Source organism: Patagioenas fasciata, chromosome 1, assembly GCF_037038585.1.
Source record: "Patagioenas fasciata isolate bPatFas1 chromosome 1, bPatFas1.hap1, whole genome shotgun sequence".
Taxonomy (NCBI): Eukaryota; Metazoa; Chordata; class Aves; order Columbiformes; family Columbidae; genus Patagioenas; species Patagioenas fasciata.
This window is the reverse complement of record NC_092520.1, coordinates 5,009,189-5,132,752: the sequence shown is the minus strand read 5'-3', so window position 1 is coordinate 5,132,752 and position 123,564 is coordinate 5,009,189. Positions and strand designations below refer to the sequence as shown.

The window sequence follows — 123,564 nt, the reverse complement described above, 5'->3', positions numbered from 1 at the left end:
ATTGGAAACAAGTGGTTTATTTGAGACTCAAACCGAGGGTTTCCAGCATCCTTCTTCCCTTCCAAATTATCACAATATAGCAAAACGTCATTTGCATAGTGCTTACTGCTCTGAACCCCAAAACGGCTGCAGTATAAACATTATATATACATTAAGAAAGGTAGCAGCCTTAATTCTGATGAACCCTGTGTGCAACGTGAAGTGGGTGCAGGACAGCCCTGGAAAAATTATTTTCCAAGTAGATGAAAGAGATGGAAAAATAGTAATCAAATAGCATTGCGCTGGTAATATTGCAGTCACAGTTCTCACTGTATAATGCTGCACCTGCAGTATCTAAAAATACATATTTATGTCACGTGGCACCTGCCGGGTTTCAGTCTGGTCCACGGTTGGGGCTTTTACATGTTGCCATCATGCAAACATCGTCACCACAAGGTCCTTACTTTGGGGTGTTTGTTGCATGCGCCGAGACATCCCTTGCACATCGAGATTGTTTTGGTATCTCCTGCGTCTGCTTGTTTGGGCAGGTGTTAACTGTGTGTTTTCTAGTTTGCATTTCTCAGTAGGGTCTTGAGTTGGTAAGTCTGGTTCCACAAAACGGTTCAAGCACCTGCCTTCCCTTTGAAACCATCAGAAGTTCCTATAATACATCAGACACCTAAGTATCTTCCTACGTTTGGACCAGCTCCTTTTAATTCATTTTAAACGTTGTTGCTGGCCTTTATGTTTTGGAATTCAGCAGGAAGATGCGGAAAGAATGCAGCTGCCAAACATCCCCATCCATCCCATGTTCTGAAATAACTTGCGATGAGCGAGTGTCCTTGTTGAGATCCTTTGTCCCTGGTTCTGTCACACTTGCTGTAAATGACAGTGCTTGAGCTGGGAAGCCCATCTGCTGAAAACAGAGTGGCTGGATGGCAAAACCAGCTCCCGGCCACGCTGCTCTGGTCCCCGCGGCAGCTCTGGGCTGGTTGTGTTGGTTTTGGCATCAACAGGAGGTTGTTGAGATGCTAGATCTGATGGGCAGGGTGTGGGGCTTAGCAGTGACAGGTGACAAACAAGGTGTAGAGAAGAAGACAATGTAAGGTGCCAAGAAGTCATAGGATGATGTGGCATGAGTCACAAGTCACAGGGAAGGACAGCAGGACTGTTTCAAACAAGTTGTCAGGGCCTCACAGGAGGCGACAACTTGCAAGAACCAAGGACTGGTGTGATCCACCCTTCATGCTTTGCGTTGGCAAGAGGTTGTTGCAGAACAGAAGGAAAAGGTTGACCCTCTGATTTCTCAATAGGTAGGTATATCATAGAATCATAAAATGTCCTGAGTTGGAAGGGACCCACAAGGATCATGGAGTCCAACTCCTGTCCCTGCACAGGACAACCCCACAGTTCACGCCGTGTGTCTGAGGACGTTGTCCAGTCTCTTCTTGAACACTGTCAGGCTTGGGGCCGTGACACCTCCCTGGGGAGCCTGTTCCAGTGTCCAGCACCCTCTGAGTGAAGAACCTTTTCCTCATGTCCAACCTGAACCTCCCCTGGCACATCTTCCTGCCATTCCCTCAGGTTCTGTTGTTCACCACAGACGGTATATGAAGGTATATGGTAAGAAAGATGTAGCAAGGATGCACTGTGAGTGGTTCTTCATGCATTTTCAACTAAGTGTCCAAGAGAAGCGATCTCCTCAGTCTTCTACATGTATTTCTATTTAATTCAAAGGTACTGGGTGTGTTGGAGATCCCATGGGCAGGGTTGAGCTAAGGAGGCATTGCCCTTGGGTCTGAAAGCTCATCCAAAAAACTACCCCTGATAATCTGGCAGAAGAAGCAGGAGGAGAGCAGGGTTGTTCCCAACAGAACTGAGCAGACTCAGGAGAAGAAAGGGTTGTCCAGCCTTTGAAACAACCTTCACAGTGTGTTGTTTTTCATAGGATAGTTTGGGTTGGAAGGGACCTTCAAAGCTCATCCAGTCCAACCCCTGCCGTGAGCAGGGACATCTTCACCCAGATAAGGTTTCCTAGCGGTGGGAGAGAGGAGAAGGCAGGGGCTGGGCCCCATGTGCGTGGCGATACTGCTTAGGGTTAATACCGAGATTAGCTTTCTTGTGAGAAGCTTGATTTATGGGTACCCAGCGAGGGTGGGAGCCGCTCTTTCCCTCCAGGCTGGCATTGTTCACCTCCTGAGATGTGTATGTAACGTCGGCTGGTATTGCCAAGGAATGCGACGTGTTTTCCCTGGGATTTCCATGTGGAATGTCATGTATTTCCTTCAAATCTCCTCTCCCAAAACAAAAGGGAAGTTAATCTGGAGGACAGGGGAGGTCGTTCCTCTTGGACAGGCAGGGAAACGCAATGAGGTTTTCTTAGTTTTAAGCCGCTTTCCTTGCTACATCTTTGCTTCGAGCCTGCGCTCTGGCTGTGGCCAAAGCCAGATAAACCCTCTGGCACTTCTTCAAATAAACACTGTTATTTTTTGCACGCAGGAATCATCTCTTAGCCCAAGCACACAGTGCAGTAGCTCCCTTGGGGGTGTTTTCAGTGCAATAAGCCATCGGTTCTCCAGCCCAGGTGACCGGCACGGTCTCGGCCAGCATCCTTTCGGTGAGTTATTTCTTCACGTTTCAGTTCTTCAGCGGCCAGCACTGCCCTGTTTCAGGTTTGTCCTCACTTTGAGCTTCAGGTGAAAGAATCGGTGTCATCGATTACCGCGTCTGTGTCTTTGCAACATTAGGACGGAGCGATGGAAGGGCAGCACTGCTAGGAATAAAAGAGCAATGCTGTAAACTTTGCATAACCAAATGCCAGCCTCTCTGAAGAGTGTTTAGCGGAAAACCTTTGTTTTCACCTCAAGAATATCAGATAATCCCTATGCTTAAGACCTTTATGTGCAGGATCAAAGTATCCCAAAGTACTCTATTTTTAATTAAAAAAAATAATACCCTCAAAACTAACACCATGTGTCAGTCTTTTCGATGTTAAATCCCCGGGAGAGCAAATTCATGCTCTGAATCTAGTAGAGATTGCCCTTCTCCCCTTTATGATTTATGTTTTGATACCGTGGTAGTGTCCGGATCTCAAACTGTTTAACCAGCTTCTGTACAAGCGTAGATGAAAAGATACATTGCTGGGCCAAATGTTTAAAAGTCAGCAGGCCAGCGCAGGGGTTTTTGTAGCTGAATTACCTGAATTCAGGCCCCCAGACCTGAGGGAAAAGCAGCAAGGTGCCCAGCTCAGCACTCTTCCCTCCGGTTTATTTGGTAGTAGCTGCAATTTATTAAACATCACTTGTTTGAGGGAATGCCAAGACTTTGATGGGAAATGTAACGTACAGTTTTGCTTGCGGGGCTAATATTGATTGTTTTGGAAATAGCTTATAGATGTGTTTTTCTTGGTTGGGGAGAAGGGGACTAATTTGCCAAGGAACACTTTGGTCATTGTTTCCATTAAATGTGTGTATAGAGATAAATGTGGCTGCTGAAACCAATAACAGCCATTTTTACTGTTGTTTTAGCCTCTGCCTTACGCTTCAGGAGAATTGGGAGATGGGCCCAAAGGAGAAATAAGAGAGACGTTGTATAGAGATTGTCAAAGTCCTGATTTCCTCAGGTCTAACCAAAGCTGCCAAAGCCACAAAAATGGTGGTCTCAGAGGTGAATTTATTGTTTTGTCTTCATTGCTCGTTGCAGAGCCGTGACCTTCGGAAGGATTGTAAAGTTTTATTTTATGATCCTGCTGGTAAAGAGACATATGTAATTTACTATACGAGTTCTTACAGACTTGGCTAACAACAAGTTTGACCCCAGAGTTCAAAGAAATTATGGCTCCCGTTGTTTTATTGCTGCTGTGAAATGTATTATTATGTGTCCTACAGCTGTGTCTCAGTGTCTGCTGCACAAGTTGTTCAGGGAAGATGCTGTAAAGGAAGAGCTTTCACGTAAAGGGCAAGGCTGTCTGACCATTTAAATACATATACTGGCTCCATCAGAAATTGTAAGCACGGTTATGGGTGAAATGTGGATGAAATGACTTCAGAATCCGTGTTGCTCTTATTGCTGACACTCTCGCTGCAGGAAGTTGAGGGACGGAGTAATTGAGCTGCTCACCCAAGGTTGTGGAAGGTGTGGGGCAGAACCATGGAACTCAAATAAACCCAAAGAAACCAAATCTTTGCTCGGTGCCTTCCCTCCGCCTTTGGGAGCACTGCCACACCAGAAGCGGGGCAGGATGTTTGCAACCGATCCAGTTTCAAAAGCATTTTTGGCATTTCTAAGATCCTAGGCTCTGCTTCAGTGATTTTTATCTTACCCCTGTATGTCCCGAGGCCTTTCAGAGACAGCAATCCCGCTGTTCATTTTCATTACTCTTACAATTGATTTCTTTTTCTGAATAATGTCAGGCAGCCAGCAGAGTACATTTTTAATTTTCTTTGCAGAGCTTGATCTTGCTTTTTGTACTTCACCAATAGCTGGATGTCCCACTGTCTTCAGCAGATTAATGCACCGATACTTGTATGTGCTGTAAAAATCGAGGTCTATATTTACAGAAGTCACTGATCATATGGGTTGCTGGCAAAAAAATATGCAAATTGCTCTTAAACAAAATCTTTGTGTGGTCTGGAAGACGGCCTTGATGAATCATGTAAGCACTCAAATTTCTATATTAGACTATTCTGTACTATTGTAGAATCACAGAATAGTTCGGGTTGGAAGGGACCTTCAAAGCTCATGCAGTGCCACCCCTGCCATGAGCAGGGACATCTTCACCAGCTCAGGTTGCTCAGAGCCCCGTCCAGCCTGGCCTGGGATGTCTCCAGGGATGGTTCATCCACCACCTCTCTGGCCAACCTGGGCCAGGCTCTCACCACCCTCAGTGTAAAAAATTTCTTCCTCATGTCTGGCCTATCTGCTATGACTTCTAGGATGTGCTAGATGTCCAGCCACTGGGCACAAGGGTTATATATCATGGGCAAAGTGGCTTTGCAATGATACTTCTCTGGTGTCCTTGTTGCCAAGTGATTTTTGAGCATTAATTTGGTACTATTTTCCCCACCCTTTGAAGATCCTGGGCTCTAAGTGCTCGATACTATGAATAAGCTGTGTGAAGGAGGCAATGATCCATATTCTTCTGAGACACGGGCCTCCTGTTTTGTGTTTGTCCCTCAGATCTGCTGCTGCCCCGTTGATGACTGCGTGGCCATGGGCTGCCTGTCCAAGCAGGAGACAGCTGGGGATCTTATTTATACTTATAAATATCTCCAGGGTGGGTGTCAAGAGGATGGACCAGACTCTGTTCAGTGGTGCCCAATGACAGGATGAGGGGCAATGGGCACAGACTGAAACACAGGAGGTTCCATCTGAATATGAGGAGAAACTTCTTTACTGTGAGGTACCAGTGCCCTGGGCCAGGCTGCCCAGAGAGGTTGTGAAGTCTCCTTGTCTGGAGACATTCAAGCCCACCTGGACACCTTCCTGTGTGATCTGCTCTGGTGACCCTGCATTAGCAGGTGGGTTGGACTGGATGATCTCCAGGGGTCCCTTCCAACCCTAACCAGTCTGGGATTCTGTGTGACACCCACCCAAAACAACTTCCAGGCCTACTGACCACCCTGTGTGGGTGCTGCCAGGTCTGTTCACACAGCTGCAATGCTCCAGGTGGGTGCAGAAAAATCAGGGACAGATGAAAGTGCTAACCATAGGCTACAAAGGAAAGCAAAGCCAGAGTTAGGCTCAGAGTTAGATTTCCAGGCTCTCCTCCCTGACCTGAGAACAGATTTCTCTCATTTCGGCACAAAGTTATGGAAAAAGTTTATCCCCCTACAGTTGTCACTGGTGAGGACGCACCTCGAATCCTGGGATCACGCCAAGAAAGGCCTTGAGGTGCTGGAGCGAGTTGAGAGAAAGGAAGGGAGCTGGGGAAGGGGCTGGAGCACAAGTGTGATGGGAGCGGCTGAGGGACCTGGGGGGTTCAGCTGGAGAACAGGAGCTGAGGGGAGACCTTCTGATCTCTGAACTGCCTGAAAGGAGCTTGGAGCCAGGGGGGGTCGGGCTCTGCTCCCAAGGAACAAGCAACAGAACAAGAGGAAACGGCCTCGAGTTGCACCAGGGGAGGTTGAGGTTGGATCTTGGGAACAATTTCTTCCCCAAAGGGCTGTCAGGTATTGGAACAGGCTGCCCAGGGCAGTGGTGGAGTCACCATCCCTGGAGGGGTTGAACAGACGGAGATGACGTTCTCAGGGACATATGGTAGTGACAGTGTTGGGTCAGTGGTTGGACTCAGTGATCTTGAGGGTCTTTTCCAACCAAAACGATTCTATGATTCTGTAAAAACTGGTGCTCATCCAGTAGCCATTCTGCAGCTCCAGGAGATCTATTACACGAGAACTTACCTCCCACAGAGGTTCTGGCATCGCTGTAACCAACGAGGCCTCGTTCTGACCATTCGGAGTCACTCAGTGGCATCTCCGTGGAGCACTTGGAATGACCTCTGCCGTTGTTTAGTATAAATACATCACGGTGTGCGTCCAGGCTTGCCCAGCAGCGTGTACATGCCATCTGAGCCATGAGAAGGAGCTCTGCAGGCAGCTCCAGTGCTGGTGTCTGTAAACACGCATGGGTGGTGCTCTCCCTATCGCCCTGGACGTCCCAGCGTCGCCACCCGCAAAACCCGAATAACCACGCAAATCAAATCCGAGGGCCTCGTTTATCCAGTGGCTTCAAACACTCTTTCATATTCCATTATTATTAATAGCGTTAATAAATGATTAGCATTTATGGTGATTTAGGAAGCACGGGGTTCAACTATTTAATGAATTCCGTGAGCCTATTTGTTAAAAGAACTTGATGGATGACTTGCCACGTAGGATTACATTAGTGTCTCCTTGGAGTAAGTGCCAAAAACATGATGTTTTTAGCACCAAATTACTCCAGTCCCTGCCTGAGACCTGATACCATCTGTAACAGTGTTGGTTTAGGAAAAAAAGGAAGAAAGCTTGTGCTAAACCCTCTGAGATAGAACATTATGAAGTGTTTATTTCCCAGATCGTTAGGAACTCACAATAGCCATCTGGCCAAAACCAGAGATGCGTATTCCTGCTGGGAGAGCATCCTTTGCTGCTGATCTTAGGGTGGTCTCTTCGCACTTTGGTCTTTTAACGGTTGATCTACAACTCAAAATGGAGCTGAATTTTAGCAGGTGTCTGTCTAAACTGAAGCCAATGTTTCAGCCAGGAATATAATACACTTCCTATGCTTGCAAATGGCCTGAAATGCTTTGAAAGCATAGGAGTGTATCACCTCCACATGTTGCTCCAGTAATTCTTTTCAGTGTTAAAGAAGTGTTGTATTTCAGTCTCTCTTTGCTTGGCCTCAGCCTCTGTCAGGAGGATCTTGGTGTGTCTTAACTCTGAGCATTTTGGGGTCGTTAGAAGAGACCACAGGGTCTTGAATCTTCAAAATTTGACCCGAAGTATGATGGTAACAAGGTTTCACGTAACTGCTTCATTGACAATGCTGGTAGGAGCTGGGTATGTGCTGAAAATAAGATCTTCACACTGCTGACTTTGTTACGTTTACCAGGTGCCGCTCTCTCACCTATAGATTACCTGTAGTAGAGCTATGTCTGCTGTAAACACAGCATTTCTTGTATTCCTGGTGATGTACAGCAGAAAATGAGACCTGAGGAGCCTCATCAGCCATTCACTCCTGCTCGTGGCCTCGGCTTCCCTACTTGTACAGTGAGGATAATAAGATATAGATGTCTCGAAACTCATGTGCATCATAGGTCTGTCCTCCAGTAGCTTCAGCTCTAAGCTGTGCATGGTCTAGGCTTGTAAACAAATGTAGAGATACATACTATAAATAATTTACGCTTTCTAGGAGAGACCTGACAGCAACGACTTCCTTCTTCTAATAGAATTTTTAGTTCGTTATGTTGACCGTGCAGCCCAGGCTCATATCCTGGAGGGGTGTTGTTGGAAGGAGGAGCAGGGGGAAAGCATCTGTTTTCATTCTGGCTTCTGTTTTGACCAGCAAACATAATGGCACATGACCGCTGATCCGACAGTAATCCAGTTATAAAAGTCTTCAGAGTTACTGCACCAACCGAATTAAACTCGATTACATCCAATTATGCTGAAAAGCCAGACAACAGCTCTTAGCTTGGGGTGAAGTAACTTCTTGCGATCACATGCGGGGAGGCCTCGCGGGGTGTCAGGAGGATAATTGCTCGTTTGCTCTACCACAGAGCACCATCTGCTCTTCAAGTAATGCCTGAGGATGTGAGAGTACACCAGGGTCGGGTGAGCCCAGCAAAGACTTCTCCCTGCTTGTTTTATTACCATTTGTTTCACAGTTGCTTGCGCTGGTGGGTCCAGCTGCGGTCAAAGCCCTATTGTGCCAAATGGTGTCCGTAGAGGGAGTCCTATCCATGCAGAGCTTCTGGTCTCATCAGGAGAACAAGAAAAAAGCTAAACATAGCTGCTAAAAATGTATCTGGACCCAGGCAGGAGGGTGTGCATGGGGAACTCATCCATCCTAGAAGGAAGGACCAGGTATGGAGAAGCTCTGTCTGAGCAGGAAACATATATTTCAGTAGCGTTCTGTCCCAGCTCAGCACCAGATGAAATTATTCATGACTGTCCAGTTTACTGAGGGAAGCAGGACTGATCTGCAGCTCAGAATAGGAAAACCCATTTAATTATCTTTGAGTGTGAGGACTGGCTCTGTCCTCTGGCTGCATCCACAGACACCGTCCCGCTCAGCACCAGCCCCCTCCCCATGCTGCCCAGTCATCTGCATCTGTTCTGGATGGGATCTGCTGACTTTTGCCAGGATTTCCAGTGGAGAAGGAACAAAGCGGGTTTAACCCGTTGTTTTCCCATCACCACTACCAGCGACTGGACCATCAGGTCATAGAATCATAGAATAGTTTGGGTTGGAAGGGACCTTCAAAGCTCATCCAGTGCCACCCCTGCCATGAGCAGGGACATCTTCACCAGCTCAGGTTGCTCAGAGCCCCGTCCAGCCTGGCCTGGGATGTCTCCAGGGATGGTTCATCCACCACCTCTCTGGACAACCTGGGACAGGCTCTCACCACCCTCAGTGTAAAAAATTTCTTCTCACATCTGGTCTGGATCTCCCAAGGTCCAAGGGATCGTGTGCACCCCGAACACTGCAGACCTGCGAGTCATCCCTTCCCTTCTCTCTTTATTCAGTCTCTATTATGGCATCAGCTCTGATGCCCCCGTCTTTGATGGAACATGGTTGTGAAGATGCTTCAAACTGTCTCATTATCTGATCAAAGCATCCTGTGCTACTATTCCCCCCGTGAGTGGAAAGCAGCCAGTGCTGCCGGAGCTGCTGTCTTATCATGTGAAGGAAAGGACCATCTTGTGGTTTGGCTTCGATTGCGGTTGTTCTGGGCTTGCTGGGCTCCTTTAGGGGGGGTGCAAAGCATGAAAAGACTTGAGTTCTTGAAAGATATTATTAATTTTCTTTTTAACCTTGAAAAGTCTTCATGTAATAGGAAAAAAAAAAAAAACAAGCTGCTTCCATCTAGCTCTGCGGCAGGAACTGTTTTGTGAAGATAAAGTCAGGTCGTATTGTTGTGGAGCTGGATCTCAGGAGATGGAGCGTTCGCTCTGAATTGAAAAGCAGGCGTGTAGCGCCGAGCAGCACAGCGGATTTTTAAAGCCTCCCCTCCCAGCCCCCGGCATAAATCAGTTTATATTAACCTCAGCATAGGGCATTTCCAAGGGGTTAGTGCCTGGCTGGGGTGAGTAGCCCAGAGCATTTCAGCCAGCTGGTCCCTAATCCCTGGGAAATGCCCTGTGACTCCATCCATCCATCCATCCATCCATCCATCCATCCATCCATCCATCCATCCATCCATCATCCACCCATCCCGCTGCTCACACCAGCGACCTGCTCTGCCTGCAGCTTTCCCAGCTGCCAGTAGATGGCACAGCTCATTTAAATACATTTGGAGCAGGCAGGAGGAGCGGTGGGCATTGTGGTTTCTTTCTTGGAAGTTGAGATTTTTCACAGGTTTCAGTTTCAGCCAAGAGCAGGGAAGCACGCTGAAGGTTACCATTCAAAACCCCAGAGGTTTCTATAGGAGCAAGTGTCACTTTTTCGTGCACCCTGGCGCATTAAACACGCAGCACAAGGCCTTTTTCTTAGGAAAGAAAAGGTTTATCTTTCTGCCCTATGATTTCTTACACGGCATCTCTTTATTTCTCCCTTGCTATGCCTGCTAATTCTGCTGTTCCTCCTGCAATAGCTCTGGCTGGCAGAGACACATTCTCGATGGTTTCATTTAACTCCCTCGCCGCGTTTTTCCAACGCGGAGATGTGGTTTTTCACAGTTTTCCACCGAGGCTGCTGCCTGTTCGCTCCGACTCCGGAGACGTTCACACTCAGCTGGGGCCAACCCAAGTTCAGGCTCCGCCGCCGCTTGGAGGAACAGCTTGAAGACGGTAAAACTGTTACGAACGTGCAAGCGCTGCCAAATCAGAGCCGCCTTCATGACATACGTCGTCTTTAACTTTAACGTTTGGGGGTAATATTTGTATTCTTGGCCAAATGTTTTAAGTGGGGCCAGCATTATAAGGCATCCTAACGTCGTTACATGCGTTGGATCGTATGTAATCTGGCAGCCCGGTGCCAGAATGAACTCGCTGTTCCCACCCTGCATACAGCCACAGTGGAATTAGGGAGGCACGTTCACGTGGAGCATCTTTGTTTCGAGCATTTCTCTGCACAGAGCTTGTATTTCGCGTTTCACGAGCATATTTAAGTGTACAGAAAACGCAAGCCGTTTCCCATCCAAAAATCCCATCAATCTGGGGTGCTTGTATCAGGCATCACCAAAAGCACGAAAGAAAGAATTCATGGGGTACTTCATGTTTTGGACACCATTCAGATATATCTGGTGATATACCCAAGTCAGCAAATGTGATGCAGAATAGGGGATGAGCGGAGAGAGAGGATAGTACAGCAAGGGAGCAGGGTAATGAAACAAAGGCTGTCATGGAATATGTAGAATAATTCATCCCAGTTCACACGATGGTAATTATGGAGCATTTCTTTAAACATCCGTCGCCCAAATGAAGTGTTTCAACTCCACCTGGTGAAAGCTGTTAACATAAAAATGCGGACAGGGTTCTCTGTAACTGGTCTTCAAACTGATACCACTTTGCATCGGTGTCAGAATGAGCAAATTCCTAACCTGTGAATCATTAACGTGCCCCGTGGAACAGCTCTGCGTGATACCTGCGTATTAATCATGATCCTCGGCTCTCCATTAGGTCTTTATAAATCCCCAGCAGGTCACCAGCCTCCCTGAAATTGCTCTGGGTTTTGGGAAGATCTCCCAAGCGTGGGTCACCAGGACGTGGTTTTCCCTGTGAATGCTCCAGGTGCCTCTAACCCAGGAGAGTTTTTGGGTGAGACTCTCGCTCTCATACAGTGTAAATGGATAAGGCAGCGCTGGCCGTTCTCCCGTGCGCTCAGCTCCATCGCACACACCGCATCGGGCAAGCTGATCTGTGCAGAGATCACCCAGCGCTTCAATACAATCAGCCCCTGCCTTTGGGCAGTGGAAAGGTAGAAATATCCTTTTTAGCCTTTGCGTTTCACTGGCAGAAAAAGAAAAACAAAGCCGTTGGGAGAAAAAAAAGCAACAAACCACGCCATTCCTAACAAATAACATGCGTGTGGTTTAAGGGGTTATTCCCCTCTTGTATGTATTCAGAAAGATGATAAACAACATATGGCTTAAGTGTGCTGTCCCCATCTTGAAAAGAGGTGTCGTGCCTCCCTCCCAGAGGCGAGCGGGTTGTAATTACGGCTCCAAAGTGACGCAAGATCCCCGGGCAAGCGGCGTTATATAAAGATTGTTGTTGTTTGACATAGAGCAGAGCATCCAGCCAGTGCAGAGCTGTTATTGCACCAGCCACGGCACAAACCACGTCAGGAGGGACCGTCCCTGCCCACGGAGGTTGGACAGGCAGGGAAATCGAGGCAGGGATGATTGAATGTGCCCAAGCAGGTTTGGGGCAGAGCCGCCGTATAGAGACAGGTCTTGGAAATCCATCCCCGAGTTGTATTTTCCTAATTAGTGGGCGGCCTGAGAGTGTCTTGGGCTGGGAGGACTCGGCTTTTCTGGCTGCCCTGCCCAGGTTTTTGCTTTTAAGGATGCAGCAGAAGGAGGGTGAGAGCGTAATCCTGCTCGCAGGGAACTTTTAGTGCTGCCTGAACCGGGGAGAGGATCAGACTTTTAAATGTACGGTGTTTCTAGATCTGGAAGGTGATAGTTAATCTCAGCCAGGGTATAAAACGCTGTAATACGAAACCCGGCTTGTCTGTGTGAGACTCCAGTGGCAGTCAAATCCCCTTTCAGTGGGCACAGCTCCATTATTTAAAAATCAATAATAAAATATGAAGCTTTTATCGATTCCCCTCTCTTTTTTTAAATCCAGGAGATTTTTGCTGTCTTTTGACGTTTGCCTGTTTCTTGCCCAACCTCTTTGTTTTCTTTCCTATGGCATTTTCATCTCCCACACAAGCCCCCCAGCGCAGAGGGGCGACCCCCAGCCTCTCCTTTCTGGGGTGAGAAGAACCTGGAAGGGTCCTGGGGAGATGAAACCTTAGAGGGGTTGCGGCGGGGGGGTGCGACTTTTGGGTGGAGATGCCGTGCCGTGCTATGGATAAAGTTACTCTGTGGGCAGCGTGTGAGTGCGGGGGGTGGACGGGAATGAGAAGCAGCCCCTCCCGGGTGGGAGGGAGCCCTCGAGGGGGCCGGGCAGCCCCTGTTCCCCGCGGGGTTTGTGTCTTTAACGCGGCGGGAGGCGTGGTGAGCCGGGGAAGGAGCCGGTTTCCTGCTTCCCCGCTCGCAGCTCGGCTGTGGCGGCGGCGGGGGGAGGCGCTCGTCGTCCCCCCCTCCATCCATCCATCCATCCATCTATACATCCACCCACCCACCCACCCACCCACTCATCCATCCCTTCATCCACCCGCCCACCGCCCTCCATGGGCCGGCGCTGCCGGCGCTGAGCGCCCGGGGAGGCAGCGCCCGGTTGCGGCCGCGATGAGCGGCGGGGAGGTGGTGTGTTCGGGCTGGCTCCGAAAGTCACCGCCGGAGAAGAAGTTACGGAGATACGTAAGTCTCAGCCTACCCCTGTCTCATCGCTACCCCTGTCTCATCGCTACCCCGGCTCCGGGAAGGGATTCCCCCCCGTTCTAATCTCCCTTCCACCCCCGACAGCCGCCGCCCGCCCCGCTGCACCTGCCGCAGGGCGGGGGTGCCCCTTGCCCGAGCTGGGAGGGTCGGTGGTGGTTGATCGTAGCTCCTGCTGCTCCGGGAATTTGGGTGGGAGCATCTCGGAGCCCCCCTGGCGCGTCCCATGCTTGGCAGCGGGGTGATGGGCACGGTCGGAGCGGTACCCCCCTCCCCTCCCCGGGTTTGGGGCAGTTTTGCTGCGCCCCGCGGTGACCGGGACCTGCGACGGTCACACCCCCTCCTTTGAAGCGGTGCGTTTTGGGAGAGGTTGGGAATACCTTTGTCCCAAAGACTAAAGGTAATACATCTCGGATCCCACCCCCCCCACCATCATCCCCATAACGGTCGCTCTCCCCCTCCCCGCGCACGGTTCCTATTAATCATTGAGCGTTCCGAGCCTTTGAAGATATCACCGGTAGCGCTTCGATAGCCTTTTGTGTCGCGGGCGGCTGACATCAAACACTTCAAAGAAGTTGTAAAAAGAGGGTCCGAGTGCAAGCCCCATCGCGTTCCCCGCTCCCCGAAAGAAATAACTGTTCTCTGCGCCCTCCGCCCGAGCGTCTCGCCCGGCGTTAGAGCTCAGAGACGCGGCCACGTCCAGCTGCCGTCCTATGACTCGGCACGTCGCTCCCCGGGGTGATGCCGGGGTCCCACTCCCTGGCTCCGGTGACCATCCTCTACCAGGGACGCAACCTCTGGGAGGGAGCTGGATGCTTCCCCTTGCTGGGGAGGGGACACCAGCTGTATTGTCCTTTGGTCCTGTGGCTTTTGGCTGCGTGGATTTTGGGCACGGCGGGCGGAACAAGTGCAGCTGGTGTCTCCCCAGCGCCTGTTTATCGGTTGATGGCAGCGTGAGAGGGAGGTGGGTGTCTGTAGTCCTGTGTCACAGGCTAGGGCAGGGCTGGAGGAGTATCTGATGTGTGATCCAGAGTTTTTAGTCTGATCTGGAGTGAGTGCAGCCCCATAGGCTGCATCTCCTTGCATTAGGCTGCGTGTCTGGTTGCTCTCAGCAATCCTTGTTTGCCTGATCCCATTCTGCGGGATGTAGCTGTGAGGGAATCTGGTTCTTCTCCCTCCCTGTCACCCAAAATGTACCGAGGCAAAGGTAAAACGGGGTGTTTACGTGGGAAATATCAAACTTCCAATGTATGGAGCTTTGTGGGAGATGGGCAGAACGACTTTGCGCACGCTGAACTGTGGAGGATGCTTTTAGCTTAATGGAGCAAAGCACCTTCCTCCCACAGAAATCAACTAATTGCTGATCCTGAGTCACCGGTGGCCTTAACTCATCAGACATCATTAGCTCCCTGGCATCTGCCCCGTGAAAGGGCGCTCACATCGCCTTCTGAATATCCAGCTTGTGCTCTGGCATTCCAACGAGAGCCAAATAAAATCTGCCAAGCGCTCTACACGAGGCTGCAACACAGCAGCGGTCAGCGCTGATTTCCGACGTGCATAAGAGCGCTTTTCATCCAGACACATCCCAAAGCGCTTCGCAAGCCACCTATGTCCTCAAAAAACATCCCTGTCCCCCCCAGGAGGAAGCGCGGCCGTGCCGATGTCCCCGGCCGTCCCACACGGGCTCGGCGGGGCAGGAAGCGCCGCCGGGCAGATGTCACTCGAGGGGATCGCCGTGTTGGAGCCGTCCCGGCGCTGTGGTCAGTGGGACTTCCCTTCCAGGCACGCCGGCTGTGCCGGCTTCCTGCATCGGGGGCTGGATTTGAAAGCGTTGGGCTTAACTCGGGCTGCGTCTCGCTCGGCGATGCACCATCCCCTAGCTTTTTAATGCATTATTCTTCATATCGTAATATTTATATAGCTGCGGCGTGCTTTCAGGGTGTTGGTCACGTTCTCTTTGGTGGTGGTTCAGAGCAGCTCAATGTGGTAGAGCCCAAGGCTGTTGGCTTTGCTCCCCCAAAACCTGCCTTCATCTACAACAAACCCACATGGTTGATCTTTGATTTTTGTGCAGAAAAAGCGAGTTTTCAGCCACCGCGGTGCTACGCCGGCCTTTGTACGGACTCAAAGGCAAGGCGCTGCATCGCTGGCTTTGCCACTTTCCTTGTGCCTTCGGTTTATGTTCTGCTTGGAGACCTCAAAGGAGAAATCTCAGGCTGCAGGATGCTGCTAATCGGGTTTGAAGTTCCTGCTCTGGCTGTATTGACACAGGGTAGATGATAGATTTATTTTTTTCTTTGACAAATGCATTTCAAATGTACGTGTCTGCACATGGGTGTGTTGCTGACTCTGGCCTTGAAGTGCTGTGCTTTTATAAGCCTGGCTTTGTTTTGGTTTTACTTTTCAAGGAGATCCTTGGCAAGAGGGGAAGGTGCTAAATTTTCTTTGTAACTTCCATCCAGAGTGGTTGGGGAGGGAACTTTGCTTTGCACCTGATCCGCGCAACATTAATCTACATTTATGGCACTACCTGCTTGGTTTGACCTCAGAGGATTGCATTTAGGTGAGATTGTTGGATATTTTATGTCGGGCCTCTCTGTACAATGCTCTGGGAAATACCAGGGTCCCGAGTTTCTCGTGTTGGGTGGCATTCATCTGATCAAACGATGACTGCTCCGAGGGTGAGATGGATTTTACCTCTTTTCTGCCTCATAAATGGGGACAGGGGCTCATGTAGACCCTGGGCAGTTCGGCCATGATCATGGACAAGCCCTTCAGGTGCTTGAAAATAAAAGGTAACCAAACAACTGAAGGTCAAAAGTAATGATAATACCAAAACACCACCTTCCACCTCCATTCTACTTGGGGTGCCAAGATCTATCAGCTGCTTGATCCAAAAGGGTGCTTCTTATAACCACCCTTTTCATATCATAGAATCATAGATTCACAGAATAGTTTGGGTTGGAAGGGACCTTCCAAGCTCATCCAGTGCCACCCCTGCCATGAGCAGGGACATCTTCACCAGCTCAGGTTGCTCAGAGCCCCGTCCAGCCTGGCCTGGGGGGATGGTTCATCCATCACCTCTCTGGACAACCGGAAACAGGTTCTCACCACCCTCAGGGGCAACATTTTCTTCCTCCTGTCTGGTCTGAATCTCCCTCTTTTAGTTTAAAACCATTTCCCCTTGTCCTATCACAACAGGCCCTGCTAAAAAATCTGTCCCCACCTTCTCCCCTTCTGCCTTTCATGCATGGAAGGATCTCCTTGAACACAGCCACAAAGCACAGAGCTGCCCTTCAATTCTCCTCCTGGCTCCTCCTTTAAACACCCATGCAAAAATATAATAATAATGAAAAAAAAAAACCAAAACAACACAATCCCTAAACAAAACCCTTGGCTGTAGCTGTGTGACCGATGAGCCGAGACCAGCGCATGTTGTGCCGGTCTGTTCTGACTCACCGTCTGCTGGTGCTCCCTCGCTGGACGTGCCTGTCTGTTGTCTCCCGAGTTAGACGTGGCTTTAGAGCAGTGGTTTGTGTCTCTCCACTGCCCGACACGATGAGGTTCATGGCGGGGGGGGCTCTCTGGCTGAACAGCAACGTAAAAAATAACTGCTGGCGTTGTAGAGCAGCTCTTAGCTGCCTCTCATTAAATCAGTGCGCTTTGCCTCATTTATGTACTGTGAAGTCAGAACGTTTTCTGTCTGGCTGAGACGTGTGTCTACAATTCTGACTAAAACAAAAGTCTTGCACTGGTTTTGTGATCTTTTAGTGCTTCCCTCCCCACACTGGTTTAACTGGGGGGGGGAGTTTGGCTTTGTGCATCAGTGGTCATTCTTACATCAAGCAGAAACAGTTTAATCAAGGTCATGACAAGACCTTACTCCTCTCCTATGGGGTGTACAGAAGAGGTTAAGGGGGACATAACACGCTAATTTACTGATTGCAGCCCTATTCCCAGGGGTAACTCCCTGATGAAGGACTTAGAATCATCAAATCATAGAACAGTTTGTGTTGGAAGGGACCTTCAAAGCTCAGCCAGTGCCACCCCTGCCATGAGCAGGGACATCTTCACCAGATCAGGTTGCTGAGTCCTCTTTTGGCCCCCAAAGTAGATCCTTCATATCCCACTTGAGGATGCATAGCGAGGATGTCCTCCTGAAATGAGGACATAAAGATGTGGACTGAAGTAGCACCACTGGAGTAAAGAAGTCTTTGGCTGCTCAGATGGTGGAGGTATCTGGTGGAGTTTGGCACGACGCTAATTGGGATGAAATTTTGGAGCAGGGGAGAAGAAAGGAAATCCCTTTAATTCTGCATCAAAATACCAAAAAAAATTGTATTAAGCGAAGTGGGTTTTTCGGTTGGTTGGTTGGTTGGTTGGTTGGTTTCTTTTCTCTTTTCTCTAATGGGTAGGTGTCATGATCAGCTGTGCCATGTCTCATTCAGGATGCTCCCTTCTACCGAAAACAGTAAACAGTTGCAGAAACTCAGGAGAAAAGCACCAAAAAATGGGCAGAAATGTAGAAAAGACTGAAGGAAATGAGGTTGTTTAGTCTAGGGATGAGAGGACTGAGAGGAGAAATAACAGCGCTCAAGGATGTCAAATCTAGCTGTGATGGGGAGTCATCGAATCATAGAACAGTTTGGGTTGGAAGGGACCTCCAAAACTCATCCAGTGCCACCCCTACCATGAGCAGGGACATCTTCACCAGCTCAGGTTGCTCAGAGCCCCATCCAGCTTGGGGAGGGAGCGAACTGTTCTCCTTGGCCAGTAGTGGGAAGCCAAGTAGTGCTGAGCTCAAACTGTGGCAAAGGAAACAAGAGTTAGGGAAAATATTCCTCAGCACTGATTGCCAGAGGAGCAGAGCAGTGGAACAGATGGTTTGGGATGGGCTCGGAGTCTCCGTTGGTGGAAGTTTCGATGGGCAGATTGGCCAGAGAGCAAAGTGCTTCAGGAGAACTGATCCTGTTTTGAAGCAGTGGAATAAAATCGACAAATTCTCCAAAATTCCCTTCCAGTGCTGGTTTAGGTGAACTTATGGATTTTGAGCATCAGAGAGAGAGAGCAAAGAAGCTTTTGGGCACAAATCTGCTCGTGGCACTCTGGAAAGTCTTTTTAGCCAGTGCAGACAAGTTTTGACAGTCTTGACAGCACTGAACTCCTTGGCTTTGCGTCTTATTCCAGCTGTCAAGCTGCACCCTGCTCCTCCCATGTCATCTCCAGGCTTGATTCAAAAGAGACCATCAGACGTTTTAGCTGTTGTCATCTGCCCCATGATTCAGAGGAGAGACCAACACTTGCTCCACCAGAGAAGGTTTTGCAGGAAGGTTTTGCATTTTGTGTGCAAGGGCAGTGCCCGCCAGTGCTCCCCAGCACCACCTCTCTTGTGCAACACCACACAAAGGTCACGCTTCAGAACTTGTTTCTCTGCTGCATCATTGCTGATGAGTCAAAATAGGCAACTTCTTCCCCGCAACCTTCTCTCAGGCTCATTTTGTTTGGGTGTGGGAGTGGGTTCCTTTGCCCAATGTAATATTTTCTGGGTGCAATGAGACAGTGGTGTGTTGCCATCGTGATGCTCTCGATCTAATAACTCGCAGCTACGTGAAGGGTGGTTATGGAAATGGTGGAGTCAAACTCTTCCCAGCTGTGGCAGGTGACAAAAGAAGAGGCAACAACCACAACCCAGCTTTGCAGATTCAGGTTGTGTGTTGGGAAAAGCTCTCCACTGGGAAGGCTGTGGTGTAGAGGAGCAGGTTCCTGCAGAGGCTGCAGGGTCCATCTTCACAGAATCACACAGAATCCCAGAATGTCAGGGGTTGAAGGGACCTGGAAAGCTCATCCAGTGCAATCCCCCCATGGAGCAGGAACACCCAGCTGAGGTTCCACAGGAAGGTGTCCAGGCGGGTTTGAATGTCTGCAGAGAAGGAGACTTCACAACCTCCCTGGGCAGCCTGGGCCAGGCTCTGCCACCCTCACCAGGAACAAGTTTCTTCTCAAATTTAAGTGGAACCTCTTCTTTTCCACTTTGAACCCATCACCCCTTGTCCTATCATTGATTGTCACCGAGAAGAGCCTGGCTCCATCCTCATGACACTCACTCTTTATATATTTATAACCATTAATGAGGTCACCCCTCAGTCTCCTCTTCTCCAGCTCCAGAGCCCCAGCTCCCTCAGCCTTTCCTCACACGGGAGATGCTCCACTCCCTTCAGCATCTTTGTTGCCCTGCGCTGGACTCTCTCCAGCAGTTCCCTGTCCTTCTGGAACTGAGGGGCCACAACTGGACACAATATTCCAGGTGTGGTCTCCCCAGGGCAGAGCAGAGGGGCAGGAGAACCTCTCTGACCTACTGACCACCCCCTTCAAACCCACCCCAGGTACCATTGGCCTTCCTGGGCACAAGGGCCCAGTGCTGGCTCATGCTCACCCTGCTGTCCCCAGGACCCCCAGGTCCCTTTCCCCTACACTGCTCTGTAATGGGTCATTCCCCAGCTTATCTTTGGAGGTGTTGAAGACTTGTCCAGGAGAAATCCCATCTAACCTAATCTAGTCCCACCTCAAATGCGAGGCTGGACTAGAGACCTCCCAAGGTGCCTCCAACCCAACATTTCTGATACCTCTGCACAATTTGGAGGCACCAAACTAGCAAGCAAAGTAGCTGCTTTAGTGCAGCTCCCTGAGCAGGTGGGTGGTCCTTGTTTGGTTTTCTACCAACATGAGCAACGTGGTGGAAGTGCTGTGCTGGGACCACTCTTCAGTTGCTGCAACTCGAACTGGTTTGGTCAGGGTTAACCCAAACATCTTCCCAAGGCATTGCATTGGCCAAGGTGGATGTGCCCGTAGAGGTCGGGAGTCCACGTGTTGTGTGGGGAGCGAAACCGGTGGATTTTCCTGGTGCTTTGGCTATGCTAAGGCAGCTTGAGCGAATCTTCAGCTGTCTGTCATGACTTCAGAGCTGGCCCATGGCCCTGGCGAAGTCCCTGGTGGATGTAAAAGATCGATGGTGGCAAAGCACAGGTTGAACTTAAGAAAGACAAACAACACTTGAGGAAAGTGTAAGAGGAAGCTGGCTTCATTTCTCTTTGGAAAACAGCAGAAGTGATACTGAAACCCTTCTTTTTTTTTCTTTTTTTCCTATTTTTTTCTTTTAACGATTGTCAAATGCGAGAGATGATGTAACAGTGTTTACCAGACTGAAGCACATAATTTATAGTAGTGACTCAAAGGCAGAGCAAGTATTATTTATTTGGATTACACTAATATCTGAGGCAACCGGGCTCAGTGCACTGGGTGTTTTGTGAGACCGTATCTGCCCTGAGGGACCTGGCGAGATGGGGAAACTGAGGCACGGAGCAAGTTGGTGGTTTGGCTTCACTTGTGTTCAGTGTCATTCCCACAGCTGGGAACTCAGTTTGGCTTTACCTCCTCTACCTGAGCCAGGGGTTTCCGAGCTGCTCGTAGGCTGGTGGTTTAATGTATGATGCTATGGAAAGGGCTTGCAGCCGGGCCTGCTTACTGCAGGAATTTAGATGGCGAGGGTGCCAAGGTCATCTGGGGGCTCTCTGAGATTAATACATCCAAAAAATATGGAAATTACTGCTTTTAGTATAAACTGCCCTTCCTTCCAATACTCCATGCACGTCTTTGCAGTCTCACTTCCCTATCGTAATGCTTAGGTGGGTCTTACACTTTGTCATCACTATTAAGTGCTGTATTTATTTTATTGCGGGAGGTGGGAAAAATGAGGAGGAGAGAGTTTGACTTCATGGTGAGTGGAGAGCAGCAATAGAGCTGACAGGTTTTTGAATTGCTGTCATTCTGTGCGGCCTCTCCTTCACTTTTCAGCCCTTCTCTTTGGGATAGTCCCATCCTGACAAGGATTTGGGTCAAAAAAAAACCCACTAAGCCCAGAATCAACAGTATGCAAATGCTTATTATCCCACACCGTCCTTTGGCTGGGTGATTCTATGATGTTTTAATTGCGGCACACCTAGGTATATGGTTTGGCCGAGAGGCGTCGTGTAAATACAGGCTGCTGTGGTTTCCTCACCCGGAGCTGTGAGCGGAACACCTGGCCCTGTCACCACAGCTGGTGAGAGCCTGGCCCATGCCACCACCTGGGACACCTTGCTCTGGAGAGGTCCCCAAAGCTGCTGAGCATCCCCAAAGTCTCCTGGAGCATCCTGGAGCTCTGCTATGGGCACCCAGAGTCGCGCTCCTCATGTGGGTGAATCAGCCACGAGCAGACCTACCCTCCAAAGTTCCATTTGTTGTCTGCCCTGTTTAACAATGGTTCGTGTAATTCCACTTTAAATGGTAGAAATAGCTTGAGAAAGAAAAACCCCTACTCTTGTTTGCACATCAGATGATCTCTGAGCCTGTTCTCTGGTCCTTCCCAGCACGCAGTCGAAAGGAACCGGGCGACTAAAAGCTGAGTTGGGGTTTTATTTGCCTTTTCCAGTCTTTCATCCCATCCGAGAAGTCATTGTTGTTAGAAATGACCAGTTTACACACTTGCACACCACAATATAAATACCCCATCGTGGCTGGATGCTTTTAGGCAAAAGCTTTTGGAGTTGCTGGTGCAAAGCGATTCAGGTCCCTCTCTCTCACATAGGGACGGGTGGGTTTGCTGCTTCTTCAACTTTTTCAGCCTAAATCTGGGGAAACTGGATCAGCACCTGCTACCAAGTGAAACCAGTTTAGTGGTTATCAAGGATGAAACCAGCAGTGAATTGGCAGTGAACACAAGAGGCTGTACAGATGCAGTCAGTGCAGAGCATCCCTTTTCTTTCTCATTCACCTTTAGCAACAGAAAAGGCAAATATTCAGCATTGCAGAGAACAGACCTGAGGCTTCAAGAAGCCATCCAGAACATGTATGTGCCTCCAAGCAAACATGCTTACACCTCAGATATGCCTGCAAGGACCTGGTTTTAAAATGTACAAAGAATTCCTCAAGGTCAGCACACAGACCCGTGCAGTGCAATTGTTCCTGTGTCATCCATCATATCTAACCACACAGCAACTTAAATATGTGTGGAGTTTGTATTATTATTAATAATAATAATAATAATAATAATAATAATCAGCCTCGGTCCAAATAAAGCTCATAGTCATCTTCATCCTGCAATCTGTGCCTTTAAAGGACGGGAGGAAAATATGAGTGCTGGAAGCATATGTTTCTTGCTGTGTGAGATAGCCAACGGTGCCTGTTTTTCCAATGAATCTGGAATAATTTGATGCCAGCAACCCGGGGGGGGATTTCGTCTCTGGATTTATCTTTTCATATTCAATTCTTTTTTTTTCTGAGCTCTTGCGCAGTTTTCCTGGAGAAGGTCACGATCTGGGAAGCCTTGCGTCAGGCTGGTTGCCTGCATTACACTAATGCCTAGAAATGAACTTCTCTGTCCAAAATGTGAGTATTCTCACCCCAAAATGATGCCTGCTCAGGATGGGAGGTTCACTTTTTGGGCCAGAAATGGGACATTTATATTTATAGTTGAAATCTGGCTTGGAGGTGGGATCGGTTGAGGACAACTCTTAGACATTTCTGTATTAAGTGTTCAGATTGCTTCGTCCTTTCCATTGCTTGGAAAGCTTTTCCATCTCTGCCTGCTCTGGGCTCTTCTTCACATGGCCTCTGAATTTTTCAGTCCTGTATGTTCAGTCTCTCTTTTTCCTATAATCTATTGACAGAAATACCTTGTGTTCATTTGTTGTATTATTTCTTTTGCTCCCCAATGCCTTTTGGACACGTCCGAAATATTTCCATCGTGTCTCCTGGATCTAAGATGCTGTCCTAATAGCATCTCAGTACTTGTGATGCATCTTATTCCATTTAAACCTGGTATTTTCCAAAGGCGTTTGCTTTGGAAGGCATTTAGACATCTCTTTGGTGGAGTTCCAGCTCCTGCATCCATATGGTAAAATGGGAATAACATTTTGAGTCAAAGATTTGTGGTCTTTTCAATTTTGTAGGTTTTTGGTGATTAAGTTTTGCTGATGATCGCAGCTGCAGCTTTTCCCATTCAGGTTCCTCACTGACCTGAACATCCCTGTGGACTTTTGTGCGACTGCCAAATGATGAAAGTTGGCTTGCTAAACAAACTCATTGACCACTTAATGCAATACCCGAATGGGGACTACATCTCATTTCCAGAACTGATTAGTAAACCTTCCTTTCCCTCCTCTTTTCTGGTGACACTGAGTGCCTTTGAAATTCTCAGCTTTAGAGAGCTGTGTCGCCTGTACTTTGTAGGTCTGGCGCTGCTGTTGAACGGGGCGATATTTGTATTTGTCTGCATTTCTTTATCTCATAGTAATCATAGAATCATAGAATAGTTTGGGTTGGAAGGGACCTTCCAAGCTCATCCAGTGCCACCCCTGCCATGAGCAGGGACATCTTCACCAGCTCAGGTTGCTCAGAGCCCCGTCCAGCCTGGCCTGGGATGTCTCCAACATCCATGTCGGTAACCATGTTAAATGGGGGTTACCAGTCATTGCTACCACTCTGTTCTGCAGATCTTCATCCACATATTTAAGCATCTTTTGGGGTTTTTCTGTGGTTTATTTGTAGGGGGGGCATGTGGTATTTGACAAGCTCTTGGCTTGAAACAGTGCCCCATGGAAAAGGGGGGATGTGAGGGGTGACAGAGAGTGTGTTGGGTCCTCCTGGGTGTGCCAAGGGGAAGGAGATGCTGAGAAATGATTCAGCCTCATCCCTGGGGGAACCTAGACATTGGGGATGGAGGTTTCAACGTAGCCCTGTCCGTATGGATCCCTCTCTGAGCGTTCTGTGCGTGTGGAGTGAGGCAGGACGGGGAGTGGGGAGGTTTCCTGCTGGCGATCAGGACTTTATCCTGCAGCAATGCGTGTGTGGGTGGACCTCTGACACCAGAGCCTTTGGAGAAGGGTGACGAGAGTGATGAGGAGCCTGGGAAAGCTTTACGTGACAGGCCTCCAAAACATCGAGGGACGGGCACCTTCCAAAGCAAGTGAATGAGAAAGTGCTCTGGTAAAAGCCCCCAGGGCTGCTGTCCATACAGAGGGGCCCCAGCATTTTAGCTTGGCCTGTGGGACCTCTTTTGGGAGCACTCCAAGGTCTTTCTCCCAGGAGGTGGCCCAAAGTGTTTGGCAAATCACCAAAGAGAGGGATGTCCCACCCCAAAACCTCAACCCATTCATGGAGAGGTGGGGTTTGCACTCAGGAGAGGTGATCAGATGTTTATGATCCCTCCACGTCAAACCTAGAAGGGGAGCCGGTCACAGATGTTCATGCTTGCAAGGTCTTTTTGTCTCCCTCAGCAAGTCCTGCTTCTGCTATAGATGTGTGATGGGAGAGAAACGTACCTCCTCCTACCAACTCTGAATTTGCACTTTTTAAAGGAGACAAGATGAGTAATGCAAATATTCGCAGTGGTAGAAGCGATACCATGAAGAAAACATGGGAAATGAAAAAATAAAATCCATGCTTTGAGGTTGAAACCACTCAACCAGTTGAGGACAGGTCTTTCCTAGTGATGGGGCTCTCTCCACCTGCCTTTTCAGGGAGATCCCACCTGCAATGGGGTGTGCTTTGGTCTGAGACTAGCTAGACCCAGCACCATACCCATGGTGTTGCTCCCAGAGCCACCTTTTGAGCTCTGGCCTTGCATTCCTTTCAAAATCAATCCGAGGGAGGGCCTGAGAGGATCAAGCTGTTGTCTCAAACACTTGCAAAACACGTTGGCTGAGGCTTCGGCTGGGAGTCAATCAATACGCTCTTTTTAGCATCAAATCAGTACAGCCAGCTGGCGTGCAGACGGGCTGATGTATCATGTGCTGTCACAGGGAGGTGTGCTGGGGAGCGAGGTTTTAAGATGGGGCTACGTGTAGAGAAGAAGTTTATCTAGAGGGTTTTTTTCATACAGAAGTTGCTTCATTTGTAGCAGAAGGCAGAGTGTCTTGCAAGTTGGTGTCGTGGGTGGTGCTCCACAAAATACTCTATGTTCAGTGGTGTGTGTTAGATGTTCAAGGTAGAGCTAAAAATTAGTATTTGTTTGAGGCAGATAGAAACTGGACCTCACAGAATGATAGAATAGTTTGGGTTGAAGGGACCTTCAAAGTTCATCCAGTCCAATGAGCAGGGACATCTTCACCAGCTCAGGTTGCTCAGAGCCCCATCCAGCCTGACCTGGGATGTCTGCAGGGATGGTTCATCCACCACCTCTCTGGCCAACCTGGGCCAGGCTCTCACCACATTCAGTGTAAAAATTTTCTTCTTCATATCTGGTCTGAATCTCCCCTCCTTTAGTTTAAAACCATCAACCCTTGTCCTATCACAACAGGCCATGCTCAAAAGTCTGTCCCTATCTTTCTTATTGGCCCCTTTTAAGTCCAGAAAGGCCACACTAAGGTCTCCCTGGAGCTTCTCTTCTCCAGCTGAACACCCCAGCTCTCTCAGCCTGTCCTCCCACCAGAGCTGTTCCAGCCTCGCATCATTCCTGGGGCTCCTCTGGCCCCTCTCCAGCAGCTCCATGTGTGTCCTGTGCTGAGGACCCAGAGCTGGACCAGCACTGCAGGGGGGTCTCACCAGAGCGGAGCAGAGGGCAGAATCCCCTCCCTCCACCTGCTGCTCACAGTCCTTTTAATGCAGCTCAAGATGTGATTTGCCTTCTGGGCCGCGTTGGTCTGAGTTGAAACTGAAAAACAGACTTAAACAAATTGTCCTGTGACACATGTAGGATGTTTATGAGGCTTTTTGTACGAGTTTTTAGTTAACCAGGGTGTTTGATTAAAATATGCTGTTGGTGATGTGTGTCTGTCCATCCTGTTTCTTGGACGAGTCTGCCGTGACCCACTCAGTGCTGTTAAATGTTGTCATTAAGCTGGGTGGGGTGAAGCACGGACCTGCCTCTCTGCTGTGCTCATAATTTCAGATAGGATCGAGTTGTTGAGTACCACTTGGGGATGAGAAGCTTCAGGATTTGCATTTGTAATTAAGAAGAAAAGCTTTTAAAGACTATTCTTTGCATTTCTTTGTACCCGAAGCCTCCCACTAACCAACCATAGCTCTGTTTGTGGAGGAAGGTGAGAAGCCAGAACAACGTGTTTGGGGTTTATATGCTCCCCTCTGCTGCGTGCGTTACTGCTGAACCAGCTGTGACTTAGGCAAGGTCTAACCTTTTTTTAGTGTGGAAGGGCCTAGCCAAAACCGAGGATTTTTTCCTTCAAAGCATGGGAAAGTTTTGATTAATTAGATACTTAAAAAAAATTAAATCAGTTTGCTAGAAAACCAGACACCAAGACATGATCAGAAACGCAGCTGCAGCACTCCCCAAGTTGTATCTCAGATATCCATTCCTAGTCTGCGTATATTTTGTATTCCTCAGTATTACAATATCTGCTTTTCCCATTTTCACAGAATCACAGAATTCCCACCTTTATCCTTTTGTACCTAAAGCCCAGTGGTGTGGGCTGGGTTTGGGTTCTTCTTCTTTCTCCCAGACTTTGGTCCTTGCACTTGCAACTCTCTTATGAGTATTCATCCACCTACCCTGAATATTACAGGCTCTTGGCATCATAGCACAGAGGTGGGTTGCAAACACAAATTATTTTAGCCTTGCATATCCCAACAGAGAATAGAGTTGGTGCAAGGGGTTGGACACCCCATGGGTTTCCAAAGAAAAATCACCTTTGTACTGCCAGGTTGAGTGCTGGGGCCTTTGCTGTCGCTGCTTTATAAGTAGGAAATTAAAGTGTATATGGATTAAGTGAATCTTCTGGAGTCTGCAACAAGTCCATAGAGTCATAGAATAGTTTGGGTTGGGAGGGACCTCCCAAGCTCATCCAGTGCCACCCCTGCCATGAGCAGGGACATCTTCACCAGCTCAGGTTGCTCAGAGCCCCGTCCAGCCTGGCCTGGAATGTCTCCAGGGATGGTTCATCCACCACCTCTCTGGCCAACCTGGGACAGGCTCTCACCACCCTCAGTTTAAAAAAGTTCCATCACAGAACTGGGAACTGGACACCAACATCATTGGGTCCCATCTTCATCTCACCCATTTTGAGCGGCATCCTGACGCGCTTTGTCCCTACCATCTCATGTTGAGAAAGCCCAGGTTTCCTAAGCCTAGTTCACCTTATATGTGCCTTGCCTTGAAGTCCGTCGGATGAGGTTAGGAGTTAATTCAGCCTGTTTAAAAACTCAGTTCGGCTGCCAGACGGGAAAATCTGATGAGCGGAAAGTGGATCAGATGTGTGAAAGGAGGAGGAAAAGGCGAGCGGTCGTTGCCGGCGCTCAGTTCGTTGTGGGCTTGGCAGTGGGTTTTTGCCAATGGCCAAAACCAGCGGATTTACGCTGTTTCGGGCATAAACACGTGGCAGTGCACATATGTGTGCTGGTAGGTGGACTCGGTTGGATAACAAGCAAATATTACTCTGCTTTTGAGAGGCCAAGTCTAAAACATGGTGTAAGAACGATGCGTATAATTTTGTACGGTGAGACAGTAATTTACTTTGCTGTTTTGCCCATCAGTGCAACAGCTAGAGACTGTTAAGATAATTTAGTGGTGGTTTGTGGTTATAAATACATTTCTATTGTGACTAAGGATTCTAATAGATATTAAATTCAGCCAAGGGGGTTTTAGTATTTTTATTATTTTTTTATTGCGTACTCCCCAGTGTTTCTCTTTTGACTTATTAATCTTAAGGAATAAGACAAGGGATGGCTGTTAAATGGTTTTTTTAATGTATAAAATAGGAGATGTAAAAGAAAAACAAACACAAAACCCACAAAACCAAACAGACACTGGATGATGTAATTAATGTAGTGTAATCCCATTGTCCAACAGTGGGGCTCTGGGGTGTCCTGCTCTTGGCTGGTGATACTGCAGGTATGTTGGGTGTTGTGCAAAGCTATTGTAGTGCAATTCTTTGTCATAACCGTGTTTTCTGCTTGGAATATTTTGGGCAAAAGGAAAAATAGTCTTCTCTATCCATCTTGACCTCATGCAAGATAAGTTGTGCAAAATTAAGAACTGACTTTTGAAATTTAAACCCGACTGTATCCAAATGTCAAGGTGCCCACATAGCAAATCTGGACCTCAAGAACCCCCAGCCATGGGTTTCCTGCCATGTCCTGCATCCATTTGAAGATCTCCCTTCCACCACTGAGAAGCAGGCGATGTGAGAAGCGATGTGATCTGCTGTGGGAATGCCTCGTCTCTTCTACTCTGATGTCTTAATCTGAGTAATAACAACAAGAAGTTTGAAGGCTTAGCATGGAATTGGATAGCTCTCCAAAAATAGGCTCTCCCTGGAGATATCTCCTGCTTCCTGCTGGGCTGGAAAAGCTGTGCTGACAGCCTTCGCGCTTGGATATTGAGGCATCTCCTGGAACCTAGAGCATAGAGGAATGCAAAATAATAGAGGAAATCAGTCAAACTTCTTAAATTTCAGAAGAGCATTTGGACTGAGCTTCAGAAAGTGTTCCCCACCGCCCAACTCCTCCTGCGTAGAAAGGCACCTGAGCCAAACCCCAATGTTTACAAATATTTTTGAGATTTTCCAGGTCTTGGATCTCAAAAGATTTTGAGATCTTCCAGACTAGACCCTCTTTCTCTAAATAACATGTCTTGGCTGCAGTGACTCTATGGCCCTGGAAAGTGTGGACCCCAAACAGGGCTCCTTGCACCCACAGCTGGGTTGGCTCCGGCTCTGTCTTCATGTGCTCAAAAGTGGGCGAAGGCGTTGCATTAAAAAAAATACATAAATAAAGCAACAAACTTCTGTTATTTTGTCATGTTGGAATGTCTCTGTCAGTCTCAAGGAATAGCTGATACCATCTGGTGTATCTTAGGAGTTTGTCATCTCCAGTCACCCTTGGGCTGAGCCTGGAGGCGACAGGCTTGGGGGTTTCCTCTCCCGAGCTCTTTGCGAGCTGCATGTTTTGCTTCCCTCATCTTTCCATTTTACTTTATTCTTCCTCTCTCCTTTTCATCTAATTCCTAACATTTACTTGCTGAGTAGAGCCACCTCTGCAAGTTATGAGGAAGAAAATTTTGACACTGAAGGTGGTGAGAGCCTGTCCCAGGTTGGCCAGAGAGGTGGTGGATGAACCATCCCTGGAGACATCCCAGGCCAGGCTGGACGGGGCTCTGAGCAACCTGAGCTGGTGAAGATGTCCCTGCTCATGGCAGGGGTGGCACTGGGGGAGCTTCAAAGGTCCCTTCCAACCCAAACTATTCTATCATTCTGTGAAGTCCATCTTAAGATGAGTTGGAATGAGGACAGATGGACTGACATGACCATCCCCGTGCTTCAGAGCATCCCAGAATACCACCCCGGAGCTCCACATCGACACAGCCATGCACAAGGAGCAAACCCCCATTCCAAGCACAATTCCAAAAAACCAAGGCCAAAACATAAAAAAAACCCTGATATTATTAACCTGAGCCGACACGTGGCTAGCCTGCGTTTGGGAAGCTGGAAAAATCTACATTTCCAAAGTGGTTGGATTAGAGATTTTAGTGTGAAACACTTCCCTTCATCCTCTGACTTTAAGGTTTCCACAGGGATTACTGGGCTGACGCGGGCAGCTGGTGTTTCACCCCACTGTCTCCCCAAACACCAGCACCAGCTCTAACACCCGTGTTGGGAACAGCAGTTCAGAAACTCAGTCTCAACCTTTCCCGGTTTGTTTTTCCCATCTGTTTTTAACAGTGTGTTCTTGCCACTTGGACCTTTCTGGACGCGATCTTGTGATCCCTGATGTAGTATGACATTTCCAGTTTATTAGGAATGCTTTTGTTTATTTGCTGGATGGTTTTTTTTTTCTTTCTTTTCCTTTTTTTTCCCTTTTCCCTAGGTTGTGTGGAGGCTTTCTGCCTCGGCTGCCAATACAAACGTCCTCTCTGTGCCGGGAGGTGCCACCCACACCCGTCCTCTCTGAAATCAGGACAGTTATCTCAGCAGTTGCAAGTCCTTTGAGTGGTCGGGGAGCTCCTTTTAAGCAAAAAGCGAAGCTGATTATTTTTTTTCCTGTCTTTTTCTATCATTTTGCTCTAGACAGCTGAAGCAAGCGAGCTTTTAAAAATCTGTTGTCTTTGTTTTTTAGCTCGCTTGAGGAAAACCAGCAAGAAGGGACTCAGGGCTTGAGTTTGCTGGTGGCATTTTCCATTTACCCAGCTGGTCTCTACTTTTCTTAGCAGATTGAGTGCATTGCCTGTTGCATGCAAGTGTGAGTTTGCGTCTAAACCAAAGGTAGCTGGACCAGCCTTCACGTTGCTCTGTCTTTCCATTTCATGTAGGAATCACTGCGCTTCTCTCCAGTGGTGGATAAATATCATCAATAGAGGAGTATCAGTACCAGAGCACTGATTGTGGTAGTAGTGTCCTGCTCTCCATAACCTACGTGTTCTCCTTGAAATAAATCATACAAATATAGAATCATAGAATACTAGGGATTGGAAAGGACCTGGAAAGCTCATCCAGTGCAGTCCCCCCATGGAGCAGGAACACCCAGCTGAGGTTCCACAGGAAGGTGTCCAGGCGGGTTTGAATGTCTGCAGAGAAGGAGACTCCACAACCCCCCTGGGCAGCCTGGGCCAGGGCTCTGTTACCCTCACTGAGAAGAAGTTTCTTCTCAAGTTTAAGTGGAACCTCTTATGTTCCAGCTTAAACCCATTACCCCTTGTCCTATTATTGTTTGTCACCAAGAAGAGCCTGGCTCCATCCTCCTGACACTCACCCTTTCTATATCTGTAAACATTAATAAGGTCACTCCTCAGTCTCCTCGCCCCAGCTCCCTCAGCCTTTCCTCACACGGGAGATGCTCCACTCCCTTCAGCATCTTTGTTGCCCTGCGCTGGACTCTCTCCAGCAGTTCCCTGTCCTTCTGGAACTGAGGGGCCACAACTGGACACAATATTCCAGGTGTGGTCTCACCAGGGCAGAGTAGAGGGGCAGGAGAACCTCTCTCAACCTACTGACCACCACCAATCAAGCAATACCTTTCAGAGACCTGGATTCAGTTCCTGACTGATACAAATCCCACTGTAAGACTTCAAAGATGCTTATTTGCCTTTTTAAAATGCTTTCAACTGTACTGTGCCAGCCCATGGTGGTGTGAGAAACTGCAATCGGAGTCCACAGCGCTGGTGTTTCCTGGGGGTTTGCATCAAGAAAGCAGTTTTTAAATGGGAGGGAGACTCCTGGGATGATCTGGATGCAGGAATGGGGCTCATGATGGTGTGGATTCCCATGCACCTTGCTGGGTTCACCAGAAGGAGCAGGAGCTCCAAGTTATCTTCCTGGCCCATGGGTGAGGAAGAAATGGGGGACAGATTGAGCATCTCCGTCAGGCTTGCATTCATTAAACTGAACCAAATCTCAGTTACATTCCTAAGCCAGGAGGGTAAATCTAACAAGGCCCACGTGGCTGCGACAAGCCAGGAACAGAGATGAAGCTGATTTATTTTGGGTTGGCTCAGCTTGCTCTTCAGTAAAGCTTCAGAACCAAACCTTTGGTTGCTGTGACCTGTGAAGGATCCTTTGGTCAAGTGAGGGTGCTGCTGAACCCCTTTCCTGCACCTGTGATCCTGTACAAACACAACCCACAATCACAGTCAGTTGGCCAATGTGTGGGAAATCTTTGTTCTTTGCCTTCAGGAGCAGAATTTGGGTCTGTAATCATAAGGGTTTGCAAACAGAAATCATTCCATAGCCAAAACTGCCCCCAAAAAGCTCTGAAAGTCCCAGAGAGTTCAGAACTGCTGTGTCTGCGTTTTGATTCTTTAAGCGTTGGCCTTCCCAGGAAAGCAGAGATCCCTCCGGAGACCCCGTGGCTCTGATTGCTTCCAGCCAAGCAGCAGGGGCACATTTCTGTCCGGTGAATCTGGTTTCTGCATCAGCTTTCCCAGAAACCAGCCTTCACCTCGCTCCGTCTTTCCATTTCACGCAGAAATCTCTACGCTTGCCTCCAGCGCTGGAGGGATATCATCAACAGATGAGTTTTGATGGCAGAGTTATACTTGCTCTAAGGCAAAATGAGCTTTTTAATATCCTCCCCCAAATGAACTGGAGTCCGTGCCCGCTCCCAGGGGTTGCCTGGGATGTGATTTGGGCAACATCTGCCCAAGGATGCTCCCAAAGACCTTTCCTCCTCCCGTGCAGGTTAAGATTTGCTGGTACCCAGCAACACCAAGGTGAATCTCATCTTCCTGTTGCGTTAATTAGTCTGGTTTAGTGGTGTATGCTGTAGAAATAAAAGGAGTCAGCTATAAAAATGTCTGATTGCAAATGCAGATGCTTTGGAGCGGGGTCAGGAGGACAAGCAGTCGGTCCTTAACTGTGCCGCCCCATCTGGATTCACGACTGAAGGATACAGAGGATGAAACACCAGACAGTACCAGACCGCTTGGATGGATTCATCCGACTTGTTGCGATACGCTGAATTAACCTTTATGGGGTTATTTTTAACATTGGGGAAGGCCTTGTCTGCTGGAAATAAAAGTGATCGATATGCACTCGGGGTCCTTGTCTGGTGTGAAATGGCTCCGTGATGGATTTGCATCACAGAGCCCTTGACCATCACCATCCAGGGGAGCTCAGGGAGGGATGAGGATGAGGCAAAATTTCCCTCTGGAGGCTTTTGCTCCCGGGGATGCTGGGGCTTCATGCCCACTCCAGTTTGGCTTTAATCCTGCAGCAGGATATTAAAAATAATAGGGTTTTCTCATCCTCGTGGCCGTTTTATGAGCCAGCCTCTAACAGTGTCCCTGCTTCCCCAGGGGAAGCGGCTGCTAATTGTTTTTGTTCACTTGTTAGACTTGCTGTCCTCCCTGCCAGAGGATTTCTTAACAAGGTTTTCAATATTCATAAACTTAACTATGCCATGAAAAAGGGGCCATTAGTTCCTCCAGTTTGATCTCAGATCATTAACTCCGCACTACTGTTTTCCTTTGCCATCTTTTATTCTCCCTGTCCCTTCTAAGTGCTGTTTGTTTTCTTTATCACTCTGTGTATCCTTTCAGCAATAGCGCCAGCATATTTATTAGTATTAATTGGCGTATGTGCAACAAATGTCACGTAAGGATCACAGAAGCCGTTGCCCTGGAGAAATCAGTGTATTTATCCCACGTGGGGAATCAGAGGCACCGAAGAAACCAGATGGGCATTAGCTGCAGGCATGCCCCGATGAAGCCGGCTGTGATTTCTTCCTAAAAGGCAGTTTGGACCTGGCAATCATTGGCACACACTTGCTTTGAGCCAATTCAGCTGTACCCTGGAAACCGGGTCTTTATTCCAGCAAACTTCCCAGCTTTCGTGCCACCCTCAATCCTGTAACGTGTGTCACTCCCGCCCCGTTGTGCCACCCAAAACCTCCCAGTCCATAGTGGGCTGGAGTGGTGCTGAGGCAAAAAAAGGGGGAAAAAAATAATAATAATAATAGGAGAGACCTGTTCTGGAGATGATAATGATAATAATTTTCTCGAGGTGTCATTTCAGAGCTCCATATTGAGTTCTAAAAGCAAAGCAGGCAGAAGGACCGAAGCTGAGGCTTTGTGCTGAATTGGAAAGTAAAAGTAAAGCCAAGAGGGCAAAAAGGAAGACTGAAGTCCTTTTATTTTATTATTATTATATTTTTACCCCACTGCGCTGCCTCGCGGTCTTGAAGGGGGACAATAGGCACTTGTTCCCAGCAAACATCGCCCAGCCCGTGCTGTGGAAGGGGCTGGGAAGGGGCTCCCGGGGCCGGGCTCAGCTCGCCCGCGTCCCACTGCGCCCCGGGAGTTTATTTTTCCAGCTCTCCTACTCAGAAACAATTGGCTAAAGGAAAAATTGTGGAGGAGGTATAGCTCGAGTGAGCACAAAAACATGTGTCCTGGTAGTGTATTGCTTGCCGAGTGGTGAGGTTTTTGTTGTTTTTCTTTCTTTCTTTTTGTTTCTTTCGTCTTTTTTTGAGAGTGTCTGAGAACTTGGGAATCATGTGAGGAGGGTGGGGGTGATGCTTTTCAGATGGACGCAGGGCTGTGTAAATACAAGGAAGGGAAATCTTTTCTGACTGATGCAAGTTCTCCCAGCCTGTTTTTTCTCCTCTTCAAACTGCTGCTTTGGTGAACGAGTATGAGGATGGCAGAGCCGAAGCCTTTTTAAAAGCCTTAACTAAACACCCCACCTTAAGCTACCTTTGTCCCTAGGGTGATAACCCATCCTCTTCCCATGAACCCCAGAATCCCAGAAACCCCAAGGGTTGGACTTGATGATCTCTGAGGTCTTTTCCAACCCAGTCGATTCTGTGATTCAGACATCCCTGCACAAGGAAAGGGGGTGCGGTGTCACACCCAGTCCCCTTTCCTTGCCCAACAACCCAGTCACCATGGGAAAATAGGGGAAAAGATGCGAGAAAAGTCATGTTGGAGACTTTAAAACTGGGGAACAAAGAGCTGTCCCCTTCCCTCTATCCCCAGTTTCCTCCTCCACACAATCTCCTCTCTCCTGCCCTCTGCAAGTTAGAACGTTGCTTCATCCAGAGACAAGATGCTGAGCAAACAAATCGCAGGTCAAAGTCTCCCACTCCTTCCCCCCGGCCACGTTCCCACCCGCACATTTTTGTGCGCCATCCCTGCTGCCTTTTCCCATGCCCTTTTCGGGGGAGCAGGGCTGGTACACTGGCTGTCAGCCCCGCAGATGCGAGCTGAGCTGCTTTTTTGGCAGGCAAAGAAGGGGTTTGTTTGGGGAACGGCTCGAAAGTCTGGGCAGATGGTTTCCACCCTTCGCCGTGAGCTGGGCTCGGCAGAGTTGTTCTCGAAGGGAAAACGATGGAGTGGCACCGTTTGAATGGTTGCAGGTGCTGATGTTCAAAGCAAATCCATGCTAAACCCTTTCTTGGGTTTGTGCAGTGGCAAGGGAGTGAGAAATAAATCCCCTCTAACCCTGTGGGGATGTGAGCGAGGAGCGATGCACATGGATTTGTCTGCCCTGGAATGGTGCATCCCAAAGGAGAGCGGTGAAGCTGGGTTGGTAGCAAAGTGGGGGATGTAAAAATATGTTAGATGGAAACCTTCAGCATGTTGAGACAGCTGTGTTAGGAAAAGAAGGAAACACAGGATTTTAGCAATTTTGGAGAGGGAAACAATATTATGGGTTTGTCTGGCATGAGGCAGTAGGTTAGCAAGGTGATTGTCTTCTGGCTTTATCCTTTTCCCTGTGACACGGGGACTATTTGGTGATCAAACCACCTTGTGAAGTTAAATTCACACTGCACAAGGAGTCTGGTGAGCTCCAGCTGGTGTGATGGACCTGAGTGAAGTGAGCCTGAGGGTATCACTCTGGAAGGTGGAGAGGTAGTGATGCAGAACCACTGCTGCATCTGCTAGTCCTTGACATCTGTGCTGCCTTGGCCAACAAATAAGATCCATGACCCAGATAAAGGCAGAGATGAAGGTTTGCAAGCTGGCTTATTCCACTGAGTTTCAACCACCTGCCATAGCCAGCTGAGTTCTCCTTGGGCTCTTTCTCCAGACAGTTGTTTTGTTTTCTGGCCTGGAGCTGATAGAAGGACACTAAATGAGGATTTAATAGTGAACTGACTCATCTTGATTGGATCATGCTACAGGCATTCAAGTCAAATCACCGTCTAGGAGGCTGTGTGTGTGAGACTGCGGTGATGCCCACTCATGGATGAGGAGAGCTGTGGTCTTTACGGTCATGAGCCGTTCCCAGGATGGGACATCCCATGAGCTGGTTCCTAGCTGCTCCAGTTGGTTATCCTGAGGACTTTGCAGTTTCTTTTATGCCTGCTGTGGGATTGACCTGAGGTCATTGGGTTACCCTGGGGTAAAAGATGATGGTCCCATGTGAATTCATGGGAGGTGCTGGAGCAAGATGAGAGAAAAGAATGGAGCTGGGGAAGGGGCGGGAGCGCAAGTGTGATGGGAGCGACTGAGGGGCCTGAGGGGTTCAGCTGGAGAACAGGAGCTGAGGGGAGACCTTCTGATCTCTGAACTGCCTGAAAGGAGCTTGGAGCCAGGGGAGGTCGGGCTCTGCTCCCAAGGAACAAGCGCCAGGAGCAGAGGAAACGACCTCAAGTTGCCCCAGGGGAGGTTTAGATTGGATTTTGGGAACAAATTCTTCCTAGAAGGGGTTGTTGGGCATTGAAACAGGTTGCCCAGGGCAGTGGTGGAGTCACCATCCCTGGAGGGCTTTAAAGGACATGTAGATGAGGTTCTTGAGGGCATAGTTTAGTGCCAGTGTTGGTTTATCATAGAATCACAGAATGTCCTGAGTTGGAAGGGACCCACAGGGATCTTTGAGTCCAGCTCCTGTCCCTGCACAGGACAACCCCACAGTTCACACCGTGTGTCTGAGGACGTTGTCCAGTCTCTTCTTGAACACTGTCAGGCTTGGGGCCGTGACACCTCCCTGGGGAGCCTGTTCCAGTGTCCAGCACCCTCTGGGTGAAGAACCTTTTCCTCATGTCCAACCTGAACCTCCCCTGGCACATCTTCCTGCCATTCCCTCGGGTTCTGTCACTGGTCACTAAAGAGAAGAGTTTGGCGCCTGTCCCTCCCGCTCCCCTTGTGAGGAAGCTGTAACCACAATAATTTATCCCCTCCAGATGACAGACCTCTGCACTAGTCTGCTGGGCTCAGAGATACACAGGCAAGGGTGCCAAGTCTTTTGAAAACTAATTATTTGTTTTTATAGTGTCATTTTCTTTTTGTTTTCATCCTCTCCCCCACTTTCAAAGTGGCTGATAAGTACCATCTCTGAAGGTGCTTCTCAGAAAGCATCGTTAGATGTCCAACTTTGTCCTTGATTTGTTATTTTTATTTGCTTGTTTAATATTTTTGGAGAAACCATCATCTGGGGTAAAAGGGACCAACTTGGACATTAACATGGAGATCTAGGAGGACAAGACCCAGTCAGATCTCAGTGGCTGCAAGATGTCATCTTGGAGTATAATGGTTTAGACTGACTTTTCAAGAGGATGTCTGAAGATGGGTGGGAAATCCCACTCTCCTACACTTATCTAGAAAATCATGTAGGAGCAACAATTTATCTCTGCCAGCTCCCTGCTGATGAGATCCTCATCAGCTGCTTGTCCCTCACCTCCTGCCCCATGCCTTCAGAGACTGCACATCCTAGAGAAATGCTGGGTAAAATGAGCGATTTCCTCTCTTACAAAGCCTAGAAGATGGACTTATTTTACATCAAGTGCTAATGGTGTAAAATCTTGAATAGAGAGGTCGATGTGAGCTGCTAGACTATTTCAGCAGAGAAGGAGAAAGGGACTTTCACTTCTCGTATCCCTACCTTGCCACTTCCGAAGTCTTCCCGCATGGCTCAGTCAAACCACTCCTTTCCCCAAGAGCACACACAGTGGAAATGTGACGATTCGGCTTCTTCCTGCAGCTTTTGTTGCTTCATCGGGTCCGAAGTGTTGACTCATCAGTCTTTCTTCACGTGATTCCCTCGAAATAGCTCTCCTCGGGCAGATGGCGTGAGGACTGGGCAGCCTCGTTGGCACAACTTCTCTCTGAGAAGCTGCTGTAGCAGCTGGTCCCTCTCAGGTGATTCTGGTCTCCAAAGGGTTTTTAACGTTTCCTAAAAGCACGTAAAGATGTTTTTCAGCCATGTTCTTACCTAAAGGAGGACAAGTCTTGCGAGTGACTTGAAGATACGGCTGGCGCAGTTGTGTACTGTGTGTCATCTGTGTCTCTAAACTGTTTTGAAATCCTGGGTGAAAGGTCTCTCATCTTGAAACATCCTTCCTTCCTCCCGTTGGACACGGTGCCATCAGAAACCCTGACACTGTACGTAAGCTTATAGAATCACAGAACCGTAGAATCATAGAATAGTTTGGGTTGGAAGGGACCTTCAGAGGTCCTCTTGCACCACCTTTTGTGATATTACCAAAACCTTTATAATTTAGACTTCTCTTGCCTTTCAGGTTTCCTTTTCTGGAACAAACCCAAGGGTTTTCTGCAAAAGCCCAGGGCGGTTGTCTAGAGCAGTGACTTCTGCTGATCTTGGTCTTTGGGATGACCCCCACCCATTGCTCATGGCTTTCCCAGAGCTCTGGCCCCCCTCTGAACATTTTCACGCCACCCCAAGTGCCAGCGAGCATCACTGTCTAAGAATGAGAAGTAATTTAGTTCCTAAGCAACCTCTCTCCTGGCCTCTTGCTAAAGAGTGACTTAGCATTTTCCAAAGGAAAGAAAAAAAAAGAGGCTGTGGATATCAGTGTGTCAAGGAAGGTTCTTCTAATGTGCTTAACCCTCCGGATGCCGATTTAACGAGCTTCCACCGAGCACCGGCCAGCTGGGCCACTGCCAAGGGGGTTGGGGTGCTGCAGGAAGCCAAATTCAGCTCATCTGCGAGGAGTTCAAATAATGATTAAAATCTGTAGCTGCTAGGAGTGTTTCTAAGATCATGAGGACCAGCTCCTTCCTTATTTCTTCTCGTTGTTTTCATTTTTTCCTGACCTTAAGACATTTTGCTGTCTGTTGTCGTTTCATTTCGTCTTCTCTCCCACCCTTTCAAAACCCCTTGAAGTCAACAAATGTCTTTTTATAGGGTGTTTCTGCTGTGGTGACTATCGGTTTTATTTCAAATCCATCACTGCCCAGCCTGAAAAATGAATTAGCAGGTCACATCCATGTCCTAACCATCTCTGTCTATCTGAGATATATTCCTGCTACCTCCATTAGAGCTGTACCTCAGTAAATCAGGATCTTTACCATCTTAATCTTTTTCTGATCCCTGTAAGGAAAAGCTTCAGGTGAATTATGATTTTTCCCAGGTTACTATTATAGAACCAAAGCATCGAACTGAATTTGTACCTTCAGGGTATCCAACTCTCACATGGGACTTCACAGAATCATAGAATAGTTTGGGTTGAAGGGACCTTTGAAGCTCATCCAGTGCCACCCCTGCCATGAGCAGGGACATCTTCACCAGCTCAGCTTGCTCAGAGCCCCGTCCAGCCTGGCCTGGGATGTCTCCAGGGATGGTTCATCCACCACCTCTCTGGCCAACCTGGGGCAGTGTCTCACCACCCTCAGGGGAAAAAATTTCTTCCTCATATCTGACCTGAGACTTGCTGACTCCTGACCAGCTGGTTTCAGTTGGTTTCTTCTCCATCAAGAGTCTCAACTCTTCCATTGAGCTGGGAAGTTGGAGGGTGTTGTGTTTTGAGACACGACTGTAGAGAAAGGACAAGCAGCTTGACAGGAAGATGTAGTAAGTGAGATGGAGGAGATAATCTGCTGGACTCCAGAGCCAGTCTGGCTGGAAGGGACCTCTGGCAGTCATCTAGTTCACCTTTCCTAGAACAAGGTCACCAAGTGCAGGTTGCTTAGGATTTTGAGTATCTCCATGGGTGAAGACTCCACAACTTCTCTGGACAGCCTGTGCCAGTGTTTGACCATCTTCACAGTTCAAAAAACAAAAACAAACAAACAAACAAAAGCTTCCAATTTTTAAATTTAATTTCCTGTATTTTTAATTTGTGCTCATTGCTCTTGCCCTGTCATTGGGCACCACTGAGGAAAGTTTGACTCAGGTTTAATTTCCCCCCATCACGTATTTATAAACATTGATGAGATAGATACCCTCTGAGCTTTCTTTTCTCCAGGCAGAACAGTCCCAACTCTCTCATCCTCTTTCATATGTCAGATGCTCCAGTTCCTTCATCACCTTCATGGCCCTTTTCTGTCCTTTCTCCAGTATATCCGTATCTCTCTCATACTGGGGAAGCCAAGCTGGACCCAGCACCTGCAGTGTCCCACCAGGGCTGAGCAGAGGAGCAGATCCTCTCCATTGACCTCCGGGCAACACTCAGCCTAACACAGCCCAGGAGGTTGGTGACTTTCTTTGCTGTGAGGACATGTTGGTGACCCATGGTCAACTTGTTCTCCACCATGACCTCTCCAGCCTGGTGAATAAACCTGTTTTCCAACCATTCAATCCCAGTGAGACCCACCTCACTGTCCAGTTATCCAGGCCATACTTCACCAATTTGTCCATGAGGACCCTACGGGAGATATTTTGAAAATAATAATTTCTGAAGTCCTTATAAGAAGCACTCACTGCTCTCACCAAGCCAATCATCTCCCTGTAGAAGGCCATTAGGTTGGTCAAGGGGTCTTGCTACAAAGGCCAGCAGGGTCAGAGGGGATTGCAGAAGGTTGAGGTGACATAGTGATGGCTGCAACAGATATTTCAGTTTTGTCAGAGTATTTCAGCCACGATATTCATGCTCTGGTAAGATCTAGCAGTGGGGCAGGTGTCCCTGGGCAGGCACAGGGCTTCTTTGTGGATGTCAGCAACACATGGGGTTTATTACTAAGGATTTGCCCTTATGGATGGCCTTTTGATGGATATGATGAGGCCAGCATGTATGTCCTAGTCCATTCACATCCCCATCTGTGCCGGGAAAACAGGTCTTCTCTCTCCACACTGCTGTACACAAAGCCCCATCTCTCCTCTGTCAGCCATGCAATACCACACACAACTCAGCTGATATGCAGTGAGGAGCAATTCCTTTTATTTTTCTTTATTTTTTCCCTCTTCTTGAATCGTTTTCACAGCACTAAGAGAAACACAAGTAAGAGTGACAGCTCAGTACACTCATGAAGCCAACGGCCAGGAGGGGCTTTGCCCGAGGAGCAGTTCTGCCGAGTAAAATTACGCTTTCTAACCCAGCTGACTGAAGCCCAAGCAGGCACAAGCGTGTCCTTGCATTAAGCAAGAGCCTCACCAGCTCTCAAGGGTCAGGTTGAAGTCAGGAAGAGCTGATTTGGGAGTAGGACCCAAGCACGACCTAATGGTTCCTGATGACCCCCACTGCTGCAGCAAGTTGTCTATATATATTAGGAAAGAAACACTATTAATTTTTATTCCCCTTTATTTAAAAAAAAAAAAAGGAACAGCCTGGCAGAGAGCATGCAAGGAATGGGCAGGCACACTGCCTCGTTTGTTGGAATGTCCGACAGATTAAATTAAGGTTTAGAAAAAAAAAATTAGAAAGGGAGAGAGAGAACAAGTGTTTTCTATGTGCAGAGTTCATTCGCAAGTCACTCATTTCTCTTGCTCTTCAGGGAGTGATATGAGACAATTAGCTAATTGGTTTGGGGAGGTGACCTGTCAGTGACTCAAGGAGGAAATGTCTCCTGTGTAGTTTGACATAGAGAATATATTTTCAGCCCGTTGTGACAGCTGCAAGCACCCCCCATTAAAGTCAAGCGTGTAATGGCTGTAATAACGACAAGCGTGGAATCCATCACAGCAAGGGAAAAGCAATGAAAAACCTCATAACACGCACTAAATTGCAGCCGGAGCTAGTATGTTATGTTGTCAGGTATGAAATATTTCTGAATTATCTTATCGTTAGCACCGTGTAAGCATCCAAAGCCTTTCTGAGGCTGAAATCTGTCCCAAATTACCTTTTTAAGCCCTTTGGTTCAGCAGCTCATCTGCCTTTGTAGCCAGGTACCTGCACATCCTCATGATGGAGTTGATGATTGTGTGTGAAGTTTGGAGGACCAGAAATCTGTGATTTTAGCCCAAGCCTGTTGAAAGAGGAGCTGGTTGCTCAGTTTGCTAAGAGGATGTGGATTTTCCACATTTTTCCATAAGTTCTCAGGCCATGAGTGTCAACAGGGTTGGCCTCCTGAGTTCGTGTAAGACCTGGACTGAGGTCTTTGAAATGTCCCCATCAACCTGCCTTGAATTTTGTACCTTTTTGCAAAAAGCAGTAGTCTGGTGGAGAAGCAACAGGAAGGGAAAAGTTTAACCAAGAAGGCAACGTTGTCCTCGTGCCCTCAGACACCACTGATCCCACCGACATAGCAAAAATCAAAATACTGAATCAAGTGTGTTGCAGAGAGACAGCAGTCATGAGATAATTAGACAGAGAAAAGCAGGAAGTCTCCTTCAACCCGAGTGATGTAATTTTCCACAAACAGAACTTCATTCACGTGAAGGTTTTTTAAAAAAAGAAAATGCAAGTAGGGCAACTACAGCTTTTAACTACCAAGGGTTGGAAGGAGTAGCAGGTCCCAGACTGGTGGTAGGAGGTACCTGGCTTTCCTTAGGGAGGTGATTGGTCCTTTCTGAAAATCATGTGCCTGAAAATTATTGTCATTATTTTAATGTTTTGAAAATTTTGGATAGCAAACAAGTCTTCATCCCTTCCCACAGCCCCGCAACTCACTTTGTGTGCCATGCTCCAGGTCCACATGGGATTGGTACAATATTCCTGCAGGAGGAATGGCTTTGCTGATGTTTGGTGGGTCTCAGTTTCTACAGTGACAACAGTGAAGACGTGTGAGGATCAGCCCTGGGGATGGGTACAGCAGAAAGGTAAAGTTAATAAGGACATTGTGTATTGGAGGCTTCTGGCCAACTGACCATCCCTGCCCCTCCACAAATCTCGTGGAAAAATAAACAGCCTGGTATCCTGCATGGTTGGGCAGAGCTTGGTGCTCATCAGCACAGGACACACGTGGACCTGCTGGAGAGGGGTCAGAGGAGCCCCAGAAATGATGCGAGGCTGGAACAGCTCTGCTGGGAGGACAGGCTGAGAGAGCTGGGGTGTTCAGCTGGAGAAGAGAAGCTCTGGGGAGACCTTAGTGCGGCCTTTCCGGACTGAAAAGGGGCCGAGAAGAAAGATGGGGACAGACTTTGGGCAGGGCCTGTTGCAATAGTACAAGGGGTGATGGTTTTAAACTAAAAGAGGGGAGATTCAGGCCAGACATGAGGAAGAAATTTTTGCCTCTGGGGGTGGTGAGAGCCTGGCCCAGGTTGGCCAGAGAGGTGGTGGATGAACCATTCCTGGAGACATCCCAGGCCAGGCTGGACGGGGCTCTGAGCAACCTGAGCTGGTGAAGATGTCCCTGCTCATGGCAGGGGTGGCACTGGATGAGCTGTGAAGGTCCTTTCCAACCCAAACTATTCTGTGATTCTATGACTAGTGGAAGATCCAGCAGCACTGACTGGGTCCATCCAACACCTGCTTGAGTTGATGCATTCAGGCAAACAGTGTTCATGTGATAAATTGTAAAGGGCAGCATTTTTCATATTGATGGTGTGTCTGTGTTGGTGTCAGATGGTTTTGCTGCGGCACAAACAGGAGACGGCTGCTATTTTAATCATTGCTACACAAGAGTTTCTCGTAAAGGTCGTAAAATTAAAATAAACCTCGAGAGACTGACCCATCATTAGTGGTAAAACCAGCTATGCAGCACTACAGGCACATCCTGCAGTAGGGTAACGGGACAGAAGAATGATTTACCCAAAAAAAATAAAAAGGAGAGACCTTTTCCACAACCATTTATATTTATTTGTTTTGCAGAAAACTTCTAAAATATCTAATTCACTTCTCTTTCCCTGAAGTATCAAAACTGTTTGAATTGTACAGACAGCTCATGTTTCCCCATCCTACCCCTCTGACTCCCTGGTTTTCCTCCCTGAAGATTACAAGGCAAATAGAATGGCAGAGCTGCACCGTGCGGGTCTCATGGGGACTGGATTCACGTTGAGAAGGGTTTAGGGGCAAATAAAATAATTACAACCACATAGAGACCAGAAGAGAGCACATAAAAGGGTATTTTTGCAGCATCCAAAAGAGGTTATTGCTCAGCCACCGGTTTATCACTTCATGCAAGTGGTGTTGATGTGATTTGATGACCAAAAGGGTGAAGCTCTGATTTATCTAATGACCCCATGCAATGTTTAGGGTTGAAGTTCCCAAAAATCCAAATTGTAGCTGTACAGGAAAAACTCCCTCCTAAGTGCTGAATTTATTTGGGGCTTGTTTTCTCTATTCCAAAATACTGTCCTCCAGAGTACTCCAGTAAATCTCCAGTGTGTTGTACAAGAAGAGGGATCAAGCTCTTGTAAAAGAGCTCTTGAAACCTCTCTGTGCAGCCAAAGGGAAGTTTCTGGCTGCTAACCAGTTCAGGTAGATGAAGAGCTAAAATCTCTATTGTTTTAACAGAGTGAGGTGATAATTTTTTGATAAATCATTTTTTGGGAGCCAGGAAAAATTACAGTTAAAAAAAAATACAGAGAAGCTTTGCTGTTCCTTATTCAAGATGTAAATTCAGTGGAAGGTGGGAATAAAAACTCCTTTCTGGCCAGACCTGGACACCATCTCCCTGGATTCAGGGCATCCCAAATGTGGAGATTTTCCTACAGGGATCCCCTTAAACTTTATGGATCACTGTGGCTATTAGGGGATCTTCTGCCTAATTTTGGCAAGGGTAGGATGTAATTTTTTTATGTTTGCCTGTGGTTATTTTCCTGGGGCTGGGTCTGTTTTGCTCTGAGGGCACTAACATTAATTAAAGTTGTTTGCTGGGAGGTATTTGCTGAAATCTTCACAGAGGTACAGCCGCATCGGGAGGTTTCTATACATACCTCACTCTGGGCTCACTGCAAACATCCTGCCGGGAAGAGGAAACATTTCCTCTGCCCTAGGATAACCTACCTTCCTATAGAATGAGAATTGATGTTTCCGGATGGAGCATATGGACGTGGAAGAGGAACCCGCGTGTGCTCTGGCTGTGCCCCGAGGGCCGGCTCCAGCGTTGGCCGAAGTCAACGAGGTGTCTTCGCGTGTTGAGAGGCATTTGGGGTGGGTTCTGCATGAGGATGCTTCTTGGGGGTGTTCTCCAGGCACTGGAGAAGAAGCGTTGCTCAGGACATTTGATTCTTCCTGTGCAGCGGCTGTGAATGCAACAGAGGCTCGTGCAAGAGGAGGAGCTCAATGTAGACAGAAAGCTGCTGTCACACCCTAAAAAAAAAATCCCAAAAACCAGGGAAAATGGGAAGAAATAAGTGAGGCAGGGAGGAAGACTTCAGGAAATGAGGTGGTTTTTTGGTTGTTTTGTGCTTTTTTTTTTTTTTAAATAAAATGTCCAATAAAAGATTTCCTGCCACACGAAAGGGACAACAGAGGAGGGAAGCTCTTCCTAAAAATAACCAGGAGCTGCTTGGCTTCACTAGACAGCTCCTCCGCAGGGACCCTCAGGTTTGACAGGAGATGGATCAACCAGCTCCCAAGGGCACGTCCACTGCAGCCCTCTCCTTCTCGTTCGATGGCGATGCATTGATCCAAAGCAGAACTGACTCCTCCTCACCCCTCCTTCCATCTCCCCAGCGCTTCCCCACTCTTCACACCCAAAATATCTGGAGGTCTCTCATCACAAGCCCCAGGCAAGTGGCTAGAAATAACGAAGGCGAGATGAGTTGTCTCGCAGGGTGTTTGGCATCTGAGAGCAAAATGTGACTGTGCAGGTGTTGATGCTGTGAAGGTGGGTTAGGAATAGGGCAGAGCCTTGGGTAATGCAACCAGCAGGTGAAATAGTGTGATAATTGGGATTTTGAGGGTGTTGACACTTCACGTGGGCAAGTGGGAGTATGTGGTGGCACCTGGCTACCTACTTATCTTACTCTTGCTGCTATCCATCGATGGAAAGAGGAGCAAGGCGACATCTGGGTGCAGAAGGTGAGAGGTGAGATCTTCTCACCATCTCCCCACCCTGTACCTGGTGGTCAGCCAAAAGGATGCTTCTTATAACCACCCTCTTCATATCATAGAATCATAGATTCATATAACAGTTTGGGTTGGAAGGGACACTCAAAGCTCATCCAGTGCCACCCCTGCCATGAGCAGGGACATCTTCACCAGCTCAGGTTGCTCAGAGCCCCGTCCAGCCTGGCCTGGGATGTCTCCAGGGATGGTTCATCCACCACCTCTCAGGCCAACCTGGGACAGGCTCTCACCACCCTGGGGGGCAAAAATTTCTTCCTCATGTCTGACCTTAATCTCCCCTCCTTTAGTTTAAAATCATCACCCCTTGTCCTCAGAGAGCTGGCAAAAAACCACCCACAAAAGGCAAAATAACACCATGCAAAGAGCTAACGATGATTCCCAGCTGTGGCTGCTGCACTGGGCATTTCTTACAAAAGAAAACGTAGTGATAATAATAAAAATTTCACCATGTTTCCAAAACACTCGTGACGAAGGAGAAAAACAAGGAGAAAAGAAAACAACATGTCAGTCCTTCCTGCTGGGATTTTGTGACGCTGGCGCTGAAGGGGTCACTGCGTGTTAAATAAATGACTGACAGCTTTTTAGGGGCATGGCTCTGTTGCTGCAGCTCAGCCCCAGCCCTGCAGATCCTGGATTGAGTTTCTAAAATGCCGCTTCCCGTTGCCGTCTCCTGGCTGGGGACAGAGCCATCCTCAGCATCGCTCCGGCTCAGTGCAGCAGCCAAAGAGGCTCCCAGAGGGAGTCGGTGCTTTTATGGAGGAGGAGATTGTCCACTTTTTAATGATGTTAAAACACAGACAAAAAGCTGTGTTATCTGATCCACTTCCCTGTGCCAGCTGCAGCTGCAGTCATGGGTCTGTTACGCGTGTCCTCAGCTGCCTGGAGTAGGGGGATGCTTTTCCCCAAAAACAAGCAATTTCACTGTTTTGGTAATTTCTTTCCCTGGGATGTATGGTACTGTCCACACTTTGGTGATAAGAGAGCTGGGTCTGTTCAGCCTGGAGAAGAGAAACTGAGAGGGGTCTTATCAATGCTGATCAATATCTCCAGGGTGGGTGTCAAGAGGATGGACCAGACTCTGTTCAGTGGTGCCCAATGACAGAATGAGGGGCAATGGGCACAGACTGAAACACAGGAGGTTCCATCTGAACATGAGGAGAAACTTCTTTACTTTGAGGTGCCAGAGCCCTGGACCAGGCTGCCCAGAGAGGCTGTGGAGTCTCCTTCTCTGGAGACATTCAAACCCACCTGGACACCTTCCTGTGTGATCTGCTCTGGTGACCCTGCGTTAGAAGGTGGGTTGGACTGGATGATCTCCAGAGGTCCCTTCCAACCTCAACCAGCCTGTGATTCTGTGATAGGGTAGAGCCTGGACCCAACCTCAGCTACAGCCCAGGTACAAGGGTCTTAATCTGAGAATAGCCATCAATTATTGCTTATATGTGGCATCCTAGACAAGATTTCCATCCAACCGTGATCAACAAAGTTGCAAACAAAGGACGTTTTATTCATCCTGAGTCTGTGCATAGGAAATACAAAAAAATCCTTCCTGGGGTGCGGTTCTTCTATGCTCTTCTTATATAACCTTGGATGGTTCCCGGATGCTCCACATGGTGCCACGTGATGAAGTAATAGTTGGAATCATCAGTATTTTCACATTCTTACTCAAATAAACCTCAGGGATCCCTGGAGGTGCTTCCCAGCTGCTTGGGAAGCCCTGCTTGGAGAGCACACAGGGGTGCCGAGATGTGTGGGGTGGGAGAAGATGACTTTGTACAACCAAAGTGATACTGAGAGAGGTGAAAAGGGATGAACAGGGCAGCTTTGCATGGAGCAAACACGGGGCATGTGTCTTGCTTTATGATGCCCAAGGTGGCTGGTGTCTCATCCTAGAACCACACTACCTTCTAGTGAACCTACAGACAAGAAAATTCATAGAATCATAGAACGGTTTGGGTTGGAAGGGGCCTTCAAAGCTCCCCCAGTGCCACCCCTGCCATGAGCAGGGACATCTTCACCAGCTCAGGTTGCTCAGAGCCCCGTCCAGCCTGGCCTGGGATGTCTCCAGGGATGGTTCATCCACCACCTCTCTGGCCAACCTGGGACGGTATTTTATACTACGCGCATTGTGAAAAATTTCTTCCTCATGTCTGGCCTGAATCTCCCCTCCGTTAGTTTAAAACCATCACCCATTGTCCTATCACAAGAGGCCATGCTAGACAGTCTGTTCTTATCTTTCTTCTCAGCCCCTTTTAAGTCCAGAAAGGCTGCAATAAGGTCTCCCAGGAGCCTTCTCTTCTGCAGGCTGAACACCCCAACTCTCTCAGCCTGTCCTCGTAGGAGAGGTGTTCCAACCAACTGGTCATTTCTGTGGCCCTAAAAAAAAATCCTTCCACCACTGCATAGGAATTGTCCCTAAAGCCATGAACATGGGTTCCTGGAGCCTCTTGTGGTCTCCTGGTCAAGCACACAGGCTTCTTGTTCCCCCAAGCACCCCAAAACACGTCAGGTTTTACATCGAATGTAGCTGAGATTGTTCCACCCAGGGATGGGGTGAGGGACTGGGCTCCAAAACAGCAGCGCTGGGTTGATGTAGGTCAGTGATGTTCAGCTTCCCCACCACGGCTTGCCAATGCATCAGAAATACAAGGGGATAATTAAATCACAGGAGCAGTTTACTGTAGACTTGTTCCACGCAGCTGTGAGGTGGCTGCTGGTAAATATAAGAATATCAATATTGCGGAGCAGCCACAGGTTTGGAAATCAGTGACGCAGCAAGCGCAAGGCATTTTAATGCCGCAGAGGAGAGGAGGGAGGGATGCCAGAAGCCAAAGACCTGCTGTTTGCAGGTATCAACACGCTAACGAGCGACATGTTGGAGCCTCATTAGTTCCCGAGTTAAATGCACAGCACTCAGAGGGTTTTAAAGCTCTGTCATGGAGATGAGGTGGCATCTCTGCAGCTATTTGGGGAGCACAAGTGTCCCAGGCTGCATGACGGCACCGTTGTGAAGCTGATGCTACCTCTGCCTTTTAGGAAAGCATCCCTGTGACACCTTAATTTTGGCAAATTAAGGCACAAACAACTGCTGAAAGTTGAAATCCTGGCTCCAGACATCCAACAGATCCATGCACCACTGTCGAATCTCTGTCAGAGATGTCTCACTCTGGCCGACGGGCAATGAGGTTCTTTCAGCGGTTCTGCCTTGAAGCAAGAGCTGAGATCCAGGTCTGGGAGAGTGCAGGGTGGTGGGGCTGCCTAAACCCTCTTCACTGAGCAAAAAGTGTTGTTTGAATTCTGCCCAGAGCACTCTGCGAGTAAGAAAAATATGGGAAAAAAAAAGGTTTTAATCTCACCTGGGGCATCCCTGTTTACTCTTGGATGACTTTAAGGGAGGGAGCAGTGGCTCCTCTCCTGCCATGAGTGGATGCACTCAAATGTCTTCAGCCCCCCCGCTGCCACAAGCTGTGTCTTGTACCAGCTCTTTTCCTCCATAATCATCACCCTTTTTTCACATCCTGCACCATGCAGACAACACCGGCCTGGGATAACTCAAAACCTTTCTGCCCCAAGAGAGCAAGAGGTCAAGACCACATGAGTCATGCAGAAACTCACTCCGTTGGGGCAATTTGAAAGATTCTGCTTCCCGTAATAAATCCCTGTGATTTCCAGGTGCATTCTGCCCCATGTGGCTTTCCCTTGTGCTTCTGTAGCTGTGTAAGGAAGTTGAAATAGGGATTTTTCCCAGGTTGACGCATCTTCTTGCAACTGGCTGACAGGTTGATGTCCATCAGCCCACTGGGAACAGGCACAGGAGTGTGCCACACGTACATCAGCAACTGTGAGTCGCTTCTTCTACCAGAAGACGATATAGGATCTGAAATTAGGATGTCCTATTGTTCAGTCATTGAGCACCACTGAACAGAGTCTGGTCCATCCTCTTGACACCCACCCTTGAGATATTTATCAGCATAAATAAGATCCCCTCTCAGCTTCTCTTCTCCAGGCTGAACAGCCCCAGCTCTCTCAGTCTTTCCTCATAAGAAAGATGCTCCAGACCCCTCATCATCTTTGTAGCTCTCCACTGGACTCCCTCCAGTAATTCCTTGTCCTTCTTACACTGGGGAGCCCAGAACTGCTCACAGAACTCCAGATGCGGCCTCACCAGGGCAGAGTAGAGGGGGAGAACAACTCCCCTCGACCTGCTGGTCACACTCTTCTTAATGCACCCCAGGTACCATTTGCCTTCTTGGCCACAGGGGCTCATTGTTGATTCACAGTCAACCTGTTGTCAACCAGAACTACTAAGTCCTTCTCTGCTGTGCTGCTTTTCCAACAGGTCCACCCCCAACCTGTATTGTTGCCTGGGGTTATTCCTCCCCAGGTGCAGGACCCTACACTTGCCCTTGTTAAACTTCATCAGGTTCTTCTCTGTCAGGTCCTCCAGCCTGTCCAGCTCTCGCTGAATGGCAGCACAGCCTTCTGGTGTGTCAGCCCTTCCTCCCAGTTTGGTATCATCACCAAACTTGCTGAGGGTGCACTCAGTCTCTTCATCCAGGTCATGGTTGAACAGCACTGGACCTACTGGGGAACCCCAGTATCTAGAGGCCTCCAATCAGACTCTGCACCGTTGATCACAACCCTCTGAGCTCTGCCGTGCAGCCAGTTCATGACCCATCTCACCGTGCACTCATCCAGCCTGTATGAGCAAGGAGAACAGGTCCCTTGCTGACCAACATGAGCCCAGCTTTGCTAAAACCAAAATCACAGTGATTTACCTTTCACCCTTCCTGCCCTGTCATCCTCTTGGCCTGTACAGCATGATAGTAAATTCGGATCTCTTAAGTGAAACATCTGTGGCTTTGCTGAGAAGCTGAATTTAGGCATTTTCCAGGGAAAGTGCTGCCCGTGTGCGCGGCTGGGTTTGCAAGCTCACTACCTGGGATGACAGAGACATTGGGTCAGCACCGTCACCTCCAGACATCCCTTGGGAAGCCCTTTCTCCCCACCAGGATCCTCCCTAGAGGTGGGACATGGAGATAATTGAGACCTATTTAGTTCTTACAGGCAGGATTTAACCACCTTAAATGATTGTAAATGGCTGGGGAAACATCCTATGATCTCCAAGCCAAGCAGGTCACCTTTAATTTCCTTTTCCTTCCATCAATAATGCTGGTGGACGGGTGTTTGGTTTATTAAGCGCTGAATAATAGGGCTTTCATGTGTATTCCTGTCAGAGACATAAACAGGCTCCTTTGAAGGCATATTTATGGAAAATGGCTGTGAATTTTATATATATATATATATATGTATAAAGCAATGCGACCCGCTGTTCCTTGGACATCCCTGATCTTTTGGGCTGCTCATGGTTCTCCCCCAGCTGCCCTGCACCGTGTTACATGCTCAGAGCCACGATCCCCAACCTGCCCCGCTGGGAGGATGATTAATGCTTGCAAAGTGCTTTGAGAACATCAGATTAGTAGGACAGAGCCTCATTATTATATTAGCAATCACCGGTTCCTTGGCCTTTTTTCACTCTCGGCGCACTTAGCGCAGCATCTAAAAGCCAAATGCTGTTTACAAGCAAACCCCGGTGCGTTTGGATGCTTCAGGGAGAGCTTTTCATGCTGTTCACAGGTTTATTTTTAATGATGCACCTGTGGTCCAGACTCCAACAAGGTCCCTGCAAACCGCTGCCCTGCTTTTCATGCAAACACGCTGCAGATTAAAAATAAAGACCACTGGGTACTCACTGTTATAACTATAGAAACCAAATATTTGGTTCAACTATAAAAGGCAGGAGTGTTTATGACTATGAGGCCAAGCGCATTTCCAGCCAAAGTGGAATGTATTTTAGTTCTGCAGACTATTTATAGATAGGCAGCCACTCTAAATTTGAATCTTTCCTTCCGTAAGCAATTTTTTTGGTGCCTACTGGGATATATCCTTCTCGTCTGGGGTTTAGCGACATCGCTATGGTCAGTCAAAACAGTTTGGAGTCACCCTGTAAGAAATAAGGACTGGTTTTAGGGAGTTTCTCTGGCAGTTCTGCAAAGCTGGAGGAGAACTTTGCTTGAAAGATGAACAAATCCTTCCCTTGACTGTAACTTAAACATTTTGATTTGGAGCTATTGTTTTAACCCTTCCAATTTGAAAGTAAATGAGTGTTACTTTGAACTGAGAAATCCGAACATAGTTATGAAACACCAAAATTAATTGTTTCAGGGGCTTGGAAGAGGGGTTTAAAGGGTGTTTCCTCCAAGTACATAATTTTGCAGAATTGGTGTGCATTAGCAAATTATTTCTTGTGATGTCTGTCCTTCTGACATTTCAGCTGAAAATCATCACCCATCCCTATGCTTCAGACTTGAAGACTGAGAAGAAAAACAAGGTGTAGGTGGGGAAATGTGCTTGTTATGAACAGCCTGAAGACCTGCTGGGAGCCGGTCCGTGTGTTGTTAGATACCACTTGCCCTGGCGAGCTTAGAATCACACCAACATCTAGAAACCTTCCCTTTGTTTGCAATCACAGAGGTGAAACCCGATGTAAGGGTTGTGTGTGTGTGTCTCTGAGTCCAATCATCCCGCAGTGGATGCTACAGAGACCTATAAAGCAGCTATAAGATGAAGGAGTTCAAGCAAATTGTACATGGAGAGGCCCAAGCCCCAGTTAGTAATCATTGTGGGCAAGTGCCTCCAACTCATTTCTGTTCATCCTATTCTGTAAAACTCCCTCAGTGATTTTCCTCTTGTCCTTTGTGTTTACACCCTTCAAATATTTGCAGACAGCCGAGTTGCCGAGCCCCTGCTAAGCTGCTGTTAAGCCAAGCTAAACACATTAGCTCAGAAAGTCAATCTCTCTGACTCCATAATAATATTTTGCTTTGTTCTTCCCTGAATTTCCTCCAGTTTATTGATATTTTTCTGGGGTGGTGGCACCTGGCCCTGATGGTGATATGGGAGGTGGAGAAAACTGAGCAGTGGGTAGAAAATCCAGGTGCCTATACTATATGAAGCCGTAAGAGTTTCTGGGTTTCATGGGGTCTAGATGCTTCCTTGCCTTTCTTTAGTAATTATAGACTGGAGGTGGACCCATGGCCCCTTGGATGAACCCAAGAATGAGCTAATATAGGACCACCCTCTGTGGAGGTCAGTGGATGCCTGTCTGGTGGCCCTTCCCTGGGCTTATCCCTCCTGTATTCTCCTCAGTGAAGGTGGAAATTGAGCTTTGCCAGGCTCAAACACCTCTGCAGACCTTCAGTGCTGAAGAGGTCTTCAGACCTTCTCTCCCAACTCATCTATGTGTGTGGGGTGATTTTCATAGAATCATAGAATCATAGAATGCTAGGGATTGGAAGGGACATCGAAAGATCATCTGGTCCAATCGGCCCGCCGGAGCAGGAACACCCAGCTGAGGTTCCACAGGAAGGTGTCCAGGCGGGTTTGAATGTCTGCAGAGAAGGAGACTCCACAACCTCCCTGGGCAGCCTGGGCCAGGCTCTGCCACCCTCAACAGGAACAAGTTTCTTCTCAAGTTTAAGTGGAACCTCTTATGTTCCAGCTTAAACCCATTACCCCTTGTCCTACCATTGTTTGTCACCGAGAAGAGCCTGGCTCTATCCTTGTGACACTCACCCTTTGTATATTTGTAAACATTAGTAAGGTCACCCCCCAGTCTCCTCTTCTCCAAACTAAAGAGACCCAGCTCCCTCAGCCTTTCCTCACACGGGAGATGCTCCACTCCCTTCAGCATCTTGATTGCCCTGTGCTGGACTCTCTCCAGCAGTTCCCTGTCCTTCTGGAACTGAGGGGCCACAAGTGGACACAATATTCCAGGTGTGGTCTCCCCAGGGCAGAGTAGAGGGGCAGGAGAACCTCTCTGACCTACTGACCACCCCGCTTCTAATACACCCGAGGATGCCATTGGCCTTCCTGGGCACAAGGGCACAGTGCTGGCTCATGCTCATCCTACTGTCCACCAGGATCCCCCGGTCCCTTTCCCCTACACTGCTCTCTAATGGATCATTTGTCAGCTTATACTGGAACCTTGGGTAATTTTCCCAGTAGAAAAACAACCCAACTAATAAGGCCTATCTCTAGACATAACAATACAATATTTGAAGCACAGCCTGGTCCTGCTGCCATCTCTCCAACCTTCGTTCTTCCATGTTGCTGCTACCATAATCTCTCATTTGATCTTGCTTGCCGAAGCAAGGAGATGTTTTTGGCTTGGCGTAGGACTTCCTTTCTTCTGCCTTCCTAGACACTAAGACTGGTCATCTGGAGCACCTGGGCTTCACATGGAGCCCACCCTCACCAGGAAGAAGTTCTCCAGTGTTTTCTCAGGGTGGAGAACCCAGCAGTGTCCTCATTGCTCATCCTTGCTGGTGGGAGGGCAAGGCCACACTGGATGGGGCAGGGATCCACAATGGGCTTCGCTCCTGTTTATTCAGCTGCAGAAAGAACTTGAGTCAACATAAACCACCTGCAGCAGTGTGGTGAGGCAGCATCAGACCTCATGGACCTGGACAAGGAGAGCAGGGATGCATGGTGGGTTTAAGAAGCTCACAGCACAAGCAAAGCACAGGAACCCCTGCACACCAGGAGTTAGTAAAGAGTGGCTTCCCTTGATCTTTTGCAGAGCACGGGGTATATACGTATCCTTGGAAACACCAAGCAAGGGAATTTTTGGTATTTTAGCCCAGTGCAGACTACTCATCTTCTCCAAACCCAACAGCCTATGCGAGTCAGAGCAGAAAAACCACGTACTCCATGCATCCTCCTGCATGGACAAGAAAGGTCTGGTGTTTTAGTAAGAACAGAATCATAGAATCATTTTGATTGGAAGAGACCCTTAAGATTATCAAGTCCAACCATAACCCAAATTTGGCACTAAGCCGTGTCCCTAAGAGCATCATCTATACATATTTTAAACACCTGCAGGGATGGTGAATCCACCGCTTCCTTGGGCAGCCTGTTCTAATGCCTGACAACCCCTCCCATGAAGAAATTTTTTATAATATCCAATATCCAATCCTCATTCCTAATATGCAATCCTAATATCCAATATCCTATCTTAATTCCTAATATCCAGTGTTGGTTTCTAAAGATGAACGGCCTCCCAAGGAGTTTGGAAATGAGGTTTTTTGTGGCAATACAGTGATTTTTTTATCACGGTGCCCGTAGGTGCAATCCATGTGTGCCCATGCCCACACCTTGGTCTTCTGCTTGCTGCTGTGAGCCAGGGAGAACTGTGTTGAAATAGGGAGGGTTATAGTGATGGAAGAGACATGCAAGTGGGATCAGAAAAGCAGGAAAATCTGAATGCAAGAATGCCAGGATGGAGGTGCAGGGTGCTGAAGTGGAAGGGAAGATGTCTTTTGACTTTGCTGTGCACCTGCCAGAGCCACCACGCCACCAAGCTCAGCCTGGCCCACCAGAGGATTTGGGGACAAGGGCTCCTGCTGAGAGGTGGACCAGTTCTTCCCTGGCAGCCTGAGCAAGGCAGTCCTCACAGCCTCGGAGAAAAACAATTGCAGGAGCTTTCCTCATCCTTTGGAAAGCATCTGTGATAGTCCACGACCTCAGGTCATTTGAGGGACACCTCCAAAGGCCACTCTTTGCTCCGAGGGTTGGGTCCTTCATGCAGGTTGGCCACGAAGAACGTTTTCTTTGGACCAGAGACTGTGTTCCCATTCCGGGATTGATCCCAGATGTGAGTTAGCATTACAAACACAGCTCAAAACTCTCATTTCCCCCAGCTGCCAAATTCTCCACCCCCGTCCCAGTCCGTCTGCTAGAGGGATGATTAACACATGCTACAATAAAACCCATCAGTTACTGCACTTTCCACCCCTCTCTGCTGCAGGTTCAGGTTCCCACACACTGTTTTCTACCTCTCGGATTGCAGAAATGTTGCAGGCGGAAAAATTACTCCCCACCCATCGTGCAACTACACTTTCCACCCCCAAAGTATTTTTGCAGATAGCAACTCAGTCATTTTCTTTTTTTTTTTGTTTCTGTTACATCCATCCAAGATTGGACCTTGATTTGGCACTTGGAAAACTGCAGCATGACAGGGTAAAACCCCTTTCTCCAAGAGTTTTTTGACAGATTAATGGCAGCCACAGCATCACATCTCACAAACTTCTGCCTCCTGATTTTGCATTCAGCTTTTTGCTGCACTTTATTCTATTTAGTTCCATTCAATGTGTTTTATCTCATCTAACGCCCGGGACAGATGAGCTTTATGAACCTAAGAATAAGCAGGGATTAGCGTGTTTCGTGTCTATCTTCAAGATTTCCCTCCAGGTCTACTCCTAAGATATTTGGCCCACTGTTTAGGCGTCCTCATGAGTCTTTGTTATATCCATCCTTAGTATCAAAGTTATTCAGCAGTCCATTTATTTGAAATAAAGAGCATCGTATGAGAATGAGCCCCAGAAAAAACATTTGGGGTTTAAAATGCGCTCCAACATGAACCTGGTGTGACAGTCAGGGTGAGGAGCAGGGTAGAGGTTGGAGCTCCCAACCCACTGAGATATGAAAGCACCTTGCAGTGTCCTTTTGTCCTCACTGCACTTTCCAGGTGCTCTCCTGGTGATGAAGAAAATGAAGCTTTTGTGTCCTCTCTAATAACCTAAGAGTCCTGTAGAGTCTGACCAATTTGCAGACTGCTTTTATGGGAGGAGAGCAGCTTTATCTTTATGACACTAGTGGAAAAACAAGACCTAATGACAACTAATCCTGCTCATTTCATGTACAGGGGCTACTTTTTGTGCCAAGTGGTGTTTATACGTTATCAATTTGGCTTATCCAGTTTCGCCCTGCAGTGCCCTGCTCTTCCACACCCCATTCATTATTTTGAATCAGAGATTGCCGTGGAGCAAATATAGTGATATCCTTACTGGAGAAACCAGAGCAGAGGACAGGTGCAGGTCTGGACACCTTTGGCTGGAGAACATCCAGAATGCACCTTTGCTGTCTTAAGAGCACTGTGATTCCCAGCATGTATGGATGGGCTCATCCACCAACCATCGTCATATTTCCCATTTGCCTTTTTAGAAAAGCCGTCATGGGGAAGACTCAAGGTTTCTTCCTCAAAACCTCAAGTTTTCTTCACTTCAGATCCTGGGGTCAGTTTTGGGCCCCTCACCACAAGAAAGGCCTTGAGGTGCTGGAGCGAGTTGAGAGAAGGGAACGGAGCTGGGGAAGGGGCTGGAGCACAAGTGTGATGGGAGCGGCTGAGGGACCTGGGGGGTTCAGCTGGAGAACAGGAGCTGAGGGGAGACCTTCTGGTCTCTGAACTGCCTGAAAGGAGGTTGTAATGAAGGGGAGTCAGTCTCTTCTTGCAAGTAGCAAGCGACAGGATGAGAGGAAGCAGCCTCAAGTTGCACCAGGAGAGGTTGAGGTTGGATCTTGGGAACAATTTATTGCAGGAAAGGGTTGTTGGGCATTGGAATAGGCTGCCCAGAGCAGTGGTGGAGTCACCATCCCTGGAGAGGTTTAAAAGATGCTTACATGAGGTTATTGGAGACATGGTTTAGTTGGACTCGATGATCTTGAGTGTCCCTTCCAACCAAAATGATTCTATGATTCCCCAGGCCCACAGGGCCAGGAAGGGATGAGAACAGTGTAGGAAGGAGGACCAGGGAGTCTTGTTTCTCTGACTGTGTCCATGCAGCGTATGGGCTGAATGTTTCCTTTGTGGTTTGGTCTGTGAACGCTTGTGTCTCGCCCTTTGCTCTCGTGCCAGGGAGTCCCAGCACTTCCATCCTGGAGCTGTCTCGCTGGGACAAAGGACATCAGTTCCCTGGCTCTCCCCTTAGCCCTTCTGACAGTTTTGTGTTGGAGTGGAGCATGTTTAAGTGGGTCAACAAAGAGGTCATTTTTCTCAGCGCAAAGTACCCTAATAAATTAACCAGTGAGGATTTTAATAATACATGAAAGAAGAGAGATTCACTGCTTTTGGAAAGGCTTTTCAGCTATTGACAGGGTCAGCAGCTGGGTCGGTGGCCACTGGGATTCCAGTGGAGGGAGAGGTGGTGGGCATCATCCTCCACTGATGAGCAGAGCTGTGCTGCTGGACCAAAATAGAGCTTCCACCGTTTCAAACAACTGGTGTAAGTGTTGTTAATGGCTTTTCAACACACAGTAACAGACAGACAGAGGAGCTGCTGTGAGGTGCAGTTACCATCCACCCTTCAGTCCACTCCTCTGGAGCCTGAAGCCCTTGGGCTTCCAGCTGGGTTTCTATAAAGATGAGGCTGGTGTGATCAGTCCGGGGGAACAGTAGGCTACTGCAGTTGTGTCTGGCTGCAGCCACTTTTAATGGAATAATTTAAATTTAAGGAGAAAAGGCTAATCCACAGAGTTCACACTGAACAGTCCTGCTGATCCAGTAGCTTCTCAGCTGTTGTACAGTGTTTTTCAGCACCTCAGCTGATTTATTCCCCTTTGGCTTCCCTGGTTTTAAAGAAGTCTTTAAACAAGGCAATCTGTTACTGTGACCCCGGGTTATTTTTCTGCCCTCTTCAGGCAGATTTGCGGACATTCTTCAGGTCACGGTAGGAATATTTGACGTCAAGAGCCTGTTCTTACTGTGTTGTTGGTCGGGCAGGAAATAGAAATGACCAGAAATCCTGTAACATCCCAAATATACTGTTGCAAGGGCTTCTATAGGCTCTCATTTTTAGAAGACAATAGTATCATGAGCATTGCCATTAGGAGTAGGTTTTCTTCGAGTAGGCCAACTTCTCATCTGTGTGACATTCTCATCTATGTTGGTTAAACCTTACCAGTGTTTATCAAGTGACTTCTTATGAATTTGAGTTTGGAATAGGCCGCCCAGGGAGGTTGTGGATTCTCCTACTCTGCAGACATTCAAACCCGCCTGGACACCTTCCTGTGGAACCTCAGCTGGGTGTTCCTGCTCCATGGGGGGATTGGACTGAATGATCTTTCCATGTCCCTTCCAATCCCTAACATTCTGTGATTCTGTGATTCTGTGAGTTCCTGAAGCCAAATGGACTATTCTGTGCTCAGGAATATTTTCCCCAGGCTTTGCTTGCTGGCAGAAGGCAAAGGCTGCAACAGAGACGTGGTTAATAAAGTGCTTCAGCACTACGTTGACTACTGTTCCTGAAGGCTGTGATGGACTCTGCCAATGCACAGTTGTACACCACAGCATCCATCAGACCCTAGACACCTGCATTTGAGGTGCTACCTTCTGGAGAAGGTCCCTCCCTGTGAGGAAGCCCATGACTTTCCTTGCTTTCCTCCAAATTCTGAGTGCATAATCTCTGGAGACTGCCTCTCCTAAAGCCTTCTGCCCCAGTCAAAACTCTCTTCCCACTGATTTTTGGAAGGGTTCCCATCACTGAAGGACCATGGAGAGATTTGAAAATCTGGTATTTGAGGAAGAGGTGAGCAGAGCAGTATCCAAAGTTCCTGCAGGGAAAGCTCATGGAGGTCCTGGAAGAAGGAATCTTCTTGCTTTTCCACCAAAGCATGGAAAAGAAAACAACAGCTTTCCAGATATGGGGAGAAGAGTTTTGGGTTAATCCTGAATAAAGGAGTTACTTCCAATCCAGAAGGCAGCAGAAATATCCAGAAGAGACTCCCTAGACAGCAAAAGGTCGATGCCCAGCATCAATCCTGGGCCGAATGGTGGATCCCACAGTTCTGTTAATGGCAGGTCAGCCATAGGGTAGTGAGGGTAAGCTGTACAGCCCTGAGCATGTGGCAAGGGAATTAAAACTTGGCGGATCCCAGAAAGATGTCACCCAAAAATGTGGCTTTTCTTTGTGCTGTTTTTCAGAGATCAATACTAGGTCTCATCATTTCCCTAAGTGAAGCAGATCTGATGGCTCCTGCGGGGAGAAGCTGCCAGTATCAGAAAGGGTGATGAAATGGTAAATGTTGAAGACAAATTCATCAGACAGGGTAGTCTGGATCATTTGGCAAGCAGAGCCCATTTGAAAAACAAACAAACAACCACCAAAAACAAAACACTAAAAGACAGCCCAATGCAAAATTGTACATCAAAGGAGAAGAAATTAGGATTGTTCCTAAGGAAAGAGGCAGTGAATCACCAAACACAGGGTTTTCTGGGCTTAGCAGAAACAAACCACACAAGCAGCTCCTGACGTGAGTTGAAGCTGAGGCAGAAACAGCTACTGTGACCTTTGATGTCTAAATGAAGGGGTAGGACATGCATTTGTTTTTCCTTGTGTGCAGCAATGGCAAAACATATTAGAGTGGCTGGCTACCAATGTCGATGCTGAAGAGGAAGAAAGGGAACATGAAAGTATTGCAGTAATAGTGTTTAGCACAGAAAATGCTTAGGCTGGCAGCTGGTTAGTTTTTTGGAAGAGCTGAGAGGTTGAAGTTGACAGATGATCGTGATATTTTCTTCCTGTAAAGGTGCTAAGGACACTCCAGCCTGGTGGAGAAGGGCATCACAAGAGCCCTTTGCAAGATGCCAAAGCCACAAAGTGACAGATTGGAAGCAACCCCCTCCTTGCCTTTTCTTTCTGGAGATGGTGGCTAAATATGAGAACAAGTGAGCAGTTACTGGTGTCCATATGGGCATAAATGTGCATTTAATTAAGAGCCTGTGACACAGAAGAAATGAGTTCATAATCATTGAATAAGTCAGGTTACGAGGGACCTCAGGAGACACGGGCTGCCTGAATCTGTGATTCACACCGGTTGTGGGGAAACCTGGAGAAAATTTCCTTTTGTAGGCATGGGGTTGTGGGACTGGAAGAACTGTGGGGACTCAACACACACCCCAGCCAACTGTTATCATTGTTTCGGCTCTTGGGGACATATGGAGAGATGTACCTTTTCGGAAACTGGACAGGGTTTTATTTCTTTTTTGCCCCCACCTCACACTCCAGGGTTCTGCTATGCAGATATATACTTTACAGTCTAACACAACCAAAACTTGTAACAATTTTTTCCAAAAGGTGCTCGTATGCTCATCCCACTTCATTTATTCGGTTGTTCTTAGCACCGTTTGAAACATCTTCGTTTCTCACTGCGTACTTTGTTCCTTTAACACAGCCAAGAGGAACGGACCTCAATATTGCTGTTAAGCAATCAACAACACACAAAACAAATAAATGCTTTAAAATCCTTTTAAATGGTAATGATGTACGTACTCCGTTCTGGTGCAGAACTTGGTTATCTAGTAGGTAAAAAGCGCTCCAAGGACTGAGAGGCTCCTCACCCGCTCGCACCCCTCTCCTCACATCACTTGAGTAATGGGAGGAAAAACGAGCAAGAGCCAAAGAGGAATTCCTCTCTTCCCTGCTCAGAAAATTGCCAATGTCTGATATTAAGTGATTCACATTCTCTAGTGCAAATAAAGCAAAAAGAAGTTGTATAAACATTCACTTCTCCCTCTCTGAAGAGCACACCCAACCCTGAAATAGTCTGGACAGCTCTGGGCAACACCAGCAAGAAAGGAGAGGCACTCACTGTGGCAGGCTTGAAACAGAAATCTGTGTATTTTAGCTGACCACCCTCAACCCAGCTGTGCAAGAAGTGAAATTTGGACCCTTATGTTGTGCAGATCTGGGGTTGTCCCTGTGTACACCTGAGTTATCCAGCCCATGAGTGTGGTACCTGCTGGGAGAGCCATGGTGGGGGCTGGGGTCTCAGCACAGAAGATGAAGGAGAGCCCTGGGGAGCATCTGGGTGTGCATGTCCCTTCTGCGAGTGTCTCCTGGAAACCGGTAAATCCCCCAGCAGGTTTCAGTGGGGACTGGCAGCAGGAGAGATAATTAGGTCTCTACAAGTTTCATCTAAAAAGGGTGAACTGGAAGAGGAGATAAATCCTCTTTTATCTAAGGAAAGGCTTTCGCCTGAGCTTACTCATTATGAAACACCAGGGAATCTGCTCGTTAGGGTGCCCTTTTTAAGCTGCAGGAATGAACCCCAGGTCCCAAAATCAACTAAGCCATGAGAAAATAGCGCATGAGTGAGTGCTATTGGTGCTGGTCTCCATGGAGCTATCTTTCTTGTAGAATGAATCATAGAATGTCCTGAGTTGGAAGGGACCTCAAGGATCATGGAGTCCAACTCCTGTCCCTGCACAGGACAACCCCACAGTTCACACCGTGTGTCTGAGGACGTTGTCCAGTCTCTTCTTGAACACTGTCAGGCTTGGGACTGTGAAACCTCCCTGGGGAGCCTGTTCCAGCGTCCAGCACCTCTGGGTGAAGAACCTTTTCCTGATGTCCAACCTAAACATCCCCTGGCACATCTTCCTGCCGTTCCCTCAGGTTCTGTCATTGGTCACTGAAGAGAAAAGTTTGTGCCTGCCCCTCCTCCTACCCGTGTAAGGAAGATATAGACCACAATGAGGTCTCCTCTCAGTCTCCTTCAGGCTGAACAAACCCAGTGACTTCAGCCGCTCCTAATATGTCTTCACCTCCAAACTATTCACCAACTTCACCTTTGGCAATGCTGTGCCTGATGCACCCCAGGACACGGTTGGCCCTCTTGGCTGCCAGAGCATCCCTTCTCAAAGGACCTTTCAACTCCATTTCTCACTTTATCCCGCATTTGGTGTGTTTGGCCTCACAGCCTCCTGCCCCTCTGTCTTGCCAAAGTACCAACCACACTCACGTTTCTCAGAGCAAAGCCAATGCTGCCCCCCTTGCTGCCTCCAAGCCTGGCATGTTTGAACATTCATAGAGGGTCAAACTCAAGTCCATCTACTGTTGAACGTTGCGCCATGGTCAGTAAGCAGGTGTCTAGGGAAGACTCCCTCCTCGTCCTATTATTTTCTCTGTTGCCAACAGTTTTCAGTGCAGACTTCCATTGCTACACATGATGGCACTCAGTAACCTTTGGGAGAGTTTGTTTCTATCATCTTTTCCAGTCTCCACTTAGGGCCAGCTAAACTTGAAGCCTCCAGAACATCCTTCAGCAAGGAGTCTCACAGGTCTTTTCTGTGTTGCCCAAATGGAAGTCTCTTCTTGTGTGCCCTGAGCCTGGCTCCTGTTACCTTTCTGTGATGCCTCATCATTCTTCTATTAGACAAGAGTAAGTAGGTCATCTCCGCCAGCTTCTCCGTGCCATTGATGGTTTCCTCATCATCTCTCCTATCCCAACTCTTTTCCAGACTGAGGAGTCCTGTCTCAATTGTTCTTTGCAGAGAATCATCCTTGTTTCCCCCTTTGTGCCAGCAACTGTGATGCTGGCCATGCCACTTGGTGAGCTACTGTGAGATGCAAAGGGTTGTCCAGGAGATCGTGAGTTCAATGCAAGCCAAATCAGTCCAATTCCTCCATTTTTCCATAGTTTACAGGCAGAACAGGGCTGCTTCTCTTCCCCCTTCATCTAAAATATCCTCTGATGTTTCTGGTGTGTACTTACATGTTTGTGTTGTTTTCCCTCTGGGATAGCTACAGGAGGAGCACCAGGCTACCAAGTTGGGCATGGTTGGGTATGGTTGTTCCCGATGCACTCATGAGATATTTGCTCCCTCCTTGGGCTAGAAGTGTACCCATTTCCTTATCCAATCTACACCATAGACCCCCTAAAAAGTGAACAACTGTCTTCTAAAGCCCATACTGAAATGTGTGGTCTTTTCCAAGTCCCAGGAATCCACTGTTGTCACCGTTACCTTTGTGAAAGGCCTGTGTTTGGCTCAGGCTGCAGCAACTTTGCTCAAAACTCAATGATCTTAACCTGTTCACTGTCGTTTGTCCATCTCAACTGCGACAGTTCACAAAAATCTTGTGTTTAACTAAAGATAATCTACATGGGGACACAAAGTCTACCATTTGTCCAGGCCTAACAGGAGTCCCTTACTGTCACAAGAGCAGATCAGTAGCTTGAAGGTGTTGAACCTCCTCTGACCTCCTACAGTTTGGGGTAAAATTTGTCTTCTGGGTCTGATACCAACTGGAGGACATCCTGGTGATCCATCCCCATAGCAGCACTATAAATGCATCTTCACTTGTCAGAGGACATTTGGACAGTGATAAATAGCTTCGTTTCCTCCAAAAGCGAGTCCGTCTGGATGTGCCAAAACCACTTAAATACCTGAACCCACATCTAGGGGTGAGCATATTTTTCTGTGTCAAAAAAAATTATTGCTGTGAGCAAATGGTTCATGCAGACACTTGCAACTTGACCACAGCTAGACATAAACTAGACATGAACAGTGGAAATTTCCTCAAGGAAAAGACTGTAGAGGCAGCATGATGGTAGCCAAGAGGTAGAGAAGTGATTTATTGGCTTGGGAGCCAGAAGGCAAGTTAAGGAACTCACTGCTGCTTCAAATTTGAGTAGCCCTGGCTGGGTTGGCTCTTCTTTCATTCCTCATCTGCCTTTTCTCTTCCAGTCTGGCATCTCTGAGCTGATGTTTCTCGCAGCATCTGGCACAAAGTGGCCCTGATTTTGGAAAATGTCTCATGTTGGGGCTACCATGGTAATGTTTCCTTGACAAAAAAAGCTACAGCAGGCAAAGACAAAGGTCCACATTTTGTAAAGGCATGAGGATGCCCAGTTCCCATGGTGTTCCTGGGGATCCGGTGTTATTTTTCAGAAGATTTGTTGGAATGTGTTGGGGAAGGTAAAACAAAGGGAGATTTGAGGGAGTGCATTTAACCGAAGGAAACCTGAACTCTGCAAAACCTTGTACAGCTGGACCCTGTGCCGGTTCCTGTATGTCAGGTGGAAGTTATGACAGTTTGTAGCACAACACCCCTCACTCCACTCCCAACCAATGTCCTGATGGTGTGACTGTCTCTCAAAAGAGGAGCTGGGCACCACAATACTCAAGAAGTGCAGTTTTGTCACATCATCTCACTCTAGCAGAGGTTAGTCTGGCTGGAGATAGTTACACACTGAGATAATGGGACATTAAAGTGGCGGAAAATTAACAAGCTTCAGAGTTTTTCTAAAATTAGAAATCATTCCTGGAGAGGCACGTGTATCCCAAATATCCTGCTAAAAGCCAGGTAAACCTGGGAACCAGTCCTTTAGGTGATGGGAGAAACTTCTTGATGCTTTACTACCATCTTCAGCCCCACGATACCTGCAGCTCATCATCATCTCAAAATAAACAGGGGACAGTGATTTTTGCTGTACATAGAGACTGATAAGCCCAGAAGAGGTTCAGTATCGCCTTGTAAGACCCTTTTTCTGCAGCCTTTGAGCAAACGAAGTGACATGCTAAGGAAAGGGGGAAGCATCCTGACACACCTCTCATTCCTCTTGTCCACCTCTGTGTCCATCTCTATTTCCATCTACCTTCACCTGAGAGACTGAGGGCAGACCAGTTTAATTATGTGATTCATTCCTAGAGCTGACACAGGTGCCTGCCCTCAAATAATTGAAAATAAGCCACGAATTGGCTTTTTCAGATTCTTTTCTTGGTTCAGAAGTGTTGTTTTAAATCAGTTTTGCTTTGAAACACAAGCAGCGTTCAGTGTTCGGAAAGAATTCACTGTCTGGGAAACATGTTTCTTATATTAACCCCTTTCCCGCTGCCTCTGGAGCTCATGGATGCTCATGCATATGGGACAAAAAAAAACCAAAATGCAATGCCCAGCCTGGAAAATATCAGAACCTGGCACAAGTTTGCTGAGAAAGTCTGAGGCAGGATCCATGGCCCCTACCAGCACAGTGTGTGGCTTTTTGAGGGCAGATCTCTATTCTTGGGGTAGCAATTTGGGGTACCCCAAAGCTAGGGGCGAGGGAAGGGAAACCACTGACTGTGCTGTGGGACTTATTTTGCCCTTGCAGAGGCCAGAAAGCTAGAAAAACTCAGTTATCAAAACGTTGTGCTGGGAGTCATTTGTTCGTGCCGCGTTCCCATGTCCAACCCTGCTTGTGTAATGGCCGGGAAGGCGCTTATCAGGGCCTGATACCAAAGTCTCAGGAGGGAAAAAAAATCTCTGAGCAGTCTGCTTTTTCTTCTGAAAGCCTGAAGTTGAAAAAGCAAAGTAAACTCCACTCTCGCTGTTGGTGTGTTCGCGTGGTGTGGGCTGACATACCCCAGCAGGTTGTTTTGCTCTTGCTCAGCTCTGCAAGGTTGAACTTAGTCAATGGTGGTGGCTGAGTTTTGTAGAGAGGCTTGAGAAGCACCAGTCTTGATGTGCATCATATAAAATGCATACAATTTTAGTGTATGAACATATATGGTAAATATAATACAACATAATAAGTTGCTAGGGCATCCTGTTTGGTTATCACAGCCCCTTGTCCATGTCAGCCCCCAAAGAGGCAATGAGGTGCAAGCCAGCCCCCGCAGCACTGCACCAGCACCGGTGATGGTGGGGAATGGGGACCACGCAGCTTTGTGCTCAGTTCACCACTGACATGGTGGAGCCACATGCTTGTGCCCAGGGAGGTGACACGGCAGTGCCACCACCGCCCAGTCTGCCCTGGCATCGAGTCAGGATGCAACCAGAGTGGATGCAGGGACCAGGTATCATCCCTGGGACTGGCATCACTGAAAACAAAGCACCTCGAGAACAAGGATGAAAAATCCCTTTAGTGGCCCTGGCTTCTGGATCAGAACCAGACTAAACAGTCAACTGGAGACTCGCTGTAATCCCATCAGGGCCCCAAAGGTATTGTCGGCAGCGTTGCTTTTGTAGGACGCGGTCCCTTTGGCTGTGCTGTTTTTCTCAGTCTGGCTGTTGAGGGCTTGGGGTAGGGGTGATGAAGGTGTCATCTCATCCCTTCAATGGGTGTCCTGCAGATCCCTGGGGAGCTGCCAGCTCTGCCTGTCCCCATGCAAGGACACTCATCTGCCTGCAGCTCCTTTGGGTGCCACTCTCCTCCCCATGCAAAGGGTGTGCCACAATGGGGCAGGGAGAGGTTTGGGCTGGGAATAACAGAGTGCAACACAGAACAGAGCTAAATAGCAGGAAATACTTGCAGATAACAAAATCCATGGTGTGGCAGCAGGGACACGGTGAAGGCTCCACACATGGACCATTTGCAGCCAACCCCTGGCAGGAGCTGGACTCCAGCTCACTCCTTCAGTCTCCACATTTTCCCAGCACCTTCTCACTTGCAAAGAGGCCTTGGAGCTTTCAGCAGAAGAAATTACCCAGAAAAAGGTTGGGTTACTCAAGGAGAGTTAAAAAATGCCAACACTGCCCTTTGTCATGCTAAATGCTGAGGATTGGTGCATGGACAGGGGATGCATTGGTCCCGCATCGGGGCTTGGAGTCTGAGCGGTCTCACCAGGTCCCCATATTACAAGTTCAACACTCCTTGCTGGGAACTGGATCTAATTATGGAAAAGTTGTTTAGATTTGGAGGTAACTGAGGTCAGAAATGACCTTTGGAGGTCTCCAGACCAACCTCCCACTCAAATCAGGGTCGACTTGAAGTCAAGGCCAACTCTGAAGGTAAATCACATTGTTCCTGGTCTTTTCCAGACAGGTTTTGAATATCTCCAAGGATGGACATCACCCTATCTTTTCTTTTTTTGACTTACGACTACCCATGAAGCCTTTTCCTTACACCTAATTTGACTTTCCTTGTTGCCTCTTATGCTGTCCCCATGCATCTCCTGGTAGGGTTTGGCTCCATCTTCTCTCCACGCTTCAGGCAGGAGCACTCCTGGCCCACCCCAGGGTTTCCCATGCGTCCTTCTTTCTCAGACCATCACAGCTTGTCTGGCAGTGTACACACAACCTCAATACTTGGTGTTTTGTTTTTACAACCGATCCTTAATCAGGTGCAGAAACGTGGTCAGCACCCTCACATCCTGGAGAGACATCTTTATTTTCCTAAGATTGACCATGAGCATCACTGAGCTACTGAAATCTTTCCAACTGGAGAACTCCTGTAAAATAAATACAGAGGGAAATGTTTTCCACATTGTGTCACTGCTTTTTTGCCCATCACATTCACATACAGGGGGTCCTCCAGCTCACACCAGCATCCCTTTAGCTCTGAGACATCCCAACCCCTTCCTTCCCTGGTAGTAAATGACTGATGGCAGGAGATGGTTTTAAATATTACGAGGTTTTAAATGATCACAAAATCACACAGAATCACAGAATGTCAGGGATTGGAAGGGACCTGGAAAGCTCATCCAGTCCAATCGGCCCGCCGGAGCAGGAACACCCAGCTGAGGTTCCACAGGAAGGTGTCCAGGTGGGTTTGAATGTCTGCAGAGAAGGAGACTCCACAACCTCCCTGGGCAGCCTGGGCCAGGCTCTGCCACCCTCACCATGAAGAAGTTTCTTCTCAAATTTCAGTGGAACCTCTTGTGTTCCAGTTTGTACCCATTACCCCTTGTCCTATCATTGGTTGTCACCGAGAAGAGCCTGGCTCCATCCTCCTGACACTCACCCTTTCTATATCTGTAAACATAAATGAGGTCACCCCTCAGTGTCCTCTTCTCCAGCTCCAGAGCCCCAGCTCCCTCAGCCTTTCCTCACACGGGAGATGCTCCACTCCCTTCAGTATCTTTGTTGCCCTGCGCTGGACTCTCTCCAGCAGTTCCCTGTCCTTCTGGAACTGAGGGGCCACAACTGGACACAATATTCCAGGTGTGGTCTCCCCAGGGCAGAGCAGAGGGGCAGGAGAATCTCTCTGACCTACTGACCACCCCCTTCTAATCCACCCCCGGTACCATTGGCCTTCCTGGCCACAAGGGCCCAGTGCTGGCTCATGCTCACCCTGCTGTCCCCAGGACCGCCACGTCCCTTTCCCCTACACTGCTCTCTAATAGGTCATTCCCCAACTTATACTGGAACCTGGAGTTGTTCCTGCCCGGATCCAAGACTCTACACTTGCCCTTGTCCTATTTCATTAAATTTCTCCCTGCCCAACTCTCCAGCCTGTACAGATCTTACTGGATGGTAGCACACAAATGATCTTGCAAACAGGTTTTAGTGTGTGCTTAAGCCTCACCTCCTTAAAATCCTATCTCAGTCAGCCGTGAATGATGCTCGGTGCGGGAAAGCTCACACTGGTCGTGCTGCCCTGGGGTGGATTTCACACGTAGCAATTCAGCGTGTGCTCCGAAGTCTAATTACACCTCCGACAGCAGGAAAAAAAATCCCAGCAGGGGAAGGTCAATTTGACAGTCTGATGTACACACTTGAATTGGGGGTTTTTTGCATCGCCGTTACTTCCCCCAACCCCGCAGGGAGCTGAGGAAGAGCCATTTTGTACCCCAGCAAGGTTTCCTGTGCCCTGCAGGGTCTCACCGCTGCAGCATGGCTTTATTAACGCTGCCAATCAAGCCTCCCCAAAGCGATGCTGCTAACGAACTCACCGTGCACTCAGCCACAGCAGACGCATGATTAGCAGCGATCAGTCTCTGTCCCTTTGAAGGGTGAGAGGTGCAGGGTTGGGACCCGTCTATTCCCAACAAAAGGTGCCGTGAGAGGGTGGAGGGCAAGGAGAAGGTGCTTGGAGAGACTTGTGGGGGGTCTGGGAGAGCAGGACAGGGGCTCAGGGTGCTCCTGTTTGCTCTTGGGCTTAGGGACATCAGGGTTGGATGGCTATGGTGCAGCCCCAAGGTACTTTGTGAGGACGACCAGCCCCCATTACCTGAGCAGACGCTGGGGAATTCCTCACTGCTTGCAAATCTTCTTCCAAACTACATTTCCTTTGAGTTAGCGCTAACACAGGGAGACGAGAGACTGTTTTGCATGAATAATAAAACCAACATCCATCTGTCCATCAGCTGAGATAAAAAGCCTCCAGGGACACAAAGGAAGACAACATTATTAGACAGATCACCAGTAGGTTATTTTGCAATCCTCCTGTACAGGGCTTCACTCCCCAATGCTGGTGGCACCAGTGGCAGTAGGGGACCGTGTCCCTTCTGCAGGGCTGCAGGCATAAGGTGGCTGGGGCAGGGTCAGCCTTAGCACAAGATAACACAGTCCAACAACTACCATCAGCGTCATTGCCACCCAAGTCAAGCCACCCAAAATGTGCTCTCGGGATGCCCCCATAATCTCTATGCCCCTTTCCTCGGGATGATGTTGCTAGGATGGCTAAAGTGGTGGCAGCCAGGAGGGCACAGTAAGGGGACATGGTGACTGGAAAGAACAGTGAGACCTTTCCAGGCATCACGGTCCTCTTTGCATGCTCCTGGAGCATGAGCTCCTCTCTGCCATGCCAAATGCACCAAGAGCCAGGGGGAGAATGTGCTTGATGGGGTGCGAGACCACCCTGCACTGCAGAGTGAAAACTGGGGGCACATGGGCTGGGACAGGCTCAGGGCTTTCAGTAGGCATGGTGGCATCCCCACGGGCAGCTCGTGGCCACGGGGACAATGGCAGGAAACATCCTGCATCCAGCATTTCTCTGGCTCTGGGCAAATCCAGGGCATAAGCGCCCATTTGCCCTACTGTGGGGTTTTCTGCTCGAATCGCTCAGTCCTTGACTTCATCCTGGTGTGAGAAATTTGCCCAGTGTCACAGCTAGGTCACTCATCCTGCCTGCCAGCTCAGATTAGATCCTGTGATTTGTGTCAGATCAGATTTTGGAAGGTTTATTTCACACTGGTGGTGTGCTGCGCTCCCAGGGACAAAGGTGGCGGTGGGGGGGAAGGAGCAGGACAGAGAGATTTCCTGGAAAATATATATTTTCTCCTCCTCTCCTCTCCTCTCCTCCCCTCTCCTCTCCTCTCCTCTCCTCTCCTCTCCTCTCCTCTCCTCTCCTCTCCTCTCCTCTCCTCTCCTCTCCTCTCCTCTCCTCTCCTCTCCTCTTCTCTCCTCCTCTCCTTTTTTCCTATCCCAATATAGTCTATGAGGGTGTGGTGGTAAAAACACTAATATTTAAGATTTGAGAGGTCTGACTCAGAAGTTTATCCTAATTAAAAGAACATTCCTTTTGACTAAAAGCTAACAGTCTCTGACTCTTTCAACTCCCCACTTCAGAACTAAGATAATACTGGGTGGGCCACTCCTATAGGCTCCACCAAGAGCCACCTCTCCGTATTGTCGCTATATTTACTGTTTGAGCCTTTCTTAGGATTCTGGCAGTTAGCAAGCTTCCTCCTGGGGATGAATACCTGGCTTTTCTGACAGTTAAATTATGGTTTTCCTCACCTCTTTCTTTGTTTTTGAAAAAATACATAGGCTGGGGCTCTGCAATGACTTGGCAGAGAACAGGAGAGCAGAGGCGGAGGTGCTGTTGGAATGTCCTCTTGCTATGATCATAGTTATTAAACCTTCTCTTTGACCTGTCTTCAATTGTATAATACTTGGAGTTCCCAGCTTCTCCAGCAAGGGACAGTCTGAGCCCTCTACACTGGTGCCACCAGCTCTGTCACAGCATTTCACCATCAGGACAGCTGCAGGGAGCATAAGCGACCTTACTCATGGTGTGACAAGAAGATCTCCCATGACGGCATCTCAGTTGCTCGAGAGCAGCCACCTCTCTGGTTTGGTTCTTCCATATTGGGACCAATACTATTTATTAATAATATCTTCATCAATCACATAGACAATGGGATCGAGTGCATTCACAGCAGGTTCGCAGATGACCCTAAACTGAGTGGTACAGGTGACACACCTGAGGGATGGGATCCCATCCAGAGGGACCTGGACAAGCTCGAGAAGTGGGACCATGTGAATCTCAGGAGGTTCAACAAAACCAAGGACAAGGTTCTGCACCTGGGTCAGGGCAACCCCCAGTATCAGTCCAGGCTGGGGATGGAGGGATGGAGAGCAGTCCTGCAGAGAAGGACTTGGGGGTGCTGGGGGTGAAAGATTGGCCATGAGCCGGCAACTTGTGCTTGCAGCCCAGAAATCCACCCGTGTCCTGGGCTGCATCCCCAGCAGCGTGAGCAGCAGGTGGAGGGAGGGGATTCTGCCCCTCTGCTCCGCTCTGGTGAGACCCCCCTGCAGTGCTGGTCCAGCTCTGGGTCCTCAGCACAGGACACACATGGAGCTGCTGGAGAGGGGCCAGAGGAGCCCCAGGAATGATGCGAGGCTGGAACAGCTCTGCTGGGAGGACAGGCTGAGAGAGCTGGGGTGTTCAGCCTGAAGAAGAAAAGCTCCAGGGAGACCTTAGTGCGGCCTTTCAGTATTTAAAAGGGGCTGAGAAGACAGATGGAGACAGACTTTCTAGCAGGGCCTGTTGCGATATGACAAGGGGTGATGGCTTTAAACTAAAGGAGGGGAGATTCAGGCCAGACACGAGGAAGAAATTTTCTGCAATGAGGGCGATAAGAGCCTGTCCCAGGTTGGCCAGAGAGGTGGTGGATGAACCATCCCTGGAGACATCCCAGGCCAGGCTGGACAGGGCTCTGAGCAACCTGAGCTGGTGAAGATGTCCCTGCTCATGGCACTGGATGAGCTTTGAAGGTCCTTTCCAACCCAACTATTCCATGATTCTACGTTTCTATGATACTATGATTCTGGTTCCTCACTCAGAGATGAGACGGGAAGGGTCCCAGCTGCAACCTGAGCTGCTCAGAGCTACAGGGGTGCTCCAACTAATAAAATAACCTGTTGTCTCCACCAACCCAACATTCCAACCCACAAAACAACCAATTCCAGATAGTATCCACCTGGGAAGCATTCATTTTTTTTTTAAATCTAACTTGCCACAGCACTGTTGAGGTGGAAAGCAACCAAGCAGCTGTCACAGTTCTCGGCACCCAGTCAGGATTTACATTGCACTGGCAGCATGATGGGCATATTTTTATAAAAAAAAGTCTTTAAAATACATACTTGCAAAGCATCAAAATATTTCTCAATGATTCTAAGGGCCTTTAACAGCTGTAATTTAACTCCGAAGCAACTTGAAGCAGGCAGAGGACCACACAGCTGGAAGTCTGGGCTATAAAGGCACCGTTTTATGGATGTTAAGCTGTTTGCCTCTCTACATCATAAAGCTCTTAAAGAAACACAGCCATTGGCTCACACCATGTGGTGGTGGGACATGGTGTTTTGGCAGGAGTGAGCTCACAGCAGGAGCCAGGAAGACACAAAAATGAGGAGAGGAGAAAAATTCAAGCGGAGGAGATGTGTGTTGGCCATTATAGCCCTGCGACAGGAGAATAAGGTCTTGGAAATGTGACAGCAGATAGTAAGGGTTCACATGGTATTGTATCATCTCATTCAGCATGGGGTGCAATTACTGTGAACATATAGATCCTATGCATCCCACTGCTGTTGCAGCTGGTGGTTGGTGGACCCTTAAATCACCCTCTTGCAGGAAGGTGATGTTCTAGGGAAGACTAAACATGGAAGATTTGGATGGTATTGATAGCTTTGGATTTGGAAATAGGTGTCCCAGGAGGTTGAGCCACATGCTGCCACCTCTATCTATATGTTGAAGCAAGCTCCATTAGCCCACAAAATGCTCCAAGCACAGCCCTCGGCCAGCAAACACAAGCTGAGCCCTTTCCCTAATGGAAACATAACAACTCCATGGTTAAGAACAAAAATATACTTGCTAAGCTTAGTGCTCAAAAATTCAAAGAAACAGGGAAAATCTCCACAAGAATTAGAAGGTTCCTGGCTATTTCTTTAGTATTTCCTTCCATCCTGTTCTAATGGCCAACATTTATTTCTCTGGCCCAGAAGCTGATCTCAGGAGGCAGAAATGGCTGGTCCTGCTGTGAGGATGTGCGGTGGGAGATGCATCCAGCTGTGCTGCTTGCAGCCACTTGTCCAGGGCAGGCCATTCCAGCAGCTGCTGCCATGAGCTGTTTTTCTGGGTTAGAAGCTGTTTTAGAAAAACACAGGTGACTGTTTGTCATCAGGAGGGCACCAGGCAGAGGTGGACAGGGTGGTTGTCCGCATTTGGTGGGACTGTTGCTCTGTCCAAGGGTCCCACCCTCCAGTGATACTCCAGCTCCTGAAGCTTCCCAAGAAATTTTGTCCCTCCAAAGCACTTATTTTGCAACCAGCTTATGTTAGGACTTACCCAGTACCACTAGACTGCCTGTGTTATGCTGTTTTCTCTGCCAAATATTGACTGTGTGGGGCTTTCCATTGCTACCAGACAGACTAAAGAGAACTAGAGAAGTTGTGGCTCTCACATTGACTCTAAAAAGGGAAGCTGTGGTGGCATCGCTGGTCTTGCTTGCAGCATTTCCTCCTATTTTTTGCCATGAAAGCTCTAAATTCTAGAGTCTAGCTTCTGTACTTCGTGGGTTTTTAATGCAGAATCTCAGCTGTGAAGGGATACTGCAAGACTTGACTCTGAATGGTTGAAAAGCAACCAGCCAAGCAGCAAGAACTGCTGTTGGATGTCTCTTAATTCGGGTGGTGCTTCATGCGACTGCACAACTTGATCTGCTTTCAGACCCCCTCACTGATGTGTGCTCATGTCTTAGTCCTGCTGAGTGACAAATGAATAGTTCGGTATTAATAGGAAGGACCTAATGGGACATTTTCCACCTAGAGCTAGAAAAAATGTTCGTAAGTTTGTTTCCCCCTACTTTAGGTGATCCATTTTGAGAGGGTGGACTAGCAAATTACTGCTGCTGCCTGGTGAAATTGTTCCTTTCCCTCCCTGATGGAGCAGCAGTTTTGATGAGAAGTGAATGAGCATCTCCCAGATAAAACCAAAATCTGCAAGCCTTGCACATCCTCTTGCTAAGCAATTTACTGCTCCACTGCATTTGGAAGATTGCACTAAAGTTGCTTTCCTGGCACCAGGAGCCAGTTTGAGAATTAGTGCAAAACTAATTCAGTTACAAATCTCAAAGACACTGACAAAAGCTATTTTGAAGCCTTTGAGAAATACAGGGCAAATTGGATCATTCAGAGAAAATACCACAGAGGCTTCCTATCCTTATTTCAGCAACCACATTCTCCAAAATTGTTGGATCCTGGTACAAATGGGTGTCCAAGGTGGCACACGCCCAATTGCCAGCATGCAAAGCTGTAGTCACCTCCGAGCACACTGCTCTTCTTGCTGTCTCTCTTGGGTTACTAAAGATGTTTGTGTATGTTGGCTCTTCCTTCTTAAGAATGTCATGTGCTTCCTCATGACCCAGCTCGCATAATCACACGAACCCAAAACCTGGTGATTTTAAAAAAAAAATGGACCCTTAATGTCCACAACTGGGGCCGGGCAGTGGGGATCACATCCCTCCCTTGGCATCTTTTGCTGCAAACTGAGGTCTGCGTCAGGTGAGGCAGGACCACCAGCAATACCCCGAATCACCCCACTCATCCACACGGGCCATATCCAGCCCACATTGTTCATGCGCCTCTCAAACCATAACAAACTCAGGTGTATTAAGGGCTATGCTTAGACATAGTCCTCCCCTTCCATCTTTTAGTACTTAGAAGGGGTTGATAAGAAAGATGGGGACAGACTTTCTAGTGGGTCCTGTTGTGATAAGACAAGGGGTGATGGTTTTAAACTAAAGGGGGGGAGATTCAGGCCAGACATGAGGAAGAGATTTTTTACCATGAGGATGGTGAGAGCCTGGCCCAGGTTGTCCAGAGAGATGGTGGATGAACCATCCCTGGAGACATCCCAGGCCAGGCTGGATGGGGCTCTGAGCAAACTGATGTGAGTGAAGATGTCCCTGCTCATGGCAGGGGTGGGACTGGGTGAGCTTTGGAGGTCCCTTCCAACCCGAATTATGATTCTATGACTCTGTGATTCTATGATATGCTAGGGGAACTGAGCCCATTGCAAGGCAGCGTAGTTCTGCAGTGGGGAACAGCTCGAGGCTGTTCCTCCTACAGGATGCTCATACAGAGCCCACTCCCCAAAAAAACCCTCCAGCCCATGAAATGGGGAGTTACACCTGCACGATTCTCTGTGTCATGTAAATTGTAACATTTAGCACATTATCATTGTGGCTGTTTTCCTTCCTTTGGGCTTCCGACTGCATTTGGGGTGGGGAGAACAGAGGGGCCACAGCTCTCAGTGCCAGGGCTGATGGCTGACATTTATTTTTTCCAGTTTGTTTCAAACCCTGTAGCCCTCTGAGTCTGTTCCCTGAGGTAGTTTGGCCAGAGGCCGCTGTCAGCGGCGCTTCAAAGAATCAGTGATAACCTTTTCCTTTGCTAAGGGCTTTCTTATGTACCAGGGAACAGAAGATGCTGAAAAACAAATGAAGCTTGGATTCTCCATGGGTCTCCTTGGCATTATTCCTCACATTTAAAAAATCAAACCAGTTCTCTGCAGGTTTTATTAGCCTTTCTATCCCGGCATTTAAACAGAGATGGTATTGGCGTGGTTGGTATCTGCTGATGCGTGCTGTGATGCTCTTGGGGGTTTCTCTGAAGGGCAGGATACCCAGCGCACTGTATCCAAAGCACCTGAGCTCCTCTGAGCTGCTGGGAGGTATTTCAGCAGTGCGATTGCCGGTGATGCTGACCCGCAGGTTATCTCACATCAAGGAGCAAAGGGTATTCAAGTCCTGGGAGGGTAACTGGGCTGTAGAGTAGGACTAAGATTGATATAAGCTTCAAGTGAACTTATTGAGGTCATTTTAAGCTAGAATTCTATTTCAGTATTTAGTTCACTCAGATAACTGGTGGGATTTGAGTACTGAACTCAAGTTCAGTATAAGCTGAGCTGAGTCTGTGCATATCTTGCAGAGATGACCTGAGCAGCATCTCAGAGCATCCTGGAGCATCTACAACTAGTAGATTAATAGATGAGTGTTGATCTCTTCTCCCAGGTAACGAGTGATAGGACAAGAGGAAATGGCCTCAAGTTCCACCAGGGGAAGTTTAGATTGGATATGAGGAAAAAAATTGTCATAGAAAGGGTTGTCAGGCATTGGAACAGGCTGCCCAGGGAAGTGGTTGAGTCACAATCCCTGGAGGGGTTTAAAAGATGTGGAGATGTGGCATTTAGGGATATGGTTTAGAGGTGGACTTGGCAGTGCTGGGTTAATGGTTGGACTTGGTGATCTTAAAGGTCTTGTCCAGCCTAAACGATTCTATGATTCTATGTCCATCAGTGTCACCCTGTGCATGGCAGTGGTTTCTTGGCCTTCATGACTCAAGTGATGGGGTTCACACTTTCTCTCTTCTTGGTTTCAGGCATGGAAGAAACGCTGGTTTGTCTTGCGCAGCGGTCGAATGAGTGGCGACCCTGACGTCCTCGAGTACTACAAAAATGACCACTCCAAGAAACCTCTGCGTGTCATCAACCTCAATTTCTGTGAGCAAGTGGATGCGGGCCTGACCTTCAACAAGAAGGAGCTGCAAGACAGCTACATCTTCGACATCAAGACCAGTGACAGGACCTTCTACCTGGTGGCTGAGACTGAGGACGACATGAACAAATGGGTTCGCAGCATCTGCCAGATCTGTGGCTTCAACCAGTCCGAGGAGAACACAGGTACTGTGGGAGCCGTGCCCGTGGTCAAGAGCATCTCCTGTCCCCTCATGAGGCCCAGCTCCTCTTTCAGATTCAGATCAGGGAGGGGAGGTGCAACCTGCCACAAGGCTGGGAGGGCTGGTGTGTGAAATGGATCAAAATGTGGGAAACCCTCATGAGGTTTTCCTACCTTTGACATCTGAAGCAGAGCAGGATTTGCCCCTTTGAGCAACCTAAGTCATTTTTCCCCAGATAAATGTAGACTTTTGAATCTCTTATAAAAAGGTAGTGGGATCTGGGGATTCTCTTAGGTGCAGTCTTTGTCTTTATCCATCAACAAAGTCACTTTGAAAGTTGTGTGAACCAGCAGTGAAAAGCCCCCTCATTCAGAAGTTTCAGTCCCTTGATGCAATAGGGGTAAAGCTTTACTAGGACCATGGTGCATCAAAAGCAGCATGGCCAACAGGTGGAAGGAGGGGATTCTGCCCCTGTGCTCCGCTCTGGTGAGACCCCCCTGCAATGCTGGTCCAGCTCTGGGTCCTCAGCACAGGACACACATGGACCTGCTGGAGAGGGGCAGAGGAGCCCCAGAAATGATACGAGGCTGGAGCAGCTCTACTGGGAGGACAGGCTGAGAGAGCTGGGGTGTTCAGCTGGAGAAGGGGCTCATAAGAAATATGGGGACAGACTTTTGAGCAGGACCTGTTGCAATAGGACAAGGGGTGATGGTTTTAAACTAAAGGAGGGGAGATTCAGGCCAGACATGAGGAAGAAATTTTTTACAATGAGGGTGGTGAGAGCCTGGCCCAGGTTGCCCAGAGAGGTGGTGGATGAACCATCCCTGGAGACATCCCAGGCCAGGCTGGACGGGGCTCTGAGCAACCTGAGCTGGTGAAGATGTCCCTGCTCATGGCAGGGGTGGCATTGGGTGAGCTTTGGAGGTCCTTTCCAACCCAAACTCTTCTATGTTTCCATCATTCTATGTCCCTCCCCACTGTGGCTGTCCCCACCATCAACAGGATCTCTTGTGAAGGGCAGATGAAACCTCCCCATCCACACCCACATCTCCCTCTGGGATCCACTGGGAAAGCACTGGGAGGGGAGAAGAAAACACCATATGGTTTTATGCAGCAACAGGACCTGTTGCACCAGTCATGCTCCACTGTCCAAATCCAGCTGCACTTTGGGAAACCTCTGCAGTGAGCATCAGCAAGGTGCCTTCATCTCCCCAGCACCACGAGGGCTCCCAAGGTGGGCTGGGATGGGGAAGAACATGGGGTGCAGCACCGTGGTTCTCTGCTGGTCTCATTACACCAGCTAACACCCACAGACATGTTTGCTTTATCTCATCCATGGTCCAGTTTCATCCAGGGGAGCCCAGTCCCATGCTTTGTCTACACGTAACTCCCCATAACAACATCCAGATTGAATCCGTTTTGGTCCCTTGTGGTACATCTGCGGTCCGCGGGAGCTGAAACCCTGCCAAGAGCTTGTCAGGCAGGACAGCAAACAAAGCATCACAGCAGCACGAACGCGATCTTCACCCGCTGACGCACGAAACAGGACGTCACCTTGGCAATGGGTGTACAAGTGGTAGAAAGGATCCTTGATAACGCCGCCAGCACGGTCTCGCAGGGAAAGGTCAGGCTAAATAAATTACATCACGTTCCAATGTCAGCAGTGCAGTCCTCGAGGTTCAGCGTAATCACTCAAACCCCCTTTTAACAGCTGTTTTCTTGCAGGATTTTCCACTTTGTGTGCGTTCAGCTGGGGAAACTGTTTTCTTCCCATTTAGTAAAATGAGCTTTTAGCCCAGTGGCAGTGGGATCGATACTGGACTTCAGTGAAATATAAATCTGGGCAGCAGAAGGAAAAACAATCTCCCACTTGCAAGTACATCTGTCCCAAAGGGCACATAGGGCTTGTCAGGCTGCAGAGATCTGAGCGCTATTCCCTGCAGGATCACCGAGTGACATCACCAAAGAGGAACAAAAATCCCTATTTGTAACAAAATCACAGCTCGTTAATGCTGTAGGGAAAGTACCCCCTTGAAACAGTACCCAGCTGCCAAAGCCTGATTTTCTGAGTCAGGCGAGAAAAAGCAAATGCAGCAGATGTGTCCAGATGCTGCAGAAAAGAGGGAGCATGAATTATTCAGGGTTGGTGCTTCGCTTTGGTGCTCACCAAAGAGGTGACCCCGTGCTCACCTTTTTTTCACCATCCCTGCTAAGTAATGGCAAATAAATCATCAATTTCCCAAAGTGTATCATGTTTGTTTAAAGGACCCACAGCCCAGGGTTTAGCAGAGGTTGCATGATGGATGTTGGGAGTCTTGTCCATCTTGGTGCAGATAAACCCATCACTCGTAAGGAAGATGACAGAATTTTGAGCGGGACCTGTTGCGATAGGGGTGATGGTTTTAAACTAAAGGAGGGGAGATTCAGGTCAGACATGAGGAAGAAATTGTTGCCCCTGAGGGTGGTGAGAGCCTGGCCCAGGTTGGGCAGAGAAGTGGTGGATGAACCATCCCTGGAGACATCCCAGGCCAGGCTGGACGGGGCTCTGAGCAACCTGAGCTGGTGAAGATGTCCCTGCTCATGGCAGGGGTGGCACTGGATGAGCTTTGAAGGTCCTTTCCAACCCAAACTGTTCTATGATTCTATGACACCTGACAAGAGAAATAAAACAGTCATAGCAATATTTGTAACTGCTGCGCTCCCTCTTCATCACCTCAGTGAAGCTGTGTGTTGATGGGCAGGAGAGGATGAGGAGTTTGCATGAGAATAAGACAGTTCCTAAGTAGAAATAGAGCTTTGGGCCTTGTAACATTTCTTTCTTAGTCTTCACCCCCTCATCCTCATCTGGGTGTTCCTGCTCCAGCGGGGGGATTGGACTGGATGATGTTTCGAGGTCCCTTCCAATCCCTAACATTCTGTGATTCTGTGATCCTCAAGCCCCTCTGTGCCTTGTTGTAGCCTCTGCCTTGGAGCATGTATGAATCAATAACTGGATGCACCAAAAAGAGGAGGAAAAGGTAACCATCATGGGCAGAAACAGCTCCAAGCTAATTGTAGCAATTAATTAACTAAAACTCCCTCTCCCGGCAGACAGGCAGGGTGGCAGAACAAGATCAGAAACTGCCAGGGAAGCCACTGTGCACACTTTCCTGGTTGTTCTTGTTCCTGAACGCATGACTGCTTTATGCTGACCTGAAAGCCTTGCTGGGTCCAGCCCCAAAACCAGGCCCTTCCCAGCTGGGCTATATTTGCGACCCAGCCAGAGAAACTCTACATCACCAGCAAAGACGTTTACTCCACCACATGCTGAATTACCTGTTGCTTGAAGGGATACCCCACATCATCTGAGCCCCAGCCACTGGTCACCAGTTTGTTTTTAACCTGGTGGAGGTGGAGGTGGAGGAGAAACCCATTAGCTTTTTAGGCCATTTAGGTAAAAGCCTATTTCACAAGCTCCCCACAATAGCAGGGAAAAGATGGGGTTTTGATTGCTTTTTAGCATGATTTAGTGAGCAAATGGGCAGCCTGAAAACGGCCACACGCGGTGATGCAAACTCTCTGCACTGGTGTGGGATCGTGCTTAAGTGCTGCCCGCACTCCAAAAGGCAAAAATCTAAAAGGTGAAACAAATTTATACACTTTGATGCTTCTTTCCATTTGCAGCTCAATGGGAGACTGTAAATTTTCTGTCGCTTGGTTTTCTCATTAGTCCTTCATGTCCTGTCTAGACTGGGGGAGTCTAAGGATTAAGAAACAGGCTGGAGTTTAGGGTGGTTTAACATCATGCTGCAGTTAGCTGCTGGTTTAGCTGATCACTGGCTGCCTTATACATCTGGTTTATTGAAAGGAAGCCTCAGGGACCTAAATGTCAGTGAAGTAGCACGTACCACCAGCCGCCCCAGTGCAACCTTTCCACAAAGCCACCGTGGTGGCTTCACTCCCTGCCCCGAACTGAAAATAATTGCAGAGCGGCACGATTACATCTGCCGGAAGAGTGGAAATTAAATTGACTCTAAAGTGTTTACCCAGACTGTGGCGAAGCTCTTTGTTTCTGTTAACACCTATTTACTTTGAGAGCTAATTACTACTTTTGAACAAGCGGAGCCTCTCAGGGTCCCGGCTCCTCGGTGGATCCGAGGAAGCTGACGATGCTCAAGGAAAGCTCCTGGCTCAATGCTGGTTTTACGCTGTGATTTGCACTGTTGCCACCTCAGCTGACTCAAATACGAAGAGGGGAGACCTGCCAGGGACCCTGAGCCACCGGCTGCGGGAGCGACAGAGCCACGTGGGTATTTCAAACCATCTGCATTTTCCCTGCCCTAGTGGGCAGGCAGCCAGGGCTCAGCTGTAAACTGCATTTTCTCATATGCTTTGTCTGCTGGAGTTAAAAAAAAAAAAAATCCAATCCCAATAAACATATTTCATGTGCTATTAACCCATTCTGGAGCTGATGCTTCAGCCAAAACCTCACTGTGTCTTATTCATGACACAAATCAGAAGTGCAGCTATGGCAGCATATAATTTAATTTCTCATGAACTTCAGTATAAGTTGGGGAACGACCTATTAGAGAGCAGTGTAGGGGAAAGGGACCTGGGGGTCCTGGGGACAGCAGGATGACCATGAGCCAGCACTGGGCCCTTGTGGCCAGGAAGGCCAATGGTACCTGGGGTGGATTAGAAGGGGGGTGGTCAGTAGGTCAGAGAGGTTCTCCTGCCCCTCTACTCTGCGCTGGGGAGACCACCCCTGGAATATTGTGTCCAGTTGTGGCCCCTCAGTTCCAGAAGGACAGGGAACTGCTGCAGAGAGTCCAGTGCAGGGCAACAAAGATGCTGAAGGGAGTGGAGCATCTCCTGTGTGAGGAAAGGCTGAGGGAGCTGGGGCTCTGGAGCTGGAGAAGAGGAGACTGAGGGGTGACCTCATTCATGTTTACAGATATAGAACGGGTGAGTGTCAGGAGGATGGAGCCAGGCTCTTCTCGGTGACAACCAATGATAGGACAAGGGGTAACGGGTACAAACTGGAACACAAGAGGTTCCACTTAAATTTGAGAAGAAACTTCTTCATGGTGAGGGTGTCAGAGCCTGGCCCAGGCTGCCCAGGGAGGTTGTGGAGTCTCCTTCTCTGCAGACATTCAAACCCGCCTGGACACCTTCCTGTGGAACCTCAGCTGGGTGTTCCTGCTCCATGGGGGGATTGCACTGGATGAGCTTTCCAGGTCCCTTCCAATCCCCGACATTCTGTGATTCTCTGTGAACTATCGTGCATCCTTGCAGTATGTGTGTCCTTGCAGGCATCCCATGCACAGGAGAGGACAGGTCAATATCTTTATTAACTCCATTCCAATTTTCTGTGCTACCCCTGGCATATCCCTGTGGCTCTTCTTCCACCTCCTCCATGGGGTACGGGCTCTCTCAAGGGCTTGGATTTGTGGGTGCTGAGTAGACACCCGGGGGAGTTTAAGAGCTTATTCACACGCTGCATTAATGGTCCTGTGCTAGAAGTTTAACTCACTCATGGAAGCAGAGAAGACAATATTTGCTGCTGAATAAATATCCTTGCTCTGAGCTTGGAGAGGGTGAGCGGGTCGTGGGAAAAGGATGGTGCTGGGCTGCTGCCCTGATGGGTTGTGTCTGCCAGCGGTGGCCTCTCCCACCCAACCCAGGCATGTCGTCCTTTTCTTTTCATCTGGGACTTTATTTCTTTTATTTATTTCTCTGACTTCTCGGGCTCTGTCTCACTCCTTGGTCCATCTCCAAGGCTCAGCACTGGCGTTTTGCATCGTGGTTGGGATCGATCCCCAGCAATCCTGAAGCTTTTACTGTCTTGCCGAATGCAAGTCAGGGCCATGCATTAATGTTTAATGGAGAGCTGAGTGTCTCCCCTTCCTCCTTCAACTCAGCCATGCTCACTCCAGCAGAGTTTGCTGGATCAGCCCTCAGACACCAGTGACTTTCCGCTCACATCAATGAGATCTCCTGCATCCCACGTGCGTGATCTCTGTTGTGGGTCTCTTCGACTTGATGCTGCCTCAGACATTTCACTGATTATCCCCTTCCAGCCCTTGAGAGAAAATTTATTGCATCAGAACCCACTTGACTTGCTTGGGATGTGGGTCCCATATAGTTACTCCCCAACCTACTGCCTGCTCCCACAAGCTGCCTGCAGGCTTGTACTATGAGCCCATATGGCTGCTCTTGCTCCCTCCTCGCTTCTCCCCCAAAAATGTGTTGGTCCCAACATCAGACCAGCAGTGTCTCTTGCCCCATCAGTTCCTTGCAGCCGGGTTTGCACAGGTGATTGCTGAGCAACGGGAGCTTGAGGTGGGCTGGATGACTTGTTTGGAGGACAAGAGCTGCCCAGAAGCTCAGTGAAGAGGCTGCAGGTAGCAAAACCAGAGTAAAAACATGTTTCCATGCCATATACCATCCACCTCCTCCAAACCACCAGTGTTCACCATCCCTGCATGCAGAAGCGGGGCACCGGGGTCCCCAGGCAAGATGATGACCCCAGGGCAACGCCCACCTTCCCGCTGCCACATCTCTGGTGGCCAGGCAGAACCCAAGCAGAGGGGAAACGTTAATGATCACCACAAGGCCAGGTACTTCCTCGCTATTGTGTCTAGCACACGCCTCCTTCCTCCCCTGCTCATGCCCTGGATGAGCTGCAAGCCCTGCACAGTGCTGGAGGATGAGAAATGGGAACTGAGAAATGAGGGCATGGAGGGAGATGTGGGGGTGTCCTCGTACCCTTGAAAGCACCCAGGTGACAAAGCACTGTGTTTTGGGATCTGCAGGCAGCACTGCCACCTAAGGGCAGTCGAGTAGGCAGCTCCTTGTAGAGCCTTGTGCCCTCAAGCTGGGCCAGGACTTGACTTTTCAGCTTCTGCCCATGCGAGTCAGTTGGTCTTGCCTTTATCTTTATGTTTTGGTATGGGTTGTAGTTAGATATCAGCTCACTTGGAGGCCAATCTGTCCCTTGGAAGACAGCACAACGCTCTAAGACAAGTGATGAGCAAGGTTACAGTTGAGTTGAGCTTGATCCACAGGGTGGATGGGGCAGCTCTGGTTGAGTTCTCACCATGTATCCCCGTTCCCATGTCTCGTTCACCTACCCAAAGATCTAATGACCCCTGCCCCATTTGGGACTTGGAGGTGGCCTGCACTGGGACAGCAATGTGGAGTCCTTGAGCCTTGAGCCCTTTCCTCTCACCCAACCTCCTACCATCCATATAGATGTAGCCTTTTCCTCAGCGTTCCTATCGATACTTTCTGCACTCAGTGGTATGGAGCTCCTTCTTTTAAAATACTACAAGTCACATCTAGATCCACTGGTTGCACATCTTGAGGGCATTTGTATCAGTCTCACCCATCCTTCTCTATGATGTGCTGAGTTCTCTTAACAAGGGAAACAGCCGTGGCTGCAAATTCACTCTTTGTGGACAAATGTGGATGTCACGTCTCAGCCCCAGGCTTGACCCAACCTCACTGGAATGAATGGGGAGACCCGGCAAACCCATTTCACTTTCTACCAGGCTCATGGTTGAACTTCAGATACAGGCGAACATCTCCTTGTCTGAGTCCCAGTTATAGAATCATAGAATTGTTTTAATTGGAAAAGACCCTCAAGATCATCGAGTCCAACCATTAACCAATGTCAAGTCAACCTCTAAACCGTGTCCCTAAGAACCTCATTAGTTCATCCCTTAGTCATCCTGCCTCTTTAAATTTATTCCAAACTTCCCTGACCCTGGCTTTCCTGCTCCACAAACAGCAAGTTATTTTAAGATCTGACACTGTTCAGCTTTTATTTCAGTGTAAACAATACTGGAGATGGAGAGGTCTTGGCACAAAGGAGCAGCTTGAGAGCAGTTAAGTGTCTGCTGCCTTTTTTCCCCCTCCTTTTTTCCCTCTTTTCCCTTTGGAGATGAGCTAGTTCAGGTGCTAATGAGTGCTGAAGAGCAGAGAGCCACTAACAATGTGGAATTTGCTTCCTAGAAGACAGAAACAGGGAGAGATCATTGCTAATCCCTGGAGGTGTGTAAAAAATGTTAGACAAGGTTCTTAGGGACATAGTTTAGCGCTACAGTTAGGTTGTGGTTGGACTTCGTGGTCCTGAGAGTCAATTCCAACCAAAATAGTTCTATGATTCTATGATCTCTACCAACTGGTCAGTGTCTCCTTGCTGTGATTCCCCTGGCATTTTGGAGAGGGAACCGATGCCACTGAGAATGAGACATGTGCTGGTAGTTATAATCTGTCCACTTTTGGGGAGAAGAGGGAAAAATATGTCTAAAACACGCTGAATCATTTGCACCCGAAGGTGTCTATTTCTTCCTCTTGGCTCTCTAGAGAACCAGGAATGATGAGATCAGGTGGGCACATCCACTTTGTAGACTCCTAAAACTCTGCTGAGATGAAAATCACCCAGCTCAGGATATCTGTCAAGACCTTTGAGATATTTGGATCTTCAAATTGTGTCATTTGTCATCATTTCATATACACTAGATGAGGATCAACCCCTACTATTCTTCCTTACCTGATTTTTCTTGATATACTCAGCTCCTCATCGTGTTGTGTTACCAGAAGCATTGCAGGACCAGGGTAAACACTGCATTGCTGTGACGGTCACGTCCTTAATACCAAAAGAAGATTTCTAGACCATCTGGATGCCAAGGAAAGGACAGAACAGGGATGCAGAGGGTTTTCAAAACCAGAAAGCAAGAGAAAAGGTCTCAAGTTATCTACACAATAAGAAAGTCAAGCTTCTGGCTTTAGGGTGTCTGATGCAATTGAATATCTGAGGTTTGTAATGCTGGACCAGCATTTTCTTCAGAGTTTGAGATTTGGGAATTTAAGAATTTTCAGGAATTTTTTTATTATGGCTGTGGACATTTTGGAGAGGTGGGGATGGAAAAAATCCAGAACCTTGTGATTGCAAACCCATAACTCTGCCACCCCAGAGAGACCACCCAGAGATACGTGTTACTAGAGCCCCCTTTGATTGCACCGATAGGAACTGGCAGAGGCCATTTATGGGAGCACGGGGTATAGAGGCAAAGAATGCTCTTATCTATCTTGTTGCAAATAATAAAACCATCAACCCACTAAAAAAAGCACAGAATTTATGCTCAGCTTTCAAAAAAGACCAACAACCAAATGCTCCAGTTCTTCGTGACTGTTTTCCGGCAGGCAGCCAGCACAAGGGTATCAGACCAGCCTCTTCTGAAGATAAATATGGAGCTGGAGGACTGGGGCCTTTGGGGAAAATCCTGCCCTTTCCTGGCCAAAGTCCCACTGGGTTTGCTGAGCTGAGGCTGGGATTTGAGCTGCGAGGGAAAGAAGAAATGTGAAGTTCAAGAGGTTTGGGGTTTTTTTAGAGCGAAAAGCATTGCCGAGCCTTTTCCAGCACAAGTTTCCCAGCAGGGGTTGGCAAGCTGTGTTCATACCTCTCATCCCTGCCCAGGGCTCTCTCCCCTCAGCCAGGTACCCCGAATCAGAAACCCATTTAAAATAATTCTTCATTTTATAATTGGCTTTTATCGCTATGAGCCCTGTGCGTGTCATGTCAGCCCCATTAGTTTAATGGGCACTGAGGAATTTTTAGGATGACTTACTGACCGTGGAAAAATGAGTGCAGCCGATGATATCAACATCACAGCAAAAAAGCAAAACCACGCAAAGCCTTTAGAAACAAAAACAGCTTATGGGCTTGGAGTGAAGCGACCAGTGAAGCGGCACCGTCTGAGCAAAACCGAGGGAGGGAGGGAGGTATTTTGGGTGTTGGCCAGCTGGGAAGGAACTTGCAGATTCGCCTCCATTTATATTTCCCAGAGGAGTCCTGGGACTGTTTTAGCCCTTGTGCCCCAGTCGTGCCATGTTGGGTTTCATGGAGCTATACCCCACATCTGCAAAGCTGCTTGGCCATCAGGATGGGATGCGGATCTGCAGGTGATGCCCAGCACATAGGGACCAGGCCAGGAAACACGGATGCAAGGCCTCAAAATATGCATGAAAGAAAGCTGGAGGACAAGGGAGAAAATCACAGCGACCTTCACAGCGGATAATTTCAGGCAGTTTTTACTGCATGACTCTTGTTCCCCTTGCAGTCAACATATTTCTGCTTTTCTTCCCTCCATATATTTCACATCGTTCACTCCAAATCTTTGACAGGGGCCATGGTTTATACACCCTGAGCTCTGCTTTGTAAAACCTGATAAAAGCCAGGACAGATTTAGACTCTCATTTCCCAGACCCCAATGCCTGTTTGTTTACTGGTTTGTATTGCTTTGTATTTCCAATTAAAACCGAGCCTGAGCAAAGGGAAAGCTTTCTAAAGCCTTTAAAGCCTCTGAGCGGAGGCACACAGAGCAGGAAGGAGCTGTGAAGCTGTCGATTGCTGTGAACTTTCCATGACACCACTCAGGGTTTCCAGACTGATTTTTATTTATGAATGCAGTAGCATTTATTGCTGATTTTATCTGCAAAGATAACACTTCTTCCATAGATGGTTTCTATGCTTCAGTTATAATTACTGCCTGCTTTTCAAACATACTTCTGCATTATGTAGTGTGATTCAATGTCAGAGCTGTAACGGTGGTGATTTATTACTTGGATTGTGGGGTTACACCTGATCCAGGGATGTTCGTGTTCCCATGTGTGCCCTGGCCATATCCCAGCTCCCTCCAAAAGGTTGAGAACTTCTCTCGGCTTCCCTCATGGCGTTGATGTAGCCATGAAACCACCCTTCTGCTATGCCAGGTGCTGCACAAGCACTAAGCATTGGATATTAGGGAAAATTTCCCAATGGAAAGGGCTGTTGGGCATTGGAACAGGCTGCCCAGGGCAGTGGTGGAGTCACCATCCCTGGAGGGGTTTAAATGACGCGTAGATGAGGTTCTTAGGGACATGGTTTTGTGCCAGTATTGGGTTAATGGTTGGACTCGATGACCTTGAGGATCTTTTCCAAACAAAATGATTCTATAGCTCGATAAAGGCAGTTTCTGCTCGAAGGGATTCATCACTGAGGCACAGCATAGACATGTTGGTGCATCTTCTGCCTATAGCCATTTGCTGCCAGAGGCAGCTCAGTGATGGTACCTACTCCCTCCAGGCAAGGAATGGTCTTAAAAGGGACACTTGGCCACAGCTCCTGAAAAACCTGATGAAAAATGGGACTGTCTAGGAAAATAAGATGTCGTTTATCTCTCTGATGCCCCACTTGCTCTCTGCCTGCTTCTTCTCTCTCTGGGAGTCAGATCTAGGAGGGGGTTAATAGATTCCACCAGACATTCAAGGAACAGTTTAACTGTTGGTCCATGCTTATGATCACTCTAAGTCAGAGAGGATGAAGCAAATATTTATACTTAAGCATGAAAAAACATCTCAACTTGAGTGTCCATCTTTGAAGATACTCAAAACCCAGCTGGACACAGTCCTGAGGTACCGTAGCTGCCCATGCTCTGAGCAGAGGCTTGGACTAGACCATCTCCGCAGGTCCTTTCCAACCCAAATATTCTGTGATTGTATGAATTTTATGACCTTACGCTGCAGGGAAATACCAGGCTTCAGAGTATGGGAAGGAGCTGAGATACCTCAGTCATCCCAGGAGGTAAAACTGGAGCTGTTCCCTGTTAGCATCACCAAGAAGGTGGGAGGGCAGAGGACAAGATTATATTGCCTCATCTTAGTCCATATCACAGCATTTTATTTGATACCCCTTGGCTCTGGGTAAGTCCAGACTCATGTTTTCTTACCCTTTTTGCTCTGCCTCAGGTCCTTCATAGTCCTCCAGCTGCTCCATGGTGGGTGGCAAAGCTCTGGCACATCTCAGCCCTTACTGGGGATCCAGCTCCCTTTCATACTTACTGGGTCGTTGTCACATGCCGAGGAATGTGTCTGACTCGTTTGCACCTTTGATTGATTGCCACCCTTTAGATCTGTTTATTAGGATGGAAAATAGCATTTCACCTCAAAAATTTCAACATGTGTTCTTTCAGCTCCACGTCACCAAATCCCATCCTGGCCAACACAGCTGCTCCTTGCCAACTTTTGGTACAAGTGCCTTCCATCTTTTCACTGCCAAATATATAAACTGCCCCTGTTCTTGTATGCCGTTGCTTTTGAAAGTAAGCTGCAGTTGAGTGACTCATTGCATTTGCTATTTTTTTTTTTCATAACCGACAATGAATCCTCTTTTTGAAGTGTCTGGGCACTCGGGCATTTGCAAATACTTCATCACATGTGAAAGTGTGGTGAATGACTGTTGCACTGCCCATGGCTCCATCCTCACCTTTATCTCACAGGTCACCTGCCCTGTCAAGCACCACCTTGTTTGACATTGCCCTCTGTGTAAACCCTTTCCTCGAGCCCACCTATCCTTCACATTGGCTCAACCTTGATATAAAGCCTTTATGATAGTAATTATTTTGGCTGGCTTACCATAACGGTTCAGATTGCTCTCCAATGAGTCATGATGAAGTCTTTGAAATGCCCGCTTGAAATCCATAAGTCCTGTGATGAGTCTTTTTGCTCAGTTGATGGTTGCTTTGATGATTTGTGTTAGGGTCAACACCTGGTCAACATATGATCTTCCAGGTGCGAAAGTTGCCTTCCTCTCCTGAGATCCATCTGAAAAAGATTCCTGATAGAGCAGAAGACTTTGTCTTCCTTGAAGAGCACTGTTCTGTCTTTTCAGTCTTGACTCTCTTGGCTTTTCTCCATTCCATGAGTCTAAGAAAGGAGCAGATTTGTGATTTTTGCTTGAAGCTCATTCACCCCTTTATAGCTCTATTAAAGGTTTTAAATACCATTATATCTGTTCTTAGGCAGCGACATAGCTCCTTCTGAGGGTCTGAGATCCTACTGGCTTTTCTGTGCTGCTCCAAAAACTCCCACCATTTCTGCTACCTTTAAGAAGAACTCAGAGTACAGGCTTTCAAATGCTTTGAATTTCTTTGGCACGTTTCTTGAAGGACCACCCTGCTCGTCACTAATATTTGTATGCAGATAAGCCCATGATGTCCCAACCCTGGACAAACAGTGCTTCTTGCAGTGAAAAAATCCACTGGCATATCTCAGTAATGAGAACACAAGCTACTGTCTGGTGTCTCCTGGTGCAGTTTGAAGGGAAGACCAACCCTGTGTTCACAGACTCATGTGACACGGAGTGGTTTGTTTTACAGATAAAGTGGCTTAAAGAATTAATATTGTCATGAGTACAAGAATTCCCTCAGTTGTGTTAGATAAGTTAAAATATTTGCTTTAATAAGGTTTATAAATGATGAAGTGAGGCACAAACCAGTTTTCCCTGCAGGTGCATTGCCGCATGAGTGATCCCTGTGAAGTTCCCAGCTGTCTCTGAAGCGTTTGGAGATGGAAAACTGGAGCAGACTGGCATCTGATCTGATCTGGTCCTGCTAATTCCAGCATTCCTCTGGTCATAGCCAAAATCTGTTATAACTGGACTTATTCCTCCCGGCATCTGCAGGAGAAACAGATCCAATGCACTGAGTACTTGTCACTAATCCACTTTTCACCCATGGGTGAAGGACTGTGAAAGTGATGAGACGAGTACCAAGTGTTTGGTCTCATCCAGATCTGTTTCGTCACCAAAATACACCCAGTTTGGATGTGGGTCATCTAGGTAATTAAAAAAAGTAAAAATCCCATTCCTGTGAGGAAGGAAGAATATATGGAGTCTGAGGAAGCTGATGCTGGGGGAGCGCTGCCCTTGCAGTGAGCCAAGCGAGTGATGAGCCCATCACAAACTACTTCAGAGGTGGTAAAAATTCAGCATGTTCGTTTTCACTCTCACTGGAATTCATTTTCATCCACTTTCTGCATTGATTTTTCTTCACACCTTTTCATTCTGAATGTGAATGAATTTCAGAAAAAAAAAAAAAAAAGAAAATCGAGACTTTCGCTGAGAATTGCACTTTCGCATCTAAAAAGCGCATGATGATGATCTTTGGTCAAAGCAGGGCAATCCACCCCCCAAAAAACTATCCACTCTGATGAGAACAAATTAAAATACCTTGACCTTCTCCCCTTTTACTTAAAATTCACTTTTATCCTTTAAAGGTTTCTTGTCATTTCTGGCTGCGAGCAATCCCTTAGCAAGCTGCTATTTTGATTAAATGGCATTTTCCAGCTGGAGCTTGTCAGAACATTTTGGACTGGCCCCAAGCCAAGAGCGAAGCATGGGTGATGCACTGGGCAAGGAGAGGTGGATTTTGGTCTGGGTGCTGGTGCCATCTGTGGTGCCTGTGAGGATGGGTACAGCCGCAAGGATGATAATGTAATCTGGCTCTTCGGGGTTTTAAGGACGGGCTCACCACGCTTCATGAGACGTGTTTGAGTGAGGAAGAGGAGGGTAAGGAGCTGCAGAATAAACTCATGTGATGGTTCCCAACCTATGAGAGAACATCAGGGGAGAGAGGGTTTGCTCTGGTCTTCAGATGCCAGAGGATGTTTTATTCCTGAGTCAGGGGATGAGGAATGCCAAAAATCCAAAAATATTACCCTCCAGGAAATTGTGATAAATCTGCCATGCCCAAGTCTCCCGAGGACCAAGCTCTACATTATGCTCCATTGCGCCACTAAACCAGCTCTACTGCCACTGTGCATTAAAAATAACCACAAAAACCAGCCTGTGGTCTAGTGCACAAGGTTCAAACATCCATGCTGGGAGCTTACCCCACAGCTCAGTGCAGAAATATCCAGGGGGGGGAGGTTTGCTTGTCTGTGACCAGACGCGATGGGAGCATGGAGGGTGTCCAGGTGGAAATGGTCATACACAGAGATATGAAATGCAAGAGTGTAACGTGGAGCTGGACCGATGGTGACCAAAGTCCAGTGGGAGGTTAAATCCAGCAGGCTTCAGGACTCCAGACAGCCCTGCATCTCCTTTAACCACCTTCAGCTTTGCCTTGGGATGGTCCTGGAAGGGTGTGAGCTGTGATTGATGGAGCATGTGGGGACAGAAACAGGGCGACCCCAACCTAAAAGCACTTGCAGGAGAAGCTGCCAGCCCCACGTTTCTGAACATGAACACCGCACTAAGTATTGCTGCGCTGCTTTCAAGCAACGCCAATTCTTGCCTTTGGCACAAGCTGTGCTCCCCAGTCCCTGCCAAACCAGTACAGATGTTTTAACACCCACCGGAGCCCAGATAATTACAAACAGAATCGAGAGACTGGTCCGGGCTGTTTTCCTTTCATTGCCTGAATTTTCAGCCGTTCTCAAGCGAGGCACCTCCCACTTTCTGACATTGCTTTCAAAGACATTTTTGTGGGCCACATTGCTAATACTCATTTTATTAGGGGAACACCGAGAAGCCCCAACCAGGATGAGGATCGCACCATGCCTGCTGATGTAATGGTGACCACAGAGCGAAACAAGTGCAGGGAAGACGAGTGGAGTGGCTGGAAAAACATTTTCATGGGAAATTAGAGCTGGTTTCTAACAAGTAGCTTTTCAACCATGGCATTGCAAAGCCCAGCTCATTTTCAAATGGGCTTGGGGAGAGTTTTCAATGGGATGAAACCATGCGATCAGCTGGTGGGCACTGGCCAGAGGATGCTGCAGGTGTTTCCCAACTTAGATCCTCATGGGAGACAGTGGCCATGGTGATGAGCTTGTGAGAAGAGCAGATGAGATGTAGGAAGGAGCAACATCTCCTGTTTTAACAGAGGGAAGCCTGAAGCAAACACCTTCTTCCTGGTTTGTGCTTGTACAACACTAATATACGGGAGTTTGGCTCGGGATCAGGAGCTACGTTCTCTCAGGCCATTTGCCAATAGCTGGGTTTGAGCTTAACAGATGAGAACTGATTTAGCGTGAACAAAGCCAGGTGTCATATGCATGTCTCCTGGGGCCGCTGAGAAAGTATCTGTGGGGAGGAGGACCAAGAAAGCCTCCACAGGCTTCACATCTACATTAATCTCATGTCTACTCATCCCTTTTCCATCAGGATGCTTTGAGGTCCTCCTGGATGTGCAGGTTCATTTTGTCCTTGTTTTCGTTATCACAGCTGATAACTGTTTGGGTGGAAGATGACAGGCACAAGACCACCAATAGTGGTGGGCTTGAGCCATCTTCATTGCTCTCCCCTCTATCCCAGCTGTGAAATTCCTTGTTCATCCTGCCCAACCATGAAGATTTTCATCTGACATTATTCCAGTTCGTTTCTGGTTGCTGTGGAGACCAATTTAAATGAAACTCTAGTATTTTGGAAAAGAATATGATCCTAAGTCATTTGCGATGCAAGGTCCCATGCTAATAGCATTAGCATATTATTTGATTATGACGATGTGTAGGGAATAAATTCTGAGTCCTTCTGCCATCACAGCATCTTAAAAGAAGAGGAAGAGAATAATCTCCAGGTTTTAGCTGATACCAAAGACCTTTACTGCAGGCGAACTCATGATTTCTGAATGCATTAAGCTTTGGGGGTCACAGGCATTTTTAACCCTGCAGCAATGAGAATAGTTCCCTGGGAGGGAGCTTTTCTCTCTCTGCTTCCACTGAGCACTGTTAATAGACGGCCTAATGGGCAGGACTTGGGTTTTTAATGATGGATAGAGAGATGCAGGATGGTTTTTTGAGCTGTTTGCATTTTTGCTGGAGCTCTGGTGCAGCAGAGCCCAGGCAGAGAGCGGCTGTGCAAGGCGCAATCCTCACATCGCTTGCAGAGATTTTTCTTCCTGCATTTTGCATTTTGGGAATGGTTTTACCTTCAGGACTTCTTTAGATAATTGTAGTATGTGGACAGGGTATGCCTGCACCCCTAAATAGCCATACTATTTTGGTTTTTTTTAGGCTCTATCCCTAAGGGCATGTTTTCTGGGGACAAACTGACCCTTGCTCGCACTGACCGCCTGGGCCAATTTGCTTGCCAGTTCAGGGACATGGTATTGCGGCCATGAGGATTAATAACTCCTTTTGTCTCCTCTGTCAGCTTTTGCAGTCGATGTGGCTGATATCGCCCCACCTGATCATGCTGTCCCCCTCTGAAGTCATGCAAAAAATCTGGGGCTCTACGACAACCTCTGTCCACATCTACCCCACCAACCCCCTTTCCTTTTAACCCATCAGCTAAAATACCACCTGTGGAGCAAAAAGTAACATTAATCCCACATAGAAGAGGGAAAAATGGGGCCAAACTCTGACGGTTTGGTCCCGTACATGGGAAAAGAAATTTGGGGATCCTCTTTCTTTCTCCATCGCTGTCTTGCTGAGGGATGGTAAAGCAGACCCTTAACAGCGCTGCTGTTTTATTGACTCCCCAGCAAACCAGGAGTTATAACATTTCTCCCCCAAGGTAAGGAGAGATCGAAATAAATTACTTCTGTAAAGAGCCAGGAATGCCAGTTTTTCTATAATACAAAGTGCAAATATTTGGGCCTCTTGCGTGCTCCCTTGAATAGAAATGGTACTAAATCATGCATAAGTAAAATGGCTTCACATTTCCTCCGAGCGAAAGTTTTCCTTTGCTCTCCTGGAGCATGAAAGACCTACGCTCCGATTGCCATAAAAAAGGCTATAAAATTTAAAGCAAGCCATTAAGAAGCCCTGGCTGGGATTAGGCTGGGATTCATCCTTTCTCCTTCTCTATCCCTACTAAGTGAAGTGTAGTGTACACCCATATTTGCTTAAGCAAGGAGAGGTGCCTGCATACTGCTCCCACTGAACAACAAGGAGGATACAAAGACATTTGTTAAAGTCCTAAAACCGAGTTTTTTCCTGGGCTAGGGGATGCAAAGTCAATGGCACACCAGCTACACACTGCCCATTGGTGACAAGTTGGACCACAGCACCGGGTGAGACTGTGGCGGAGGGAAAGCCCAGTTAGGAAAACCCCAAATCACTGATCATCGTCATAAATAATAACTAACAATAACCAGTATCATCTCCCAAAACAGGATGCCAGAGCTTCATCTCATGCAGAGAGGAAACCAGCTTGATCCAAGGCCATCATGAAGCTGCCTTTGGTCGGGGAAAGAAACCTTTTCTTATATAAATGTGTCATCTCTTTTGATAGCTCTTGGGAATGATTTGCTCTGCAGACCCCTCGTACCTCCAGCCAGATTTCCTAAGGATGCCCCTGGCATCCACGAGAATCACATTTGCTGTGCACAGACAGAAAGCAGATAATTCTGCACATCCCCATTGCCTGGTCTTTGCCATCTTATATCTACCCTGAAAAAGGCAGAAATACACCCCATGAGACCACTTTGTGTTTTCTTAATATGCAGCTACAGCCTTTTCCCTCTGTTCCAGCCTTTTTTTTTGTCTTGTTTTGTTGTTGTTGTTTTTTCCATTTAATCCCTCATCGAATTGGTTTTGCGATGTCAGAGATGATGATTCATGAAGCAGAGGGTCGGAGATGAGGTTGGTCCTGCGGAGCAAATGAAGCCTGTCCCAGCCTACGCTGCCGCCCTGGGATTGTCCTTCATCCCCGGCTGTAGGTCATCGTCCTACTCCAGGGTTCTCAGATAAGGATGTCCCAGGCAGGATGCTCAAGGTCGTGCGTAAACCAGGGTTGCAAGCATCCACATTCATCTGCTTTTATCTCCAGCACCGAAGCCCCTATAACAGAAAATAAATAGGTGCACACCAGGCAGCCCTGTCTGGCCAAATGTTAGACCTCCAAATATTGACACAAAAGGTTGAGATCCACAATCGAGCGGCAGATTTGCTCTTTAAAGGGTAGCCGCCACACACAGGGCATGCTGGTACAATACAGAGAGGGGTCAGTGGCACCAAGGGGTGTTTCTCAGGACAGGGATGGGGTTTGGGGCACAACCTCGTCTCACAGAAGCAAACCTGTGTTCTCTGGGGAGAAGCATCGCATCGTTTCTGTGGCAGTCTCTCCCCCTTCTGCCCCGTCGTCCTTCAAAGAATTGATTGCTATTAAAATAACTGAGATATATAATGCTTTGAGGTCAGAATGGTTTGACTTGGCTCCTTTCCCTCTCTTCTCGCTCACTCACTCTCCGGCGCTGTGATTTTTTCCCCTGGTTCCCATGCTCCTCCAAGGCAGATGCTCCTACGTTACCGCTATTTTTTCAGTTGTTTCATACAAATGCAAGCAGAGCGCTGACACTAATGGGCAGAGACAAAGCTATTTATTGCCACTCATCTTGACTTCACTCTCTCTCCCATAAACTCTTTCTCAAGTAATTCTCCCCATCCTGTGTTGGATGCTTAAATAATTGGAGGATTTCACTGTTGCTGGTAGTGGAGAACCTAGGGGGACCAGTTCAGGGTAATATCGTTTAGATGGCTGAAACTGGGTAATAGAAAAGATGCCCTTAGCCATCTGTGCAGCAGATCCCTGTCCATAAAGTAAATGATGCTCCTCCTTTCCCTTGTCCAGTCTGTCCTGACCAGTTTCTTAAAGCAAATGGAAATAAACAGCAGAAACTGGAAAGGAAGAGCTCAACAGCCCTATGTGGCTTTTGTCCCCATCCTTCAGCTCCTCTGAAGTGGAGGATGCAGCTGTGGTGAGTCATACCTTGCCCCGTCCTCACTTTTTGGGATCTTCCCCCCTCCCCGTTCGGCACCCAGAAATCATGCAATGTCAAATATTAGGGTACCTGTGTCCTTGCATGCAGCTCCCCACCCTGATGGAAACTGAAGAGGGGAAATTATCCAAATCAGATGCCCTTTCCAATTAACCTCCTGGAGGAAACCTTTAGCAGGTGACCTGCCAAGGCATCCTCAGACTGACAACAGCTTTTCCAAATGCCATCCAACTCGGAGGCGATAGGGAAAGCTCGGTAAATAAACCTTCCTCAGGTGCCACACTCATCCTCGTGGCATCCCAGGGCCTCCTGGCAGCGTGGTGGCCAGTGACTCATCCATTGGACATGTTTTTTCTCACCCTGACAGGAGAACCATGTGGAGGCCTTGCTTTGGTAGGCTTGTTTGTCTTTTTCCTTTTATTCTTCTTGTATTTGTGCTCAAGGAGTGAGCTGACAGCAAAAATAGAGGTGCAGGCAGTTTCCCATTGGAGAACATTCCCCCTTTTTTTGCTAACAAATGATGGAACTGGTCCAAAGATTAGGGAAGATCATAGCACATGAGTACGCTCTGCCTCATGCTCTCCTATAGATTATTTGTCGTAGATTTCTACTACTCTCTCCTGAAAAAAAAATCTCATTGACAGTAAGTTTTAACTGGCATAAAGTCAGCAGCACGTTCCGAGGCTTTTTGTGGCATTATTTGCCGGGGCAGATCTTAGGAGCCATTATCTGCGAGGCTCCTTGGACCAGCTGACTCTTGCCAGCGCAGTGTGGGCACCACAGGGAATTTCATGCCACTCAGGGATGCCAAACAAACCCGGCACCTTTACCGCAACCATCGATGGGAATGCAGGAATTTAGCTACACCCAAAATTTGCCACCTTCCCAAGGACATCATTTAATGTCCATGGGATACAGGGAGTTGTAGTCACAGCCTCCACCTTCAGGAGGGCAAAGCTGACATCGTGGATCTGGTGCAAAAGGTGGTTCTGAGCAACAATTTCCGAAGGAGGCTGAAGAATTATGTCGCTCAGATAAACCCAGGAACATCGTGTGAAGATGTGTGCACACAGCAACAGCTGAGCGCTCTGAGCAAGGGAATTCAGAGCTGTCAGCAAGGAGGGAAATACCACTTCAGGGGATTGAAAACATTCCTAAAAAATTCCTGGCTCTCAGCCTAGTCTGTCCCGTTGCTGGCCATGCTCACAGTTGTGTATTTTTGCTTCTGGGCTAGAGTCGCAAGAAGGTTTTTTCCCCCTTTTGCTACAACATATGGCCAAAAAGGCACATCTTAACCTGGACTAGTGAGTGCCCAGCCTTTGGCCAACCTGGGTTTTGCAGGGCCCTGCTGGCTCATCCCCACCGAGCCTCTGGCTCATGTTCTCTCAGTGACCAGCACAACAGCTGCAGCATGAGCCCAGCGAGATGTATGCATGCAAGTCACGCTGCTGACATCAAATTTTAAGTTGTGGGCGTCCAACGCTGCCTTTTTCCAGACCGTGGGAGTCCAATTCCCTGAACTCAGAGAACCAGCCAGGAAATGTGGGGTTAAGAGACACTTCCCACATGGCCCCACTATATAACCTTAGCTCTGCCCCCCTGGGAATGGCAATAGGAACTGGAACAGGATCTTATCCCTCCTTGGCTGTATTTGATACATTCCCTCCAGATAAACTCAAGCTCTCAACATAAAGCCAAGGGATTGGAAGGCTGCGTCTATGCTGTTAAATAAAGGGAGGCCACGGGTTTATCCATGGCCCCAAGACAGATGGCCATGAGGGATGGAGAAGCATCATTCTTCTTGGCTCATGGCTGGATTGAGTTGAGCACCTTTGATCATGATGTGGGTGGGACCAATGCCCAGAAGCATCCAGAAGGGACCCTCAGGAGGTTTTCACTGAGTGTCCCATGTGGACATGGGAAAGGAGCCTTAGTGTTCATTGCCTGGGAGCCAGGAGCTGCGGCATGGTGAGTCGAAATGACTTTGGGATGTCTGGCTTGCAATTCACCCTGTGTGCTTTACCTTCGTGACATCCTCTCTCCGTTTCAGGCTACTACAAGACCACAAATGTCTTGACTTTTTCCTTTAGCATGTATAGCGTCTAATACCATTTTTCTGCCACAATTTCCTTTCTTGCCCCCTTTTCTGCACCCCCAGCAGGACCCATCATCAGCGTGTGACCTGAGTGCACGAGCTGTCCTTTTTTTCCTATGAAAAAAAAGCAAACCAAAACAAAACATAAAAAATACAGAGCAATCTTAGCAGTCCCCTTCTGCAGCTGTAGGATTTATCTTCCCAGCCCTTGCAATACCCTCCCATGCCCACGGAGCAATCCATCTCTCACCTGCTGTTACAGAGTTCATCTCGCAGACCTAATGGAGTACGTGAGTCCTGAATTCGCTCCCGCTAATGCTCTCGGTGGCCGGGTCGCTGCGGGAAGTGAGCTGGGAATTCATTTTGAAAATCGATGTGGACGTCGATAGAGCGGCCTCCCCCGGGGAAGCAACTTGCTTTTACCAGGCGTTGCTGCCCGGTGCCTTTAGTCCCCCTTTTTCTTTCATGCTGCTGGAGTAACCATGGGGTAATTCATCCTGCTTCCAAAGAGCTTTTACACCGTATTCTCCGGTTTCCCCAAATCACAGTGATTTTTAGGGAAAGATTAGCTTCCCCCACCCTGCAATGCAAGATTCACTGTGCTCCTCAAAGTGTTGTGGTTTGAATTTGCTGTGCCCCAGTGTGATGTTGGGGACCATCCCCTCCGTGCAGCCCCAGGTCTCCCCTTAGGCTGAGTCAGCACTAATAACTTTGTGTAATTTCCAACTCCTGGGTATATTTTGGCCTGACGTGGCTTTTCCATGCAATGGCAACTGCAGAGCCTGCAGGGATAGTGTTGAAGGATTGGTCAGGGTAGAAGAACCTCAACCCAGCGCAGCCCACAGTTGTCCCCAAAGGTGACCTTCATGCTGGGATGGAGACACAACACCAATCTCCCATCCTCCCACCATCCTTGGGAGACTCTTGGCCAAAGCCAAATGTCTTGGGCAACTCCCGGCTGTGATTTGGGAGGTAGAAAGATCTGTGGGACTGTTCCTAGAGGCATTTTGAGTACATCCCCTCTGTTTTTGATAGAAAGATAGACATGGCCTCTACCACACTGGTTGACCTCAGATCACTTGATTTAGGACTAAGATTTGGGATTCCTAGAGCTCTCAAGATTCCTTTTCCAGTGGGGATCAGCCTGCACTGCAACAAGATAAATATTTAATAAGAATGAGGGTCAAGGCACTGTTTTGTCCAAGGACACTCCGAGATAGCCATTTTACTCCCATGAAAAGCACAGGGGGATCTTTAATGGCCATGCAAAGAAGGCAGGAATCAGAGTTTTAAGCTCTCATCCCCCACCCTTAATGTCAGTGTTAAATATTGATCCTTTCTGTGTTTTGCACAAACGAAACAACAGAGTCGAGCCACGCTCTTTGCCTTTTATTAATGTACTTTTCTGCATTGAGTGAAGTTTGCAGTAACGCCAGGAAAAAAAAATGTAGTGGCGGTGAACGAGCGGCAGACAGATCGATTTTGTATCTTGACACGATTCAGAAGGCAGTGAAAAATCACCCCATGTGGAGCATCTCCTTGTCGGAGCCATGACAGCCATTTCACAGAGAACTCGTTTCTCTGCAGTATAGAAGAGTCAAGCCCAAAATTTCTGGTAGGATCTGGGATTTGAGGGGATGAATAGAAAAAAGAAGTTGGAAATCTGTAAAATCCCCCTCCTCCCCATAATGGAGCAGGTTCCCTTATGGGTTTCTGAAGGCAGGTGGACATAAAACTGGAGCAAACAAGGGAGCAATCCTTAAATCAGAAATGGTCAGAAAACATGTGGATTTACCAAAGAAAAGGTGTTCTTTTTGCTAGGGTTTGGGTTTTTTTCTGTGTTTTGCGTCAGCACCAATAAATGTAAATCAGAGCTATTATAAAGGGTGACTGAAGTGAGCAATGATGAGTGGTTTTCACATGGTAGTGGTGCATCCATGGCAGGGAGACTGTGCATGGTCTTCTGAAGCCAGAGATGGAGCGGCTTTCCCAAAATATTCTGCAGCTTGTGAATTTTCTGGGGGTTTGGGGTTGGGGGGATTGAGGTTTTGTTTGTTCGTGGATGTTTTTGGGTTTGGTTTGATTTGTTTATTTATTTATTTATTATTGTTTCTAATGGGAGTTTACGGCTTCACTCTAAAAATTCAGCCCTGGTTCAAATTCTTGGAACACACTTATTAGAGGGCAGGAGTGGCCCAGTGATTATTCCTGACCTCTAGGATATTCTCTGTTGAAACAAATATAATATTTTAAAGCGTATTTCTCCTTGAGCAAGGAAAGCACGTGCCAGGAATCACACCTTGGGTCTACTTCTCATTTTCCTAGCAGAAAACAGTAGGGACTCTTTTGAGGCCACAAAATTAATAGAGAATTGGTGAAACATCAGAAGAATTTTCATCTCTATTGTCATTATGTCCCTTCACATTTCCACCTCATGCCTCAGTTTACCTGTCTGCAAAAGGATAGCAGTGATGCTCTTACACAGAGGGATGGGCATGACTTAAATTACATCTCTAAAGTTACCTGCAAAAGGTCTCTAAGAAAAGACAGAAGCAGAAACTCTACTGTGGAAGGTCTTCTTCCTCTCTTCTCTTCTCTTCTCTTCTCTTCTCTTCTCTTCTCTTCTCTTCTCTTCTCTTCTCTTCTCTTCTCTTCTCTTCTCTTCTCTTCTCTTCTCTTCTCTTCTCTTCTCTTCTCTTCTCTTCTCTTCTCTTCTCTTCTCTCCTCTCCTCTCCTCTCCTCTCCTCTCCTCTTCTCTCCTCTCCTCTCCTCTCCTCTCCTCTCCTCTCCTCTCCTCTCCTCTCCTCTCCTCTCCTCTCCTCTCCTCTCCTCTCCTCTCCTCTCCTCTCCTCTCCTCTCCTCTCCTCTCCTCTCCCCTCCTCTCCCCTCCTCTCCCCTCCTCTCCCCTCCCCTCCCCTCCCCTCCCCTCCCCTCCCCTCCCCTCCCCTCCCCTCCCCTCCCCTCCCCTCCCCTCCCCTCCCCTCCCCTCCCCTCCCCTCCCCTTCCCTTCCCTTCCCTTCCCTTCCCTTCCCTTCCCTTCCCTTCCCTTCCCTTCCCTTCCCTTCCCTTCTCCTCTCCCTCTCCCTCTCCCTCTCCCTCTCCCTCTCCCTCTCCCTCTCCCTCTCCCTCTCCCTCTCCCTCTCCCTCTCCCTCTTTTTAACCAGGTTTTAACAACCCACTGGTCTCCCCATGAATTGGTCTGACAGCCCCCAGACATCCCTGCAAGCCACTGAGCATGTGAGAAAAGTATAAAATATGATAAAACTATTAACTATGATAAAATATTTATTCCCCTACATGGTGCCTCTAGTTGCATGCGCTCCAAGTAGAGGAGCCTTCTGTCCAGTGCATCACTCAGAGCCAAGAGCAAACCCACCAACCTCCATAAATGCTGAAGCATTTCAGTAAGGAAAATCCCAGGAACACACGCTGTGGGGTCACTGTGTCCATACTCTCACCGGTGTGTTTTTTCCCTGCGCAGACACCCTGAGGAGCATCGCCTCCATGAACCATGCGCCTCGGTCCTCTCCGGCAGAGCTCAGCGGCGCCAGCCACCACCTGCTGCGAGAGCGCAAGTCCTCGGCGCCATCACACTCCAGCCAGCCCACCCTGTTCACCTTCGACTCGCCCACCAGCCACCTCCAGAGCACCCTGTCCGCCAGTGCCCCCCAGGATTACCTTTTCCTCCACCAGTGTATGAGCAGAAAGTCAGAAAATGCAAGGTATTGTAGCCTACCCAGGACCAAACCTCAGGGATGGCTGAGGGAGGGGTTGGGGTGAGCGGCTCAACCCACCTCCATTCTTGGAGGTCTGCAAAACCCAGCTGGAGAAATCCCTGAGCGATGGTCTCAGCTTATTGCGGTTGTGAGGAGGAGGTCAGAGCAGCAATCTCCCAAGCTCCTGGGTTTCCTGGCTTTCTGGGTTGTATTAAAAATTGGCTGAATGGCCGGACTCAGAGGATGGCGATCAGTAGCAGAAGGTCAAGTCAGAGGTCAGTCACTAGTGGTGTACCCCAGGGGTCAATAAAGGGTCCAGTCCTGTTTAACATCTTCATTGATCCTGTGGATGAGGGGGCAGGGTATACCCTCAACCAGTTTGCAGATGACACCAGGCTGGGAGGAGTGACTGACAGGCCAGATGGTCTTGCTGATATACCAGAGGGACCTCAAGAAGCTGGAGAAATGGACCAGCAGGATCCACACGAAGTTCAACAAAGATAAGTGCAAAGTCCAGCACATGGGAAGAAACAACCCCCAGAACCAGTATATGCTGGTGGCCATCCAGTTGGAAAGCAAGCTGGCAGAAAAGGATCCTGATGGCCACCAAGTTGAACATGAATCAGCAAAGAAAGCAAATGGTGTCCTGCGCTACATTAGGCCAAATATTGCCCGCAGGTTAGGGGAGGTGGTCCTTCCCTCTGCTCAGCACTGGTGAGGCCATACCTGGAGTGCTGTGTCCAGTCTGGGCTCCCCAGTACAAGAGAGACATGGATATACTGGATTGAGTCCAGCAAAGGACCATGAAGATGCTGAAGGGACCGGAGCATCTTTCCTAAGAGGAAAAGCTGAGAGACCTGAAGTGTTCAACCAGAATAAGAGAAGGCTCAGGGGGGATCTTATCAATGTATATAAATACCTGAAGGGAGGGTGCAAAGCAGATGGAGTCAGGCTGCTGTCAGTGGTGCCCAGTGCCAGGACCAGAGGCAATGAGCGCAGACACAGGAGGGTCCCTCTGAACACCAGGAAACACTTTTTCAATATTAGGATGGCCAAGCACTGACGCAGGTTGCCCAGAGAGGTTGTGGAGTCTCCATCCTTGGAGATATTCAAAAGCACGGTCCCGGGCAACTGGCTCTGGGTGACCCTGCTTGAGTAGGGGTGTTGGACCAGACAACATCCAGAGGCCCCTTCCAACGTCATCCACTCTGTGATCCTGCAGATGGGGCCCTAATTCTTACCTTTAACCAGGAAAAAAACACAACCAGAGGGATGGGCAGGGTTTGCATAGCTCTTCTGTCCATCCCTGCTGTAGCCCAGAGCTTGCTGGGCTTCACAGCAGCCCTTGGTGCACCATGTGGTATTTCTGAGCGGTGGCAGCTCTCCACCCCCAGACACAGCCTTAAATAGCGAGGAAGTTTTTTTTCTGGCATGAAGAGTTTTGGCTCGCGAGAGTGGCGAGGAGGGAGGAAGGGAGAGATGGAGCCCAGCTGGTGTGGGGTGAGAGCAGAGCCTGGACTGCAGCCTCCGCTGGGCTTTCCTGCTGCAGCTGCATTCCCCTACCCCCAAAAAAAATAAAAACGGCAGAAAAGGGCTCCAAAAAATTAACTTCAGATGGAGTTAGTGGAACGGTGTTTAAAAAAAAGGCTTTCTGATGTCCAGCTGTGAGGACACCTAAAAGCCACCCTCCGAGAGCCCACGTGTGGTTGGGACACCAGGGAGGAAGGAGCAAGCACCAACGCTTTGGTGGCCAGAGACAAACTGGCCAGCGGCAGCTTCTGCAACTGGGCCAGAAATAATGGCCCCAATCGATGCCCAGTGCACAGGGCCAGGCTGCAGGACTGCTGGGAATCCCTCCCCTTTCAGCGTCGGAGCTCTTACTTTACTCATCCATAAAATGAGGGTAATAGTAGCTAATTGGCGGGCAATGCTGAATAATTAACCCGCGAGATGTTTCAAGTCGTCAGCCAAAAGGACCCTGACAAAGCCCAAACATCTCCTGGGCGCACCGAGTCAGGGGTTCGTTTATCATATCGCAGCATCACTTATGTTTTTTTTCCCCAAATGAGCCCTATTTCTGAGCGCCATCTCGTGCTGGCTCCATGAAACGGAGTCCCTGTTGTCCCTGCAGAGCATCAACCCCACCAGAGTGGTGGAAACCAGCATCTCCCAGCTTTTCCCATAGGGCTGGAACTTCCCCAGTGATTTGCCACAACTGGCAACTTCCCCATAACCATTTCCATTTTTCCCAGCATGATGACTGACACAGGGTAGGACACTATTCCATGGAGAGATGTTTAAATGGGGCTGGCTGAGCCTTTTCTGGCTGTCACCATGTGGTCCCAAAAAGCCTGAGCTACATGTGGTTATACCTCTGTGAGTAAAAATACCCAGCCCAAGGCTATCTCTCACCCTCCCTGTGTGTATACATCAGCTTTTCATGGCAGGGTAACTCTTTTTTGGAGCTTTGCTGTATTTTCTACTTCCACACTGCTTTAGATGGCTTGAAGGAAGGTATCATCATCATCCACATTCAGCTCTGCCATGGCTTATCCTCATGTCCCAGTGCTTCGTCAGAGATGCTTGCATTTCTCTGAGTCTTGTAGGTTGGGATCGAGGTGGGGGGAAAGAAAAGACCAAGTAGCCAATTCAAGCATTCCCTGACTTGAGAAAATGTCATCTGCTGAGGTTAGGGGTACAGAAAGCCAAGCCCACGGGGCTCATGGTCTTCTGCAATGTTGGAGCCTTGAAAGAGGAATTAGCAGGAGGGATAAAACAGGAGATGAAACAACTTGCAGAGAATTAGCAGAGGAGCAGTGGCTAACAAGCAGTCATTAGAGGACCGAGGTCTCCCCAGTGCTTGCCCTCTGTCCTGGCTGCTGTCCCCAGGTGTGACCACAATACAGATCAAGGAGTCATTAGCAAGGCAGGGACTTAATGACCATGCTGCCTCACTCAACCAAGAGCACTCAAGTGCTTTTATAAATCTGAATTCAACCCTGAGGTTCATTCTTCCTCCCCTGCAGATCAGGGCTGCAAACCCAAAATCTCAGCTGGGCTTGTCCTGCAAGATGAAATGATGGTGGCATGGCTGGAGGCTTTGAAATAGAATCATAGAATCATTTTGGTTGGAAAAGAGCCTCAAGATCATCGAGTCCACCTGTTAACCCAACACTGGCACTTAATCACATACCTAAGAACCTCATCTACACCATCAGGAATTTTTCCAGTCCCTCTCAAACGCATTTGCAAGGCACTGTGGACAGGTGGCCAACGCATGATGGCAACACTGATGGGGTAATGCTTTGCAGCCATGTCTTGGGTTGTTTTCAGCTGATGCAAAAAATGCCCTTTTGGAGCTATTTATCTGAATAAAAGGCTTATTCCTCCCCAAAGCCCCACCATGGAGCTGAGCACTCCCAGCTGTAACTGTGTCATTTTGAAGGTGTTTTCAGGACAAAATGGGCTGTGGGCATGTTTGAAGGGGTCTGAGATGTACCCATTGCCCTGGGGTTGGGCAGTGTGGGTTGGGAAGATAACAAACTCGGGAAGCAGAACTCAGTGCACCCCAGGACTGGGTCTTCCCCCATCTCAGCCCTTTTCTCCCCTTCCTCCGCAGGAGTGCCAGCTTCTCCCAAGCCACAAGGTCTGCCTTCTTCATGCGGAGCGACACAGCGGTCCAGAAGCTCTCCCAGGGCAATGGGCACTGCGTGAACGGGGTCGGCGGGCAGCTCCACGGCTTTTACAGCCTGCCGAAACCCAGCCGGCACAACTCGGAGTTCAGGGACAGTGCGTACGACCTCCCGCGCGCCTTCGCTTCCTACACCCACCCCAAGTCGAGCCTCACCAGCTCCGAAACGGATAATGAGGAGGTCTACACCTACAAGACTCCCAACAACACCCTATGCAAGGAGTTTGGGGAGCTCTCCACGGACTCCTATGACATCCCTGCCACCCCGCTCTCCATCTACCAGATCCCCAGGACATTTACACTGGACAAGAACCACAATGCTCTGGCTGTGTCCGCCAGCGACTCGCCTGCCACACCACCCCCACGGCCTCCGAAACCTGGGCAGATGGAGCCGCGGTGGGGCAGCCCACCACAGCGGCCCCAACCTGGTGAAAACTTAGGGCTGGCCCCCATGGCAGCCACCATCCCCCGGAGAAACACGCTGCCAGCGGTGGAGAACAGCAGGCTGCACCGAGGTGAATTTGGGGGTGGGGAGCTCTGGGGTGGCTTTGTCCTACCCAGGAGCCTTGAATGGGTCAGTACCACTGGGTTGTGGTAGGGCTGAGGTGGCTGATGGCATCAACTAGGGGGTTGGACACAAAGAAGCTCTCCCTGGTCAGGATCTGACCCTGTTTTTTGTATGTAATGGACATGGAGAGGCAACTCCAGGGCTCTGCCCGCTCAAGCTGCTCACCTGACTCTTGGTTGTGTTGCTCCTTCAGCCAGAACCTCAAGCCTGCTTGCCCATGCAGCTCTTCACCAGATTTTGGTGATTTCAGCCATTTTTAGCTTGCTTCTAGTTCAGTTCATAACCGTGGTTAACAGAACGCACTTCAGCCTGGAGCTATCTTGGTTTTGCTCACCAGACAGGGTCATAATTTTGCACATCTTCAAGATCTGATGCCCTCAGTGCAGCAGAACTGCCCTTCCCGTTGGCCATGGATGACGTGCCATTTCCAAACTTTGTGCCTAGGATTAGATAGTTGCAAAATAACTTAGAAGGGGCAGTTGGAGAGAAAACATACTGTAAATGAGGCACACAGCTCCTTGAAATGCCTCTTCTATCTCCTCCTACCTAAATACCAACCTTTAGGTTGAGATCAGACCCATGCTTAGCAGTAGGTAGATGAGTCTAAGAGCTTAGCACCCCGTTCTCACCCCATATTCCCCTTACCAGGGGCTGGCAGCCCTCACATCTGCTGAGCAAGCCATAACAGATCTCTCCGTTAACCCAGTTTTGTCACCGTGATCTACCTTATCTGACATCTTCACCCCTGGGTTTTTGCAGCACTTTGACAGAACCAGGTTAGGTCCGCGTGGCCCGTGCATTTGCGTTAACACATCAGAGAGATGCTAATTGGGAGGGAGCATAGCAGGGAGTCTGTGACAGGCTAAAGGACACATCTTCCCACCAGAGTCTCAATCACCGAGAGTAGATTCTTCCCTCACAGTACCCGGATTTTGTTTTTAGGAGCCCTTTTTATTAGCAGTTTATTAGTGCTGGGACATGTTGTGCATTTGTGGTTGTGTTGCAGCTTCTTCTTGTGAGACGTACGAATACCCCCAGCACGGGGGCGGCAGCACTGTGCAGTCAGTCGAGTCGATGAACGACGGGTACAACTCCTACCTGGTGAGTTGGCCTCGGTATCAGCCACCATGCTATAGGCACCTTTCGCACCTTATAGATTCAGAGACAAATCAGTTCCAGGTTGAATCTCACAAACCATTACATCAGAGCTAAGTCAAGAAGGGTTTTATTACTAATTTCAGTTAAAACCATGGTGGCCAGCAGGGTAGAGATGGAGGGACAACCACCTAACCCAGAACCACATGCAGAGCTTTGCTTTGGGTGCTTCCACAGAGTGTGTCTGCTTGGAGCTTTGACCCAAGAAAAGCACCCAGGAGTTTGGCTTCTTCCTGAAAGCCTGGGTTGCTGCTGAGCTGAATTTTGACATGTTGCCAGAACAGCCTCTTTTGTGCACTTTCTGAGAGTTCCTGAACTGGAAATGACATTAAAGCAGCCTTTCATATTGCATTTTAGTCATGGCCAGAGCCCAGGGAAAAATGACTTTCCAGGTTAAAGCATGCTCCTGCAGCTCACTCTGATCATGAGAAGAGGCTCAAGTCTGGGTTATTAAGACCTTGCCCTGAACTCAAGATGTCACAGTGTCTTTGAAATAGTGGAGGTAGACCTTCTCAGTGCAAACTGATGGCCAAGGAGGGGACAGACCATCCCTTCCCTCTGTCCTGAGATGTTAGAGCTGGTCCCACCTCAGGTACATGTTCAGTAATGATGGGATGATGGGGTTTATAGTGGGATGGGGTTGAACAGTGTCTGATGCTCACAGTACATCCCCTCACTTGTCCCCCAGCAAGCCAAGGCAGTGGTGGCCCGCTCCCACAGCACCGACTCTGAGGACAACTATGTTCCCATGAACCCCAGTTCCTCACCCCTGATCCACTCCGAGAAAGCCAACGACAATGCCCAAAATCTCTACATCCCCATGAGCCCTGGACCACATCACTTTGACCTGGTGGGGTTGTCCTCAGCCACCCTTCCCGTGCATAAAGGAGGAGCCATGGCACAGTGCCACAGACGGTTGAGTGAAATCCAGCCCCCGCCAGTCAACCGCAACCTCAAACCCGACCGGAAAGGTAAGAACAGTTGTTTGTGGGCAAATCTCTGCAGGAACTCTTCTATTCTTGTAATATTTTGGATTGCATCTATCATCTTGTACACATTCAGTGGAGTCATGCGGGGTGTGATTTGCTACTGCAGCACAGTTAGACCTTCAGATCTTCTCCGTTCCATTTCAAGAGGACTGTGGTGCAAACGCAACTTCCATGGTGCTCTCTCAAACCCTTCCTGGCCTTTATAAGAGATGCATGTCACAGGCAGGATCTCACCCTCTTTAGCTGCACCCCTCCCTATGCTCCACTCAAAAAATCTCTGTGTTGTATTCAGATAACCCAGATTTCTTCTTCTGTTTCCTACTGGCTGCCTCTAGGCAGTTCTTCCCTCAGGGCTTTGCCTACATCCTCCAAATTCCTCCACAAACCATTGCCCAACAGGTCACCAAGGAGATGCCAAGGAGAAGGGCTCCCATTGTTAGGATGTCAGCACCTAACCCCATCAGTGTGCTAGATGAGGGCTGGGGCTGGAGTGAGCCACTCTTCCACCCAATGAACCACCCATGATGAAAAGAGCTTCCATGTTCTCCCACAGAGGTCCTTTCCCATTCTTTATGAAGAAACTCTCTGATCGGAGGCAGCTAAGGTTTGGCAATGCCTGTTCTCATCCCCATATAATGGATTATCACAGGTCCTTAATTAATGGATTTATTATACTCTGGGTTTGGGCACTTCTAGCAGATCTCTGTTCCCTGGGAGGCTTGAATGAGTGTAGAGGTTTTGGTTGGAGGAATTTGTCAACAGCAAGGAGGGCTGGGGGCTTGATTAGCAGAATGGGATGCAAATAACAAGTTGTTGAGGAGCATCCTCTCTCATGCCAGCCATAGATACTTAATTGTAGGAATGCGCTGCCTCTGAATAAAAAGTTTTTTGTCCCCAGCAAAGCCATCACCGCTGGACTTGAGAAACAACGCTGTCATTGAGGAGCTTCCCTTCAAATCACCAGTCACGAAATCCTGGTCCAGGCCAACGTGAGTAGTGCTTGGAGTAGGAATTCTCGCTTTGCTCTAACAGCAGATCTCTGGTCTCACTCTCGCTGGTGTTCACCTGTAGCCACGCTGTCACCTTTGCTGTGGATTTAACATCTCTGGCTAAGTGTAATGGGGATGTCAGCTGCCCTTCTGCTCACTGCAAAGGTTTCTTCTGGCCTGCCATCTCTTTTTGTTGAAGGCCATATTTCTCGTGGGCCATCTTGAATCAAGCTAGAAGTGAGCCCAGACTTTGCATACAGAAGCTGAATGATCCCTTCGGCCCTCCTTTTGTTCTTTGCCAATTTTAGAAACAGGAGTTGCAGAGCTGGGTCATGCTATGCAAACATCTCCACTGGGATGAAAGCTCACCATGCTCAACACCCGTATCTCCATCAGGGACCAGAAGCAGCTATCTAGGAAGAGGAGCATTTGTGGAGTAATTCTCTCCTAAAATATCCTGCCACACCATGGTGATTCGGAGCTCAGGGATTTCTTTGGTCACATCATGGCCAGACTTAGGACCTGGGGCAGATGCTGTTGAAGCAGAGGGACTCCTCTCTTGGACCCCTCACGAGCTTAGTCGAGCGTTGTAAGAGCTGGAGTTGTACTCCCCAACTTACAGGTGGTGGCAGGATGATAAATTGGTTTAGGTTAGGATTTCACATGAAAGCCCAGCATGTGGCCAAGCAGCTAATTAAGATCCCTTGAAGATATTTCCTATTTCTGGCATCTGACACCACCCAGAGGGTTGTGCCTCTGAAGCAGGGCCTGTAGTTCACCACGAGTTGTGACCCAGCTGAGCCGCCCCAACTCGGCAGCACTGGGGCCACAGACCACAATTACACATCCAACTTTTCCCCCCAAAACCCCACTGTAGTCTCAAACCACAAAGTGACATTTGCAGGGTCTGACTGAGCTGTGTTTTGATTGCCTTGAAAGCAAAGCCTAGCCTAAAGGAAGTCTGCAAAATGAAACCAGAGCACTTCAGAGCAAAATCCGCCAGCCAAAAATAACAGGATTCGCACAATTCCAGTTCTGCTGCTAATTCGTGGCCTGATGTTGCCCAATGAAAGGCAGAGGCAAAGCTTGGCTGCTATGACTCCTCTAATAAATTGGATTGTGTGGAGACTGACTGCAGGGCATGAGCACTGTGTGCTGAAATCACTGCACGGGGAAACAGCAAGCGGGGTTTGATTGACAAGACGTCCGACCCGGGAGAAGCTAATGGATTTTTCCCTTATCAGCTAATCATATGACCCTGCCTTTACTGCAAGGCAACAAATAGCTTTTTAAGACACAAGCTTTAATGCCAGATGCTGATTGCATTATGTTTTTCTGTATAATCAGATTTGGCCAATTGCAAGCAAGACAATGCCCCAGAGGTTTTGTTTTTCAGCAAAAAATTCAGATAGAGCCCTGCACGGTAAACAAATCCTGGAACTGTGGTGAGGCTGGGGGTGAGAAGCTCCACTGAGGCTGGGTCTGCATCCTCCACAATGAATTATTTCCTGTGAGATAAAAGAGTTCATGGAGCCCAATTTATGTAGCTGATAGCAGGAGTGTTACAGGTACATAGCAGGCAAGGTGTTATTAAAAAGTCCTAGAAAGAACAAAATGGGAACACTAAACATGGTGATTTCTGACTCATGGGAAGGTTGGGTTGGAGAACTTCAATGTCACCAGCTTTTCATGCCCAGGCCCCAGATTGCAGAATCACAGAATGGCTGGGATTGGAAGGGACCTCTGGAGATCATCCAGTCCAACCCACCTGCTAACGCAGGGTCACCAGAGCAGATCACACAGGAAGGTGTCCAGGTGGGTTTGAATGTCTCCAGAGAAGGAGACTCCACAGCCTCTCTGGGCAGCCTGTTCCAGGGCTCTGGCACCTCAAAGTAAAGAAGTTTCTCCTCATGTTCAGGTGGAACCTCCTGTGTTTCAGTCTGTGCCCGTTGCCCCTCATCCTGTTGTTGGGCAACACTGAAAAGAGTCTGGTCCATCTTCTTGAATCCCACCCTTGAGATATTTACAAACACTGATAAGATCCCCTCTCAGCTTCTCCAGGCTGAACAGACCCAGCTCTGTCAGCCTTTTCCCATAAGAAAGATGCTCGAGACCCCTCAGCGTCTTTGCAGCTGGAGTTTCTCCAGTAAATCCTTGTCCTTCTTAAACTGGGGAGCCCAGAACTCCAGATGCGGCCTCACCAGGGCAGAGTAGAGGGGGAGGACAACCTCCCTCAACAAACAACAATGGACAAGCAACACCTGCCACCACCATTAACGCCTTGACCGTTGTCCTTACAGCCAGAGCTTCAACGCCGGCTCCTTGCAATACTGCCGCCCTGTCTCCTCCCAGAGCATCACCAGCACTGACTCTGGAGACAGCGAGGAGAACTACGTGGCAATGGTAAGGGCCCCACAGCTGAGATATATGGTCCTGGCAGGACATATACATTCCCCAGCTCTGCAAACACATTCCTAGCTCGTGACATGGAAGTGCTCAGATAGCACCATGAGGAATGTGCTGTAATCCTTATGTACATCCCTACAGGCACAAAACAGTGGCTTTCATTCCCAAAATGACACGTCCCATTGGGGTTTTAACTGCATATGAGATCGGGAACATAAATCACCTACTTTGGGAGGAATTAAGAGGGGATAAAATGTCTATGGACTGTCGCAGTCTATTTTCCTAATTTGATTTTTTTTCTATAATAGCTGCTGACCTCATGTTTGTGTGGAGGGCAGGGGCTATTGTAGCAGCAGCTGGGAGTGGTACTGTCTGCAGGGAGGGGGTTTTGTCTCTCCTCGTGAAGCTGCTGACTTGAAGCATATTTTTGAGGCTGTGTAACTAAGGGGGCAGAGGGAATCTGTGCTCTGTGTAGCGTGGCTGTGTTTGGTGAAGATCCCAGAGCTGGTCTGGCCTCACTGAGGTGTGGTTCCTGCAAAATGCTGAAGTCCACGTCTGACGTCAGGCATGTGAATAAAATCAGCACAAAGGCAGCAGAACTTGAGCATGAACTTGAAGTATTTGTTAGCACAATATACAATATATATAGTCCCCCAGCAGCTCTGCACAGCCTGGTCCCAGAGAGGCAGGTGAGCACATATCCAGGCTGGGACCTCTTTAGAAAGTACAACCAAGGAATTTTGTTGCCAGATTTGTGTTAATTCCTTTTTTTTTTGCCTTCTTCACATTTTAATCCTCATTATCTCTCCTGTCTCTTCCCTACATTAGCAAAACCCCATTTCTGCTTCTCCTGTTCCTAGTGGCACCAACAGCCCAGCACCTAAAAAGAGTTCGGGGAGCGTGGATTATCTGGCCCTGGACTTCCAGCCAAGCTCACCAGGGCCACACAGAAAGGTACGGGGGATTTTTTTAAACTTCTGATTAAAAGGGATTAATTTTTTAAGGGTTTTTATGCACATTCGCAACAGCACGGTCCAAAGCCCTGGGCAGGGTTGATAAACAGCACTGTAGCCTCAAAGGCATGATTTTCCCTGCAGATCCACTGGTGTATTTATTCTAGGTCAGACTTGGTCTGTGTTGCACATCTGTGGCCTTTCTGGAAGTGTCACCAGAAAGCATGGATGTGCAGGGCTTCGGGGATGCTGATGAGATCAGAAATTCAGCTGGAGATTTTGTATTCCAAAGCTGTCAAGAAGTATCCCAAGAAGTATCAGAAATTTTTTGTTCTCCTCCTTCAGAACAACAGATCCTCCAGAACCAGACTTGGGTTTTCCACCTGAGATAATTTCAGGAGCTCATTCGGAAAATACTGGGCACCTGCCTCCTGACAGTCAGGTGCTTTTAAAGGGCACCATTTGGGCAGGAAAAGGACAAACTGCTTTTGAAAAGTGAAGCTGATGTTTAAAAGCTGGATTATGTTGAGCTAATCAAGCCATTGCCCAGTGAGAAAGAGCTGTGGGGAGAAAATGGGTCGGGAATGGGATGCCTCTGCCAAGTTTAATGTGGAAATGTGGAAGGAGAAAGCTCCTAAAGACCCACATATTGGCGACTTTTCTCCAGATTCATATATGGAGGAAACAAAAGCAATCTCTAAGTGAATCACAGAAAAACAGAGCAAGGAAGGACCTCAGGGCATCCCCGTGTCCAAAGGAAACCTCTCCTGAGGTGGCGGGGTTGGACTAGATGACCTTTGAAGGTCCCTTACAACCCAAGCTATTCTATGATTCTGTGACAGACAAGGCTTAAAAGTCTCATATGACATGAGGGACCAAAGGCAGGTCTGAGCAAACTGGGATGGAGAAGCAGAGACTGGCTCAAGCAAAGCAGCACCTGAGCAAGGGGATGGTGAAGGACAAGGCACTGGATAAACTTTGGTGGGAATCACCTGTGAATTGGCCTCAATTTTCTCGAACACAGCCTTGTTTCCTAGGCGAGGCATCTCACTGGCTAGGTCTATTTTTAATTTGGCAGTTCTCCCTTGATTGTTTCTTTCTTCCCACCAATATTCCTGCAGGTATTACCAACTTAAATTATATCCCATCCTGCAAAGGTCATTTTTAGACCCTTGAAAGCACCATCTGGCTCTGGTTGCAAATAGCTTGAGGGTCCTCTGAAATGCCTGTATAAGCAGACAAAGTTCCAGGGCTCAAGAAACTACAGAAAAAAGTATCTCCTTCTTCCTCAACAGGTCTCCTTGGTGAACCTGCAAACACATCTGTTGTTTTGGGGATGAAAATAATCTTGTGCCATAGGTGTGTAGAGTCAGCACAGCTAAGAGGCATGGAGCTGGGATTTTGATGTGTACCTATAAGAATTCTTGAGTTCTTTAAAAAAAAATGAGCAAGATGCAATGCTGAGTTTGCAGTATCAGTGGTTAGATACCAAATTTGCAACCAAACATTCACATCCCAGAGTTGGCGTGAAGGTAGAGGCCCCGGTGCTGTTTCCATCTTCCCGTTGCACCATGGTCTCATCCAAGCAAGATGCAGAGTAGACTGAAATCTTTCATCCAAGACCATTTGGGAAGTTAGAGGGAGGGTGATGAGCTATGGAGTCTGCAAGAAAGCAGGGGAGGTGCTGGGGGACTTGCAGCACCCACGGTGCTGCTACGGGAAGGAGCAAGAGGGAAGAGCAAGGAGCTGATGAGTGACCAGGCGGTGGCCGTGTTTCTCCTCCCCACAGCCCTCCACCTCATCGGTCGCCTCGGATGAGAAGGTTGATTACGTGCAAGTGGACAAGGAGAAGACGCAGGCGCTGCAGAGCACCATGCAGGAGTGGACTGATGTGCGGCAGTCCTCGGAACCCACCAAGAGCACGAAGCCGTAGCGGTCGGGGACAGGCAGCGAAACAGGCAAATGTCCCACTGGGCTTCCAGCTCCACCTGAGCTGGATTTCTGAAACTTGTCTGCAGAGGGAAGAGGGGGGTCTTCATTATTTTTTTTTCTTTTATGTCAAAAAGAAACTTAATTTCAGGGGAAGACTTAGCAGATACTGTTTGCCAGTGATAAAGACCAACGATGTTTGGTGGCTCGGTTTGTGCTTTAGCTGCTGGATGCACTATCCAGGAACTCCAACTTAGCAATACCAGGTTTCACCTTACACATCTTTTGCTTACAGCTATTAAAGCCACCTTGTATGTGCTAACACTGCATCATCTCTCCCCGTCTTCTTCTACACCATACTCCCAAACCGTGCCGTGCAGGTTTGCAGCATCTCTCCTAGGACATCATTCTCCAGCTCTTATTCCCCACTCCTTACAGTTGCACTCTTCTCTGCCTTCTCCCATTCTCAAAACTCAGCAAGGATCATTCATTTCAAAATCACTTTCGTTGTCCCATCTCTTGTAAATAATATGTTCAGAACCTCTGAGGGCTACTCTCCTCCTGGTGGGGTGGCCCTCATGTGCTTGGCTGTGGGTTTTAGCCTTTGGGAGCTTGAAGAGCATCCAGACTGTTCCATTGAGCTGACTTTGAATGCCAGGTCTTGCCCGACCAACGCACACGTATATGTGAGTACATGCTCACACCCATGCATGCATGTGTGAAGCAGCCAGTTTTGTTGGGCTGTCTTCTGATGATGATGGTCTCCAGCTTCTCTCAAAGTCAATGGGCTGGAGAGATCGGCTTTGAATGGCAGAATTTAAGCCCTGACCCACTGTCTATCTGAAACCAATTTCTTATGAATCTGGCCCTAAGAACCAAAATCTGCTCTTTGAGGCACCACAAGAAGCCCACAGAGTGAGAGTCCTACATTCATGGCCATCATGAGAAGCTCTGTGGCTGAGTTCAAGGGGCACAGGGAGGCTCTGGAGACCCTGTATATCTGGACTGGTGTGAGGATGAGTGACAAGGAGGGAGTGGGAGGCTGTTGTGAGGACAAGGAGAAGGTGAATGCTGAACTGCAGAGGTTGGTCTTGGGTGACGAGGTCCAATGGAACTTGGAACTGGAAAGGGGTTTGTAGCATTGAGGGTGTTGGTTTCTTCTCCCCAGTAGCAAGTGATAGGACAAGAGGAAATTACCTCAAGCTGCACCAGAGGAGGTTTAGATTGGATATTAGGAAAGAATTCCTGGAAAGAAGAATTGTCAGGCATTAGAACAGGCTGCCCAGGGCAGTGGTGGAGTCACCATCCCTGGAGGGGTTGAAAAGACATGTAGATGAGGTTCTTGGGGACATGGTTTAGTGCCAGTGTTGGGTTAACGGTTGGACTCGATGATCTTGAGGGTCTCTTCCAACCAAATCTTTCCTATGATTCTAAATGTTGGTTGATGGTGAGGCCTTAGGCTTGGGAAGAGGATGGTCAGGAGAGTCAGGGCAAGGTGTTTCAGTGTTAGCTTTAATGTAGCATTATGTTTGGTTTGTGGTGGTGCAAAGGACCAGACTAGGTATTTTCTCCCCATCTTCAGCAATTTTTCTTCAACACAGAAATGGGGCCTGTTGACATTAATGACCCTAGGCTCTAATTATGGATACGAATCTGCTATTGTCCCTTGCCAGCCTCCTTGACACATCCAGGCTTCAAGATCGCTCCTCAGGCAGCTGCCAGGCACAGAGAACTGAGAAGGAAGAGACAGTTTATTGCAGAGATAATAATTCATGATCTCATGAAAACAGGAAGGACTAATGATTGCCACGGAGCAGCCTGATTGCCAGACAGCGAGCGCTGACACAGATAAACAGGCTGTCCGCAAACCAAGAGCCAAATGACAAGACGTTAGAAAGATTAGGTAATAATATTTATTAAATAGCTGGAGCTATTCTTTCTGCAAGCTGAGCCCCTCCCAGAACCATGGGTTCTATGTTCCACCAACACCACCAAGTTGCATTGATTATCGATGCTTAAGCATTAGCACATTTGTCTAATCTTGGTCTGAGTTTGGAAAGGACCAGATGTGACGCACATGGGCATCAGATACCGGTCCCTTAAGGGCTGTGTGCTGGTAAAATAAGTCTTGATCTTCCAACACCAATTTATATTTTCTTCTTGAATGCCATGAAAGGGAAGGATATTAATGGAAAAGCTCTAACAACCCTTATAAGACACTAAAGTGTTGTCCTTTTACAGCAATATTGAAGCAGATATCCTAATGTTCATGGCAAAAATAATAATCATCTAGGAGAAACAAAAAATACCCAAAGGGGAAGATTTAGCACAGCCAGATGCTTTCTGAAGGTCGGGGACTGTGTTACAGCCTGCAAGGGCCTTTGCATCTCATTGGGGGCTTGCACATTTGCATGGTGAGATAATGTAATGAAGACCAGAGTACAATGCTTCATATTTCTATAGCCTCTTTCATCACTGCATCTCAGGGGAGACTAAACTTTGGGCCAGATCCAGAGCACGCTGAAGTGCGTGTTCACCCACGTGAGCTCCCCATCCCCACCAAAAAGCAAGTGTAACTCAAATGGGAAGCTCTTTTTTTCCTATTTCATCCTCTAAACTGTGAAGCGGACACAAAGGAAGATGAGGTTGTGGGAGAAGGATTATGGTGCCCACTGGATGTATTTCCCTGCCAAAATTGTGCTGTTCTCCTCACAGATTTTGAGAATAACTCTTTATGCTGCCCTGGGTCTGTCTCAGTAAAACACTGCAACTATTCTCGAGCTGAATCTGAGCCCAGCTCCAGGCTAAAAAAATCTTAAACTGGACCAAAAGCCTGGAGAAATCAAGGGATAACCCATGCTCGGATTGAGTCTTTTCATCCACATGTGAGACGGGGAGGTCAACAAGTCCCAAAAGCACCCTGAAAGTGGGCAGGCAAGGGGGAGGCAGCAGGGCAGTCGTCATTTCTGGTGGTGCAGTGGCCTGAGGGACAATACAATGGGTTGGGATGCATTTTGATGAGTCCATGCCTTGTACTTCCACACTGGGACTGGCTACACCCAGTGCTCACTCTTACGTTTAATCCAAAGAGTTAACTAAGATTGGAAAAGCCATTTGTGGTACTGGAGAAACTAGTCCTTTTTCTCTACATCCCACAAATGTCTGTATTTGTCTGTGGGGCAGGCACTGATATGGGGTAGCTCTTTTCCCAGGCTCAGACCCCCTGTTTTGACTGTTTTCTTTCACGAGCATCCCCAGTAACTGTCTCTTTGCATTTGGCAGACCAAGGACCCAAATAGCCCAAAAGTGGCTATTTTGAAACCACTGGTTGCTGGTCCCTCTCTGCTTTGCAGTGAGGCCTGCGTTTTCTGAGAAACAGATATATTCTTCCATTTTTTTCCCTGCTAAGCACCAAGCAAATGGCCCCTCCAAACTAAGCAGCAGCTCATAGACTTTAAGCGTTGCCATATAGACATGACTATATCAGCCCCTCCTGAAAGCCTTTAAGTAATCAATGACTACAGTGGAAATAGTCATTCCTGACGGTTGTCAAGCTGATTACAGCAGTCCCTGATGATTAATGTTTGTGCAGTGTTTAGTCTTAAACCATACTGAAAAGCAGCTGGTTTAATTACACGGACTGCCAAGAACTTTGTCCTGAAGGCATTGAGTTTATCACATCCACTCTATCCTTGGATGCTCAAGTATGACTGATTCTTTTGTTAGAAATAGGTATTTTAGGAAGCTGGGAACATTGCAAATGATTCATTTTAATTGCAATTCAAATGGCTTGAGTCTTCATGTCAGAGCTTGCTCTTCAGCTCTACAGTCCCATTTAAGAAAAGGGTGGTGCCTACCTGTTTGTGTGCTCGTGGAGAAGGGTTGTCTATGGTATAAGCATCATGACCCCAGCATTTAGTTTTATGAAGTACCAGTGCCATGCCCCAAAGCTCTCCCCAAGCTTTAAAATTACTAAGCTGGTGGTTTGAAGGGCAGAAGTCTCCAAAAGCATGTATCACTTGCTGAGATTGTGTGGCTGCTGCTCATTGTTCCTCTGTCTGGTGTGATGTGTGAGCTGCCTTGGAGCTGATTTGGTCAGAACTGACATTTCAGTGAGAAATATATTTCTAGCTCTAAATGGGTGCCAGGCCTAGGCTTAGTCTCAAGCAGGAGAAAGAAAATAGGAGGAAAGAGGCAGGGAAGTTTACCAGCAAGATTTGAGTCTTGGTCCTCACCATGTACTCCTTTAGCCTGAGTCTCAAATCAGATATACAGAGAAGATTTGTGGGTTGTGGAGTGGGGTTTTGCTCGGCAAAAGTCAGGTACTGGTGGGAGAGGAGCTTCCACCACTCTTGGGACTTCCACAGGGCACTTCACTCAAGGGGGTCATCCTACCCAACTACATGATGCCTTGGCTCTCTGGCTTTCACATAGTGCTGGTCCATGTGGCCAGCTCTGAGCTGGGCAGGAAAAGCCCTACCAAAAATATGGTGGGGACCTGGACATGCTGGGAGACACCTTGCTCCAGGGCTCCTGTGAGCTGGTCACGAGGAAGCAGTGCCATGGCTTCAAAAGGTTGTCCTGTGAGGTGCCACTTCCATCCTTGAAGCTTTTGAAGACCAAGCTGGATCAAGCCCATAACTGACCTTGCATGGAGCAATGGGTGGGCTTAGAGACATCTGTTCTCCCCAGTTTACCGTGAGACCCTGTGCTGCTGGGGCTGAGTGGAGACTCCTCCATGTGAGGGAAGGGGGCAAAGGTATTGTCTGGAGTCCTATAAAATCTGAAACAGGGTCGGGGCCTCTTTTCTGTCCATGAAACCAAGTGGCAAGGCACAGCTCAACCGCTAAGGCCATACCCCCCCTAATCCACACTGGAGCCATCTCTTGCACCTGGGAGAGGGCTGGCTGGCCCAGACCAAGTCATCCAGAGCATGGACAGTCCAAGCAACAGGGGGACAACCTGAAGCTGTATATTTGTTAGGACAGACATCAAGCCAGAGCTCTCTGTAGACTCACGCCAACATCTACACCTTGGTGACCCAGTCCCTTGAGCATAGTGGGAAGAGTTGACTTGTTTTGACCACCCATTGAGCATGGCTTCCTGGGAGGGGTAGAACCATGCCCAGGTCTGATGCAGTGGTGGACTTTGGTAGGAAGATGTTTAAATATCTCCCAGGTCCTGTCTGATCTTCCTGGCCCAGGAGGTGAATAAGAGGATGGTTTTCTCAAGTCATTGTGTTGTTTTCCCACCTGGTGATGTTGCTGTTCCATGTAAAAGTTGACACTCACCCACATTGTGTGTCCCATTGGAGGGATGCTGTCTGGATGAGATGAGTGCCTATGGAGAAGCCCTGCTTGTAATGGGAAGGGTGAAGAGGCTAACCCCAGTCCCAGCCAGATGACACTAATGGCCATCAAAGAGCCTCCAAGGAAATCAGAGGGCCCAGTCCAGCATTGAATCACACAAGGGCCGATAGACCAGTTTAGGACTCCTGATGAGTCTGCATGTCTCCTCTGCCCTGAAAGCACCAACCTGCTCACATGTACACAATGATCTTGGAACTGTTAATGAGGCTTTTGCAGGTAGAGACATGCACCTTTTGGTCAGTTCATCCTCCATCAGCTCGTCCGTGGTGTCTCATCCTTGTAGTCACAATTTTATCTCTGTGTTCACAACTCCTAGAGTTGTATTGTTGATCAGGTTGCTACTTCAGTGGCTGATCTTGGGAAATGTTGATATGTAGCAAGGTGTCACCAAACAGCTCTCCCCATGCCAACCCACGACCTGGTACATGGTGTCCAAATTTTGACACCAGCCAACAATGTCTGAAGGAGAAGCTGGGCCACATGGCTTCATCTCTTGAGTTAAAAGAGCTTCTCAGTGGACTTGCTTCAAATCAGCAAGGTCTTAATTTTTTATGCAGCCAACTGCTAACATGTAATGGGTCCATTTGTAGGCCAGTGGGTTGACTATATGGGAGAGGTTTGCCCCAAGACAGGGAGACAAGAAACCATCATTTTTACTGTCATTCTTTGGGTGACACCACACTTAATCCTCAGGTGGGACAAGAGGGTTCATTTGAACCTTGTATGCCACTTTTTCTCCAGCTTTTAAAATGAAGATTTTCAGTAGTTATTTCCCCACCTCACGTATGCATTATGAGATGCAATTAACTGACATCTAATAACACAAAGAGCTGTTTTGAGTCTGTGTGCAATGGTTGGGCGGCATGTGGTGCTACCCCCTTGTCATGCCCAGCATCGCACACGACACTGCACATCCCGATCTGCAAAACTCATTAAAAACCCCTCAATCCCTAATTACCAAGGTGGAAAAAAACTCAGGGGGACTTTTCTCCTGAATGAGGGGACTGGGGGAGGTGATAAGCCATTTGCACAGTTTCAGCCTTCTGCTGCCACATCGACCCTGAAAATAAGACATTTTGTTTGAGAGCCCTTTGGGTGTTGGGAAGAAGGGAAGGGAGCAGGACCCTGGGCTCCAAGGGGAGCCCAACGATGAATCCCGTAGGGTTAGGACCAAACCTTTAGAGTAGTTGTGTCCCACTCAACCCCACCCTTGGTGAAGTCAAGGGATCCCCATTGACTTTGGGCATCGTTGTGTGGGAGCAGACCCAGCCAAATTAGGGTAGTTTTCTTCATTTGTTTCTTAACCTGCTGTGAGGGGGGGTCAGAGCTCTGGCTCTGAAGCCGCCATGTCAACAGCTGATTCGCAGGGATGTTTTGTGTGTTACAAAGCCTATGACTGTTCTTAAAGAGGAGTATTTTTAATTTTTGTTTTCCATTTGTAGAAGGAAGGACAAGAGTAATCTGTGGCAAACTGTACAGTATGTGTCTTCTTGTGGTGTCACTGTTTGAATTGTTATTAAGTTTTCAAATCACTGTGGACAACTAATCACTTAAGTTATTAATTTATTCTTCGGGGTTTTGTTGTTTGTCTTTGTTGTTCTGTTTTTTTTTTAAAAAGTAATTTGAAACAATTATTTATCCTGTAAATCAGTCTTGAGTGAAGCCTAGATAATACTTTTTTTGCTGTTAATAAACATGGTACATGCCTGACATGAAGGTGATCTCATTTTTAAGTAGTGTATATGCAGTAGGAAACCAACAGGAAAATAAAAGAGTGATAATAATGAGACATCTCTCACTGGTGACTTCCAACATGGATTCAGAGTGGAGTAATTAGTGACCGGATCAAGTTGAATTATGCAGCATCTTTCAAGACTTCAGAGCATCTTCCCAGCATGTCACCAGGTATCTCCTACAGCTTCAGGTGTCCGGTCTGTGCAATCAGGGCCTTTAGGATGTGGTTGATTGCAGAACCCAAAATGTGTGGTTTTCAGCTGTTAAAGTGAATTTCATACAATATATCTGCTCCGGGGATACACTTTGGTGTGTGCAGGGTGAAGACCATCAGCAGCTTGGCACCTGTAGGCCCCAGCCCAGGACACCAAATCACCCATAACGTCTAAGCACAAGAACAAATCTTTTTGCCCAGAGTGAAAATTTAACCCCTGCCCTACTTCAAGACACTTATATCTAATTTTAAGAAAATTATATAGATACCTGAGGAAAAGCACCTCGCTACAGCACAGCCTCTGGATCCCACTTTTTAGACAAAAGTAGCATCGTCTCACTCCTGCAACACATCTGAGATCCCAAACCTGGAGCTGAGGACCCTACTGCAAGCTCTCCTTGGCCAGAGGCTTGTGTGACTCTACGGGCAATATTATCGGTTATACTGTAGCATAGACTTTACTAATATACCATATACAAATATTACTGTTATTACTAACACTAATATTAATATAGCATATACTATAATTGGTATAGCATAGATACCATAGATACATACTGTACTAATGCTATACTAGATTTCTGTAAAGCCTTTAATATGGTCCCCCATAACATTTTTCTAAATTGGTTTGATGGATGGATCATTAGCTGAATGAGGAATTGGCTGGATGGCTGTATCGAAGGAATTACCGTCAACAGCTCAGTGTCCAAGTGGAAACCAGTAATGAGTGGTGTCTCCCAAGGGCCCATACTGGGACCAATACTATTTAATATCCTCATTGGTGACCATTTGCAAACATCACCAAGCTGAATGGTGTGGTTGATACTCTACAGACAGAGATACCATCCAGAGAGACCTTGACAGGCTTGAGGAGTGGGTTCAGGTGAATCTCATGAAGTTCAACAAGGCCAAGTGCAAGGTCCAACACATGGATCAGGTCAGCCTCCAGGCTTGGGATGGAGAACGGCCCTGTGGAGAAGGACTAGGGGCGTGCTGGGGGTGAAATATTGACCCGGAGCCGGCAACTTGTGCTTGCAGCCCAGAAATCCACCCATGTCCTGGGCTGCATCCCCAGCAGCGTGAGCAGCAGGTGGAGGGAGGGGATTCTGCCCCTCTGCTCCGCTCTGGTGAGACCCCCCTGCAGTGCTGGTCCAGCTCTGGGTCCTCAGCACAGGACACACATGGACCTGCTGGAGAGGGGCCAGAGGAGCCCCAGGAATGATGCG

At 48.2% G+C, this 123,564-nt stretch overlaps 1 protein-coding gene across 3 annotated transcripts; it reads left to right on the top strand.

Moving 5' to 3' along the window:
- Positions 1 to 12,756: 12,756 nt before the first annotated feature.
- On the top strand, positions 12,757 to 122,100 carry GAB2 (GRB2 associated binding protein 2). 3 transcript variants are annotated; one of them, XM_065833254.2, is made up of 10 exons: positions 12,757 to 13,153; positions 76,708 to 77,008; positions 102,107 to 102,347; positions 105,961 to 106,547; positions 107,607 to 107,701; positions 108,444 to 108,726; positions 109,643 to 109,733; positions 112,034 to 112,136; positions 112,968 to 113,093; positions 114,882 to 122,100. In XM_065833254.2, the coding sequence occupies exons 1-10, from the start codon at positions 13,082 to 13,084 to the stop codon at positions 115,023 to 115,025; spliced, it is 2,043 nt and encodes a 680-aa protein (XP_065689326.2). In that variant the 5' UTR covers positions 12,757 to 13,081; the 3' UTR covers positions 115,026 to 122,100. The 3 variants fall into 3 exon arrangements, with proteins under 3 accessions (XP_065689326.2, XP_071673422.1, XP_065689336.2); XM_071817321.1 differs by lacking the exon at positions 12,757 to 13,153 and adding an exon at positions 42,409 to 42,528; XM_065833264.2 differs by lacking the exons at positions 12,757 to 13,153; positions 76,708 to 77,008 and adding an exon at positions 98,241 to 98,498.
- Positions 122,101 to 123,564: the final 1,464 nt, after the last annotated feature.

Coding starts and splice junctions, on each gene's coding strand:
- GAB2 (XM_065833254.2), top strand. CDS start 13,082: ATGAGCGGCGGGGAGGTGGTGTGTTCGGGCTGGCTCCGAAAGTCACCG. Junction 109,734..112,033: donor AAATCCTGGTCCAGGCCAAC/GTGAGTAGTGCT, acceptor TTGTCCTTACAG/CCAGAGCTTCAACGCCGGCT. Junction 112,137..112,967: donor AGGAGAACTACGTGGCAATG/GTAAGGGCCCCA, acceptor TCCCTACATTAG/CAAAACCCCATTTCTGCTTC.